The sequence below is a fragment of the Oncorhynchus keta genome, chromosome 17 (assembly GCF_023373465.1).
Source record: "Oncorhynchus keta strain PuntledgeMale-10-30-2019 chromosome 17, Oket_V2, whole genome shotgun sequence".
NCBI classification, from domain to species: domain Eukaryota; kingdom Metazoa; phylum Chordata; class Actinopteri; order Salmoniformes; family Salmonidae; genus Oncorhynchus; species Oncorhynchus keta.
Genome location: NC_068437.1, coordinates 5413245 through 5537922, shown reverse-complemented (window position 1 = coordinate 5537922; position 124678 = coordinate 5413245). Strand labels below are relative to the sequence as shown.

Below are 124678 nucleotides of genomic sequence, written 5' to 3'. Positions count from 1 at the left end.
ACACCGAAGGAGATGACTTCAGTGGTTTCAGTGCACAGGAGGAGGAAGATAGTGACCAATGACTTTCTTGGTAGGCCACTGTTTAATTTTTGTTACAAGCTTTGTTTCGTTTAAAGGCTGTGTAAAGTTCATTTGTTTCAATGTACCGGAAAGCACCTGTTGCTTATAGACATGTGCGGCTTATTTATGTACAAAATACATATTTTTTAATAATTCAGGTTTATATTCAGGTTTATATTCAGGTAACGCTTAATAGTCCAGCAATTACGGTACAGTTGAAGTCGGAAATCTACATATACCTTATTCAAATACATTTAAACTCAGTGTTTCACAATTCCTGACATTTAATCAGAGTAAAACATCTCTGTTTTTAGGTCAGTTAGGATCACCACTTTATTTTAAGAATGTGAAATGTCAGAATAATAGTAGAGTGATTTATTTCAGCTTTTATTTCTTTCATCACATTCCCAGTGGGTCATAAGTTTCCATACACGCAATTAGTATTTGGTAGCATTGCCTTTAAATTGTTTAACTTGGGTCAAACATTTAGGGTAGCCTTCCACAATAAGTTGGGTGAATTTTGGCCCGTTCCTCCTGACAGAGCTGTTGTAACTGAGTCAGGTTTGTAGGCCTCCTTGCTCGCACACGCTTTTTCAGTTCTGCCCACAAATGTTCTATAGTGTTGAGGGCAGGGCTTTGTGGTGGCCACTCCAATACCTTGACTTTGTTGTTCTTAAGCCATTTTGCCACAACTTTGGAAGTATGCTCGGGGTCATTGTCCATTTGGAAGACCCATTTGCGACCAAGCTTTAACTTCCTGACTGATGTCTTGAGATATTGCTTCAATATATCCACATAATTGTCCATTCTCATGATGCCATCTATTTTATGAAGTGCACCAGTCCCTTCTGCAGCAAAGCACCCCCACAACATGATGCTGCCACCTCCGTGCTTCACGGTTGGGATGTGTTCTTCGACTTGCAAGCCTCCCCCTTTTTCCTCCAAACATAACGATGGTCATGATGGCCAAACGGTTCTATTTTTGTTTCATCAGACCAGAGGATATTTCTCCAAAAAGTACAATATTTGTCCCCATGTGCATTTGCAAAATGTAGTCTGGCTTTTTCAATGGCGGATTTGGAGCTGTGGCTTCTTCCTTGCTGAGTGGCCTTTCAGTTTATGTCGATATAGGACTCGTTTTACTGTGGATATACAGTGGGGCAAATAAGTATTTAGTCAGCCACCAATTGTGCACTTAAAAAGATGAGAGGCCTGTAATTTTCATCATGGGTACAATTCAACTATGACAGACAAAATGAGAAAAGAAATCCAGAAAATCACATTGTAGGATTTTTAATGAATTTATTTGCAAATTATGATGGAAAATAAGTATTTGGTCAATAACAAAAGTTTATCTCAATACTTTGTTATATACCCTTTGTTGGCAATGACAGAGGTCAAACGTTCGTCTTCACAAGGTTTTCACACACTGTTGCAGGTATTTTGGCCCATTCCTCCATGCAGATCTCCTCTAGAGCAGTGATGTTTTGGGGCTGTTGCTGGGCAACACAGACTTTCAACTCCCTCCAAAGATTTTCTATGGGGTTGAGATCTGGAGACTGGCTGGGCCACTCCAGGACCTTGAAATGCTTTTTACGAAGCCACTCCTTCGTTGCCCAGGCGGTGTGTTTGGGATCATTGTCATGCTGAAAGACCCAGCGACATTTCATCTTCAATGCCCTTGCTGATGGAAGGAGGTTTTCACTCAATCTCACGATACATGGCCCCATTCATTCTTTCCTTTACACGGATCAGTCGTCTTGGTCCCTTTGCAGAAAAACAGACCCAAAGTATGATGTTTCCACCCCCATGCTTCACAGTAGGTATGGTGTTCTTTGGATGCAACTCAGCATTCTTTGTCCTCCAAACACGACGAGTTGAGTTTTTACCAAAAAGTTATATTTTGGTTTCATCTGACCATATGACATTCTCCCAATCTTCTTCTGGATCATCCAAATGCTCTCTAGCAAACTTCAGATGGGCCTGGACATGTACTGGCTTAAGCAAGGGGACACGTCTGGCACTGCAGGATTTGAGTCCCTGGCGGCATAGTGTGTTACTGATGGTAGGCTTTGTTACTTTGGTCCCAGCTCTCTGCAGGTCATTCACTAGGTCCCCCCGTGTTGTTCTGGGATTTTTGCTCACCGTTCTTGTGATCATTTTGACCCCACGGGGTGAGATCTTGCGTGGAGCCCCAGATCGAGGGAGATTATCAGGGGTCTTGTATGTCTTCCATTTCCTAATAATTGCTCCCACAGTTGATTTCTTCAAACCAAGCTGCTTACCTATTGCAGATTCAGTCTTCCCAGCCTGGTGCAGGTCTACAATTTTGTTTTTGGTGTCTTTTGACAGCTCTTTGGTCTTGGCCCTAGTGGAGATTGGAGTGTGACTGTTTGAGGTTGTGGATAGGTGTCTTTTATACTGATAACAAGTTCAAACAGGTGCCATTAATACAGGTAACGAGTGGAGGACAGAGGAGCCTCTTAAAGAAGAAGTTACAGTTCCGTGAGATCCAGAAATCTTGCTTGTTTGTAGGTGACCAAATACTTATTTTCCACCACAATTTGCAAATAAATTCATAAAAAATCCTACAATGTGATTTTCTGGATTTCTTTTCCTAACTTTGTCTATCATAGTTGAAGTGTACCTATGATTCAAATGACAGGCCTCTCTCATCTTTTTACGTAGGAGAACGTGTACAATTGGTGGCTGACTAAATACTTTTTTGCCCCACTGTAGATACTTGTGTACCTGTTTCCTCCAGCATCTTCACAAGGTCCTTTGCTGTTGTTCTGGGATTGATTTGCACTTTTCGCACCAAATTACGTTCATCTCTAGGAGACAGAATGTGTCTCCTTCCTGAGGGTATGACGGCTGCGTGGTCCCATGATGTTTATACTTGCTTACTATTGTTTGTACAGATGAACGTGGAACCTTCAGGCGATGGATGAACCAGACTAGTGGAGGTCTACAATACATTCTTTCTGAGGTTTTGGCTGATTTCTTTTGATTTTCCCATGATGTCAAGCGAAGAGGCATTGCATTGGAAGGTAGGCCTTGAAATACATTCACAGGTATGAGCTTTGAGTTTTAATGACTCCAACCTAACTGTTTGTAAACTTTGACTTCAACTGTACTTAATGTAATCAGTTACAGAACTAATATTGAAAGTATAATTTGCTGAATTTACTCAGTATCGTAATTCATATTCTGTGTTTTAGCTACAAATGTTTTTTACTTAGTTACTTATGTTACTCAGGTTATTAAAATGTATTTAAATTGGGTTCCTACTTCTCAAATATATAATCACAACTATACTTAAAAAGCTGATGCAAATAATTTCCTCATTATTCTTGGGATAAATAACAAAAATTATTATTTCTGTACAAAGTGAATATGCAAAAGGAAACAGTGTTCAATTTCAAACTTCAACACCTTTATTTAGAATAAAATGTTAACATTTCTTCAAACTTCAATCTCAAATTGCCCCTTAAACCCTACGCTTTGGGCATTTGTGGAGAGCTTATTATTTTGTCATCTGTAAGCATTCTGGGTATAACTACACCTTGCCTCCTTATGTAAAGTTACATTCAGATAGCTTGCACCTGACAAATAATCCTGAAAGATATCCACTAGTGCATATGGAGTAAGTTTTAAAACAAAGCTGATTATTCAACGGGAATTGACAATGTCTCTTATGACTTCATCTGACAAAGAGCATCATGTAACCTGTAGCTCCTATAACACCTAGCAACTAGCTTTTCAGCTTACTGAGTAGGGTTTAGACCACAGCTTCTGAGTGTATCTCTGAAAACAAGTAACTTCATCTTTAGAGCTTGGACCCGTGGAGAGGTCCTGAGATCATCAAGTTCCAAAAATACTTTTTGGAACACCGCAAAGGTATATTTCAGTTCTTTAGGGTACTTTAGATTAAAGCCATAGATGAGACCCTTAAATTAAGCAATGTACAGCAAGGGCTGCCCCCAGGTGGTGAGGGTAGGTAACAACATCTTCACCCCGCTGATCCTCAACACTGGGGCCCCACAAGGGTGCATTTTGAGCTCTCTCCTGTACTCCCTGTTCACCCACGACTGCGTGGCCATGCACGCCTCCAACTCAATCATCAAGTTTGCGGACGACACTACAGTGGTAGGCTTGATTACCAACAACGACGAGACGGCCTACAGGGAGGAGGTGAGGGCCCTCCGAGTGTGGTGTCAGGAAAATAACCTCACACTCAACGTCAACAAAACAAAGGAGATGATTGTGGACTTCAGGAAACAGCAGAGGGAGCACCCCCCTATCCACATCGACAGGACAGTAGTGGAGAGGGTAGTAAGTTTTAAGTTCCTCGGCATACACATCACGGACAAACTGAATTGGTCCACCCACACAGAAAGCATTGTGAAGAAGGCGCAGCAGCGCCTCTTAAACCTCAGGAGGCTGAAGAAATTTGGCTTGTCACCAAAAGCACTCACAAACATCTACAGATGCACAATCGAGAGCATCCTGTCTGGCTGTATCACCGCCTGGTACGGCAACTGCTAACTAACCACAACCATAAGGCTCTCCAGACGGTAGTGAGGTCTGCACAACGCATCACCGGGGGCAAACTACCTGCCCTCCAGGACATCTACACCACCCGAGCCACTGTCACAGGAAGGCCATAAAGATCATCAAGGACAACAACCACCCGAGCCACTGCCTGTTCACCCCGCTATCATCCAGAAGGCGAGGTCAGTACAGGTGCATCAAAGCAGGGACCGAGAGACTGAAAAACAGCTTCTATCTCAAGGCCATCAGACTGTTAAACAGCCATCACTAACATTGAGTGGCTGCTGCAAACACACTGACTCAACTCCAGCCACTTTATAATGAGAATTGATGGACATTTATGTAAAATATATCACTAGCTACTTTAAACAATGCTACTTAATATAATGTTTACATACCCTACATTACTTATCTCATATGTATATACTGTACTCGATACCATCTACTGCATCTTGCCTTTGCCGTTCTGTACCATCACTCATTCATATATCTTTATGTACATATTATTTATCCCTTTCCACTTGTGTGTAGTAGTTTTGGAATTGTTAGATTACTCGTTGGTTATTACTGCATTGTCAGAACAAGAAGCACAAGAATTTCGCTACGCTCGCATTAACATTTGCTGACCATGTGTATGTGACAAATACATTTGATTTGATTTTGACTGTGTAACACTGGGAATACCAGCCAGGACCTCAGCTACTTCACACTCTATGTTCGATCCTGATCTGGCTATGCCAAATGTGACTTGGTTCAGGAAACTAGGCGTATGTCAAGCGTCACAACTTCACAAGAGAGACACTTGAGCGTAAGCTCAAGTATTTGTTTCCCAGAGCTGTTTGCTTTTCTAGATAGACTCTAATGTTAGACAGTGTTGGCACTTTGTTCATTGTTGTTTAACTAGCTAACGGTAGCTGGCTGGCTCGTTAGCTGACGTTACGTGACGTGTGTACAACACCCGTTGAATATGGCCTGTGTCGGTAAACATCTGCAAAAAAGCGTAATAAAATTGAGACGAGATGGGTAGGACTAAACTTAAGAGGGTGTGAACAATGCTGAATGGGTGTGGACAAAGAGGGGCTCTTCACTAGATGCCAAAACAGTCAAAGGAGATTTTCTCAAAAGTGAGTTTACAAGTTGGTCAACTTTCAAAGCAGAATTACTTTCCCATTGTTCCTCAAATGCAATGTATAATATACCATTTAGTAGCTCTGAGTCTCTACTTTTATCCAATGTAAAAAACACCATTTCACATTTTGCTACATAAGACCGAATCCAGGTGGTGAATCACATTTGTGGTTCTCACCTCTGCCTTTGACTACAATTTGTTACTGTTTGTATTGTGTGTGTGGTTCACACCTTCTATGTGAGTCACTGTACAGATAACGTTTAGGCATGGAGTTTTTACTTCACAGTAATGTTGTTTTATAAATGTCTTAACAGTATACCTTTTATATTATTCACCACAGAGTGGAGGATGCAGAGGATTTGGATGATAACGTTTGGGAGCCACCCCTCCCCAGCAAGCACCCCCGCCGGTCAAGCTCTTCAACCTCCACTATGTCAATAACCTTGTCTGATGCTTCTTCATCCACTTTTCATAGGCCTCTTGGAAAAGAAAATAGGGGCTTGTGGCACCATTCGTCCTGACATAATCAGTTTCCCCAAAACCAAGGTAAACGACATGACAAAGACAGATGAGAGGGGGACCATATTTTGGATCAGGACTAGCAAGCTGCTTTTTGTGATATGGAAGGACACTAGGGAAGTAATCATGCTCACCACACAGCATAAGGCATTCAATAACGATCATCTCAAGGAGTCTGAAAATTGGAAGAATGTCCCCATTTCTGTGAAGGACTACAATGCCAGCATGGGGGGTGTTGACTGATCTGATGCTCTGATAGGCTACTACCAGGTCCTCCATAAGACCAGGAAGTGGTATAAGACTTTTGCTACAGTAAATGCTTTCATTCTCAACAAGTAGATGGCCAAAGCAAAAGGTCAAACCCCTCTCTCCCAGTTGGCTTTTTGAGAGCAGCTGGTGTTGTAAATGGCTGAATTGGGGCCCCAAAGAAACCTCACAACCATCACAAGACTCCCCACTCAAGGTGAGCACCACTATCCAACACACATGCCAAAAGACAAAAGGAAGAACTGCAAGTGTTGCACAAGACACAGTGGGGAAAAAAGGGTGAAATGACAGATCATCTGTCCGAAATGCCAGATCACTTTTTGTTTCTGACAAAGAGGGAACTACTTCAAAGATTATCACGACATGCACAAGCTACACAAGAACACAAGAATGCCATTTGTAAATAGTTCAGCATTTGTAAATAGTTCCACTTTGGAGAGGTCAAAAACAATGTCCCCAGACACCACCACAATTCAGAGATAGGTTGGTGTTGTAGATATTCAGTTTTTTAGTGATGGACACTGAATGTTTGTGTTTGATAAGACATTTTTATATGTTTTTATATGTTGTTCACGGTATGCTGGTGTTTACCGGGTTTTGTTTGACCCATTTATTGTATTATTCTGTTGACGGTGGTTTATGGTTATTAAACACAACTGTTGGAAATCAGTTTCCGCTCTCCTGCTCCTGACTTCTCTGCCGCCAGTAACATCGCATTACAAATGGCTGATTTTGAATGGAATATCTACATAGGTGTACAGAGGCCCATTATCATCAACCATCACTCCTGTGTTTCAATGGCACATTGTGTTAGCTTTTTAAAATGATAAACTTGGATTAGCTAATTGATCATTAGAAAACCCTTTTGCAATTATGTTAGCACAGCTGAAAACTGTTGTTCTGGTTAAAGAATGAATAAAACTGGCCTTTAGACTAGTTGAGTATCTGGAGCATCAGCATTTGTGGGTACAGGCTCAAAATGGCCAGAAACAAATACATTTCTTCTCAAATTTGTCAGTCTATTCTTGTTCTGAGAAATTAAGCCCATTCCATGCGAGAAATCGCCAAGAAACTGAAGGTCTCGTACAACGCTGTGTGCTACTCCCTTCACAGAACAGCGCAAACTGGCTCTAACCAGAATAGAAAAAGGAGTGGGAGGCCCCGGTGCACAACTGAGCAAGAGGACAAGCACATTCATGTCTAGTTTGAGAAACAGACACCTCACAAGTCCTCAACTGGCATCGTCATTAAATAGTACCCGCAAAACACAAATCTCAATGTCTAAAGTGAAGAGGCGACTCTGGGATGCTGGCATTCTAGTCAGTTCCTCTGTCCAGTGTCTGTGTTCTTTTGCCAAGCTTAATTTTTTCTCTTTATTGGCCAGTCTGTGATTTGGCTTTTTCTTTGCAACTCTGCTGAGTCACCTCTTCACTGTTGACATTGAGACTGGTGTTTTAATGGATTTTTTTTGTTGCTTTTCTTTCAAAAACAAGGACATTTCTAAGTGACCCCAAACTTTTGAACAGTAGTGTAAATTTCTCCCATGGGCAAAGAAATTCAAAAAGGGTGATGATATTAATGAACTAATTCGATCCAAATGTGCAAATTGTCCAAACAGATCATCAAGTTAGATTAATTATTTGAAATATGTTATTGGACCATAAACAGATTTGGCTTATTAACCTATACGGTCCAAGCTTCTTTGAAAATATATATAAGAATTGATAAACTCTACAAGCAACACTAGACTGTTATCATGGTGGGAGATAATAATAATAATAATAATAATACGGATTTAAACACCTCTATGGACCATAAAGGAAATAACACTACAACCTTTCACCCTCAGGCACTTAAGGAAATCATGAAAGTCATGGATATATTGGAATTAGTGGATATAAGGAGGCTTAAATACCCCGACCTAGTGAGATGGTAAACACCAGGTAAACAAAACCCAAGCATAGATTGCTGTAGCTAAACAAAACCCAAGCCTAGATTGCTGTCTTATCTCGCTCATAGACTGTTTACAAGGCAAGGAAACCAATATGTAATTTTGTAATTTGTGCAAACTCTTATCTTTAACACTAGAACCACCATAGGCCAAATGCCATTGATGTTTGATTTTGTAAATTTAAACAAATCTTCCCCCAAAAAGTTTGCTATGTCCTGCGACTTCCCTGATTTTCCTGAATGTTTGTATTTTACACTGCTCATTTGTCAGAATTTTGAAATCACAAACAGAAAGTATTTAGAGCCTTGTTACCCAGGTTTTTTTCACACCTATTGCCGACTTAACATGCCAAGACAGCGTTCCGTTGGTACCCAGCCAGGCTCTAATGGTTCTCTCTCTCCTCACTGAATGACTAGCAAATGAATGATTTGGGATAATTGTGCACCTTACTTCACAATTGAATTTAAATGACGCTTAACTGAATGATAAGGAGGGTGAAGAGGTTGATTAATAATTTAGAAAGACAATAGTGTAATGATGAGTTTGTTATGCCTATTTATCAGCAGCAACAAACAAAATAAATCACTGCACACCTTGCCGGTTTGTACCATTCTCTTTTCTTTATTTAACCTGTATTTAACCAGGAAAGCCCACTGAGAAACAGAGTCTCTTTTTCAAGGGAGACCTGGCCAAGAAGGCAGCAACAATCAATGCATTACATTATTAAAACATACAACAATACAATACAACATGATCCAGCCTACAACAAGCATTACACTCCTCTGTAACAGAGTGTCCCATCAATATTTTAAATTCATTCAGTGGCACTAACATATCTCGATGAAGCATGGATTGTAGAATATTCCATGTGTCTGGTGCACAAGAAGAGGAGGCAGTCTTGTCTAATACTGTGAATGTCCTGGGGACTTTACTAGCAACCACCTAGCAGACTGGGTATGGTAAATGCTGGTGGTGAAGGAGAGCAGACTAGAGGTAAAGAGGGAGTTTACCCAAAAGGGCTTTGTAGATGAACACATACAAATGTATCTTTCTGCGCATATAAAGTGAGGTCCACTGTACCATTTGGTACAAGGTGTAGCGGTGGGTGAGTGACTTGGCATTGTAATAAAGCGCAAGGATGAGTGATAAACAGAGTCCAGTCTCTGTAAGACAGAGGAGGCTGCATGCATATTCAACAAGTCACCATAATTAATGACAGAGGGAAAAGTGGCCTGAACAAGCTTCTTTCTAGCCATAAGCGGGAAGCAAGCCTTATTATGATGATAAAAAAACAATTTCAATTTAAGCTTTGTCACAAGATTATCCACATGAACTTTAAAGGATAACTTGTCATCCAACCAAATACCTAGATATTTGTGGGAGGACACTTTTTCAATGGATAAGCCACCAGATGTGACAATGCTAACCTTCTTTGAGTTCTAACTGTTAAAGGTCATGAATTTAGGTTTTGTACATTCAAGACCAGTTTGAGACCATTAAGGGAGGCCTGCAGTGACTGAAAAGCAGTATGGAGCTCTTCAAAAGCCTGAACCAGAGAAGGAGCACATGTACATATGACTGTATCATCTGCATATAGATGTAATTTTGCCAGTTGCATCCCATTTCCCAAATCATTAATACAAATTTAGAACAACACTGGGGCTAGTATGGAACCCTGGGGCACACCTATAATAATCTCAAGGAAGCTACATTTGTGATTGTCAGTATATACACATTGTGTTCTGTCAGAAAAATAATTCCACAACCAATTTACTGCCCCTTCACTGAGACCAATGTTTCTGATTCTAGCTAGCAACAATTCATGGTCAACTGAATCAAAGGCCTTTGATAAATCCACAAACAAAGCAGCACAATGTTGCTTTTTATCAAGTGCATTAATTATGTAATTTTCCACTGCCATAGCTGCAGTTGTGGTGCTGTGCCCCGATTATAAAGCCCAGTCAGTATGTTCTTTCAATTAAGAAGTTTTTAACTGTGAGTTCACTATGGTGGATTCATAGACTTTGGCCAGGATAGGGAGTTTGGCGATATGACGATAGTTATTAACATTTGAGGGATCTTCACCCTTCAGCAGCGCTTTTATGTTTTACTTTGTAAAAATAAGATCTTATGTGACTGTTTTATTTACTATAACTATATTACTAATCAAATATATTGTAAGGCAAACCAGCGGCTGTTTTTAATCAGGAAATGGAAGCGGTTTGGGGTCAGCCAGGATGTTCTGGAGATGGTGTACAGCAGCTTGGTGGAGAGTATCCTCAAATTCAATATTGGTTAGTGTTTATTGTCTTATTTCACTGTAGAGCCTCTAACCCTGCTCAATATACCTTATCCAACCCTTCAGTTCCACTACCCACACATCCGATGACATCACCAGGTTTCAATGATGTTTCTAGAGACAATATCTCTCTCATCATCACTCATTGCTTAGGTTTACCTCCACTCTATTCACATCCTACCATACCTTTGTCTGTACATTATACCTTGAATCATTTTAATCGCCCCCAGAAACATGCTCCTTTTATTCTCTGTTCTGGACGTCCTAGACGACCAGCCCTTATAGCTTTTAGCCGCACCCTTATCCTACTCCTCCTCTGTTCCTCTGGCGATGTAGAGGTGAATCCAGGCCCTAGCTCCACTCCTATTCCCCATTCACTCTCTTTTGATGACTTCTGTAACCGTACAAGCCTTGGTTTTATGCATGTTAACATTAGAAGCCTCCTCCTTAAGTTTGTTTTATTCACTGCTTTAGCACACTCTGCCAACCTGGATGTCCTAGCCATTTCTGAATCCTGGCTTAGCAAGACCACCAAAAACCCTGAAATCTCCATCCCTAACTACAACATTTTCAGACAAGATAGGGGGGCAGTGTTGCAATCTACTGCAGAGATGGCCTGCAGAGTTCTGTCCTACTATCCAGGTCTGTACCCAAACAATTTGAACTTCTACTTTGTGACTTCTACCCTCTGACCCCCTATCTTCAGAGCTCGTGCTGCTAGGTGACCTAAACTGGGACATACTTAACACCCCGGCCATCCTACAATCGAAGCTTGATGCCCTCAATCTCACACAAATTATCAATGAACCTACCAGGTACAACCCCAAAACTGTAAACATGGGCACCCTCATGGGCACCCTCAACTTGCCCTCTAAATACACCTCTGCTGTTTTCAACCAAGATCTCAGCGATCACTGCCTCATTGCCAGCATCCGTAATGGGTCTGCGGTCAAACGACCTCTCCTCATCACTGTCAAACGCTCCCTGAAACACTTCAGCACGCAGGCCTTTCTAATCGACCTGGCCCGGGTATCCTGGATATTGACCTCATCCCATCAGTAGAGGACACCTGGTTAAAAATGCATGCCCCACTCAAGAGATTTAGAACCAGGAACAGATATTGCCCTTGGTTTTCTCCAGATCTGACTGCCCTTGACCAGCACAAAACATCCTGTGGCGTTCTGCATTAGCATCAAACAGCCCCCGTGATATGGAACTTTTCAGGGAAGTCAGGAACCAATATACACAGGCAGTTAGGAAAGGCTAGCTTTTTCAAGCAGAAATTTGCTTCCTGAAACACAAATACAAAAAATTTCTGGGACACTGTAAAGTCCATGGAGAATAAGAGCACCTCCTCCCAGCTGCCCACTGTACTGAGGCTAGGAAACACTGTCACCACTGATAAATCCACTATAATTGATCATTTCAAGAAGCATTTTTTCTACGGCTGGCCATTCTTTCCACCTGGCTACCCCTACTCCGGTCAACAGCCCTGCACCCCCCACAGCAACTCGCCCAAGCCTCCCCATTCTCCTTCTCCCAAATCCAGATAGCTGATGTTCTGAAAGAGCTGCAAAATCTGGACATCTACAAATCAGCCGGGCTAGACAATCTGGAACCTTTCATTCTAAAATTATCTGCCAAAATTGTTGCAACCCCTATTACTAGCTTGTTCAACCTCTCTTTCGTGTCGTCTGATATTCCTAAAGATTGCTAGCAGCTGCGGTCATCCCCCTCTTCAAAGGGGGGGGGGGCAAGTCTTGACTCAAACTGCTACAGACCTATATCTATCCTATCCTGCCTTTCTAAGGTCTTCGAAAACCAAGTTAACAAACAGATTACTGACCATTTTGAATCCCACCGTACCTTCTCCGCTATGCAATCTGGTTTCAGAGTTGGTCATGGGTGCACCCCAGCCACGCTCAAGGTCCTAAACGATTTCATAACCGACATTGATAAGAAACAATACTGTGCAGCCGTTTTCATCTACCTGGCCAAGGCTTTCAACTCTGTCAATCACCACATTCTTATCGGCAGACTCAACAGCCTTGGTTTCTCAAATGATTGCCTCGCCTGGTTCACCACCTACTTCTCCGATAGAGTTCAGTGTTCAGACGACACCAGTGTTCATATCGGAGGGCCTGTTGTCCGGGCCTCTGGCAGTCTCTGAGGGTGCCACAGGGTTCAATTCTTGGGCCGACTCTTTTCTCTGTTTACATCAATGATTGCTGCTGGTGAGTCTCTGATCCACCTCTATACAGACGACACCATTCTGTATACTTCTGGCTCTTCTTTGGACACAGTGTTAACAACCCTCCAGACCAGCTTCAATGCCATACAACTCTCAGTCCATGGCCTTCAACTGCTCTTAAATACAAGTAAAACTACATGCATGCACTTCAACCGATCGCTGCCCGCACCTGCCCGCCAGTCCAGCATCACTACTCTGGACTGTTCTGACTTAGAATATCTGAACAACTACAAATACCTAGGTGTCTGGTTAGACTGTAAACTCTCCGTCCAGACTCACATTAAACATCTCCAATCCAAAATGAAATCTAGAATTGGCTTCCTATTTCGCAACAAAGCATCCTTTACTCATGTTGCCAAACATACCCTTGTAAAACTGACCTTCCTACCGATCCTCGACTTCAGCGATGTCATTTACAAAATAGCCTCCAACACTCTACTCAAAAAATTGGATGCAGTCTATCACAGCTCCATCCATTTTGTCACCAAAGCCCCATATACTACCCACCACTTCGACCTGTCCTCTCTCATTGGCAGGCCTTCGCTTCATACTCGTCGCCAAACCCACTGGCTTCAGGTCATCTACAAGACCCTGCTAGGTAAAGCCCCGCCTTATCTCAGCTCACTGGTCACCATAGCAGCACCCACCCGTAGCACGCGCTCCAGCAGATATATCTCACTGGTCACCCCAAAGCCAACTCCTCCTTTGGCCACCTCTCCTTCCAGTTCTCTGCTGCCAATGACTGGAACGAACTACAAAAATCACTGAAACTGGAGACTCATATCTCCCTCACTAACTTTAAGCACAAGCTGTCAGAGCAGCTCACAGATTACTGCACCTGTACATAGCCCATAGCCTATCTTGCTCCTTTGCACCCTAGTATTTTTTACTTTGCACATACATCTTCTACACATCTACCATTCCAGTGTTTAATTGCTATATTGTATTTACTTCGCCACCATGGCCTATTTGTTGCCTTACCTCCCCTATCTCACCTCATTTGGACACATTGTATATAGACTAGTTTTTCTACTGTATTATTGACTCTGTGTTTACTCCATGTGTAACTGTGTTTTTGTATGTGTCGAACTGCTTTGCTTTATTATGGCCAGGTCGCAGTTGTAAATGAGAACTTGTTCTCAACTTGCCTACCTGTTTAAATAAAGATGAAATAAATTTTAAATTAAAAATTTGACAGTCTGGTACGGTAATCTGAGCGTGAGGAGCAAACGCAAACTAACAAGAAGAGTAAACACAGCCAGCAGCCAACTGTTCCAGAAGCCAAAAAGAAGGCACCGTCAGTCATTGGCGACCCTTCCGGCTCTCTACACCCTCAGTTCAAGAGGCTTCTCTCTGGCTGCCCTTCAGAATGCCTATGGCCAAGAAGAATGTGTTCAAACATTCATTCGTTCCTTATGCTGTTGGACTACTAAATGCAATGTAAATTGTATCGCTATGTGTACTTATCTATCCAGTGCAGTTGGGACAGTGGTCAGTTGTGAGTAAATGTATGAATGTCTTCTATATTTTTAGTGTATGCAATATGATGGACTGACTGGTTTACATGTGTATGATGTGAGAACGTATGCGTATGCAATCCTTTGAAAGTCATGTGATGCCAAAGCAAAATGTCCATTCTGGATGGACACTAATGTTTTATTCTATTCTAATTTACAGATGCAGAGAGAGGAGCATCACTTTATCAAATCCTCCTTCGGAGTTACATCCATTTAAAACATTTTGATTTCTATATAGTAAAAAAAATAGCATATTCTGCAGTTTTTATGACACTAACCTTTGTCAAATAACTCAAAATTCAAGAGGTGCAGCTCTATATCCATGCTGTCCTTGCATAAACGCACGAACACTCACGAGGCTGCATTGCTCTGGCTACTAAGCAAAAACTAGTAACATAATAAATATACAATTTAAATATGCTATTCTGTCATCAACGGATGAATGGGTGATAGAAACCAGATAGAATCTGATGGTGGAGGGTGAAGAAGGTGATTGAATTTGATTTATCTGAATGATGAGGGTAAAGAGGATGATTGAATTTAGAACAATAGTGTAATGATGATCAATTGTGGGAAGTCTAATTATTTGATTGTGAAAGGCTGGAAATGGTGTATATGTACATTACATAACCAAAAGTATTTGGACGCCTGCTCGTCAAATATGTCAATCCAAAATCATGGGCATTTAATATGGAGTTGGTCCCTCCTTTGCTACTATAACAGCCTCCACTCTTCTTGGAAGGCATTCCACTAGATGTTGGAACATTGCTGCAGAGATTTGCTTCTGTTCAGCCACAAAGCATTAGTGAGGTCGGGCACTGATGTTGGGCGATTATGCCTGGCTCGCAGTTGGCTTTCCAATTCATTCCAACAGTGTTTGATGGGGTTGAGGTTAGGGTTCTGTGCAGGCCAGTCAAGTTGGAAGCACAGAATCATCTAGAATTTCATTGTATGTTGTAGCATTAAGATTTCCCTTCACTGGAACTAAGGGGACTAGCCCGAACCATGAAAAAAAGCCCCAGACCATTATTACCCCTCCACCAAACTTTACAGTTGGCACGATGCATTCGGGCAGGTAGTATTCTTCTGGCATCCACCAAACCCAGATTTGTCAGTTGGAGATGGTGCCAGATGATTCATTCATCCAGAGAACAGCACCTGGTGGTCCCGTTCTGTGAGCTTGTGTGGTCTACCACTTCGCGGCTGAACCACTGTTGCTCCTAGACGTTTCCACTTTCCACTTGCCTAGTTAAAAGAATATTAAATTATGACCGGGGCAGTTCTAGCAGGGCAGAAAAGTGTTTTTGTCCGGGGTTACAACAAAATGTGTGCTGTACTCTAAAACGGAGTTTGTGTCACGACTCCCGCCGAAGTCGGCTCCTTTCCTTGTTCAGGCAGCGCTCGGCGGTCGACGTCACCGGTCTTCTAGCCATCGCCGCTCTACCTTTCATTTTCCATTTGTTTTGTCTTGTTTTTCCGCACACCAGGTTTACATCCCCCTCATCACTCTACGTGTATATTATCCTCTGTTCCCCCCCATGTCTGTGTGTGTAATTGTTCGTTACGTTTATTGTGTGACGCGGCAGGCTGGGTTTTTCCGGGTATTGTTTTGAACCTGTGTTATTGTATTGTTGTTCATTATTTGTGCTCTATTCGTTTTTGCCTTAGGCTGGAGTGTTGTGACGCTGTTGCGTCCAACTGATGTGCTTCTGCCAATTAAAGTGTGCCTGTTCACTCATCTCTGCTCTCCTGCACATGACTCCAGTTGACCAGTTGCACTCCCAGTCTGACGGTTTGGAACATCTGTGCTTCACCACGGGTAAATTAATAAAGTTTGGGTTTTAATTTGAAGATGTCAATTTGCCCACTAACATGGGGTGAACAGCTGCGGTGATTGCTCTCTATACAATAGCATAGACTACGAGACAGATCTGCCCAGCTGCTCAGACTTTGTTTACACAAGACAACACGTTGCACATTTTTTTAAACTTGAGAAATACTGCATCAAACATCTTAGTTAGATGTAGAATTGCGCAACTAAAACATCCTTAGCAAAAATGTAAAAATATATTACAGATTTCTTGAGTTATCTTAGATTTATTCTGGGGATTTTGAGGAAGTGAAATAGGCTTCCGCAGTGTGTCATGGGGGACAAACATCCTTAACCAAGTGCAGAATCGGTCAGGAAACGCACTTCCAAGACTGAAATCTAATTTTTCTAATGAGCAACAGAAAAACACACATGCCAATCAGCATGTTCAGTGGCTCTTTAAGTAGATCGCTAACTTGGTCCCAGATATGTTTAAGCTCTTGCCAACTCTATTGCTGTTATTGTCAAGCCATACATGTTTGGCATGACAATGAGTGACAAGGATGATGGCACAAACAGACTGGCACTCAGGGTAGAGGATTGTAAGTGCAGCACAAATGAGCCACTATTCAAACCTTATGAACCACTATTAAATCTTATGAAACACTATTCAAATATTCTTCTGGAACAGGGTGACCAGACTTTTGCTGTTGCTTTGTGTGTCTGTGTTCATTTTGTTGTTGACAATGTGAGGCAGGAGCACACGCTCGGTCCTGGGCTCCATCTCGTAGTAAGGGCACACCTTCAGGTGGTCTGACATGGAGGGTACATTGTTGTCAAAGCACCATGCTTCTACTGGAGAGAACAGAGTACTGAACTGCCACACCTGGGCGGAGGGGAGGAGTGGAGGGAGAGTACAGGGGAGGGGAGGAGAAGATGAGAGGAGGAAGGAATAGAGAGAAGAGGAGAACAAAGAGGAAAAAAGAGCAGAGGAAATCAACAAAGGAAAAGCACCTTAAAAAAACTAATTTAGGAACTTCTATCTCGGCTAACTCACCACCTTCTTGGCCTTCCACTTGGCCATGCCAGTCTTATAGGTCTTCTTCTCCCAGAGGAGGGAGACCATCCCCCTGTCGTGCAGCAGAGAGGAACACACCTCCCTCATGAGGTGGGACACCAGGGCCAGTTGGGACAGGGAAAGGCTGTCCAGGAAGCTGGCCATGTGGTACAGCACCTCATAGGGCAGAGAGCTCAGAGAGTCCTGGTCCCCTCCACCTCCACCCCTCGACCTTCGCCTCCTGATGTTTGAGACTGGTTCTGGAGCAGGCTGGGACTTGGAATATTGGGGTTCCTCATTTAGAGAGGCAGGGACCGTGGGTCTCAGGCTGAAGCTACTAAGCTCTTTGCTGGAGGTACAGGTTAGATAAAGTTATTGTCAGGGTCAAGGTAATGGTAATGGTAAGGGCTGTCTGTATGTTTCTATGAGGGAGTTTTCTTACTTGTAGGTGACAGTGGCAGTGTGTGTGGAGGGCTGGAACCTCCTCTGGCTGAAAGTGCAGCCCAGGTAGGCTAGGGGACACCTCTGCTCAAACCAGCCACTAGCACACATCTGTATGTCGGTGTGCACGTTCCTGAATAATAATGATGAGGAACATTCATTTTATTTGTCTAGAAAACATACTAAAGGATATCAAGCCATATCATATACTACACGACAGCGGGTCAGGTACGTGAAATGTTTGAGCTACCTGAAGTGTTAGGAGTACCTGAAGTGTTTGGGGAACTCTCTGCGTTGAAAGGTGTGTCCACAGAGAAAGGTGAAGGCGGAGCTAGACTTGTTGTGTCGGGCTGTCACACCCTTCGCCTGCAGCTGGAGGTGGAGCTGGAGGGGGCGGTCCTCCGTCAGACTGGCCAATGAAGTGTCACGACCGAACGGAGCTGACAGGAAGGCGTAGGTCTGCGTCCCTGTGTCGCTCAGGAGGGCGTCGCTTGACTGTGACTCAGCAATCAGGTGACCCCTCTGCTCCTTCTCCAGAGAACACAGCAGACTGGCCTGGAGGATACATGCAGGAAGGGTTTGGGAGTGATATGCACATCCTAACTTTTTACACTGTTGCTGGACAAGATTAAACGCTCACACCAGTAGAAATCCACTTTTTTCGAGCTGAAAGACATTGGCCAGAGCTTACCCATGATGAAAGTCAATAAATCATTGTTTTAGTCAAAGTATGATACATTGGTGCTTGAAGTGACAGAACCGAACTGTCTGCTTCGTGCATATTTGTGCCAATGATGTGTCTTTTCCTATGAAATGATGTGTAACATTTTCTTTGCCTAAGTTTAGTTTCAATGCTTGTTTTAATTTGAATGGTACTACCCACTAACATTTAATTGTTTATTAATCAGAAACACCTGCAAAGTTTGTGTCACATCTGAGCTGAGAAATATAATAGATCCTCTTTGGCTACTGCAAAGATGGGGGATAAATTAAGATAATTTACCATTTTGGAAAAATGGTCAGTTATGTAATTTTGACTGCTCATGAATTTATTTTATTACTATGCTATTTTTTAAGTCATGCCCTCCTCCATCCTTGGCTTTTCCTACATAAGTACGTATATATCATGCTGTTGATAAGATCTTAATATCACAAACAGAACTGGAGTTAACCAGCTTTAGTAGGGAATGTTGTATTTGAATGGTTTTTCCCGTTGCCCCTCTTCCCGACAGTAGGGCCTGCTGCACTCATTCTCCCAACATTGGAATGTTCAGTGCCCAGTTGATAATCACCCCGATAATTGCTTCTAAACTTAACCTAAACTATACCGAAACTAATTTCACACATATAACAACATATTTGATACTTTACTTAATGTATGATGGGGAGAAAGGGGGAAATGGGTGAGTTGATGAGCAAGGGGAAGCGGATTATGGATATTTATGTCATCACCAAATGTGAATGTACCCTATTTCAGGCCACCAAACCCAAGCAGTTTTATCAGTGTACTCTGGCCTACTTGGAGTACACAGTGAGAGATTTACTGAATTTACAAGAAGACCAAGACGAATGGATGCACATGCTGCGTTATCGCTGCCACAATCAAAGGTATGTCCATATTACATAACACCTATTGCCATACATAAACTTATACAATGCTTGAAGTGACAGAACACATGTTTTTCCTATGGGAAAAATAATCCTAATGTTTTCTACTCTACTGTGTTCCATAGGTTGGTGTGGATGTTTTGGAGAGACTTCATCATGAGTCTGGCATATGGGCTACGTTTGAGACCTATGAGGGCCAAGGCAGCAGCACAGATTCCATGGGAGCCTTTGCGTGAGATAAAATTGCTCACAGCTCCCGGGGAGGAGTCGGTGCCAGGTGGCCAGATGTACAAAGACAGATCCCAAGACACTTGTGTCACCTGCAAGTGATGTGTTTGTGGGAGGTGTGTCAAGCAAATTAAAATGGAAGATTTGTGTCAACTGTTAGGACAAGGAATAAGCTCTAAATGAAATCAAACTGATGTCATTGAGTAAAAATGCACGCCATGTAAGCATGAGCTGACAATAATATACTATTTATGACTGCTGTCATATCGACACTTATATTAATTGTAATGCCATTATTGCTTTTGTGCCGATATTCACTATTTATCGAGCACACTTTGCACTTATAATGATGTTTAACCTTTCTAGGGCAGGGGGCAGTATTTTGACATCCGGATGAAAAGCATGCCCAAAGTAAACTGCCTGTTACTCAGGCCCAGAAGCTAGGATATGCATATGTATGGGAGTATTTGATAGAAAACACTATAAAGTTTCCAAAACTGTTAAAATAATGTCTGTGAGTATAACAGAACTAATAGGGCAGGTGAATGCGGCCCGCTACCAAGGACTGCAGGCCCTCCATCTCCTTCTCCGTGGCCGACTTGAGTAAAACGTTTAAACGTGTTAACCCTCGCAAGGCTGCTGGCCCAGACGGCATCCCTAGCCTCGTCCTCAGAGCATGGGCAGACTAGCTGGCTGGAGTGTTTACGGACATATTCAATCTATCCCTATCCCAGTCTACTGTCCCCACTTGTTTCAAGATGTCCACCATTGTTCCCGTACCCAATAAAGCAAAGTTAACTGAACTAAATGAATATCGCCTCATAGCACTCACTTCTGTCACCATGAAGTGCTTTGAGAGGCTAGTCAAGGATCATATCACCTCCACCTTACCTGCCACCCTAGACCCACTTCAATTTGCTTACCGCCCATATAGGTCCACAGACGATGCAATCGCCATCACACTGCACTATCCCATCTGGACAAGAGGAACACCTTTGTAAGAATGCTGTTCATTGACTACAGCTCAGCCTTCAACACCATAGTACCCTCCAAGCTCATCATTAAGATTGGGGCCCTGGGTCTGTGCAACTGGGTCCTGGACTTCCAGACGGGCATCTCCCAGGTGGTGAAGGTAGGAAACAACATCTCCACCCTGCTGATCCTCAACACTGGGGCCTCACAAGGGTGCGTGCTCAGCCCCCTCCTGTACTCCTTGTTCACAAATGACTGCTTGGCCAGGTGCATCAAAGCTGGGACCGAGAGACTGAAAAACAGCTTCTATCTCAAGGCCATCAGACTGTTAAACAGCCATCACTAACACAGAGAGGCTGCTGCCTACATACAGACTTGAAATCAGTGTCCAGTTTAATAAATGGATCACTAGTCACTTCAATAATGTTTACATATCTTGCATTACTCATCTCATATGTATATACTGTATATTATACCATCTAGCCTATGCCACTCGATCATCGCTCATCCATATATTTATATATTTTCTTATTCCATCCCTTTGCTTCGCTTTTTGTGTTTTGGGTAGTTGTTATGGAATTGTTAGATTACTGTTAGATATTACTGCACTGTGGAACTAGATACACAAGCATTTTGCTACCCACACAATAACGTCTGCTAACCATGTGTATGTGACCCCCAAAAAATTGATTGAGCCATGCTGGTTAAGTATGCCTTGAATTCTAAATAAATCACTGCCAGTGTCAACAGCAAAGCAACTCAACACCATCACACCTTCTCCTCCATGCTTCATTTTTGGAACTACACATGCAGAGGTCATTCGTTCACCTAATCTGCGTCTCACACAGACACAGAGGTTGGAACCAAATATCTCAAATTTGGACTCATCAGACCAAAGGACTGATTTCCACTGGTCTAATGTCCATTGCTTGTGTTTCTTGGCCCAAGCAAGTCTCTTCTTATTATTGGTGTCCTTTAGTAGTGGTTTCTTGCAACAATTCGACCATTAAGCCCTGATTCACACAGTTTCCTCCTCTCCTCTGAGTGCCTCGAATTCAGGCCCTGTGTGGAGCTAACTGACCCCTCTGCCTATTCACCACCATTTACCCGTTGTTGCTGTCTTAGCTGTTTACCCATTGTTGTCTTAGCCCTCCCAATCAACACCTGTGATTGCTTTATGCCTCCCTCTAATGTCAATATGCCATGTAAACTGTTGTTTAGGGTAGCTGTCATTGTTTTGTTTTACTGCAGAGCTCCTAGTCCCGCTCTACATGCCTCAGTTAGCTCCCTTGCCACACCCCCCACATATACGGAGACTGCACCTAGTTTAACTGGTGTTTCCAGAGATGCAACCTCTCTCATTGTCACTCAATGCCTAAGTTTACCTCCACTGTAATTGCACCCTACCGTGCCCTTGTCTGTGCATTATGCCCTGAATCTATCCTACCACGCCCAGAAGTCTGCTGCTTTTACTCTTTGTTCCAAACGCACTAGACAACCAGTTCTTATAGCCTTTAGCCTTATCCTACTCCTCCTCTGTCCCTCTGGTGATGTTGAGGTTAACCCAGGTCCTGTGTGTCCCCAGGCGCTCTCATTTGTTGACTTCTGTATCCGCAAAAGCCTTGGGTTCATGCATGTTACATCAGAAGCCCCTGTCCCTAAATTTACTTTATTCACTGCTTTAGCACACTACGCCAACCCAGATGTCCTCGCTGTGTCTGAATCCTGACTTAGGAAGGCTACCAAAAATTCTGAAATTTCCATCCCCAATTACAACATTTTCCATCAAGATAGAACTGCTAAAGGGGGCGGAGTTGCAACTACTGCAAATATATCAGAGTTCTGTCATACTATCCAGGTCTGTTACTTTTAACTTCTTGGATATAGGGGGCTCTATTTTAATTTTTGGATGAAAAACGTTCCCGTTTTAACATCTTGGAACACTAGGGACAGTATTTCATTTTTGGATGAAAAAACGTTCCCATTTTAAACAAGATATTTTGTCACGAAAAGATGCTCGACTATGCATATAATTGACAGCTTTGGAAAGAAAACACTGACGTTTCCAAAACTGCAAAGATATTATGTGTGAGTGCCACAGAACTGATGCTACAGGCAAAACCAAGATGAAACTTCAAACAGGAAATGAGCAAAATTTTTGAGGCGCTGTTTTCCATTGTCTCCTTATATGGCTGTGAATGTGCCCTGAACGAGCCTACACGTTCTGCCGTTTCCCCAAGGTGTCTGCAGCATTGTGACGTGTTTGTAGGCATATCATTGGAAGATTGGCCATAAGAGACTACATTTACCAGGTGTCCGCCCGGTGTCCTTTGTCGAAATTGGTGTGTAATCTCCAGCTGCAAGCATTCTTCCATGTGATTCAGAGGAGAGAGGAGACTTCCACGAACGATATATCATCGAAGAGATATGTGAAAAACACCTTGAGGATTGATTCTAAACAACGTTTACCATGTTTCAGTCGATATTATGGAGTTAATTTGGAAAAAAGTTCTGCGTTTTGATGACTGAATTATCATTTTCTTTGGGTAGCCAAACGTGACGAACAAAACGCAGCGATTTCTCCTACACAAAGAATTTTTCAGGAAAAACTGAACATTTGCTATCTAACTGAGAGTCTCCTCATTGAAAACATCAGAAGTTTTTCAAAGGTAAATTATTTTATTTGAATGCTTTTCTTGTTTTTGTGAAATTGTTGCCCGCTGAATGCTAACGCTAAATGCTACGCTAGCTATCAATACTGTTACACAAATGCTTGTTTTGCTATGGTTGAAAAGCATATTTTGAAAATCTGAGATGACAGTGTTGTTAACCTCTTGGTCCTACCTGGCACGCAGGCGTCCCATCTAGAGCTCTGGAAATGCAAATGTGCTACGCTAAATGCTAATAGTATTAGTTAAAACTCACGTTCATTAAAATACACATGCAGGGTATTGAATTAAAGCTACACTCGTTGTGAATCCAGGCAACAAGTCAGATTTTTAAAATGCTTTTCGGCGAAAGCATGAGAAGCTATTATCTGATAGCATGTAACACCCCAAAAGACCCGCAGGGGACGTAAACAAAATAATTAGCATAGTCGTCGCTACACAAACTGCACAAATAAAATATAACACATTCATTACCTTTGACCATCTTCTTTGTTGGTACTCCTAGATGTCCCATAATCACTATTGGGTCTTTTTTTTTGATTAAATCGGTCCATATATAGCCTAGATATCGATCTATGAAGACTGTGTGATAAACGGGAAAAAATAGCGTTTCATAACGTAACGTCATTTTTAAATTCAAAAAGTTGACGATAAACTTTCACAAAAGACTTGAAATACTTTTGTAATGCAACTTTAGGTATTAGTACACGTTAATAAGTGATAAAATTCATCAGGAGGCGATGTCAATTCTATAGGTGTCTGTTTCGAAAAAATGTCTTGGAGAGAGCTCGACCACAACATCCGGTCGGAGACCGGAGGGAATCGATTCTCTTGATTCGGTTAGACCAAGAATCAATTGCGAATCAAATGACAAGACTCTAGACAACGTGTGGAAGCTGTAGGCACTGCAACCTCGGCCTCATTTAATTCGATTCACTTTGAACAATTCCTTGAAGTCGCGGATGGATATTTTTTTCCATTTTCAGTGATCAGATATTCCTGCACTTTTCGATGAAACGCACGTTCTGTTATAGTCACAGCCGTGATTTAACCAGTTTTAGAAATGTCTGAGTGTGTTCTATCCACACATACTAATCATATGCATATACTATATTCCTGGCCTGAGTAGCAGGGCGCTGAAATGTTGCGCGATTTTTAACAGAATGTTCGAAATAGTAGAGGCGTCGACTTAACAGGTTAACAAAAGGCTAAGCTTGTGTTTGAATATATTTATTTCATTTCATTTGCGATTTTCATGAATAGGAAACGTTGCGTTATGGTAATGAGCTTGAGGCTATGATTACGCTCCCGGATACGGGATTGCTCGACACTAGAGGTTAAAAATCAATTTATCCAGATATTAGTCTCTCACTGTTGACGCTTGTTATAGACCCCCTTCAGCTCCCAGCTGTGCCCTGGACACCATATGTGAAGTGATCGCCCCCCATCTATCTTCAGAATTCGTACTGTTAGGTGACATAAACTGGGATATGCTTAGATCCTTCAATTTAAGCTAGATGCCCTCAATCTCACACAAATTATCAAGGAACCTACCAGTAACAACCCCAAATCTGTAAACATGGGCACCCTCAAAGACATCATCCTGACCAACTTGCCCTCTAAATACACCTCTATTGTTTTCAACCAGGATCTCAATGATCACTGCCTCATTGCCTACATCCGTTATGGGTCCGCGGTCAAAAGACCACCCCTCATCACTGTCAAACGCTCCATAAAACACTTCTGCGAGCAGGCCTTTCTAATCGACCTGGCCCGGGTATCCTGGAAGGATATTGACCTCATCCCGTCAGTAGAAGATGCCTGGTTGTTCTTCAGAAGTGCCTTCCTCACCATCTTAAATAAGCATGCTCCTTTCAAAAAATGTTGAACGAAGAAGAGATATAGCCCTTGGTTCACTCCAGACTTGACTGCCCTTGACCAGCACAAAAACATCCTGTGGCGCACTGCACTAGCTTCGAATAGTCCCCGCAGTATGCAACTTTTCAGGGAAGTCAGGAACCAATACACAGTCAGTTAGGAAAGAAAAGGCTAGCTTTTTCAAACAGAAATGTTCATCCTGCAGCACTAGTTCCAAAACATTCTGTGACATTGTAAAGTCCATGGAGAATAAGAGCAACTCCTGTCAGCTGCCCATTGCACTGAGGCTAGGAAACACTGTCACCACATATAAATACACAAAATCGAGAATTTCAATAAGCATTTCTCTACGGCTGGCCACGCTTTCCACCTGGCTACCCCTACCCCAGCCAACAGTATTGCACACCCCGCAGAAACTGGCCCAAGCCCCCCCGCTTCTCCTTCACCCAAATCCAGACAGCTGAGCTGATGTTGCTGATTGGTTTCTCAAATGACTGCCTCGCCTGGTTCATTAGCTACTTATCGAATAGAGTTCAGTGTATCAAATCGGAGGGCCTGTTGTCCGGACCTCTGGCAGTCTCTAGGTTTCAATTCTCGGGCAGACTCTTTTCTCTGTATATATCAATGATGTTTCTCTTGCTGCTGGTGATTCTTTGATCTACCTCTACTCAGACGACACCATTCTGTATACATCTGGCCCTTCTTTGGACAATGTGTTAACAAACCTCCAAATGAGCTTCAATGCCATTTAACAATGCCATTTAACACTCCTTCCATGGCTTCCAACTGTTCTTAAATGCAAGTAAAACTAAATGCATGCTCCTCAACCGATCACTACCCGCCCGACTAGCATCACTACTCTGGACGGTTATGACTTAAAATATGTGGACAATTGTAAATACCTAGGTGTCTGGTTAGACTGTAAACTCTCCTTCCGGACTCACATTAAGCATCTCCAATCCAAAGTTAAATCTCGAATCGGCTTCCTATTTTGTAACAAAGCCTCCTTCACTCATGCTGCCAAACATACCCTCGTAAAACGGACTATCCTGCTGATCCTTGGCTTCGGCGATGTCAATTACAAAATAGCCTCCAACACTCTACTCAGAAAATTGGATGCAGTCTATCACAGTGTCATCTGTTTTGTCACGAAAGCCCCATACACTACCCACCATTACGACCTTTATGCTCTCGTTGGCTGGTCCTCGCTACATATTCGTCGCCAAACCCACTGGCTCCAGGTAATCTATAGGTCTTTGCTAGGTAAAGCTCCGCCTTATCCCAGCTCACTGGTCACCATAGCAACACCCACCTGTAGCACGTGCTCCAGCAGGTATATTTCACTTGTCATCCCCAAAACCAACACTTCCTTTGGCCGCCTTTCCTTCCAGTTCTCTGCTGGCAATGACTGGAACGAACTGCAAAAATCACTGAAGTTGGAGACTTATATCTCCCTCACTAACTTCAAGCATTGTCTTTCAGAGCAGCTTTCCGATTGCTGCAGCTGTACACAGCCCATCTGTAGATAGCCCATCTAACCAACTACCTACCTCATCCCCATATAATATTTTTCTGCTCTTTTGCACACCAGTATTTCTACTTGCACATCCTCATCTACACATCTATCACTCCAGTGTTAATTGCTAATTGTAATTGTACTTCTTCACTATAGCCTATTTATTGCCTTACCTCCTTACTTCATTTGCACACACTGTATACATATTTTCAATTGTTTGTTTATCCCGTGTGTAACTCTGTGTTGTTGTTTTTCTCGCACTGCTTTGCTTTATCTTGGCCAGGTCGCAGTTGTAAATTAGACTTGTTCTCAACTAGCCTACCTGGTTAAATAAAGGTGAATAAAAATTTTTTTTTTAAAAACAACTGATGTGTCTGTTACTTAAACTCTGTGAAGCATTTATTTGGGCTGCAATTTCTGAGGCTGGTAACTCTAATGAACGTATCCTCTGCAGCAGAGGTAACTCTGGGTCTTTCTTTCCTGTGGCGGTCCTGATGAGAGACAGTTTCATTATAGGAAATTATGGTTTTTGCGACTGCACTTGAAGAAACTTTCAAAATCCTTGAAATGTTCCGTATTGACTTAACATAATGATGGACTGTTGTTTGTCTTTGCTTCTTTGAGCTGTTCTTGCCATAATATGGACTTGGTCTTTTCCCAAATTGGACTATCTTATATACCACCACAATCTTGTCTCAACACAACTTATTGGCTCAAATGCATTAAGAAGGAAAGAAATTCCACAAATGAACTTTTAAGAAGCCACACCTGCTAATTTAAATGCATTCCAGGTGATGACCTCATGAAGCTGGTTGAGAGAATGCCAAGAGTTTGCGTAGCTGTCAACATGGCAAATGAATGAATGAATGGTACTTTGAAGAATCGCAAATATAAAATATGAACACTTTTTTTGGTTACTACATGATTCCATATTTGTTATGTCATAGTTTTGATGTCTTCACTATTATTCTACAATGTAGAACATAGTTAAAAAAATAAAGAAAAACCCTTGAATGAGTAGGTGTGTCCAAACTTTTTACTGGCACTGTATACTCTACAGTAACATAAACTATTGAAAATGCTATTTTGTTATTTGAAATTAGAAAATAAATCTTACTTTAATGCTACCTAAAACCTTCATGAAAACAACCAAATTGTTATTTTAGCAATAGCATATATGAAATATATGAATTACACTGTTAGAATTCTACAGTCCCTCAAGGCCCAGTGGTTCTAGTGTTAATGGGGTGGGTCTCCCATAGACTCAAATGCAATAGCAGATGGGTCTGGTCTACTTAGTTAATTTACTTTAATTGATCCAGAGAAAAACAGCAAGTGGGCTCTCGCTTCCACTTCCTTCTTTTTGCTGTAGCCTGCACTTGGCTGCCTGAGCCATGGAGCAAATTAAAATAAGGGGTGTAAACTAATGTTTTTGCACCTCCCTATTTTCAACCATTCCATTGATCCTAAAGAGAAATCTCCACCCACCCGGGGCACCGGTACATGCAAAACGAACTCGCCCATTGTCTCAATAGTTAGGCTATCCATATTACCAGAGCTTATATTCTTTCTATTTCTATGGCATAATCACAGCCGCAATTTAGATAATGCACTGATATATAGCTAGCTCCATGACATCTGGAATATGACACAGTTTCACTGGAATTATCAAATGGGAAGAGTCAGACAAACGTCAACATGTCAACAGCTTGTGTAGGCATGGTTTAGCTGAGACTCATTTCTTGACAGGTAGGCTGGTAGTCTTTTTAAGAAATAATTATTTTTAACTGAAATAGTGCTCACATAACTTTCATTGGCCAGCTAAGGTTAGCATACTAGCTAGTTACTCTGACAGCTATCAGTCAGTATCTTATTTGTCATTATTTCTCTGCTACACATAGAAATCACCACAACGCTCACACCCCCAATTCCTGAATATGTATTAGCTTAAATGAGAATTTCCGCTCTAGGAAAGGAATTACTCTAAATAGGTGCGGCAAATTCCACTGAGGTGGGCCCAAATTTTCAATTAGGCATGAATTGATGCTGATAGGAGACTAATGAACTATAATGGGAGACTATTGGTCTGCAACTACTTTCACTGGAGATATCCAAAGAGTTCACCTTGAAATCTCACCTGCACCTCCTCCCAGATAGGCATGTCCTGTGGCTCCACCCCTAGGTCGCTGGTGTCCACGGCCGTATCCACCCTCTTCCGGTGTCCGGGGTTCCTGATGCGTGTGTGTTTGGCCGTGAAGCTGGTGGGAATCTTAAAGGTCCTCACTGTGTTGATTTTCATGGGCTCCAGCTGGTTGTAGTAATACATCTGCTTCTTCTTAGTGCCGGCCAGACAGGCCACACACTGGGGGTTGGGGCGTTTGTCTGTGTGTGTGTGTGTGTCATTAAGTGCGTGTGTCCCTGTGGTGGTCAGGGTCTGTGATTGATGTGACTCCATCTCTTGACCTCTAACTCCTGATGCTTGACCCTGACCTCTGCCCCTTGCCTCTGCCTCTTGGTTAGCCTCAGCTATCATGCAGCCTCCCCTCTCCATGTTAAACATGCGCTCCCAAACGTAGGCAACCGGGCCCTCTGATCCTACCACCCTTCCCCTGGCCAGCTCCTCCCTCTCCTCCTGGGTCAACTCTATCTCCTCCTCCCTCTCTCTGTCCCTCTCCCTAACCGCCTCCTGAATATCCTCAGGTAGGGGTCCATACCATCCTCGATCAGCAGGAGACACACAGCCAACCCTGTTAGGGAAAGACAGTCCTCCATCCACTCCCTGTGCCTCCAGGGCCTCCCTCTCCTTCTCTTCCTTCTCCCTCCTCCTCCCCTCCCTTCTCCTCTGCTCCTCCCTCTCCTCCACTTCCACCCTCTCAATCAGCTCAGGGAAGAGATTCTTCATCTTCAGGGAGTGGAACAAATGGTGCTGATCTCTCAGAGCCATGGCCAGGTCCAGCGCCTCACCGTGTCCTCCCCCCTCCTCCTCTTCCTTCACTAGGTTATCCTGCAGGGCCGAATGTGTGTGTGACTGGGCGTCCTCGGCTGGCCAGCGGTTCCACTCCATGGAGCAGCACACCACGCTGGCTGGACAGACCTGCAGGTGGGCCGCCAGCCAGGAACGGGGCATGCTGATTGGACAGCCGAAGCCCGCGTTTAAGCACGGCACCCTCTCATTGGGGCAGAGTAGCGCATGCTCCTCCTCTTTGCACAGGTGAAAGAGGGCGCCGCACTGTAGGCGGCAGGGGATGAGCACACATGACACCGAGATCTCCACAGGGGCCTTGCAGCACTGGCTGAAACAGCTGTCACAGTGGCGGTGACTGCTGGGGCGGGAAGGACGAACCTTAGGGGAGGGCAAGACACAGGTTGAGAGGGAGGTAGAGGGAATGAGAGTGAGTGAGAGAGCGAGGAAAACAGAGAGAGGGAAAGAAGGAGGAAGGGAGCGAGGGACAAAGCAAGAGAGAGATAGTCATAGGCAAAGAACATAGGCAAAGAGTCAAAACTACTCTCAATGAAAAACATAAACTCTGTTTTAATAATTTCCCATTTTATGATTGTCGTTATTTGGTTTCAATAGCTATTGAAATATGATTCATTTTGAGTTCAAATTAATTTTGAACTTACCATATTCACAGAACTCAAATAATTGGTGAATATCCTGAAAAACAAATAATTCATATGATTAGACAATAAAGTTGTTTTGTGTCAACCTCCCTAAAGGTAGAGGTAATAACAACAAACAATAACAGGACAGATATAATAATAATATAATAATAAACACAGACAATCCTCTGATCAGACTATCATGGGAATCACATTAACATTGTTTGCATGTAATCTGTCATTAATCGGCCATAAAGAAATGTAATCATACTGTCATAATATAGTCAACGTTGTGCCCTCCTCCCTCTATGTACACAACCATAAAACAAGAATAGACATTGTCAGCTAGAGGTCTGTGGGTGGTCGAGCGGTTAGTCCCACCACCTCCACGGGTGGTAGTGTATGGTGTTGGCCATGGTGTTGTGATGAATCTGTCCCACTACCTATTTGACACAACGTCTGTGTTCTTATTATCTGCCCTTATCTATTATCTATTCTGGGTAAGGTAGAGAATCGGAATGTAGTCCATGTTTTCTCTTGTCTTTCCTGTTCCCTCACTTTCTATCAACGTAACAAGTAAAAACATGTTTACAATACAATGAACAGAAATACAAATGCAACATGCAACCATTTCAAAGATTTTACTGACTTATAGTTGAGGAAATCATTCAAATGAAATAAATTAATTAGGTCCTAATCTATGGATTTGTTGGTCACAGAACCATCGGGTTCTTGGTCAGCTCCCTGACCAGGCCCTTCTCCCCCGATTGCTCAGTTTGGCTGGACGGCCAGCTCAAGGAAGAATCTTGGTACCCTTCACTCGATCTGTGCCTCAACAGAATCCTGTCTTGGAGCTCAACAGAGAATTCCTTTGACCTCATGGCTTAGTTTTTGCTCTGACATGCATTGTCAACTATGGGACCAGGTATGTGCCTTTCCAAATCATGTCCAATCAATTGAATTTACCACAGGTGGACTCCAATCAAGTTGTAGAATATTGTTTATTCTTCTCTCCTTTCTCTCCAATTTCGATATTGTCTCATTGCTGCAACTCCCCAACGGGCAGGGGAGAGGCAAAGGTCGAGTCATGCATCCTCCGAAACATGACCCACCAAACTGCGCTTCTGATCACCCGCACCAATGTGTCAGAGGAAACACCATTCAAATGATAGACACAATGTAAGTAACCTAATTTATGTCCCTCTTACTGCCCTGAATGTCTCTGCTGAACCTACAGCTATTGTATGCAGTAATATATGCCTATGAACCAGAATTATACTGTTAACACTGAGGTGGTGTGTCCTAGCAGGAAGTCCACTGTGTGCAACTCACCCTGCACAAATAAAAATAACCCGAGCATGTTTACCTCTGATAATCTTCCCAGTAAATCAAGAAAAACAATCAAGCATCCCAGAAAAGTGTTAGAAATAGCCCACATTAACATATGTTGCTTAAGAAACAAGGTCCATGAAATCAATCATTTCTAGTAACAGATGACATTCATGTTCTGAAACTCACTTAGATAATACATTTGATGGTACAGTGGTAGCAATACATGGTTATAAGATCTACAGAAAATATAGAAATGCCATACGGGGGCGGTGCTGTGGTCTATAGTCAGAACCACATTCCTGTAAAGCTTAGAGAGGATCTCATGTTAAATGCTGTTGAAGTAATATGGCTACAGGTTCATCTGCCTTACATAATGCCCATTCTGGTGGGGAGCTGCTATAGATCACCAGGTGCTAACGTTCAGTATATGGATAACATGTGTGAAATGCTTGATAATATATGTGATATCAATAGAGACATATAATTTCTGGGTGATTTAAATATTGACTGGCTTTCATCAGGCTGCCCACTCAAAAAAGAAAAAGCTTCAAACTGTAACTAGTGCCTCCTACCTGGTTCAGGTTATCAATCAAACTGCCAGGGTATTTACAAACAGCACAGAAATGAAATCATCAACATGTATTGATCATATCTTTACTAATACTGCAGAAATTAGTTTGAAGGCAGTATCAAAATCCATTGGATGTAGTGATCACAATATAGTAGCCATACCTAGGAAACCTAGTATAGTACTTAACTTCTCTAGGGTAGGGGGCAGCATTCAGAATTTTGGATGAAAAGCATGCCCAAATTAAACTACGGGCCCAGAAGATATGATATGCATATAACTGATATATTTGGATAGAAAACACTCTAAAGTTTCCAAAACTGTTAAAATAGTGTCTGTTAGTATAACAGAACTGATTTAGCAGGCGAAAACCTGAGAAAAATCCATTCAGGAAGTCGTTTTTTTGTTGGTTTTGTAGTTTTCTATTCAATGCCATTACAGTATCCATTGACTTAGGACTCAATTTGCAGTTCTATGCCTTCCACTAGATGTCAACAGTCTTTAGAAATCGTTTCAGGCTTGTATTCTTATAAATGAGGGAGTAAGACCAGTCTGAACAGGTGGACCCTACCGTGTCTCAGAGCTTTTTCATGCGCATGTGCATTTCTTGTTTACCTTTTATATTGACAACGTTATTGTCCCGGTTGAAATATTATATCTCATTTAGGCAAAAAACAACCTGAGGATTGAATGTAAACATCGTTTTACATGTTCCTATAAACTTCACGGATACAATTTAGATTTTTTTGTCTGATTGTTTTGACTGCGTTTGAGCCTGTGGAGCCTGTGGAAGAAAACGCGCTAACAAAACAGAGGTTTTTGGATATAAAGAGACTTCATCGAACAAAAGGAACATTTATTGAGTAAATTAATGTCTTCTGATTGCCACCATATGAAGATCATAAAAGTAAGGGATTAATTGTATCTCCATTTCTGAGTTTTGTCATGCTTCTGCTTGGCTGGTTACTGTTTGTAATAATTTGTCAACTGGGCTATGTTCTGGGCTGGGTATGCTTTCGCCGAAAAGCATTTTATAAATATGACACTGTGGTTGGTTTAACAAGAAGTTAATTTAAACCTATGTAAAATATGTTTTGTTTTCTGAATTTTTATAATGAGCATTTCTGTATTTGAATTTGGCGCTGAAATCTCACTAGATGTTCCAGATGGGGCTGCCCACATACCCTAGAGATGTTTTGAAGTTCAGACAAAAAGTTTTGTAGTGAGTCCTATGTTGGTCCGTGGTGTGTAATGACGAGCAACCAGATGCTGCACTTGACACATGTGAAACAATCCCAGTTACTATTGTGCATTCACCCATTAAGAAAATGACGGTAAAAACTGTTATATTCCGTGGATTGATGATGAATTGAAAAAGTGTATGTTTGAGAGGGATGAGGCAAAAGAGATGGCAAATAGGTCTGGCTGTACAACCGATTGGAAAATGTACTCCAAAATGAGAAATCATGTGACAAAACTGAATTAAAAGAAGAAACTACAATGTGAAACAAATATAAATGACATAGAGAATGATAGTACAAATCTTTGGAGCACCTTAAATGAAAAAGGCAAACTCAGCTCCATCATAAGTCAGCTGGCTACGTCACAAAACCCACTGATATTATCAACTATTTTAATGATTCTTTCATTAGCAAGATTAGCAAACTTAGGCATGACATGCCAGAAACAAACGCTGACACTACTCATCCAAGTATATCTGACCAAGTTATGAAAGACAAGCATTGTGATTTTGAATTCGTAAAGTAAGTAAAATTATTGTTGTCTATCAACAATGACAAGCCACCAGGGTCTGACAACTTGGATGGAACATTACTGAGGATAATAGCAGACGATATTGCCACTTCTATATGCATTATCTTAAATCTAAGCCTACTTTCTAGATTGTCCTCAGGCCTGGATGGAAGCAAAAGTTATTCCCCTACCTAAGAATAGTAAAGCCCCCTTTACTGGATGAACAATCAGCCTGTAACCAACCCTTAGTAAACTTCTGGAAAAAAATTGTGTTTGACTAGATAAAATGCTATTTTACAGCACACTTCTAGAGAAGGACATTCAACAAGCACAGCATTACACAAGTAACTGATGATTGACTGAGAGAAATAGATAAAATTATTCTGGGGGTGTTTTGTTAGCCTTTAGTGCAGCTTTAGAAATTATCGATCATAGACTGTTGCTGAAAAAAAACGTATGTGTTATGGTTTTACACCCCTGATATATTGTGGAAAAGAGTTACCTGTCTAAAAAGAACACAGAGGGTGTTATCTATAATGGAAGCCTCTCCAACAAAATCCAGGTAGAATCTGGAATGCCCCAGGACAGCTGTCTAGGTTTTTTTCAAGTAAAGCAAAGCCAATGTGTCTATGTATGCGGATGACTCAACACACTATACACGTCAGCTACCACTGCGACTGAAATGACGGCAACCCTTAACAAAGAGATGCAGTTAGTTTCAGAATGGGTGGCAAGGAATAAGTTAATCTTAAAAATGTCAAAAACTAAAATACTTGTATTTGGGATAAATCATTCACTAAACCCTAAACCTCAACTAAATCTTGTAATGAATGATGTGGAAATTGAGCAAGTTGAGGAGACTAAACTGCTTGGAGTAACCCTGGATTGTAAACGGTCATGGTCAAAACATATTGATACAACAGTAGCCTGAACAGTAGTCTGCATTATAAATAACACTATCAACAAGGCAGGTCCTTAGTTTTGTCACACCTGGACTACTGTTCAGGCATGTAGTCAGGTGCCACAAAGAGGGAATAAGGAAAATTGCAATTAGCTCAGAAAACAGCAGCACAGCCCTTGGTTGTACACAGAGAGCTAACATTAATAATATGCATGTCAATCTCTCCTGCCCCAAAGTTGAGGAGAGATTGACTTCATCACAATTTGTACTTGTGAGAGGTATGGACATGTTGAATGCACCAAGCTGTCTGTTTGAATTACTGGCACACAGCCCGGACACCCATCCATACCCCACAAGACATGCCACCAGAGGTCTCTTCACAGTCCCCAAGTCCAGAACAGACTATGGGAGGCGGACAGTACTACATAGAGCCGTGACTACATGGAACTCTATTCCACAACAAGTAACTGATGCAAGCAGTAAAATTTGATTTAAAAAACATATAAAAGTACACCTTATGGAACAGCAGGGACTGTGAAGCAACACAAACATAGACACATGCATGCAAACACACAATAACATGCAGTTCACACTATACACACACACAAGATATACTGCATATACAGTGGGGCAAAAAAGTATTTAGTCAGCCACCAATTGTGCAAGTTCTCCCACTTAAAAATATGAGAGAGGCCTGTAATTGTCATCATAGGTACACTTCAACTATGACAGACAAAATGAGAAGGAAAAAAATCCAGAAAATCACATTGTAGGATTTTTTATGAATTTATTTGCAAATTATGGTGGAAAATAACTTGCAACTTTGACGCTGCTTATGGTCTTTACCCATTAAAAGAATTGTGCCGGCACAAGCACGTGCACAAATAGGAGGTCTGGTGAAAGAAACGTGCACTCCCGTGGAAATCAAATGCCCTTCCAACTGATTCGTTCAAAACAGTGAAATAAAATAAAAACATTTTTCAAAGTAGCCACCCTTTGCCTCTGACAGCTTTGCACACTTTTGTCATTCTCTTATCCAGCTTCACGAGGTAGTCACCTGTAATGCATTTCAATTAACAGGTGTGCCTTCTTAAAAGTTCATTTGTGAAATTTCTTTCCTTAAATACGTTTGAACCAATCAGTTGTTGTGAAAGGTATTGATGGTATAAAGAAGATATGACTATTTGATAAAGACCATAAGTCCATATTATGGCAAGAACAGCTCAAATAAGCAAAGACATTAAAGTCAGTCAATATGGAACATTTCAAGAACTTTGAAAGTTTATTTTAAGTGCAGACACAAAAACCGTCAAGTGCTATGATGAAACTGGCTCTCATGACGACTGCCACAGGAAAGTATGACCCAGAGTTATGTCAGCTGTAGATGATAAATGCATTAAAGTTACCAGCCTCAGAAATTGCAGCCCAAATAAATGCTTCACAGAGTTCAAGTAACAGACACATCTCAACATCAACTGTTCAGAGGAGACCGCGTAAATCAGGCTTTCATGGTCGAATTGCTGCAAAGAAAGCACTACTAAAGGACACCAATAATAAGAAGAGACTTTTTTTGGGCCAAGAAACACAAGCAATGGAAAATAAACCGGTGGAAATCTGTCCTTTCGTCTGATGAGTCCAAATTTGACATTTTTGGTTACAACTGCCGTGTCTTTGTGATTCAGAGTAGGTGAATGGATGATCTCTGCATGTGTAGTTCCCACCGTGAAGCATGGAGGAGGAGGTGTGATGGTGTGGGGGTGCTTTGCTGATGACACTGTCTGTGATTTATATAGAATTCGATACGCCAAAACATCTGGCTTGCGTTTAGTGGGACTATCATTTGTTTTTCAACAGGACAATGACCCAACATACCTCCAGGCTGTATAATGGCTATTTGACAAAGAAGGAGAGTGATGGAGTGCTGCATCATATGACCTGGCCTCCACAATCACCCAACCTCAACCCATTTGAGATGGTTTGGGATGAGTTGGACCGCAGAGTGAAGGAGAAGCATCCAACAAGTGTTCAGCATATGTGGGAACTCCTTCAAGACTGTTGGAAAAGCCTTCCAGGTGAAGCTAGTTGAGATAATGCCAAGAGTGTGCAAAGCTGTCAAAGTCAAAGCGTGGCTACTTCGAAGAATCTAAAATATGAAATACATTTTGATTTGTTTAATAACACTTTTTTGGTTACTACATGATTTTATGTGTTATTTCATAGTTTGGATGTTTCACTCTTTTTCTACAATGTAGAAAATAGTACAAATAAAGAAAAACTATTGAATGAGTAGGTGTTTCCAGACTTTTGACTGGTATTTTACATTGCTTTGACCTAGCTAGTCAATGTTAGCAACCAAAGAGACAGTTGTCTAGCGCTAGCTGTAAACAGCCGAGTTTGCTTTTCTGTTTTAAAAGGCCTTGACGAGTAGAATAACTAGCTATCTATCTAATTAACATTAGTATTTGAAACCTTCCAGTTGTAGGATTAAATGTCTATCAATTACAAAGTTTTGTTTCAGGCAGTGTTTTTTAATCATTTTCTAGATCAAGGATATCCACCTGTAATCCACATTATAAAATACAGCCCGAATCAATGTAAGTACAGAATATATATACTTTTTACATGTACTCTTTTCTCAATATTATTGTATTGCCTAAAATGGCGCCGACAGAGAAGGCCACTCGTTTCTAGTCTTTAGGAAGCTTTGCAGTATTTTTTTAAATGTATTATTGCTTACATTGTTAGCCCAGAAAACCTTAAGTGTTATTACATACAGCCGGGAAGAACTATTGGATATCAGAGAGACGTCAACTTACCAACTTAACTTACTTACTTATTATCAGGAATACGACTTTCCCGAAGCGGATCCTTTGTCCGAACCAACCAGGGCATTGGAACTAATTCCAGAAGTTGACCCAAAACAACTTCACTGCAGCAGAGGTAGACAAAGCGGCCTTCTGATCAGAAATTGGAGGCGCGCACACCACCCACCGCTTCCAAGTATATTACTCACTAATGTCCAGTCTCTAGATAACAAGGTAGGCGAAATTAGGGCAATGGTTGCTTTCCAGAGAGACATCAGGAATTTTAACATACTCTGTTTCATAGAAACATGGCTCTGTCCGGATATGCTGTCAGAGTCGGTACCAGGATTCTTTGTGCTTTTCACAGACAGAAATTAACATCTCTCCGGGAAGAAGAAGGGCGGGGTGTATGTTTCATGATTAACCACTCATGTTGTAAGTGTAACAACATACAATAACTCAAGTCCTTTTGTTCACCTGACCTAGAATTCCTCACAATCAATCGGCGAACGTATTATCTCCCAAGAGAATTCTCGTCGGTTATTGTCACAGCCGTGTATATCCCCCTCAAGCCGATTGTAACGATATTCGTCTTCCTCTGATGAGGAGTATGAAGGATCGGACCAATATTCAGCGTAGTACGTGTCCATGTTGAATAATTTATTAACAATTAACAGCAAAAACAAAATAACAAGGAGAACGAACAAAAACTAAACAGTTCTGTCTGGTAGACACAGAGACAGAAACAATCACCCACAACTAAAATGGGGAAAACAGGCTACCTATGTATGATTCTCAAACAGAGACAATGAACGACACCGCCTCTGATTAAGAACCATACCAGGCCAAACACATAAACACAACATAGAAAAAAGAACATAGACTACCCACCCCAACTCACGCCCTGACCAAACTAACACAAAAACATAATAAAGGAACTGAGGTCAGAACATGACACCGATACCACAATGGCCCTCAAGGAACTGTACAACGTGACCATTTAGAAGTAGGCCTAGGCTGTTAAGCGACTGCAAGTGAAGAGCAAAATTATCCTAACATTTCCACACTCTAATCGTAGGCTAACCCATACCCAAACCGAGATTCTGTGAAAATAAAAATCTGATTGATTGGTACTTGTAGGCCATCATTGTAAACAAGAATTAGTTCTTAACTGACTTGCCTAGGTAAAGAAAGGTAGACCAAAAACAAGACCAGTCCTCATGCTTGTCTCAAAGCAGCGCGAAACAGTGCTGAAATAGTTGACCACACGTGGGTAGGCGATTGCTTCAAATCCTATTATAACGATTCAGATGACTTTGGGTGTTTCAGTAAGCAACAATTTGTTGCCATTAGCCTACTTTATTCCAATATTTCTGTCATTCAGTGATATTTATTCCCACAGTAACTCTTTATGGATCCATCCAGATGTGGTTAGAAAAGTTTATGTGGTGGGCTGTGCAAAGAGATGAGTGAAGTGACATGCCTTGCAAACACCCATTAATACATTTAAAGTCTCTAAACTCAGTTAGTCTATTGTCCTGCTGATAGCCCATCAAGGGTGGATGGCTTCTTTTTTTATTCCAATTTATTGTAAAGGTTGCTAAACCATTTACACCTATCCCACAGTGTTGTTGCACTTTCACTCCATTCTCCGCCTGACTCTCTGCCAATACCACCAGAGTAGTCTTTCTATTGTTATCTAGTCGGTAACATTTCACAAGTAAATGTCATAAATAAAACACCTACTATCATGAATCAAGGTAAGACCCAAGTGAAGACTGTGTGATGTACCAATGTTTATTGTAACCACAGGGGCAGGCGAACGACATGTCAAGGCAGGCAGGGGTCGATAATCCAGAGCAGACGCCAAGGTGCCAAGGTACCTTCCGTGGCCTCCAACTGCTCTTAAATGCAGGTAAAACTAAATGCATGCTCTTCAACCGATCGCTGTCCGCACCTGCCCGCCCATCCAGCATCACTACTCTGGACGGTTCTGACTTAGAATAGGTGGACGGTTCTGACTTAGAATAGGTGGACAACTACAAATACCTAGGTGTCTGGTTAGACTGTAGACTCTCCTTTCAGAATCACATCAAACATCTCCAACCCAAAATTAAATCTAGAATCGGCTTCCTTTTTCGCCACAAAGCATCCTTCACTCAACATGCCAAACATACCCTCGTAAAACTGACTATCCTACCGATCCTCGACTTCGGCGATGTCATTTACAAAATAGCCACCAACACTCTACTCAACAAATTGGATGCAGTCTATCACAGTGCCATCCGTTTGTCACCAAAGCCCCATATACTACCCACCACTGCAACCTGTATGATCTCGTTGGCTGGCCCTCGCTTCATACTCGTCGCCAAACCCACTGGCTCCAGGTCATCAACAAGTCTCTGCTAGGTAAAGCCCCGCCTTATCTCAGCTCACTGGTCACCTTAGCAGCACCCACCCGTATTTCTCACTGGTCACCCCCAAAGCCAATTCTTCCTTTAGCCACCTCTCCTTCCAGTTCTCTGCTGCCAATGGCTGGAACAAACTGCAAAAGTCTGTGAAGCTGGAGACTCTTACCTCCCTCACTAGCTTTAAGCACCAGCTGTCAGAGCAGCTCACAGATCACTGCATCTGTACATTGCCCATCTGTAAATAGCCCATCCATTCTACCTCATCCGCATACTGTATTTATTTATTTATTTATTTATCTTGCTCCTTTGCACCCAAGTATCTCAACTTGCACATCCTACCATTCCAGTGTTTAATTGCTTTATTGTAATTACTTTGCCACCATGGCCTATTTATTGCCTTACCTCTCATATCCTACCTCATTTGCATATACTGTATATACTGTAGATATGATTAGATGTGCTTAGTAGCAGAGGCTTTATGGCTTTGACATCAACTTGTTAATTTAGCAAACAACATTTGCTTATATTCAGTCAACACATATATTTTAAGAATATAATGGAATATAACAGACCAGTTTTGTTTCTCTTAGAATAAAAAATTTACAGTGTAATTGTAAGGTTTAGTAAGTAATAAGCTACGGCTACAAGTTACAACTTTTTCTGACAAAGTAGAAACAAAATAAAAGTTTTTGTTCTAAATTCAATCACACTCTTCTTCTTCGTCCTTATCATTCAGTTAATTCAAATGGAATTATAATACATTTTGTCACTCTTGTTCAACAACTCCAAATCGCTTTTGCATGTATTCCAAAGTAATAAATGAAAATAACACACTCAAAAGGAAACATGTGATTATTTATTAGCTTAGTGGATATACTGTAAGTATTTTAGGCATGTGAATTAGGCCTCATTTAAAATCATTGTCAAAAGCACAAGAGATATGGAACAGTTTAAACAATACTACATAAAGTATAAGTAATACCGCAGAGTCTGTTCTAATCAAAACAAATTGTAAAGTCTTTAATACAGCATAACAAAGTTTAAAAACAGACGGATTTGTGAAATTGCTTGATCCAACATTTTGCGATTGCATGAGGCTTGCTAATCACAGAATCAGTAGGATATTAAACAAAAACTCAAATAGGCAACAGAAGCAGAAACAGCATAGGGCTCAGTCATTCCTGGCGTTTGTTCAAAATAAGTTATATTATAATGTACGTTAAAGACACATTCTTTCTGATTGTCTTTAGCATGCAGACTCTCCTCTCACGACAGCTAATTTCATTTGAAATATTATGTGGATTATAATAAATAAATATATTTCTACAGGTGGATGCATTTTTCCTTAGGGCAAATCTGGTCTTGTGATATTGAGTTAGAATGTCAAACTTTAGAGTACTTAAGCATCAGATGCAAGTTTTTGGCCATTAGGCTACTCTTTACAACAGTAGTCAACTCTGACTGACCACATGTAACGTTGACGCTGTGAGTCGAGAAGCAGGTGCAGGTAAAACGTTTAATGAAAACAACAAACAAGACAGCATAACAGAAGCGAGTCAACATGAACACAATACCAACTGAGGAAAGAACAAAAGGAAAGGACTTATAAAGGGGAGGTAATGAGGTCCAGATGTGATTCAATGATGAGAGAACTTGGGTAAATACATTGGCGCAATTATACTTGACATGTGGACTGACGATTTTCGAAAAAGGTGATACTGCAGCTGAAAACTGCAGGAAACATAAGGCCAGCTATTGTGAATTTCCGTGATCTCTTCAAGAGGCCTACTGTCCATCTGGTAATTGCGTGGTTCCAAACGATAAAGAGTCACCTTCAGATGGATGTGTGGTTTCAAGGAGAAGCCAGCTGCTAGCCTGGGACCAGACATGGTGGATAAAGAGTCACCTTCAAATGGATGTGTGGTTTCAAGGAGAAGCCAGCTGCTAGCCTGGGACCAGACATGGTGGATAAAGAGTCACCTTCAAATGGATGTGTGGTTTCAAGGAGAAGCCAGCTGCGAGCCTGGGACCAGGCATGGTGGATAAAGAGTCACCTTCAGATGGATGTGTGGTTTCAGGGAGAAGCCAGCTGTGAGTCTGGGACCAGACACGGTGGATAAAGAGTCACCTTCAAATGGATGTGTGGTTTCAAGGAGAAGCCAGCTGCGAGCCTGGGACCAGGCATGGTGGATAAAAAATCAGCTTCAGATGGATGTGTGGTTTCAGAGAGAAGCCAGCTGTGAGCCTGGGACCAGGCACGGTGGATAAAGAGTCACCTTCAAATGGATGTGTGGTTTCAAGGAGAAGCCAGCTGCAAGCCTGGGACCAGACACGGTGGATAAAAAATCAGCTTCAGATGGATGTGTGGTTTCAGAGAGAAGCCAGCTGTGAGCCTGGGACCAGGCACGGTGGATAAAGAGTCACCTTCAAATGGATGTGTGGTTTCAAGGAGAAGCCAGCTGCGAGCCTGGGACCAGGCATGGTGGATAAAGAGTCACCTTCAGATGGATGTGTGATGACAGGGAGAAGTCAGCTGCTAGCCTGGGACCAGACATGGTGGATAAAGAGTCACCTTCAGATGGATGTGTGGTTTCAAGGAGAAGCCAGCTGCGAGCCTGGGACCAGACATGGTGGACAAAGAGTCACCTTCAGATGGATGTGTGGTTTCAGAGAGAAGCCAGCTGTGAGCCTGGGACCAGACACGGTGGATAAAGAGTCACCTTCAGATGGATGTGTGGTTTCTGAGAGAAGCCAGCTGTGAGCCTGGGACCAGACATGGTGGACAAAGAGTCACCTTCAGATGGATGTGTGATGACAGGGAGAAGTCAGCTGCTAGCCTGGGACCAGACATGGTGGATAAAGAGTAACCTTCAAATGGATGTGTGGTTTCAAGGAGAAGCCAGCTGCGAGCCTGGGACCAGGCATGGTGGATAAAGAGTCACCTTCAGATGGATGTGTGGTTTCAGGGAGAAGCCAGCTGTGAGTCTGGGACCAGACACGATGGATAAAAAATCAGCTTCAGATGGATGTGTGGTTTCAGAGAGAAGCCAGCTGTGAGCCTGGGACCAGGCACGGTGGATAAAGAGTCACCTTCAAATGGATGTGTGGTTTCAAGGAGAAGCCAGCTGCGAGCCTGGGACAGGCATGGTGGATATTGAGTCACCTTCAGATGGATGTGTGATAAAGTCAGCTGTAGCCTGGGACCAGACATGGTGGATAAAGAGTCACCTTCAGATGGATGTGTGGTTTCAGGGAGAAGCCAGCTGTGAGTCTGGGACCAGACACAATGGATAAAAAATCAGCTTCAGATGGATGTGTGGTTTCAGAGAGAAGCCAGCTGTGAGCCTGGGACCGGGCACGGTGGATAAAGAGTCACCTTCAAATGGATGTGTGGTTTCAAGGAGAAGCCAGCTGCGAGCCTGGGACCAGGCATGGTGGATAAAGAGTCACCTTCAGATGGATGTGTGGTTTCAGGGAGAAGCCAGCTGTGAGTCTGGGACCAGACACGGTGGATAAAAAATCAGCTTCAGATGGATGTGTGGTTTCAGAGAGAAGCCAGCTGTGAGCCTGGGACCAGGCACGGTGGATAAAGAGTCACCTTCAAATGGATGTGTGGTTTCAAGGAGAAGCCAGCTGCGAGCCTGGGACCAGGCATGGTGGATAAAGAGTCACCTTCAGATGGATGTGTGATGACAGGGAGAAGTCAGCTGCTAGCCTGGGACCAGACATGGTGGATAAAGAGTCACCTTCAGATGGATGTGTGGTTTCAAGGAGAAGCCAGCTGCGAGCCTGGGACCAGACATGGTGGACAAAGAGTCACCTTCAGATGGATGTGTGGTTTCAGAGAGAAGCCAGCTGTGAGCCTGGGACCAGACACGGTGGATAAAGAGTCACCTTCAGATGGATGTGTGGTTTCTGAGAGAAGCCAGCTGTGAGCCTGGGACCAGACATGGTGGATAAAGAGTCACCTTCAGATGGATGTGTGGTTTCAAGGAGAAGCCAGCTGCGAGCCTGGGACCAGACATGGTGGACAAAGAGTCACCTTCAGATGGATGTGTGGTTTCAGAGAGAAGCCAGCTGTGAGCCTGGGACCAGGCACGGTGGATAAAGAGTCACCTTCAGATGGATGTGTGGTTTCAAGGAGAAGCCAGCTGTGAGCCTGGGACCAGGCACGGTGGATAAAGAGTCACCTTCAAATGGATGTGTGGTTTCAAGGAGAAGCCAGCTCAGCCTGGGACCAGGCATGGTGGATAAAGAGTCACCTTCAGATGGATGTGTGGTTTCAGGGAGAAGCCAGCTGTGAGTCTGGGACCAGACACGGTGGATAAAAAATCAGCTTCAGATGGATGTGTGGTTTCAGAGAGAAGCCAGCTTGAGCCTGGGAAATGGATAAAGAGTCACCTTCAAATGGATGTGTGGTTTCAAGGAGAAGCCAGCTGCGAGCCTGGGACCAGGCATGGTGGATAAAGAGTCACCTTCAGATGGATGTGTGATGACAGGGAGAAGTCAGCTGCTAGCCTGGGACCAGACATGGTGGATAAAGAGTCACCTTCAGATGGATGTGTGGTTTCAAGGAGAAGCCAGCTGCGAGCCTGGGACCAGACATGGTGGACAAAGAGTCACCTTCAGATGGATGTGTGGTTTCAGAGAGAAGCCAGCTGTGAGCCTGGGACCAGACATGGTGGATAAAGAGTCACCTTCAGATGGATGTGTGGTTTCAGGGAGAAGCCAGCTGTGAGCCTGGGACCAGACATGGTGGACAAAGAGTCACCTTCAGATGGATGTGTGGTTTCAGAGAGAAGCCAGCTGTGAGCCTGGGACCAGACACGGTGGATAAAGAGTCACCTTCAAATGGATGTGTGGTTTCTGAGAGAAGCCAGCTGTGAGCCTGGGACCAGGCACGGTGGATAAAGAGTCACCTTCAGATGGATGTGTGGTTTCAGAGAGAAACCAGCTGTCAGCCTGGGACCAGACATGGTGGATAAAGAGTCACCTTCAGATGGATGTGTGGTTTCAGAGAGAAGCCAGCTGTGAGCCTGGGACCAGACACGGTGGATAAAGAGTCACCTTCAGATGGATGTGTGGTTTCTGAGAGAAGCCAGCTGTGAGCCTGGGACCAGACATGGTGGACAAAGAGTCACCTTCAGATGGATGTGTGGTTTCAGAGAGAAGCCAGCTGTGAGCCTGGGACCAGGCACGGTGGATAAAGAGTCGCCTTCAGATGGATGTGTGGTTTCAGAGAGAAGCCAGCTGATAGCCTGGGACCAGGCACGGTGGATAAAGAGTCAGCTTCAGATGGATGTGTGGTTTCAGAGAGAAGCCAGCTGCGAGCCTGGGACCAGGCATGGTGGATAAAGAGTCACCTTAAGATGGATGTGTGATTACAGGGAGAAGCCAGCTGCGAGCCTGGGACCAGGCACGGTGGATAAAGAGTCACCTTCAGATGGATGTGTGGTTTCAGGGAGAAGCCAGCTGCGAGCCTGGGACCAGGCACGGTGGATAAAGTGTCACCTTCAGATGGATGTGTGGTTTCAGGGAGAAGCCAGCTGCGAGCCTGGGACCAGACACGGTGGATAAAGAGTCACCTTCAGATGGATGTGTGGTTTCAGGGAGAAGCCAGCTGCGAGCCTGGGACCAGGCACGGTGGATAAAGTGTCACCTTCAGATGGATGTGTGGTTTCAGGGAGAAGCCAGCTGCGAGCCTGGGACCAGACACGGTGGATAAAGAGTCACCTTCAGATGGATGTGTGGTTTCAGGGAGAAGCCAACTGCAAGCCTGCAACCAGACACGTTGAATGACATCCTTTTCCTGCACAGTAATTTGAAGAAATCTAGTGATAAATGGACCTTTTTTTTAAGTTATTGTTTTAGTATATTTATTTGTTGTCTAATATTAGAAGGATTTTTAAAGTGATTTGAGTTGTCAAACTGTAGCACAAATTGCATTGTGAAAAAAAGATATCTGTTCTCAATTCATGGCATGTGTTCTTTTTATCCAAATGTTAAATAGACAAGCAGACAAATTAATTAATGCAGGAAAAGAGGAACAATAGCCTAGTATTTGTGGTCATAAAAACAAGGTATAGATATATTATTTTGTTGGATAACGGATTGGCTCTCGGAAGTCATTGAGGCGGCTTCGATCTTCAATATAATCATTCATTCTGAAGGTTAAACCCATATTTTTTAGGCCTGCAGCAAATTAAATTGTATTACCAGGTTTAATTTTCATTAGGTTATAATAATCCATGCCTTCTGGGAATGTTATAAAGTAAAATAAATGATGGGTGGAGTTTGACATTTGGCTGTCAGAATTATTGCAATGGGAAATTACACTCACAAAACCGGACTGAAACATTCACACCTCCATGAATTTACGAAAAGATAGTCAATTTGTGCCACAGTTTAGACTACCGATAGATCAGCAACTTCCCCTTCTGATTGTGTGGTGCAATGACAGAATCATGCAATTTACTACAATGTGCCACCATCGAACTCAAACGGTCGCACCCTGATCTGTTTCACCTGTCTTTGTGCTTGTCTCCACCCCCTCCAGGTGTCACCCATCTTCCTCATTATCCCCAGTGTATTTATACTTGTGTTCTCTGTTTGTCTTTTGCCAGTTCATTTTGTTTTGTCAAGCCTGCCAGTGTTTTTCCTGTGCTCCTGCATTTATTTTTCCCAGTTTTGATCATTCTGCCTGCCCCGATCTTGAGCCTGCGTACCGTTCTGTAACTTGTCACACCACCCTGGATTATTGACCACTGCCTGCCCTGACCCTGAGGCTGCCTGCCGTTCTGTACCTTTTGGACTCTGCTCTGGATTACTGATCTCTGCCTGCCTTTGACCTGCCGTTTGCCTGCCCCCTTGTTTTTGTAATAAACTTTTGTTACTTCGAAACTGTTTGCATCTGAGTCTACTCCTGAGCCTTGACAGCGGCATAAGCTCCAAATATTTAATTGAGGAACATTTAATTGAGGAACCAGTGTAACTAGCTTAGTTGTAGAAGAACACATCTCCACAGTTTAATATTGTATATCACTCTGAAGTTTTATGACATGTGCCACTAATTCTGAAAACCCATTCATATGTAAAGCAGCACACTGTCGGAAATCATTACAACGTACAGTACGACATACAGCCCATTGTACCATACATAACAAGTATCATCCCTCAGCTCCTCAATGTCTCAGTCAGTGTAGGCTCCTGAGAACAGGAAGTGGAGGACTATCCTTATCAGTGAATTTCATTAAAATACTAATAGTGAAACTTTCAAAAGTTATCCTTTTTTAGATCAAACTATACTAAATTTCACCAAATAACTGATTAAAACACATTGTTTTGCAATGAAGGTCTACAGCAGGCTCAACGGGACTCAACAGGGTAGCACCATGATGTAGCCGGAGGACAACTTTTTTTTGCGCTCCTCTGGGTACATCAACTTCCATACAAAACCTAGGAGGCTGATAGTTCTCACCCCCTTCCATAGACTTGCACAGTAGTTATGACAACTTCTGGAGGATGTCCTCCAACTTATCACAGCATGAACTGACATGTTTTCCATCCAATCAAAGGATCAGATAATGAATCTAGCACTGAAAGCATAAGCTGCAGCTAGCTAGCACTGCAGTGCATACAATGTGGTGGGTAGTTGACTCAAAGAGAGTAAAAAACAATAGTTGAACAGTTTAAAAAAATTAAGGAGAAGCAGCAGAGAGAGAGATAATTCGTTATATAATTTGTTTCAGGTTCAGTTTCACTTACGCTAGCTAATCCAGCTATTTAACCTACTCAACAACCTGACTCAAATAGAGAGGAGTTACATTTATTTTAGGTAGCTGACTAAGGCTATCCAACACTTCCAATTCAAGGTAATCTTTCGGGCCCGCCATTGTAGCTGCTAAATGCTTGCCGTTCACTTGATTCTACACATGGATTAGATTGGGGGTTTACTAACGCGTTAGTTCTAGTAGCTATGTTGACTCTGGCATTATCTAATATGATGACAATGATGTAGTTTGTGTGTAGACATTATGGTATGAAGGTTTGTCTTGTTTTTTTGCCTGGTATTGTGAAAAAGGCTGGTCATTGTGACCTGATGACTCCTTCAGTCCCCCGACCGGACTTTGTTAACACTGAAACAGGAAGCATAAGAAGAAGGACAAGAAAAGGATCAGCCTGGATCTGCTGAGGAGCAGCATGGCCCATGTTATGGATACAGGTGTCCTGCATGTATTTCTTTTCTCTCCTTCTCCCCTCCTCACAGGTGGCAATCATCATTCTCTAATCAGTCTCGACAGAAGACACACCTGCTCCTTTCCCCTTACCTAATCACATCCCCTTTCCCTTGGTTTAAAAACCCACTCAGTTGTTTTCCCAAACTCTCACTCTCTGTCTCTCTGTCTCTCTCTTTGGATTGAGCTATCTCTCTTTTGTTTTCGCTCCTACATGTCACATTTGTCTGTTATCCTGTGAGTATGTATTTTTGTGGTGTATGACTGTTTGTTTGTTGTTGGGAAAAGGGAATACCAAGCCAAGTCACCCATGGTCATATATTACCCTTAGGAAAACATTGTCTAAGAACCCTAGTTAGAACTGGCGGACCACCCACTGTATTAGTTTAAAAAAATATATTTATTATTTCTTTCCTTGGGTCCAGCTCAGCTCCCCCCTCCTCTTTACCGTTTGTTTAAAAATAAACCAATAGTGTTTAATGGTAGATTTAAGTTGTCTGTGGTTATTAGTTCTCACTGTTCCTTTTCACTGTTATGATTTGCATGAGATATGTTACGGGTCTCGTTTCCATCCTCCTTGACTGCAGGGCCAAAGGGGTTCGTAACAGCCCAGTTAAAGGCAGGGAGGAAGTGGCGGCTGTGGATGGTATGTATACAGATATTCCTCTGCCTGAGGGCGGAAGCAAATTCTATAAGGCGACATCCCCGTCGAACTCAAGCCCTGAGCTGGTGGAGCTGCCGGATGGCACGTGGGCGTTGAAGCAGATGCCACCACAACGTCAAGTGTGAAGCAGACAATGTGTTACTTTGTCTAGACATCAAGTGTAATGGAGATGACGTGTTGTGTAACTTTGCTTACACAATGTGTAAAGGGGACAGTATATTATGTAACTTACTGTAAAAGATAGAAACACCTTTCTTGAATATTTAAACAGAAGGAAGAGATCATAATACATTTGTCTCTGTGATTCAAGTGAAACTGTTGACAACGTTGTGCAATTTCTTTGGAGGACATTTTAAAAAATGCCAATGGCATAACACTAATATTTCTAAACCCCCTTTTCCAAGAAAACAGAGAATAGAGAATGTAGTTCTCAGCTGAGGTCCCAGATGTTGTTCAGGAACATTGAGGGGGAAAGAGGAGGGGAACAACTCCTTTTAACATGCACTAGCCAATCCAAACTATCATTGTGTCTACAAGGGAACTGTCAGGAGAAAAAGGAGAAATACAAGGAAAACAGCAGCAGGTAAACTAGACTATAACTTCAACTAGACTACAACTTCAACTATACTACGACTTCAACTATACTACGACTTCAACTAGACTACGACTTCAACTAGACTATGACTTCAACTATACTACGACTTCAACTAGACTACGACTTCAACTAGACTACAACTTCAACTAGACTACGACTTCAACTAGACTACGACTTCAACTAGACTACAACTTCAACCAGACTATAACTTCAACTAGACTATAAGTTCAACTAGACTACGACTTCAACTAGACTATAACTTCAACTAGACTACGACTTCAACTAGACTATAACTTCAACTAGACTACAACGTCAACTAGACTACGACGTCAACTAGACTATAACTTCAACCAGACTATAACTTCAACTAGACTACGACTTCAACTAGACTACAACTTCAACTAGACTACGACTTCAACTAGACTATAACTTCAACTAGACTACAACGTCAACTAGACTACGACGTCAACTAGACTATAACTTCAACCAGACTATAACTTCAACTAGACTACGACTTCAACTAGACTACAACTTCAACTAGACTATGACTTCAACTAGACTATGACTTCAACTAGACTACGACTTCAACTAGACTATGACGTCAACTAGACTACAACGTCAACTAGACTACAACGTCAACTAGACTACAACGTCAACTAGACTATAACTTCAACTAGACTACGACTTCAACTAGACTACAACTTCAACTAGACTATGACGTCAACTAGACTACAACGTCAACTAGACTATAACTTCAACCAGACTATAACTTCAACTAGACTATAACTTCAACTCAATCAAATAGGTTTTTTGACTATTGTAGCTGGGAAGCAATTATCTCTATGACCAGAAATGTCCAGTAAAAGTGTGAATTGAGCACCGACAAATTGTCTATATCTAGTCTGTCTGTGGCTAGGAGCCAATCCAGAATTGACCTCCAATCCAGAATTTACAGTATATCTGTATAGTATATCTGTATATATTGTGGTCCAAGAGAGCTGCGATTTGTGGAGGTATTTGTCCCAACAACACGAACACACCTGATTTAAATAATCAACTAATTCATCAAGACCTTGATTAGCTGAATATCATGTGTTAGTGCTGGGCTAGGACAGAACCCTGCTCATACTGCAACCAGGGTTAGGGCATTGTCTTAAATCAGTGTGGCGAACTGAGCGATGCTTAGTAGTGTCACCACCTCAATTCCATTTAATTCAGTCAATTCAGGAAATAAACAAAAATTCCACCCCCCCAAAAAAATGTCAGTTTACTTCCTGAATTGTCTGAATAGAAATGCAATTGACTGCAACCCTCCAGAACCAGGAGTTCAGAACAGTGTATTTACTAATCTGACACAGTGTTGTCTTACCAGGGTATGAATGCTGAGGAGTCTTTCTTCTTGTCTCTCTCTCCTCTGAGGCTGAGGTCCAGCTATTAGCTTTTATAATAACTATTCAAGTCAGTCACCTCATCAGTCAGACAGTCAGTCATACAGACAGTCGGTTAGTCAGTCAGTCATCCTTGCATGCGTTACAGTCCTGAAAGTTCATTACGAGATTGACTAGGGCAGTTTAAATATAGCCAGGTTGCATTCTGGTCCGCAGGGTGAAGGGGGTCTCTCTCTGGAGCAGTGGAGTCAGGTTACACCGTGAGACAGACAGAAAGAAACCACTGCACGTATTTCATTAGTGTTTCAATGCATTATAGATTCAACATGGATGTCATGTTGACAATCAGTTCAGTGTGTCTGTAATGATAAGTGTCAGTGTGTCTGACTGTCTCCCCATGGTGGAAACTGTCATGGGTTAGGCAGGCAAGCTTTCGTGGGTTGGACAGAGTTGCTTGCCATATTGCTTACACCCATTCAGTTGTTTTTAGCTCTACAAGGGGCCAGCAAGCCTTGTCTGAGGGGTAGTGCTATACTGTTACTAAGAGTGGGAGGCAGGAGTTGATATCCAACTGGGGCAATCAAAGCTTTACTTTCATGCTAGTTGTTTTGTAAACAACCACTGGAGGACACTGTGCTGTATATGGAGTGTTCCTCACATGGACTTAGTTAAACAACACATCTTTGTGTCCCATTGGGCAGTGCCATTGAGGCCATCTCCATTTTGAAGAAGTCAATTTTCTTATTATCCTACTTAAGTTGGTAAACACACTTAAAGGGTGCATACTGCCACCTGGAGTGTGTTGTTTGAACTGGTATGAAGCCAAGGCTGCCGATTTACTTTCACCTACAGTTATGGAATATTTGCTCACAAGTATAATTCCTTGGCAGATCCCTCCTGATGACCTGGATGTAATTGTGTGATCCTTCCTAAACCCATAGGAAGTCCCACCCAGTTGACTACTTTAAAATGGTGGAAGTCATCAATGGCAATGTCCATGCAAAAACTATTATTTCCAGGCAGTGTTTGTATTTGTATGTATGTATTTGTTTGTCCCCATTAGCTGCTGGGGTCCAAACACATTAAGTCACGTAATATATTACATATAAAACAAAATATAAAACAGTACATCATATAACATTATTACACCACTACAACACAAAATGTATAATTCCACCATACAACAATATTACACTGTACGTGTGTATAGAGTTTGTGTGCTAGCGTTTGTGTGCCTGTGTGTGTGTCTCTTCACAGTCCTCGCTGTTCCATAGGTCTATTTTTATCCGTTTTCTTAATTGGATTCCACCACTTGCATCAGTTCCATGGAGTCATGGCTCTATGTAGTACTTTGCGCCTCCCATACTCTGTTCTGGACATGGGGATTGTGAAGAGACCTCTGGTGGCATGTCTTGTGGGGTATGCATGGGTGTCCAAGCTGTGTGCCAGTACTTTAAGCAGACAGCTCAATGCATTCAGCTTTCCAACACTTCTTACAAAAAACAAGTCGTGATGAAGTCAATCTCTCCTCCACTTTGAGCCATGAGAGATTGACATGCCTATCACTAATTTTAGCTCCCCGTGTACATTTAAGGGCCAGGCGTGCTGCCCTGTTCTGAGCCAATTGTAATTTTCCTAAGTCCCTCTTGGTGGCATCTGACCAGACAACTGAACATTAGTTCAGGTGTGACAAAACGAGGGCCTGTAGGACCTGGCTTGTTTATAGTGTTGTTAAGAAGGCAGAGCAGTGGTTAATTATGGACAGACTTCTCCCCATCTTAGCTACTGTTGTGTCAATATGTTTTGACCATGACAGTTTACAATCCAGGGTTACTCCAAGCAGTTTAGTTACCTCAACTTGATCAATTTCCACATCATTCATTACAAGATTTAGTTCAGCTTTAGGATTTAGTGAATGATTTGTCCCAAATACAATGGTTTTAGTTATTGAAATATTTAGGACTAAACGTATTCCTTGCCACCCATTCTGAAACTAACTGCAGCTCTTTGTTAAGTGTTAAGTCGCTCTGGTAACTGAAGTCTAGAGTGTTAAGTCATCCGCATACATAGACACACTGGCTTTAATCAAAGTGGCATGCCGTTAGTAAAGATTTTAAAAAGTAAGGGGCCTAAACAGCTGCCCTGGGGAATTCGTGACTCTACCTAGATTATGTTGGAGAGACTTCAAATTAAAATAACACCCTCTGTGTTCTGTTAGACATGAAACTCTTCATCCACAACATAGCAGGGGGTGTAAAGCCATAACACATTTTTCCAGCAGCAGATTATGATCGATAATGTCAAAAGCCTCACTGAAGTGTAACAAAAAAGCCCAAACAAACTTTTTATCAATTTCTCTTAGCCAATTATCAGTCATTTGTGTAAGTGCTGTGCTTGTTGAATGTCCTTCTCTATGAGCATGCTGAAAGTTTGTCAATTTGTTTACTGTAAAATAGCATTGTATCTGGTCAAACACAATTTTTCCAAAAGGGAAACAGGCTGATTGGTCGGCTATTTGAGCCAGTAAAGAGAGCGTTACCATTCTTAGGTAGCGGAATTATTTTTGCTTCCCTCCAGACCTGAGGGCACACTTTCTAGTACCCTTAAATTAGTGATATGGCAAATAGGAGTGGCAATATCATCCTCTATTATCCTCAATCATTTTCAATTCAAATTATCACATCACGGTGGCTTGTCTTTGTTGATAGACAACAAAAACAAATTCACCTCTTCCACACTCACTTTACAGAATTGCGCCTTCTTCACCACACTGTCCGTGTGCATGGACAATTTCAGTTTGTCGGTGATATGAACACCGAGGAACTTAAAACGTTCCACCTTCTCCACTGCTGTCCCATCGATGTGGATGGGGGGTGCACCCATTGCTGTTTCCTGAAGTCGGAATTGATTGATTATGTCCGTAATCACACCAGCCAGCTGGTCTGCGCATGCTCTGAGGACACGGCTAGGGATGCCATCTTGGCTGGCAGCCTTGTGAGGGTTAACGCGTAATTATTTTCCCTCATGTTGGCCATGGAGAAGGAGAGCCCACAATCTTTGGCAGTGGGTCGCGTCAGTGGCACTGTATTGTCCTCAAAGCGCGCAAAGAAGTTGTTTAATTTGTCTGGGAGCGAGACTTCGGTGTCCATGTGGCTGGTTTTCTTTTTGTAATTCGTGATTGTCTGTAGACCCTGCCACATACGTCTCCTGCCACTTACAGTGGGGCAAAAAAGTATTTAGTCAGCGACCAATTGTGCAAGTTCTCCCACTTAAAAAGATGAGAGAGGCCTGTAATTTTCATCATAGGTACACTTCAACTAAAAAATCCAGAAAATCACATTGGTATGATTTTTAATGATTTTTTCTGGTTAGGGAAGGTTTTAATAGTCACAGTGGGTACAACAGCTCCTGTACACTTCCTTATAAACTCACTCACCGATACAGCGTATACGTCATATGTTATTCTCTGAGGCTACCCGGAACATATCCGAGTTCACGTGACCCAGTCCACGTGATCAAAGAAATCTTGAAGAGTGGAATCCGATTGGTCAAACCAGAGTTGGATAGACCTAAGCACAGGGGCTTCCTGTTTTAGTTTCTACCTATAGGAGGAGAGCAACCAGATGGAATCATAGTCAGTTTTGCCAAAAGGAGGGTGGCCTTGTATGCATTGCGGAAGTTAGAGTAGCAATGGTCGAGTGTGTTACTCGCTCGTGTACTGCAATCGATATGCTGATAGAATTTAGGTAGCCTTGTTCTCAAATTAGCTTTGTTAAGATTTCCAGTCTCAGGATATATGGTTTCCATTTTGCATAAAGTCCAGTGAAGTTCCTCGATTGCCGTCTTGGTATCCACTTGCGGGGGGATATACACGGCTGTGACGATGACCAAAAATAGTTCTCTTGGGAGACAATATGTCTGCATTTGATTGTGAGGAATTCTAAATCAGGTGGACAGAAGGACTTCTTGTATGTTGTAACAATTACACCAGGAGTCATTAATCATGAAACATAAACCCCCGCCCTTCTTCTAACCGGAGAGATGTTTATTCCTGTCGGCCCGATGCACTGAAAATCCCGTTGGCTGTAGTACTCCGACAGTATGTCCCCAGCAAGCCATGTCTACGTGAAACAGTGTATGTTACAATCACGGATATCTCATTGGAAACCAACTCTTGCCCTGATTTCGTTGACTTTGTATTCTAGGGACTGGATATTAGCAAGTAATATACTCTGAATTTGTGGGTGGTGTGTGCGCATCCGAAGCCTCACCAGAAGACCGCTCTGGCACCATCTCCTCCGGCGGCGTTGTTGTTTTGGGTCGGCCTCTGGAATCAGTTCAAATGCCCTGGGAGGTGCAGACGAAGGAAATTCCTGGTCATAGTGCTGGTTGTGCTGGTAAGTTGACGTCTCTCTGATATTTAATAGTTCTTCCCGGCTGTATGTAATAACACTTAAGATTTTCTGGGCTAACAATGTAATACATAAAAAACAAAATAGTACATAGTTTACTAAGGACTAGAGCGAAGATGCCATCTCTATCGGCACCATTTTGTTACTACATGTACATATTACCTTGACTAACTGGTGCCCCCCACACATTGACTCTGTACCGGTACCCCCTGTATATAGTCTCACTATTGTTATTTTACTGCTGCTCTTTAATTATTTTTTACCTTTATTACTTATTATTTTAACTTTTATTATTGTATTTTCTTTCTCTAGAGCTATATCATACACGACAGTTAAGGAACAATGGGAAAGTATTTATGCTTTGAAAGTTGATAAACATATAATCTCACTTTTGAGAAAATGTCCCTTGAATATTTTGGTACTTACTGGAGAGCTCTTCTTTGTCTACACCCATTCAGCATTGTTCACACCCTCTTAAGCTTTAGCCCCACCCATCTATTTAAGGATTCACATGTGAGGTTTATACTGCGGGTGTGTTCGTAAATTTAATCTAGAGTGCCAGAATGTTCTCTGGGCGTTCGTAAACTCAGAGCGTTGTCAGATTGTCCTTTTGTAAATTCGGAATGTTCAGAGCACACACTGGACTCTCTGGCCGAGGAGTAGGGTTGAACCGAGCGCTCTGACCTAACAACAGCAGCCAAGCACCCAAGCTAACTGGCTAGCTTGCTAGCTACTTCAAGACACAAATAAGAGAACATCTGACTGACAATTTTACTCACCCTAGCAGAGCTGATTAGGCTGTTTTATGTTATCCAGAGCATTGGTGACTGAAACTGTGCTGCTGGCAACCATTTAATTACACTTTTTTGCCAACGTTTACTGACACTGGCCATATTCAACGGGTGTCGAGTGGTCGTAAATTCGTCAGATATTCTGCGCTCTGGTACACTCAGACGAGAGTGATCTGAAATCAAAGTAGATAGCCAGAGCGAATTTACCAGCTACGTCTATTGACAGTTGTCGCAGTGACATCATAAACATTGTATTGAAATAGTTACTTGCATATTGGGGTCTTTTGTTTAGACATCTAGCTAGCTAAACAATGTACCCTAATCCCAACTCATAACGTTACTACCCTGCATAAATCTGTAGGTAGCTAACCAACCAGGTTCAATGTTAGCTAGCCTAATGTCTCTGCAATGTCTCTGAGATACGAATAATATTACTACACAGATCATACACGTAATATTATCTAGACAGCCAGCTAATGTTAGCTAGCTAGCTAACAGTACAGTTTACCTTGAAATGAATTCGACTTTCTGACAAAATTAGAAAGGTGTAATATCTGAAAATGTAGCTAGCTAGACTATCTTACCCATACACATTGATGGACGCTTCTTCCTCTCTGTCAATGATGCCATGGTTGCCTTTAGTTTGAAGATTTAATGTGGAGACAGGTGTTTTATACAACAACCTCCTGTGTGTTCTCTGACCAGCTCATGTTATAGACATAAACGTGCTACATGGCAGACCAATCCAAACTCATCTCGGCATGTCTAGCCCACTCATTATCTCAGCCAATCATGGCTAGTGGGAAAGTTGCCATCTTTTTCTGTGGCTAAACCAACTAGGCTTGTAACCTGGGTTGCCCCCAGGTGGTTGAAGATATCCCTGGTGTGGGGGCTGTGCTTTGGCATAGTGGGTGGGGTAATATCCTTCCTGTTTGGCCCTGTCCGGGGGTATCATCGGATGGGGCCACAGTGTCTCCTGACCCCTCCTGTCTCAGCCTCCAGTATTTATGCTGCAGTAGTTTATGTGTCAGGGCCTAGGGTCAGTTTGTTATATCTGGAGTACTTCTCCTGTCTTAGCACTAGGACCACGCCTCAGGACTACCTGGCATGAAGACTCCTTGCTGTCCCCAGTCCACCTGGCGTGCTGCTGCTCCAGTTTCAACTGTTCTGCCTTATTATTATTTGACCATGCTGGTCATTTAGGAACATTTGAACATCTTGGCCATGTTCTGTTATAATCTCCACCCGGCACAGCCAGAAGAGGACTGGCCACCCCACATAGCCTGGTTCCTCTCTAGGTTTCTTCCTAGGTTTTGGCCTTTCTAGGGAGTTTTTCCTAGCCACCGTGCTTCTACACCTGCATTGCTTGCTGTTTGGGGTTTTAGGCTGGGTTTCTGTACAGCACTTTGAGATATCAGCTGATGTACGAAGGGCTATATAAATAAATTTGATTTGATTTGATTTTGATTTGGTTATTCTTTAAAAGTGCTTTCCTCGCCATCTTAAATAAGCATGCCCCTTTCAAAAAAATGTAAAACCATGAACAGATATTGCCCTTGGTTCACTCCAGACCTGACTGCCATTGACCAGCACAAAAACATCCTGTGGCGTATTGCATTTGCATTTTGAATATTCCCCGTGATATGCAACTTTTCAGGGAAGTTAGGAACCAATATACACAAGCAGTTAGGAAAGCTAAGGCTAGCTTTTTCAAACAAAATCTACATCCTGCAGCACAAACTAAAAAAAGGCCTGGGAAACTGTAAAGTCCATGGAAAATAAGAGCACCTCCTCCTAGCTGCCCACTGCACTGAGGCTAGGAAACATTGTCACCACCGGTAAATCCACGATAATGGAGAATTTTAAGAAAAAAAATTATACGGTTGGCCATGCATTCCACCTGGCTACCCCTACCCCATTCAACAGCCCTGCACCCCCCACAGCAACTTGCCCAAACCTCACCCCTTTTTTCCTTCACCCAAATCCAGATAGCTGGTGTTCTGAAAGAGTTGCAAAATCTGGACCCCTACAAATCAGCTGGGTTAGACAATCTGGACCCTCTCTTTGTAAAATTATCGGCCACAATTGTTGCAACCCCCATTACCAGCCTGTTCAACAACTCTTTCGTATCGTCTGAGATGCCCAAAGATTGGAAAGCTGCTGTGATAATCCCCCTATTCAAAGGGGGAGACACTCTAGACCCAAACTGCTACAGACCTATATCTATCCTAAAGCCAAGTTAAAAAACAGATCACCAACCATTTAGAATCCCACCGTACCTTCTCCGCTATGCAATCTGGTTTCCAAGCTTGTCATAGGTGCACCTCAGCCATGCTCAAGGTCCTAAATGACATCACAACCGCCATCGATAAAAGACAATACTGTGCAGCCGTATTCATCGACCTGGCCAAGGCTTTCAACTCTGTCAATCAACGCATTCTTATTGGCAGACTCAAAAACCTTGGTTTCTCAAATGACTGCCTCGCCTGGTTCACCAACTACTTCTCAGACAGAGTTCAGTGTGTCAAATCGGAGGGCCTGTTGTCCGGACCTCTGGCAGTCTCTATGGGGGTGCCACAGGGTTCAATTCTTGGGCCGATTCTTTTCTCCGTATACATCAATGATGTCGATCTTGCGGCTAGTGATTCTCTGATCCACCTCTACGCAGACGACACCATTCTGTATACTTCTGGCCCTTCTTTGGACACTGTGTTAAACTAACCTCCAGGCCAGCTTCAATGCCATGCAACTCTCCTTCCGTGGCCTCCAACTGCTCTTAACCTGTTAGTCCACTAGGGGCATTATTTCATTTTTGGATAAAAAGACGTGCCCGTTTTAAGCGCAATATTTTGTCACGAAAAGATGCTCGACTATGCTTGGAATTGATAGTTTTGGAAAGAAGACACGCTGACGTTTCCAGAACTGCAAAGATTTTCACTGTGAGTGCCGTTGAACAAAAGCTTCAGGCAAAACCAAGATGTTTGAGCGCCCAGGAAATGAACAGGATTTCTGAAGCTACGTTTTCCATGATCGCCTTATATGGCTGTGAATGCGACAGGAATGAACGGACACTTTCTATCGTTTCCCCAAGGTGTCTGCAGCATTGTGACGTATTTGTAGGCATATCATTGGAAGATTGACCATAAGAGACTACAATTGCCAAGTGTCCCGCACGGTGTCTGCGTGGAAATTGGTGCGCAAAAGTCAGCTACCAGTATTTTTCCATCCGAATCAGAGAAGAATGCAGGCTTCCAGGGACGGCATTTCAATGAAGAGATATATGACAAAACACCTTGAGGATTGATTCAAACAACGTTTTCCATGTTTCAGTCGATATTATGGAGTTAATTCGGAAAAAAGTTTGACGTGTAGGTGACTGAATTTTCGGTTAGTTTCGGTAGCCAAATGCATAGTAACAAACGGAACGTTGTGTCCTACACAAGAATCTTTCAGGAAAAACTGGACATCTGCTATGTAACAGAGTCTCCTCATTGAAACATCTGAAGTTCTTCAAAGGTAAATTATTTTATTTGATCCCTTTGCTGGTTTTTGTGAATATGTTGCGTGCTAAATGCTAACGCTAAATGCTAAGCTAGCTATCACCACTCTTACACAAATTATTGATTTTCTCTGGTTCTAAAGCATATTTTGAAAATCTGAGACGACAAGATTGTTAAGAAAATGATAAGCTTGAGAGCAGGCATATTTATTTCATTTCATTTGCGATTTTTAGAAATCGCTAACGTTGCGTTATGGTAATGAGCTTGAGGCTGTAGTAACGCGACCGCATGCGGGATGGGGCGGACTATGAGGTTAAATGCATGTAAAACTAAATGCATGCTCCATGTCCAGCATCACTACTCTGGACGGTTCTGACTTAGAATATGTGGGCAATTACAAATACCTAGGTGTCTCCTCCTTCCAGACTCACATTAAAGAATCCAAAATTAAATCTAGAATTTACTTCCTATTTCGCAACAAAGCATCCTTCACTCATGCTGCCAAACATACCCTTGTAAACCTGACTATCCTACCGATCCTTGACTTCGGTGATATCATTTACAAAATGGCCTCTTACACTCTACTCAGAAAATTGGATGCAGTCCATCACAGTGCCATCCGTTTTGTCACCAAACCCCCATATACTACCCACCATTGCGACCTGTATGCTCTCGTTGGTTGGCCCTCGCATCATATTCATCGCCAGACCCACTGGCTCTAGGTCATCTATAAGTCTTTGCTAGGTAAAGCCCCGCCTTATCTCAGCTCACTGGTCACCATAGCAGCCCCCACCGGTATCACGCGCTCCAGCAGGTATATTTCTCTGGTCACCCCCAAAGCCAATTCCTCCTTTGGCCGCCTGTCCTTCCATTTCTCTGCTGCCAATGACTGGAACGAATTGCAAAATCACTGAAGCTGGAGACTCGTATCTCCCTCACTAACTTTAAGCATCAGCTGCCAGAGCAGCTCACAGATCATTGCACCTGTAAATAGCCCATCTGTAAATAGCCCATCCAACTACCTCATCCCCCTATTGTTATTTATTTTTTGCTCCTTTGCACCCCAGTATCTCTACTTGCACATTCATCTTCTGCACATCTATAACTCCCGTATTTAATTGCTAAATTAATGAATTACTTCTCCACACGGCCAAATTATTGCCTTACATCTCTTATCTTACCTCATTTGCAAACATGCACACACTATGTTTTTTCCTTTTGTGTTATTGACTGTATGTTTGTTTATTCCATGTGTAATTTTGTGTTGTTGTTACTTTCGCACTGCTTTGCTTTATCTTGGCCAGGTCACAGTTGTAAATGAGAACTTGTTCTCAACTGGCCTACCTAAAAGTGAAAAGGAAAAAAAAGAAAAAAATAATAATAATCCTGAGATTTCTTATACAGTGTCTCCAAGATATAGGACAGACACTTCAAAACCTTAGTCCTTATTACACTTTCTTTTTTGGCATTCATGAATGTGTTATTCAATGCGTGTTTATGGGATTTGGTAGTAAAGACCAAATTTAATATTTTATCAAATATGTTTTATATACGCTACTGTTCAAAAGTTTGGGGTCACTTAGTAATGTCCTTGATTTTGAAAGAAAAGCACATTTTTAGTCCATTAAAATAGCATCAAATTTATCAGAAATACAGTGTAGACATTGTTAATGTTGTAAATGACTATTGTAGCTGGAAACGACAGATTTTTTATGGAATATCTACATAGTTGTACAGAGGCCCTTTATCAGCAACCATCTCTCCTGTGTTCCAATGGCATGTTGTGTTAGCTATTCCAAGTTTATAATTTTAAAAGGCTAATTGATCATTAGAAAAACCTTTTGCAATTAGGTTAGCACAGCTGAAAACTGTTGTTCTGATTAAAGAAGCAATAAAATGGGTCTTCTTCAGACTAAATGAGTATCTGGAGCATCAGCATTTGTGGGTTCGATTAAAGGCTCAAAATGGCCAGAAACAAAGAACGTTTCTTCTGAAACTCCTCAGTCTCAGAGAAATGAAGGCTATTCCATGTGAGAGAAACTAAAGATCTCTTACAATGCTGTGTACTACTCCCATCACAGCAAAGCACAAACTGGCACTAACCAGAATAGAAAGAGAAGTGGGAGTCCCCAGTGCACAGCTGAGCAAGAGGACAAGCATGTTAGAGTGTCTAGTTTGAGAAACTGACGCCTCACAAGTCCTCATCTGGCAGCTTCATTAATAAATAGTACCCGCAAAACACGAGTCTCAACATCAACAGTCAAGAGGCGACTCCGGGATGCTGGCTTTCTATGCAGAGTTGCAAAGAAAAATCCATATATCAGACTTTCCAATAAAAAGAAACGATTAAGATGGGCAAAATAACACAAACACTGGACAGAGGAGAGGCCAGCACAGTCACCGGATCTCAACCCTATATTGAGCTGTTGTGGGAGCAGCTTGGCCGTATGGTATGTAAGATGTACCCATCAAGCCAATTCAACTTGAGGGAGGTGCTTCCGGAATAATGGGGTGAAATCTCTTCAGATTACCTCAATAAATTGACAACTAGAATGTCATATTGTTGTTCAAAATGTGAATACAAATATTCCTTTCCTTTGTACATTGGAATTTTATCATTTAAAATATGGAATCAAAAGCACTCTTTACCTCCAGACTACATAAAATATCTATACAGGTTAACATGAATTTGTTGTTTTCATTTTCTTTCGCATATGCACTGATGTCAAACAAATCCAATTGAAAATGTGAGTTTATATTGTGTCATGCCAGGACAACAACCTCTCCCTCAAAGTGATCAAGACAAAGGAGATGATTGTGGACTACAGGAAAAGGAGGACCAAGCACACCCCAGTTCTCATCGACGGGGCTGTAGTGGAGCAGGTTGAGAGCTTCAAGTTCCTTGGTGTCCACATCACCAACAAACTAACATGGTCCAAGCACACCAAGGCAGTCGTGAAGAGGACAAAACTTATTCCCCCTCAGAAGACTGAAAAGACATGGTATGGGTCCTCAGATGCTCAAAAGGTCTGAGTTGCATCATTGCATCATTGCCTGGTATGGCAACTGCTCGGCCTCCAACCGCAAGGCAGTACAGAGGGTAGTGCATATGGCCCAGTACATCACTGGGGCCAAGCTGCCTGCCATCCAGGACCTCTATACCAGGCGGTGTCAGAGGAAGGCCCTAAAATTGTCAAAGACTCCAGCCACCCTAGTCATATACTGTTCTCTCTGCTACCGCACGGCAAGCGGTACTGGAGCTCTAAGTCTAGGTCCAAGAGGCTTGGATATTGGATATACCATATTAAAGGTCAGAGCGTGACAGTACCGCCCCTCCAAAGGTGCGGACTCCCGGCCGCAAACCTGAACCTATAGGGTAGGGTCCGGGTGGGCATTTACCCTCGGTGGCGGCTCCGGTTCTGGGTGCAGCCACCCCTCCGTACTCTGACCGGGCTGAAGACAAACATGCGGGGAGCAGGCACAGGACGTACTGGACTGTGGAGGCGCACTGGAGGCCTGGTGCTTGGGACCAGTATAGGTGGCACCGGGCTGAAGACATGCACCTCAGGGCGAGTGCGGGGAGGAGGCACAGGACATACTGGACTGTGGAGGCGCACTGGAAATCTGGAGCGTAGAGCTGGCACAATGCATCATGCTCGGATGCTCACTTTAGCCCGACAAGTGTGGGGCGCGAGCACAGGATCCACTGGGCTGTGCAGACGCACCAGAGACACAGTACGCAGAGCCGGTGCAGGATATCCTGGTCCAAGGAGGTGTAATGGAGACCAGGAGCGCTGAGCCGTCACCATCCGTCCTGGCTGGAAGCCCATTCTAGCCCGAAAAATGTGAGGAGTTGGAATAGAGCACACCGGGCTATGAATGCGAACTGGATACACTGTGCGCATCTCTGCATAACACGGTGTCTGACCAGTCACACGCTCCCCACGGTAAGCACGAGGAGTTGGCTCAGGTCTCCAACCTGACTCAGCCAATCTCCTCGTGTGCCCCCCCTGTTTAGACAGGCAACTAAACATAGAACAAGAACCCACAAACACAAAAGGGAAAATGGCCACCTAAATATAATCCACACTTCAGAGACAACGATAAACAGCTGCCTCTGATTGGGAACCATATCAGGCCACCATAGACATATAAATACCTAGACCTACAAAACCTCTAGACATACAAAAACCCTAGACAATACAAAAACTAGCATACCCACCCTCATCACACCCTGACCTAACAAAAATATAAAGAAAACAGAGATATTAAAGGTCAGGTTATTTTAAGATGAATAGGGACCTGACTATGCAATGTTTAACTATCCTGCGCTGATCCATTCCTCCTGATTAATATGATCTAAATTTTGTTTGTCTTTTCTTTTCCTTATACTGGGGATTGAGGGGTTGAAGTAAATAACTTTCATAAGTGAAGCATGTTTATCATATTTTGTTTGAGGGAAATCCTTTACACACATGCATTTAGATTTCATTTGAGTATAAATCAGTTACATTTTAGAAACTTCGCCACCGTTTCATATTGTCTACAGCCACAGTTTCATTACACTGCATTTTTAACACGGCAAGATCTGCTACATACAGTCAAACGTTTGGACACCTACTTTCTTTATTATTATTTTTTTTTATACATTGTAGAATAATAGTGAAGACATAAAAACTACGAAATAACACATATGGAACAACGAAGTAACTAAAGAAGTGTTAAACAAATCAAAATGCATTTTATATTTGAGATTGTTCAAAGTAGCCACCCTTTGACTTGTTGACAGCTTTGCACACTTAAAACCAGATTCTTGGCATTTTCTCAACCAGCTGTACCTGGAATGCTTTTACAACAGTCTTGAAGGAGTTCACACATATAATGAGCACTTCTTGACTGCTTATCCTTCACTCTTCTCTCCAACTCATCCCAAACCATCTCAATTGTGTTGAGGTTGGGTGATTTATGGAGGCCAGGTGGTCTGATACAGCAATCCATCACTCTCCTTCTTGGTCAAATAGACCGTACAAAGCCTGTAGGTCTGTTGGGTCATTGTTGTGTTGAAAATCAAATATATAGTCCCACTAAGCGCAAACCATATGGGAAGCCGTATCGCTGCAGAATGCTGTGGTAGCCATGCTGGTTAAGTGTTCCTTGAATTCTAAATCAATCACAAACTGTATCACCAGCATAGCACCCCCACACCATCACACCTCCTCCTCCATGCTTCACGGTGGAAATCACACATGCGGAGATCATCCGTTCATCTGTCAGTTGGAACCAAAAATCTCAAATTTGGACCAAAGGACAGATTTCCACCGGTCTAATGACCATTGCTCGTGTTTCTTGATCCAAACAAGTCTCTTCTTATTGGTGTCCTTTAGTAATGGTTTCTTTGCAACATTTCAACCATATGAAGCTGGTTGAGAGAATGCCAAGTGTGCGTAAAGCTGTCATCAAGGCAAAGTGTGGCTACTTTGAAGAATCGCAAATATAAAATATAAAGACTTTTTTTGGTTACTACAGGAACCCAGACCACCTCGTCTTCCGGTCAGTGGCAGCCTCCAGCAGATGGAATGAGCTGGCGCTTAACGATAACCTTTCCCTGGATGCGCTCATCGCGATGGCTATCCGCCTGGACAAACTACTTTTGGAGCGCCGATGCCCTCCTTTCTCCTCACCCTCCTCTTTTGGCCGTCCTTAGGCAGAGCCTGAACCTTTGGAGATAGGGGTCGCACACCTATCCGTGGCAGAGCAACATCGCAGAGACAGCTGGGGCTGTGTCCCTATTGCAGCCAGGAAGGGTACCGGCTCCAGCGGTGTCCTGTGCATCCTAACCCGAAGTCCACTAGGTCAGAGGGACAGCCCCGTAACCTCTGTCTCCCAGGGTAGGCGTGAGTATTGCTTCATCATTGTTTTCCTCAATACCCTTCCTGGTTTCCTTTTCACTGGGTGGCTGTCCCTCAAGTGTTGTCTCCATGGCTCTAGTGGACTCCGGTGCCGTGGGGATTTTATTGACCAGGCCCTCGTCTCCTCCCTGAACATCACAGCATACCCGCTCTCCTCTCCTATTCCTGTTCAAGCCTTGGATAAACGGACATTGGGATCAGGCACTATCACGCACATCACCACTCACCTTCAGGGTGGGACCCTTGCACCAAGAAAGCCTTGCCTTCCTTATCACCATGGCTTCCGTAAACAAAATCATTCTCGGCCTCCCGTGGCTTCAACGTCATGACTCCACCATCTCCTGGTTGAGGATGAAAATCACAGCATGGGCACCTGAATATTGGAAGACATGCTTTTCCTTATCTTGTAGTTCCACGTCGGTTGAGTGTCCTGTGAGTGCCCTCCAGTCCACCATTCCGTCCTCCCATATCGTTGTTCCCGTGTTTTGGAACGTAAACTCAGCCAATAAAGAAATGTCCCTTTTTCAGGACCCTGTCTTTCAAAGATCATTTGAAAAAATCTAAATAACTTCCCAGATCTTCATTGTGAAGGGTTTACAATGAATGAACATGCACCTGTGGAACGGTTTTTAAGTGGACAGGGTCCCTGCTCATCTAAGTAAACGTGCCTTAGGCATGATGCAAGGAGGCATGAGGCCTGCAGATGTGGCCAGAGAAATAAATGTCAATGTCTGTACTGTGAGACACGCCTAAGACAGCGCTACAGGGAGACAGGACGGACAGCTGATCATCCTCACAGTGGCAGACCACATGTAACAACACCTGCACAGGATCGGTACATCCGAACATCACACCTGCGGGACAGGTACAGGATGGCAACAACAACTGCCCGAGTTACACCAGGAACACACAATCCCTCCATCAGTGCTCAGACTGTCCACAATAGGCTGAGAGAGGCTGGATTGAGGGCTTGTAGGCCTGTTGTAAGGCAGGTTCTCACCAGACATCCCCGGCAACAACGTAGCTGGACCAGACAGGACTAGCAAAAATTGATCTTCACTGACGAGTCACAGTTTTGTCTCACCAGGGGTAATGGTCAGATTTGCGTTTATCGACAAAGGAATGAGCGTTACACCGAGGCCTGTACTCTGGAGCGGGACCGATTTGGAAGTGGAGGGTCTGTCATGTTCTGGGGAGGTGTGTCACAGCATCATCGGACTGAGCTTGTTGTCATTGCAGGCAATCTCAACGCTGTGCATTACAGAGAAGACATCCCCCTCCCTCATGTGGTACCCTTCCTGCAGGCTCATCCTGACATGGCCCTCCAGCATGACAATACCACCAGCCATACTGTTCGTTCTGTGCGTGATTTCCTGCAAGACAGGAATGTCAGTGTTCTGCCATGGCCTGCAAAGAGCCCGGATCTCAATCCCATTTAGCACGTCTGCGACCTATTGGATCGGAAGGTGAGGGCTAGAGCCATTCCCCCCAGAAATGTCCAAGTACTTGCAGGTGCCTTGGTGGATGAGTGGGGTAACATCTCACAGCAAGAACTGGCAAATCTGGCGCAGTCTTTGAGGAAGAGATGTACTGAATGCAGCTGGTGGCCACACCATATACTGACTGTTACTTTTGATTTTGATCCCCCCCTTTCTTCAGGGACACATTTCTGTTAGTCACATGTCTGTGGAACTTGTTCAGTTTATGTCTCAGTTGTTGAATTTTGTTATGTTCAAACAAATATTTACACATGTTTAAGTTTGCTGAAAATAAACTCAATTGACAGTGAGAAGACGTTTCCTTTTTTGTTGAGTTTAAATATGGACATCCGCCAGGGAACCCACGCCTGCTACCTGCCCTCCTGAATACATCTACGTCCCCACGGAGGTGAGAGATTGGCTGTTGACCTGGGCACATCCCTCATGACTGGACACCCAAGAACTACCCACACTATTTCATCCATCTCTGCAAAGTACTAGTGGCCCACCTTGGCACATGGCCCACCTTGGCACATGACGTCGCCTGCTGTTTCAATTCATGCTCTATATGTGCTGAAACAAAAACTCATTCCCCTTCCCATGCCTCAACGGCCTTGGTCCCATTAGTCCATGGAGTTCATGACTGATCTCCCTCTGTCTGTTGGGTTCAACACTATTATGGTTGTAGTGGACAGATTCTCTAATTCCTGCCGTTTTATCCCTCTCTCTGGTCTTCCTACCACTCTCCAGGTTGCTGAGGCACTGTTCCAACAGGTGTTCTGGCACTATGGCCTTCCGGAAGACATTGTCTCCGACTGTGGCATGCAAATCCCCTCACGGGTATGGAAAGCCTTCATGGGGAAGCTGGAGGTCACGGTCAGCCTCACTTCTGGGTACCAGCCTCAGTCTAACGGGCAGGTGGAGAGGATGGTCCAGGATCTGCGGAGGTTCCTGCAGGTGGAGTGGGCCAGGACCGGCAGGGGGAGTGGGCCCGATTCCTTCCCTGGGCGGAGTACGCTCAAAATTAATTCCATCACTCCACCGGGCTAACTCCCTTCTAGTGTGTTTTGGGTTTTCAGCCAGCCCTTGCTCCCTGGACCCTGAGCCAGACTGAATCTCCTGCGGTGGATGAGTGGTTCAGGCGTGCAGAAGAGGATTGGAACAATGCCCAGGTGAGGCTCCAGTACGCTGTCTGCTGCCAGTAGGAGCAGGTGGATCGCCACCACAATGAGGCCCCTGTGTTCCACCCTGGTGATCTCGTCTGGCTCTCTTCCAGAAACGTCCAACTCTGCCTACCCTGCAAGAAGCCCCCAGTTTGTGGGGGCCCAGCTAGGTAACATAGATTACAGCTCCCCACCAACTACGGATCTCACCCACTTTTCATGTTCATTTCCGTCCTCAGGCCGGTGGTTCCTGGTCCACTGGCTGAAGCCGTCCCCCACGATGCCCCGTCTATGCTGTCAGATCCCTCCTGGACTCCCAATGCTGTGGGGCTGGTTCCTGTAACTGGTGGACTTGGAGGGGTACGGTCCAGAGCAGCAGTGTTGGGTTCTGGTGGACTACATTCTACAGTATATCACAAAAGTGAGTACTCACTACTGTCATTTCTTTAGTGTTGTCACATGAAAATATATACTCAAATATTTACAAAAATGTGAGGGGTGTACTCACGTTTGTGATATACTGTATATCCCAAAATCATCTGAGATTTCCACCTTTGCCTTCCACCTTCACCGTCCTCACCCTCGGGGCCGTGGTCCTGGCCAGTGTCGTCTTGCGGCTGGAGCCACGGTTAGGGGCTGGGGGGGTGGGGGGCTACTGTCCCGCTCCGGTGCTCAATGTCACCGGTTTACTAACCACCGGTCCTGGCAACCCATCATGAGGCACATCTGGACTTCATCACTACTCTGATTATTCCCCCTTTATCTAGCACTCCCTAGCATCACTCTTCAGGCAGTTGTTTGTGTGTTCATGTCCAGGTGCTCTCTTGTTATTATTAAACTTACTACCTCCTTCCTGACTCCGAGCGTCATCGTTACACATAGTGGTAATTAGAAACCAATTCTGTATCACCAACTCGAAAACCAATAGCTTTGTGAAACATAGCCTTCATCTCCAAAGCCAAAACACTTTGGTCAGATTTCCAACAAAGTTGAATAAGTGGCTTTTGATTCAGATTCACCAACCCAATATCCACAGCGTAAAACAGTTTGCTCACTCTTTTGATCGAGGAGTTTTCCCCCGATTTCTCTTAACCTTTGTACAATGTATGGTTCTTCCTTGAGATCACACACAATTGTTTCAGCTGCCCCTTGGACAGTGGTGGAAAACCAAAAGCTTTCAGAACCCTGGCCAAGACGTGTTTCAGTCTTGTTGTAAAAAGTCATTGTGCGATGTCCTCAAAATACTGTAGCGTTTAAAATAATACGCTTCTAGTTGGCTAGGATGGCCACCTAACACCCTATGCATGATTTATTTCGCTTGATCGCATTGACATGTTCCAGAATAAGAGCCAACGTTGCCTTGATAATCTTTACAAAAGGGGGTGGTGAGACAACTGTCCGCATTGTTTTGTAGGTATGTTAGATTCAAAGGTCCTATTTCTGAAGCAATCTGATCGAGCCAGTGGTAGTTCATTCACAGAAAAGAATCCAGAGTTGCATGTTTTTTGGTAAAGGTATGAGTCAGGATAGCCGGTCTCTGCGTTGTCATCCAAGGCCTCACAACACCAGTCACTAGATCCACAGTCTTGGAGGTCACATTGTGGATCATCTTGAGACATACTCCTCAATTGCTGGAAGCAACTCGTGTCGATTGGTTGACTTCTCTCTTTTTAACCAGTTTTTCTGGTAGATAGATGCAGGGGCGTAGGTGCTACCACCCACAGTCACACTCTAATTGATCTTCAACATCCGACGGGATTAACTCTGATCTGACAGCCTCAACCCTTCAATACATTTCTATACATTTCTATTCTATTAGGAATATCTTTTGACTGAGACACACAAAACACAGCCTCCGTTCACTTGAGGTAAAATCTACCTTGTGTCTTACAAAATTCCTTGCCTTCACTTCATTGAGTAAAATGTAAGCATAGGTTGTGACGGCATGAAAACACCACCAATACGACCATCTGAACATTTCCACTCGTGCCCCAACATGTCTGGATGTATTTGAAGAATTCAAATTAAGCATTGGTTTCTTGGGCGATGACACAATCTTTGCGTCTTCATTATCCGGATGGACCCTCTTGGTGGCTTTAGTAGACTAGACCCCATGATAGATTTCTCAGGTGTTTTAATCTACATGGTGGGTACTTGACCAAGCCCCATAGCTGTTTGACTGGGTATATCTTGTTTCACTCAGACATATCTGAACAAATAACCCTACGTTCTGTGACGTATATATAGCCAAAATGGATTAAAAAAATTAAAAGATCAGAGCATGTTCGGATCAAAGTAATCATATCATGGCGACCCCACAGCTATAACATTTTATAACCAAATTGTATTACCTCCTGCCACGCCCCCCTCATAAATCCTTCGGCTCCATCCCTTTCAAGCAAGACACTATGCAGTACAATATTCCCAAGCCAAGCCTCATCTGTATCCCCCCTCTCCCCAATATTTGTGTGTGTGTGTGTGTGTGTGTGTGTGTGTGTGTGTGTGTGTGTGTGTGTGTGTGTGTGTGTGTGTGTGTGTGTGTGTGTGTGTGTGTGTGTGTGTGTGTGTGTGTGTGTGTGTGTGTGTGTGTGTGTGTGTGTGCGCGTGGGACAGGACGAACGCAGTGTGAGTTACAAGCCAGTCATTGTCTTGTCTCTCGCTTTCTTTTGCTCAATCTCTTTATTCATCAATCTCATACAATGTTTACCATGACAACCACAGTGACAGGCAATAGTGATGATGATGGTGAAAAAGAAGCTGATGATGATATGGATGAAGAAGAGCAAAAGGTCCTGAGGTGTTTTCATAGTTCTGCGACCAGCCTCTGGGAGGAGTCGCAAATGTATTCTTCCATGGTACTGTTTTTCTCAGCTCTGTTATTCCCTCTATCTTTCTTTCTTTCAAATTTTTTTTTGGTCTGTTTTTTCCTTTTGTGCCATGAACATGTAACGTCGTCAGTAAGCACCTGAGGACCGGCCCAGAATCCTGCCTTGACTAGCCTGATTAGTGGAACTGGGAGGGGCATGTGAGAGGAGGTGTAGGAGAGGGGAGAGAAGAGTGGGAAGAGGAGTAGGAAGTAGAAGAAGAAGAAGAAGAAGAAGAAGAAGAAGAAGGAGTGGAGGAGTAGAAGAGGAGGGATGAAGGTGGTTCCTGCTCAGTGCTGAATCCTCCTGATGGACTGGATCTGAGGGGTCTGGGCATGGGAGCCAAACTCACGGTAACACTTGTACTCTCCTCCGTGGCAGTCACACTCCATGATGTACTGGTGGCCACGGTAGCCGGGGAACTGGTAGCACACGAAGCTACAGGGAGAGACAAGAGCAGGCCAATCAGATACACTGTTACTGTGAGGTGAGTCTGTGCTAGAAATGTACTAGCAGTAGTAGCACGAGTTGCAGAAGCAGTCATTATTAGTAGTAGAGATTGGTCTGGGTCGGTAGTGTACAAGTAGTAGTACAGTAGTAGTAGTCGGTGGCAATTGTGTACAGAAGTAGCAGTGGTAGTATATTTAGTATGAAGTGGCAGTGTCCCTGTCATGGCATTAGTATACTTACGCTCCGCTCTGGATGTGCATGGATCCAACCTCATTGTTGAACCAGCCCATGGCCTGCAGGGAGGGGTAGTCATCACACATCTCAAACTGGCGGCCAATCATGTTCTCCTTCTCATAGATGGTAATGCGGGACTCCTTGTGGCTCTGATAGAGATGGAGAGAAGGAGATAGATAGAGAAAAGAGGGATGGTGAGAGCGATGAGCGATAGAGAGATGATGAGATGAAAAGAGAGAGACATTTTAACACACAGTTTACATTCTTATAGTATTTCATATATTGTTATTGATAATTGAATGTATCATAAGGTTATACAATGTTATGCAGTGTAAATATAATCTGGTAACATTGGCATGGTAATATGATGGTATGTTATGTTCATTATGTAGTAAAGTAAAGATATTGAAGTGTGATTTAATGTATTGTAGATACTGTTGATAATGTTGCCATGATAATGCGATGATCTGTGATAATGTGGAGTGACTCACAGCGGAGCAGATAGGTCTGAAGGAGATCATCCTCTCGATGCGGTAGGAGTTGCTGCCGCTGTAGGCCTCGAAACGGGGGTAGTCTCCCTTCTCCAGGACAAACTGCTGGCCACTGAAACTGGAGTGCTCATAACCCACCCAACTAGAGGGGGGGAGAGAAAGGGAAATAGTGATGGAGGGAGATGGAATGAGAGAGAGGGCGATGTAGGGAGACCAAGGAAGGTAGGGAGAGGGAGGTAAAAGAAGAAAAGAGTGAGATTGAAATCAAGGAAGGAAAGACAGTGATGGACGGAGAGAGAATTGAAGGAAGAGATGAATAAGGAGAGAGAGTGATTAGTTAGTGCCCACTGTAAAGGGTTTTGGGACTACTTACGCTCCACACTCGACCTTCAGGGATCGGATGTTCTCCATGCCACACTCCATGATGTTTTGGCAGCAGGCGGTGAACTCCATACGTCTTCCCTGGAAGTACTCCTGGTCGTACACTGTGATCTTCCATGGGCCCATGGGCATGGTATTCATAGGTTTGGTCAGAGCCATTATGTCCTTCTGTCTCAGTGCTGACCTGGAGGGAGGGAGACGGGGAGGTGAGTTAAAACGAATAAACATCATCATCCATACTTACATTCTTCTCTAAGCATGTCTCTGCACATAGACATTCATCACTGTATAAAAACATAGAAGCTCTCACGGAAATAGTCTGATATACATGTAAATAATTCAGTAAATCCTTGACAAAATATATTTTTAGGACGTCTACACCCAGAAATCCCACCCTGTCTTGAAGCTCGCAGTGAATGACCCATAGCCTCTGGTCCACTGACTTGTAACTACAGAACAACACAGTCCATTGAATCATGAGGTAATGCCTGAGACAGATGCCTGACCAGCCCTATTAAATAAACAGAGTGATCTATGCATAGTGACCAGTCATTCATACCTCTCCACTGAAGCTCCCTGTCATCAGAGCCTCAATGGTTGTCAGACCTATTTTATACCATGATCCACCTAAACTGAAGCCTTTCAAATAGTAATATTGTAATCCTCCAAATAAAACAAAACAAAATGTAAAAGCCTGAAGCCTAACGTCCAGTACTAAAAAACATGGTCAACGGAGAATCTCAGATAAAACAGCTTTATAGTTCATCTATTTTTTTTTAAAAGCTATGTGTCAAAGCCCATCAGATCAGACCTATCCAAACAGGTAGGACTAAATTAAGTCTGTTAGATAAACATGGAGCTATGTGCTAGCAGACCTACCTAAAACGTAAGCTGTGTGTGTCACAGGGTTCCACTGAGCGGTCTGCCAGAGAGGTGTGTGCGTGGGTATATATACATCCCGGGGCCTGGGGCTAGGGGGTCAGCCACACCCGATTCACTGTCAGCACTTTGCTTTGGGATCCATTGTTACTGAGCCTGAACCTGCCTGAGATGGGGTTAACACACATACATATGCATACATGGGTGTACGCAGGCACGCACACAGAAATAATTAAGGCAGGTCTTTATACCTTAAGAGTGTACATATATGGATTAATTGTGTATTCAGTAAATGGACATGCACACACACACACACACATTTGCTCACAGAGACACACTTACAGACACACCACTGTAGATAGAGGTACCATGCTCTACCAACTGAGCTACAGAATGACATAACTGATCAGTATTTTGGTAATAGTAGAAGGACATTTGTTAGGATGAGGGGGCAGTGGTACAATGCCAGGGGGTAATGAGGGGGCAATATAACCCTGGTCTCTGCCATGGAGGATAAAGGTTGGGTAGATCTATGCACTGGTAAAGTCTGGTACAGTTTACTGGTACTGGCTGGTTATTTCTGATCTCTAGTGAGAATGGACCATGATTTAATAACATATCAGATGTGGGGGTGGTATAAAAGAGAGAGAAAAAGAAGAGCTCTTGTTGCCATGGATACAGAGAGAAAAAGAAGAGCTCTTGTTACCATGGATACACAGAGAAAAAGAAGAGCTCTTGTTGCCATGGATACAGAGAGAAAAAGAAGTGCTCTTGTTGCCATGGATACAGAAAAAGAAGAGCTCTTGTTGCCATGGATACAGAGAGAAAAAGAAGAGCTATTGTTGCCATGGACACAGAGAAAAAGAAGAGCTCTTGTTGCCTTGGATACAGAGAAAAGGAAGAGCTTTTGTTGCCATGGATACAGAGAGAAAAAGAAGAGCTCTTGTTGCCATGGATACAGAGAGAAAAGGAAGAGCTTTTGTTGCCATGGATACAGAGAGAAAAATAAGGGCTCTTGTTGCCATGGATACAGAGAGAAAAATAGATGTGTTCTTCTCTGGAGAATGTTGACATTTTTGGATGAGTTTCAGAAGAGTTGTTTGTCAATGTTACTCACTGTTCACATAGGCATTGTTCATTTGTTTGTGTTCTAAAGTAGTGCATAGTTAAGTATGTAGCTAATTATTTACATTAGCATCAACATTTCAGTCATATTCAAGATTCTCCCTAGATGTATTCTGTTTGTGTCTATATGCTTGTGTATGTACCCTCTCTGTCCTAAGTAAATGAACGGATGTGCTGAAAGCAGTGACAAACTGTGTCTTGGACTAGTTTCTAGAAAGCATGCATTTACCAATATGCTGGAGGCAGAGCAATTTTCCATCTCCTTTTTACAATCAATCTAAATGAACACGAATTGTGGAGCTGTCATTATTTCCATGTACAGTACGGTGTACATCCACACTTAAGGCAAAGCAGGCACGCTCTGTCTGGTACAATGGGAGATCAGACAAGACAGAGCTATAGAAAAATGCCTATTCTAAATCTCTATGGCTCTATGCCTCTCTCCCCTGTATGTCATTGTGCTGCTAAAGCAAACAAGCAGAGATGGGACAAAACAGTATAGCGAGAGACTGGTGGGACTGTAGAATGCTTAACATCTAACAGAGGCTACAGCATCCATCCATCCACTCCTCTCACCAAACAATGAACTCGTTGGGAACAGCTTACCGAGGTCAGCAAATTGCCCAGACTTCTGTGTGTGTGTGTTTGTGTGTGTGTGTGGGTTTCTCAGTGAATGTTGGTCTATGCATATGTTTTGGATGTTTCGGTGTGCAGCGGCTTTGTTGCTAGTATGTGTATAAAGCATATCAATGTGTGTGTGTGTGTGTGTGTCTGTGTGTGCGCGTGAGTGTGTGTGTGCGTCCGTGTGACACCCTTAGCATGTATTCCTCTGTGTGTGTGTCGGTGAGTGTTTCTGCTGATGTTAGCAGCCCAGAAGTGACAAAGAGACAAGCACTGTCAGCAAGCCTATGGGAGGAGCTCTCTGTGACCATATATACTCTACCGTATACAGACATCAGCCATTCAACACACACACACGCAGGCGCACAGACACACACACGCCTTAGACCTGTGCTAAGAAACACAACCACCTTATCAGATGAAAATGTACACAGGTTGCTGTTTGTTTAGGATGAACAGATTCTTCTCTTGCTGCAAACATTTTTTGGGGGGTGAAAAAGCTCAACATAATCCACAAAGAAAAGACTGCTAATAATTCTCCACAATCATACGAGTCCGCCCTTTTCTTTTGCAGTGTTCTCTTTCCGTTATTGCACCTTTTATGGAAATGTATTCTAGTAAACAAACTCAGCAATGTATTTTTTTTACAAATGGACTTCAGGAAAAATGTGAAAATGCTCCTTTTCAGCCTGGATGACAAAGCAAACCATGACAAACCCATTCTGAAATGTCCACTGTGACTGGCTCTGCAGTAGAGGCAGCTGGCCTGTAGGATGCAGCATTTCCTCATGGATGAATGAGAGGATTTCCTCATGGATGAGTGAGAACTTGTGGAACAACTGTGACATTCCAGAATCTGTTTGACATTCCAGAATGTCTGGGATATTCACTGTAAATCTCAAGGACTAGACTCTATGTCATTGGCCATACTGGCATAGGCCTGTCCATTTTACCATATGGTACATTTTAATAACCATGCACCAACCTTCTCACCGATCTGAAAGAACAGGCCGGCCAGATGAATGCAAACCTTTTGCAAACCTTTGGCATTTGCTTTATTGCAGAGGCAAGGAGAGAAGGCCACTTTATTAATACACAACCTATGACCATATAGGAAATAACCTCAAATTATGTATAGACTGCTGTCTAGTCCAGTGACACTACACGGTCTGGTCAGTACAGGGTAGGGTACTAATAGGCTGTGGTATCCAATGAAATACTAGTCTCGGAAAGTCAAACCCACTCTCCACAGGTTTTCAGGGTACAGTATATTCAACCTAACTTCCATTTCCCCTGAAAAATGGAAGTGGGAACTCCGTTTAGGCATCTTTTTACGCCTGCTACCTGCTACCTAGGCAAGCTGGAATATTGGTACATTGTGTGAGGTAACCAGTACGTCTAGAGAGACAAATGAAATACTACTAAGGCATTCAGTGTTGTGGTTCTGACCTATTACTCAATTGCACTACCTAATGCACCTGCTGCAAATAATGAAACAATCTGGAGAAATTTAGGCTATATAGGTTTATAGGCCTACCCCACATGATTCATGTATCTGTTTGGTCCTCTGACAAACCAATAGGCCTAATTGACTTCTCTTGATGGAAATCAGCAGGCAGTATCCTTTCAGCTGACATGGCAAAACATTTTTGGAGTGACATCCAAATGGACCATACATAATTGAGAGATAGGGGTAGCGCCCAATAGGGATCAAACAAAATATTATATCAGATCTCTAAATCCTTGCATTGTTTTTAAATGCAACATGTTAGTCGGAGAAGCTGCAGTTTGGGCATTTGGATCTCAACCAGTGCCACTTCCCTTTGTCCAATTACGACGAAAAGGCACAACGCTCACTTTGCCTTGCAATCTTTACCAGGCAGCTGCAAGCCCGCAGACGACCCCACCAGAGACTGTTTCAGCCATACAGTGCGCTGTAGGTGGATTTGTTCGATGTTAGGAGGAGAGAGAGCAACTCTATAGCAGTATCATCTCCTGCAGACGGCAGACTTCAACTCGGAAATAAGAAGGGCTTTGAATTAAGCACCAAGGAGCTACAGACAGCAGCTGTGCAGGCTTTGGAGAGGGAGGGAGGATGACTGTTTTGTATCTTACAGGCATGGGCTAGGAGAAGGGGGAGGAGAGACAGAGAATGAGCTATTCTTGCACCAGCAGAAGCAACAGCCGGGACCGTTGAGCGCTAAGAAGTCCACCGGTAATAATCCTGGCAGTTGCTGTGTCAGAAGAGATACCAGAGGAAGCAGCAGTAACAACATCAACGGCCACTGCGAGCCCGAGCCCGAACGCAAACCAGAACCCAACAGCAGCAATGAAAGTAAAAAAAGGCTGCAACTCAATGGATGTGGGGGTACCGGCGACCACGGAAGAGGAACTGCTCGGGAACATGGCGATCACTCCTGAGGACGTATTGGGCTTGCAGAAGATCACCGAGAGTAAGTTCGATAGTCCATACACCACACTAGGCTTACCGATCGAATGGCTGCTTTTGGTAGCCTAGTAATAAGACACACATAAAACCCCATTCATTCAGTGAATGAAGTGTGAAGAGGCCTAAGCAAAGTGTTGCAAAGAGGGTGATTCTTTTATTAGACAGTTTCCTTCCCTTCCACGCTGTTCATGCATTCATTGCAACAATGTAACCACGTTCCATCTTCTCTGGTTAATCAATAGATTGTCAACAGCTGATGTTTACTGGAAACTGCCCAGCTAGCACAGGTGGATTTGGGCCGATTCCGGCTGAGAGTCGGACTCGGCCGACGTCATGTGGCCCGAGTCTGGACCGCCTTCAGCAGTATTACTTATGGCTACGATGTGGGGATTGAACTCGGGCTGATTCAGGTGTGAGTTATCTGTCCCAAATGTATTACTTGGGGCTCGGGCAGATTGGGGCTACTCTCTGGCAGATGATTACACGGGCGGCTTTATGTCATTAACATTTCATTATTTATTTTTCCATATTTTCTCAACGTTTCTGTGAACAAAAAATAAATGTAACATTTAAATTAAATTCTTTAAGAAGCCTGTGTAATATTTTAGTGTTTTGATACATTGTGTAAGGCAATTGATAAGCATTAAAAACTTTATAGGAGCCTCTTGAGTGGCGCAGTGGTCTAAGACACTGCATCGCAGTGCAAACTACATTGCTACAAATGCTGGTTCGAGACCTGTGCCGGCTGTGACCGGGAGACCAATGAGACCACCTGCAATTGGACCAGCATCGTCTGAGTTAGTGGAGTGTTTGGCTGGCCGGGATGTCCTTGTCCCATCACGCTGTAGTGACTCCTGTGGAAAAGGTTAAGGTTTCTGAATACTTTTCGAATGCATCGTAGAGAGAGAGTGGTTTAGCAGCTATATCTATCCATCTCTGATGCCCTAACCCCACTAACCTCCAGGAAGTTAGGTAACAGGTGGCCTCTAGGGCCCTTGACTATTTTAAGTAATACCTTCTTACACAACACGTGATGTCCCAAATGGCACCCTGTTCCTTATATATGTAGGGAATTGGGTGCCGTTTGATGCAAACACCCTCCTTCCCCTCACACGTAGCCTATAAACTGCTGGTTGTTGTTTAACTTAATCAAATCAAATTACATTTATTCATAAAGCCCTTCTTATGTCAGCTGATATATCAAAGTGCTGTACAGAAACCCAGCCTAAATCCCCAAACAGCAAGCAATGCAGGTGTAGAAGCACGGTGGCTATGAAAAACTCCCTAGAAAGGCCAGAACCTAGGAAGAAACCTAGAGAGGGACCAGGCTATGAGGGGTGGCCAGTCCTCTTCTGGCTGTGCCGGGTGGAGATTATAACAAAACATGTTCAAGATGTTCAAATGTTCATAGAGGACCAGCAGGGTCAAATAATAATAATAATCACAGTGGTTGTCGAGGGTGCAACAGGTCAGCACCTCAGCAGTAAATGTCAGTTGGCTTTTCATAGCCGGTCATTCAGAGTGTCTCTGCTCCAGCTGTCTCTAGAGAGTTGAAAACAGCAGGTCTGGGACAGGTAGCACATCAGGTGAACAGGTCAGGGTTCCATAGCCGCAGGTAGAACAGTTGAAACTGGAGCAGCTTCTGTTCCTCTGGATAGCATTCTGACCTCCAGCCATCCACTTATAAATTAGGATTCTTCCTCTGCACAACAGGGATGAGAGTTCCTCATGGAACCTTTTTTATCCAGAACTTCTTCAGAACATTTTTTTAACACCTTCTCTATTTTAACTTTAGGCAAGTCAGTTAATTAAGAACAAATTCTTATTTTCAATGACGGCCTAGGAACGGTGGGTTAACTGCCTGTTCAGGGGCATAACGACAGCTCAGGATTTGAACTTACAACCTTTAGGTTCCTAGTCCAACACTCTAACCACTAGGCTACCCTGCCGCCCCAATTTCTTTCTATGAAAGAAAATGGTTATTTGTTAGGTGAAAAGGTTCTACCTGGTCAGAGAACCCTTTCTTATACAGTGCTACTGCCATAGAAATAGAACAAGAGTAGTGTTGAACAATGTCCAGCTGGGAATACCCTAATGAGCCCAACTCCCAGGCCGGGACAAGCTCCAACTCGTAGGTGTCGGGACAAGAGGGGAGTCATGCTTGGATGGCTGCAGCATCTTGGAAAATCTCTCCATGGTTACAGCAGCCTATCTCTCTGTGGCCTAACAGGAACACACACACACAGACAGTCCTCTCTGTGTCAGGAGGAAGAGTCTGTCTCTGTCCATTCGTCCGCCTGGCTGTCTGTCTGCCTGCCTCGTTGGCTTGCTAGCTGGCTCATTCGCTGTGTGCCTGTCTGCTGGCCTTGCGTCCTCTGTCCCCTGAAGAACAAAGGGATCTCACTCTTTCAGAGGCTGGCACCATTTCTTCCAGTCAGAGAGAAAGAGGGAGACAGACAGAGAGAGAGAAGGACGCCTTACAGTCAGTGTTTGTGTGTGAGTTTATTGAGTTCTGACAGAGCATACAATGGACAAGACAGGAGTCTGACAGTCAGTGACTTTCATTTAGTTCTGTGACGACCCTCCCACTCTGTCTGCCGAATTCTTTCTCTTTGCTCTTGTTTTCCTTATTAGGATGTCGGTGGGCGGAGCTGGGAGGGTCGTCAGCGAAATGGGACACACCCGGGATAAATACACCTTTTCTCCATTCATTGAGGAGACTCTCCATGCAGACACACTGTCGGATTTTGGTTGTGGCAATTTTGTGGCCTTTTTGGTTGTTTGCTTTGGCACCTTTCAACATCTCTCATTATCACATCTATGTACGCAACCACTCACTTACACTACTGATTACTGACTACACACCCCATTGTTAATTGTATTTAGGTTACCTCAGTTAATAAATATATTTTGTTATTCCTTATCTCCACTTTGTCTCCCTTTTTGTTACGGACTTCGAGCTGGTTCGTGACAGTTCACTGTTCTTGTCCTTTAAAGACATGCGGGACTTTAGCAAATTGGGCTAAACTACGTTAGTATGTTTTAAACATCCCGCTTTAGGCTGGATATGTCAATGTGTAGTTCATACATGCATTATCTATGAGCAGAATTACTGTTTTACCTTAACTTCTTCGAGATAGGGGGCGCTCTTTTAATTTTTAGATAAAAAACGTTCCCGTTTTATACAAGATATTTTGTAACGAAAAGATGCTCGACTAAGCATGTAATTGACAGCTTATATGGCCGTGAATGCGCCAGGAATGAGCCTGCACTTTCTGTCGTTTCCCCAAGGTGTCTGCAGCATTGTGACGTATTTGTAGGCATATCATTGGAAGATTGACCATAAGAGACTACATTTACCAGGTGTCCGCCCAGTGTCCTCCGTCGAAATTATTGCGTAATCTCCAGGTCCATGCTCGTTCCATTTTCTTCAGAGGAGAAAGTCAACTGCCACGAATGATTTATCATCGATAGATATGTGAAAAACACCTTGAGGATTGATTCTAAACAACGCTTGCCATGTTTCTATCGATATTATGGAGTTAATTTGGAAAAAAGTTTGTGTTCTAATGACTTAATTTTCGGGTTTTTTCTTACCCAAACGTGATGAACAAAATGGAGCGATTTGTCCTACAAAAATAATATTTTTGCTATCTAACTGAGAGTCTCCTCATTGAAAACATCTGAAGTTCTTCAAAGGTAAATGATTTTATTTTAATGCTTTTCTTGTTTTTGTTAAAATGTTGCATGCTGAATGCTTAATGGTATGCTAGCTATCAATACTCTTACACAAATGCTTGTTTAGCTATGGTTCAAAAGCATATTTTGAAAATCTGAGATGACAGTGTTGTTAACAAAAGGCTAAGCTTGAGAGCTAATATATTTATTTCCTTTCATTTGCGATTTTCATGAATAGTTAACGTTGCGTTATGGTAATGAGCTTGAGGCTAAAAATAGGATCCCGGATACGGGATTGCTCGTCGCAACAGGTCATGAAACAAGCCATGAAATCCCTAATTTGATAGCGACTGCTTTTTGTAACTGTGTGGCGCCATTTTCCCATTCAGGGAATCTACACACATTTTGGTGACATACTGCAAGCTTGGCCCATGTGGGCCAGCCCGCTAGCGATTTCAGTTCCAGCCCCTTGCTATTATCTTCAACATGTCAACCAAATAAGGTTTACAAGCTATGCATAGTGTTTTCATGAACGGTGATTTACGAACTGATGTATTTTATAACATAACTGTTTGCTAGTCGACAACTGTTTGCTAGTATAGCCAGAGCCATATATATATATATATATATAGAAACACAAAATAAATGGCTCTGTAGTAGCTATGTAGCTAATGCAAATATTCTACTGATAAAGCTACAGGATTAGCAGTACCCATTCATAACTTCAGTAATTACTTTTAATTACTAGCAATTTACATATAACATTAAAAAAAATATATATTAGTAGCTTGCTTCCTATATTGATAATCAATTTATAAAATGTCAGGCTAGCCGAGGGAAAGAACATGATCTACGGATAAAGGTGTTCCCCTGGGCCAGGCTCGAGTTGTTCAGCAGAGGGGCTGGAATAGATGGTCCAAGTCTAGGGCCGAGGAGAGACAGGAGCAGATGGTGACGCAATAGGATAAGAATTTCGCTCAGCATAGCAAAATGTCAAAGGATAATGTTGCAACCACAAGGTTTCTTTATCGAATCCCCGAGCCGACAAGGTAAAGATCTGCCATTCTGCCCAAGAGCAAGGCAATTATACCCCACAACAACTGCTCCCGGGAGCCGATGATGTTGATTAAGGCAGCCCCCTGCACCTCTCTGATTAAGAGGGGATGGGTTAGATTCAGTTGTGCAACTGACTCGGTACAGTGCATTCGGAAAGTATTCAGTCCCCTTCACAATTTCCACATTTTGGTACAGTACAGCCTTATTCTAAAATGGATTTTAAAAAATCCTCAGGAATCTACACACAATACACCACAATGACAAAGAGAAAACAGGTTTTTAGAAAAAAATAGAAATGTATTACAAATAAAAAAACACATTATTCACATAACTATTCAGACCCCTCAGGTCCATCCTGTTTCCATTGATCGTCCTTGAGATGTTTCTACAACTTGATTGGAGTCCACCTGTGGTAAATTCAATTGATTGGACATGATTTGGAAAGGCACACACCTGTCTATATAAAGTCCCACAGTTAACAGTGCATGTCAGATTGAAAACCAAGCCATGAGGTTGAAGGAATTGTCCGTAGAGCTCCGAGACAGGATTGTGTCGAGGCACAGATCTGGGGAAGGGTACCAAAAAATGTCTGTAACATTGAAGGTTCCCAAGAACACAGTGGCCTCCATCATTCTTAAATGGAAGAAGTTTGGAACCACCCATAATCTTCCAAGATCTGGCCGCCCAGCAAAACTAAGCAATCAGGGGAGAAGGAACATGGTTAGGGAGGTGATCAAGAACCCGATGGTCACTCTGACAGAGCTCCAGAGTTCCTCTGTGGCGATGGGAGAACCTTCCAGAAGGACAACCATCTCTGCAGCACTCCACCGATCAGGCCTTTTTCAGTAGAGTGGCCAGACGAAAGCCTCTCCTCAGGCACATGACAGCCCGCTTGGAGTTTTCAAAAAGGCAACTAAAGGACTCTGACCATGAGAAACAAGATTCTTTGGTCTGATGAAACCAAGATTGAACTTTTTGACCTGAATGCCATGCGTCATTTCTGGAAGAAACCTTTCACCATCCCTACAGTGAAGCATGGTGGTGGCAGCATCATGCTGTGGGAATGTTTTTCAGCAGCAGGAACTGGGCTCCAGAGCGCTCAGGATGTCAGACTGGGGCGAAGGTTCACCTTCCAACAGGACAATGACCCTAATCACACCAACACTACCAAGACAACGCAGGAGTGGTTTAGGGACAAGTCTCTGAATGTCCTTGAGTGAACCAGCCAGAGCCCAGACTTGAACCTGATCAAAAATCTCTGGAGAGATCTAGCTTCGATCTGGCTCTGATGCCACGGTGCCAGGACCGGCTGATAACCTAGTACACACTGAAAAGGAGATGGAGTGGTGGAGGGAGTTTTGGGCCATCTCTGCCCAGGGGATGAAAGCCGACCACTCCCCTGCCGGTCCTGGCAATAGGACCTCAGAAACCTACCCTCATCCTGGTTACCTCTCTCCACCTGCCCGTTACTCTCGGGGTGAAAACCTGAAGTGAGACTGATCGAGACCCCCAGGAGTTCCATAAACGCCCTCCAGACCCTCGGCGTGAACTGGGGACCCCACTCAGAAACTATATCCTCAGGCACCCCGTAGTGCCGGAAGAGGTGGGTGAATAGGGCCTCCACAGTCTGTAAAGCCGTAGGGAGACCGGGCAAAGGAAGGAGACGGAGGAAGATCCGTCACGAAATCCACCGATAGGTGTGACCACGGCCGTTGTGGAACGGGTAGGGGTTGTAATTTCCCAATCGGAGGTGCTGGGGGACGGAACTGACGGACCCGGATCCGGACGTCCGTGGGAGGCCAACAGGTATTCCAGCCGGATGGAGAGGTCCACCAGCTGGTCAAAGGTAAGGGTGGTTCCCCTGCAGGCTAGCTCCCTACGAACGTCCTCGCGTAGACTACACCTTTAGTGGTCGATCAGGGCCCGCTGACCCGGATACAAGCTTTCCCCGGCTGCTCTCCCTTCAGGTGGAGGATTAAAAACCGCCCGGAAGCGGCGGGTGACATTTTAATAGTTGTCCAACGTCGGTCCTTCCCTTCCCCAGATGGCGTTGGCCCATTCCAGTGCTTTACGAGTCAGACAGGAGATGAGGGCGTTCACACTATCGCGTCCCGAAGGAGTCGGGTGAACAGTTGCCAGCTGGAGTAGGAACCCCTGGCACCCGGCAGCCGTTCCATCATATACCCTCAGGAGCGCAAGCCAAATCCCACTGGATCCAGGTGAAGGAGGGGTGGACAGCGGTATGGGTTGTTGTGGGAGCTGGGGTGATGATGATGGGGTTTCTGGAAAAACCCCTCTCTCCCATCGCTCCATGGTTTGCAGCACGCGATCATAGTCTTGTGCTGATGGACTCGCTCCTCCACAGGTAGAGGAGGGCTGTGTGCACCTGCTGACTACATTAGTGGTGCGCATTTCTGTTAATAATCTTGGTGGTTAAGGCAGAGTCAGGCGCAGGACACAGAGATGAGTAATAATCGTAACTTTACTCAATAAACAATCTTCCATCAAGGAGAACAAAATTCCACAGAACATAAATGAGACAACTTGACAACAATAAACACCATGATGGAACCAGAGGGTTAAATGGGAATACATTGTAACGTAATGGAACGTAATGGAAACCAGGTGTGTACAATCAAGACCAAACAAAAGGAAAAAGAAATGTAGATCGGTGAAAGCCGGTGACGTCGAACACCGCCCGAACAAGGAGAAGCACCAACTTCGGCGGAAGTCGTGACAGAATACTTATGTAAATGTATATTTTTTTGTATTTTATTTACATTTCTAAAAAACGATTTTTGCTTTGTCATTATGGGGTATTGTGTGTGTAGATTGATGAGGGGAAAAAACTATTTAATCAATTTTAGAATAAGGCTGTAATGTAACAAAATGTTGAAAAAGTGAAGGGGCCTGGATACTTTCCGAATGCACTGTATCCCCCTTTCCTTTTCGCTGTGTGTTTTCTTAGCGAGGTACACAATCATATAATATTGGCCTTAATATTTGGCCTCTATAATTTTCACATGGCACATTACAAAGTTATTAGAGCTTACTGCAGCCATAGCTTCATAGAAGTCTTGTTGTATTATGAAAACTCATGTTGACATTTGTCTGTGTGAATTTGTTATTTATAAAGTTCAAAAGTCCACTGTTTTTTTAAATTAAGTTTAAAAAAAACAGAATAGTATTTGCATTTTTTTACATAATGTGCTTCTTGCTCGAAGATGGCAACTCCAATACAGAAGTTGGTTGAGACTCAGTGTCTCAACCAACTCCTCTATTAGAGTTGCCATCCTCAAGCAAGATGGTAAGGGGGAATGCCGAGGCCACAGGAAGGAAAGCCACAGGAAGGTCAGAGTGTGGTGGATGCGTGGCTGGTGGGTCATTCATGACTGCTAATGTCCTCCTGTGGATAGAGAGCATATATAAATGTTTGCTCACAGTGACAAGTATGCACATAATATATGCCATTTAGCTAGGGCTGACCCCATTTAGTTGACTGGTCCATAGGCTGTTTGTCGACTGAGTCTTTAGTTGCAATGATTTGTTTTTTTCTCTTCGCTGTGCACAAGAAACCGGTCTGATTCACGCTTGTCTCAATGGACTAATCCATTTCAGACGAATCATAGGGATGGCACAGTCCATCACTCTAAGATGTGATACTCAATGTGATACTGAAATTGTATATGGTTATATTATTTAAAAATAATGGTGAAACACTAAAAATAAAAAATCTTATAACAAATGCGCTGAAACTATCCTCAGTTCGCTGTAGAATTGGCTTCTATCCCCATTTTGCGTAGCAGCAAAATTAACCAGGATATTGGGATTGAGAACAATGCCACAGAGTTAGCAGCAGAGAAGAGAAAACAGTCCTTTCCTAAAGCCCTGTTAGGCCATGATTAGTTTTACTGGGGGTGGTGGGTAATGTAATTTAGCTCACAAGCACAAAACACTACATCTGTCATTTTAGTCCCGTCCGAATCTGCCATGTCAGTCATTTGTACAGGGCAGGAGAGTAACAATTCCAGCTCCAATAACTGCAAAGTCCTCTGATAATACTAGTCCAGTGCGAATTGACATCCCTGTGTTTTGAGAGAAATTTCTGAATTTGACAAGTGAGGCTCACGGTTTGAGTAAGAAAACAATAACTCAGTCAATAAATTGAATGAAGTGCTGCACACATATATCTAGGGCGTACATGTATCAATCATATTTCACAGTGAATGCTTTTGTTCAAATGATTTGTGTACGTATTAATTGAATATTACCAAATGCATAAGTAAAAAATATTGCACCTATTTAATGTAACCCTTGCCGTTAATAGAATGTAAAGCAGCATAGAACTAACCTAAACGTTTGGAAATTAATAAGTTTACTTTTGCATCCATAGCATTAAAACACATCTGAAGTGCAAGTGCACTGTTTAGCTCAAATCTGAAGGCTGGGGGGGGCATTTAGGACATCTACTGCTGATCACTAAAATATCCTAATGATTATCACACTTCCTCAAGCCAAATATTATGGTGACACTATACCAAAGATGGTTTGGTATGGTTTTGTAGGGAGACCAGAAAGAGGGATTAAACAGGATTTTGAAAGTCTATCCCCAACCACCAAAATGGTGGTGAAACAGTCAGAGAGGAGATCAGTAACAAAGTCAATGGATAGATGGGACCAGGGATGCTGAGGCACAGGAAGGAGTTTTCCTGCTGGAGAGTTCTGGGGGGGATTTGGTTTGGACAAATACGGAACAGGAGTTGACGTAGCGAGTGACGTCCTGTGCCAGGGTGGGCTACCAGTACTTCTCGGGGATAGACTGGGTAGTGCAAGAAATACCTGGATGTCCAGCGACGACAGCTGTGTGTGCCCAGGTCAGCAGCCGGTCCCTAATTCCTGTGGGAACATAGGTGCGCTCGGGAGGACAATTAGTTGGTGCGGACTCCCTCTCCAAAGCCTGGCGAATGTCCACCTTGCTTGGCATAGATTCAGCCTCCTTGCTGTTCAGGTTCCGATGGTCGGTTAGGACGACGAATGGTTCCTTGGCACCCTCCAGCCAGTGTCTCTACTCCTCTACTGCTCACCGCCAGGAGCTCTCGATTACCAATGTCGTAATTCCTCTCTGCTGGGGACAGTTTTGTAGAGTAATATGCACACGGATACAATTTCTGTTTATTACCCTGTTGTTGAGACAGAACTGCCCCCATGCCCACCTCTGAAGCGTCCACCTCCACCACAAAGGATATCGTGTGATCTGGGTGTTTGAGTAATGGGGCGGAGGTAAAACGTCCCTTGAGGAGACAGAAGGCCTCGGCTGAGGAGAGCGGTGAGAGGGGCAGCAACGGAGCGGAAGTTCCTGATGAAACGGCGGTAGAAGTTTGCAAACCCAAAAGACTGTTCTAACCCCTTTATGGTTGTTGGGACTGGCCATGACCTGACCACATCTACCTTCTTGTCGTCCATCCTCACTCCCTGCAGGCTGATTTGGTAGCCTAAAAAGGGAACAGCATTAAATTGGCACTTCTCAGCCTTAACGAACAGGTGGTTAGCAAGGAGGCATTCCAGGACTGCTCGAACGTGAGAGATGTGATCCTCCAGGGTAGCCGAGTATACCAGGATGTCATCAAGATACACAACCACCTGGCATCCGAGCATTTATATTTAATTTTTTATTTCACCTTTATTTAACCAGGTAGCCTAGTTGAGAACAAGTTATCTTTTGCAACTGCGACCTGGCCAAGATAAAGCAAAGCAGTGTGACACAGACAACACAGAGTTACACATGGAATAAACAAACAAGCCAATAGCACAAACAAGTCAATGGCACAGTAGAGAAATGAAAGTTTATATGCAGTGTGTGCAAAAGGCATGAGGAGGTAGGCAATAAATAGGCCATAGGAGCGAATCATTTCAATTTAACAGATTAACACTGGAGTGATACATGAGCAGATGATGATGTGCAAGTAGAGAAACTGGTGTGCAGAAGAGCAGAAAAGTAAATAAAATAAAAACAGTATGGGGATGAGTTAGGTAGATTGGGTGGGCTATTTACAGATGGACTATGGACAGCTGCAGTGATCGGTTAAGCTGCTCAGATAGTTGATGTTTAAAGTTGGTGAGGGAAATAAAAGTCTCCAACTTCAGCAATTTTTGCAATTCGTTCCAGTCACTGGCAGCAGAGAACTGGAAGGCCAAATGAGGTGTTGGCTTTGGGGATGATCAGTGAGATATACCTGCTGGAACGTGTGCTACGGGTGGGTGTTGTTATCGTGACCAGTGAACTGAGATAAGGTGGAGCTTTACCTAGCATAGATTTATAGATGACCTGGAGCCAGTGGGTCTGGCGACGAATATGTAGCGAGGGCCAGCCGACGAGAGCATACAGGTCGCAGTGGTGGATGGTATAAGGTGATTTGGTAACAAAACGGATGGCACTGTGATAGACTGCATCTAGTTTGCTGAGTAGAGTGTTGGAAGCTATTTTGTAGATGACATTGCTGAAGTCGAGGATCGGTAGGATAGTCAGTTTTACTAGGGTAAGTTTAGCGGCATGAGTGAAGGAGGCTTTTTTGTGAAATAGAAAGCCGATTCTAGATTTGATTTTGGATTGGAGATGTTTAATATGAGTCTGCAAGGAGAGTTTACAGTCTAACCAGACACCTATGTATTTATAGTTGTCCACATATTCTAGGTCTGAACCGTCCAGGGTGGTGATGCTAGTTGGGCGGGCGGGTGCGGGTGTGGGCAGCGAAAGGTTGAAAAGCATGCATTTGGTTTTACTAGCGTTTGAGAGCAGTTGGAGGCCACGGAAGGAGTGTTGTATGGCATTGAAGCTCGTTTGGAGGTTAGTTAGCACAGTGTCCAAGGAAGGGCAGAAGTATACAGAATGGTGTCGTCTGCGTAGAGGTGGATCAGGGAATCGCCCGCAGCAAGAGCGACATCATTGATATATACAGAGAAAAGAGTCGGCCCGAGAATTGAACCCTGCGGTACCCCCATAGAGACCGCCAGAGGTCCGGACAACATGCCCTCCGATTTGACACACTGAACTCTGTCTGCAAAGTAGTTGGTGAACCAGGCGAGGCAGTCGTCAGAAAAACCAAGGCTATTGAGTCTGCCGATAAGAATACGGTGATTGACAGAGTCGAAGGCCTTGGCCAGGTCGATGAAGATGGCTGCACAGTACTGTCTTTTATCGATGGCGGTTATGATATCGTTTAGTACCTTGAGCGTGGCTGAGGTGCACCCGTGACCAGATCGGAGGCCGGATTGCACAGCGGAGAAGGTACGGTGGGATTCGAAATGGTCAGTGATCTGTTTATTAACTTGGCTTTCGAAGACTTTAGATAGGCAGGGCAGGATGGATATAGGTCTGCAACAGTTTGGGTCTAGGGTGTCCCTGAACACCTCGTTAACGAATGCCTGGAACACTGACAGAGCGTTGGCTAAGCCAAATGGCATCACCAAGTACATGTAGTGGCCAGACATTGTGCTACACGCAATCTTCCATTCATCTCCCTCCCGGATGCACTCCGGGCACCCCGGAGCTGTTCGATGGCTGCCGGGACCAATGGGAGAGGGTAACGGTACTTCGTGGTGAAGTAATTGAATCCTCTAATCAATGCAGGGATGTAACCCTCCATCCTTCTTGGTCACAAAGAAGAAACCAGCCGACACAGGAGAAGTGGACGTGCGTTTGAAACATTGTTGGAGCGTCTCTTAGATGTAATCTTTCATGAATTGGGTATCAGCCACCAAGAGGGTAGATACGGAAGGTATCTTGCGACCTGGTGCACTGGTGATGAAGTGGATGTTCTCCTGATGAATGGACTCCACAGTGAGTGTGATGGTTCCGGATCCTAGTGGCCATTTATCGAGGCTTTGAACCGGGAAAGGAGAGTAGAGTGGGTATGTGATGATGTTATGAGAGACAAGGGTCTCGTCAATAAAGTTCCCCGTGGCACTGTAATCCACCAACGCTGTAGTTGACTTTCCCTCAAGTTTGATGGACAAAAAAAAAGAGTTTAGCAGTAAGTGATGAAGATTAAATACTCACTCCTGCACCAGGAGGTGTAAGATCACTTGACCATCCCTCTGCTCTTGTGGATCCGGGATTAGGAAGTGCCGGATACCGCTGGAGCTGTTGCCTTCCTTGACCACAGTACAGACAGAGCCCCAGCTGTCTCCATCTGCGTCTCTCTGTTGTGGGGAGACATGTGACCCCTGCCTCCATGGGTTCAGGCTCTGATCCAGAGTTTTCACTGAGGGAGGGAGAGAAGCAATGCGTGTACCGACACTCCTGAGGTAGGTTATCCAGACGGATGGCCAACACAATGAATGCGTCAAGGAAGAGGTTGGCGTCGCGACAGACCTCCTCACGCAGACCTCTTCTGAATAGCGTACGAAGCATCCTCTGGATGCTGCTCCTGTCCGGAAGGTGAGCGTGCATTCGGCAGCCGTCTGGTCGCCCTGCCATAATTGAAGTAGGCCCTCACCCCTCTCTCTGCCCTCCAGGGAATGATCGAATATGAATTTGAACAGAGTATTGAACCCCTCATATAAATCTAGCACCTCCTCTCCTCTCTCCCAGATGGCCATAGCCCATTCAAATGCACGCCTGGTCAGCAGAGAAATAACTGTGGCAACCTTAGACCTCTCGGTGGTGGGGGACCCATGTGGTGCGTAAAGTAGAGGGAGCACTGAAGCAGGAAGCCATGGCATTTAGATGGGGTGCCATCATATTTAGCGGGGAGGGACAAATGGGCGTCGCTGACCTGAGTGGGTTGCTGAATGGGCTGTTGTGCTGGCTCTCTGGGTCAACTGGTTGTAGAATATTCTCCGCTAGGTGACGACAACGACTCCCGGGTGTGTTCAAGACGTTGCACTTTGTAAAGAACCTCTTCCATAGCCATCCCTTGTTGTGCCAACTGGTCATAGTGTTGACATAGAAAGCATCCCTGCTCGTCGACAGTCTGGGAGATATTCTGTTTTCTTGCTGCTTCCATTGTTTGAGTCGGTGTTCTGTAACGAAGAAGCTGAGAGTTGAGAAGCAAGTGAAAGGTTTAATAAAACAATAAACATGGAACGAGACAACATAACAGCAGAAAAAAACAAAGGAATAATACTGACTGGGGAAAGAACCTAGGGGTTTGCCAGATATAGGGGAGGTAATGGAGTCCAGGTGTGCCTCATGATGACGTACAAGTGTGCGTAATGATTGAGGTTAGGTGTGCGTAATGATGGATCCCAGGACCGGGGGTTAGTATACTGGCGACGTCGAACAGAGAAGGGGACGAGCAGAGAATACGTGACACTAAGAAAATTGAGGAGAGAGCAAACCCCAGCTTAATTAGGTCTGTTAACAAAATCCTAACTGTTAAATGTGCCTGGCTTTATAAATCATCCACATACAGAACCAGTCAAAAGTTTGGACACACCGACTCATTCAAAGGTTTTTCTTTATTTTACTATTTTCTACATTGAAGAATAATAGTGAAGACATCAAAACTATGAAATAACACATATGGAATCATGTAGTAACCAAATCAAAATATATTTTAGATTATTCAAAGTAGCCGATCTTTGCTTTGATGACAGCTTTGCACACTCTTGGCATTCTCTCAACCAGCTTCACCTGGAATGCTTTTCCAACAGTCTTGAATGACTTCACACATACAGTTGAAGTCGGAAGATTACATACACCTTAGCCAAATACATTTAAACACAGTTTTTCACAATTCCTGACATTTAATCCTCGTAAAAATGCCCTGTCTTAGGTCAGGTAGGATCACCACTTTATATTTAGAATGTGAAATGTCAAAATTATAGTAGAGATAATTATTGATTTCGGCTTGTATTTCTTTCATCACATTCCCAGTGGGTCAAAAGTTTACATACACTCAATTAGTATTTGGCAGCATTACCTTTAAATTGTTTAACTTGTGTCAAACATTTTGTGTAGCCTTCCAGAAGCTTCCCACAATAAGTTGGGTGAATTTTGGGCCATTTGTGATGGCCACTCCAATACCTTGATTTTGTTGTCCTTAAGCCATTTTGCCACAACTTTGAAAGTGTGTTTGGGGTCATTGTCCATTTGGAAGACACATTTGCGATCAAGCTTTAACTTCCTGACGTCTTGAGATGTTGCTTCAATATAGCCACATAATTTTCCTGCCTCATGATGCCGTCTATTTTGTGAAGTGCACCAGTCCCTCCTGCAGCAAAGCACCCACCCACAACATGATGCTGCCACCCCCGTTTTTCACGGTTGGGATGGTGTTCTTCCGCTTGCAAGCCTCCCCCTATTCCCTCCAAACATAACGATGGTCATTAAGGCCAAACAGTTCTATTTTTGTTTCATCAGACCAGAGGACATTTCTCCAAAAACGATTAACTTTGTCCCCATGTGCAGTTGCGGTTTTGGAGCAGTGGCTTCTTCCTTGCTGAGCGGCCTTTCAGCATATGTCAATATAGGACTCGCTCTACTGTGGATATAGATACTTTTGTACCTGTTTCCTCCAGCATCTTCACAAGGTCCTTTGCTGTGGTTCTGGGATTGATTTGCACTTTTCGGACGAAAGTACGTTCATCTCTCGGAGACAGAACTTGTCTCCTTCCTGAGCGGTATGACGGCTGCATGGTCACATGGTGTTTATACTTGCGTACTATTGTTTGTACAGATGAACATGGTACCTTCGGGCATTTGTAAATTGCTCCCAAGGATGAACCAGACTTGTGGAGGTCGACAATTATTTTTCTGAGGTCTTGGCTGATTTCTTTTGATTTTCCCATGATGTCAAGCAAAGAGGCACTGAGTTTGAACGTAGGCCTTGAAATACATCCACAGGTACACTTCCAATTTAATCAAATTATGTCAATTAGCCTATCAGAAGGTTCTAAAGCCAATGCATAATGTTCTGGAATTTTCCAAGCTGTTTAAAGGCACAGTCAACTTAGTGTATGTAAACTTCTGACCCACTGGAATTGTGATAGTGAATTATAAGTGAAATAATCTGCCTGCAAAGAATTGTTGGAAAAATTACTTGTGTCATGCACAAAGTAGATGTCCTAACCGACTTGGGAAAACTATAGTTTGTTGGCAAGAAATTTGTGGAGTGGTTGAAAAACGACCGAAGTGTATGTACATTTCCGAATTCAGCTGTATGCTGAGCACTTGTTGGCTGCTTTTCCTTCACATTGCGATCCAACTCATCCCAAACCATCTCAATTGGGTTGAGGTCGGATGAGGGTGGAGTCCTCGTTATCTGATGCAGTACTCCATCCCTCTCCTTCTTGGTCAATAGTCCTAGCACAGCCTGAAGGTGTGTTGGGTCACTGTCCTGTTGAAAAACAGAATGCTGTGGTAACCATGTTGGTTAAGTGTGCCTTGATTTATAAATACATCACAGACAGTATTACCAGCAAAACACCCCCACACCATCACACCTTCTCCTCTATGCTTCACTGTGGGAACCACACATTTGGAGAGCATCCGCTCACCTGCTCTGCGTCTCACAAAGACACACCGGTTGGAACCAAAAATCTTAAATTTGGACTCATCAGACCAAAAGACAGATTTTGGTCTCATGTCCATTGCTCGTGTTTCTTTGCCCAAGCAAGTCTCCTCTTTTTATTGGTGTCCTTTAGTAGAGGTTTCTTTACACTCAGTCTCCTCTGAACAGTTCATGTTGACATGTGTCTGTTACTTGAACTCTGTGAAGCATTTATTTGGGCTGCAATCTGAGGCTGGTAACTTCAAACATCTTATCCTCTGCAGCAGAGGTAACTCTGGGACTTCCTTTCCTGTAGCGGTCCTCGTAAAAGACAGTTTCATCATAGTTCTTGGCGGTTTTTGCCGACTACACTTGAAGAAACGTTCAAAGTTCTTGAAATTTTCCGAATTGACTGACCATCATGTCTTAAAGTAATGATGGACTGTCGTTTCTCTTTGCTTATTTGAGCTGTTCTTGCCATAATATGGACTTTTGTCTTTTACCAAATAGGGCTAATTTATGTGTACCACCCCTACCTTGTCACAAGTGATCATGAACTAGAATGTATTGGCCTGAACGTTACACTGTCTCCCCAAATGTCTTTTACCCTTATTGGAATGTATAGGCCACCTTCCACCAAAAGTGTGTTTTTTGATCAGTTTAATAACATGCTTAGGGAATGTGACTTTGGGAAAGAAGTCATCTTAATGGGAGATTTTAATATTAATTATGAAGACAGGTCTTGTAGGAAAACCCTCAAATGGATCACTAATACCTTTGACCTCACACATAAAGGACCATCCAGGGTGACTTGTTGCTCTAAAACACAGATTGATTTGGTGTTCAGTAATAAACCAGAGAGAGTGACTAAATCATTCAATACGGTTACTGGGCTATCTGATCATAATCTGACACTTATAGCCAGAAAGCTGTCTAAGAGAAGGTTTAACCTCTCTACTGTTAGAAAGCCGGATCAACTAAGAATACCGAAGAGTGAATTAAACTATTTTGAAAACGCAATTAAGGGAATTAACTGGAATGATATCTTGTCCTATACAGACGTGGAAGCAGATAGTCAGGTTTTTCTATCCACAATCCAGACTACAATAAATGGTTTCCTAAAGAAAATCAAATCCAAACCAGGCCAAAAGAGCACTCTTCCTTGGCTGAATGGAGAAATCTGGAAATTGATGAAAGAACGAGATTATGCTCTAAAAATAGCCCTAAAATCCAAATTAGAGCATGACAGACGTAGGTTTACCATGTTGAGAAATAAGGTGATGAAAGAAATCAGACAGGCCAAGGCAAACGTTTTTATTAACATAATTGGTGAAGCAAAGGGACATTCTAAACTGATCTGGGAGAATCTAAAAAAGTTAACAGGGGAAGACCATAGTAACACTGCAAAAAGACTAGAAATCATGGTGAATAACAATCTAACACAGGATGCAGGCGAAATAGCAATAACCTTCAATTCCTACTTTATTGACTCTGTCAGGGTACTGACACCGAACACCTCCACTGGTTTCTTGGGCTCAGTGCTAGTGAATGACACTCAACCTGCCTTCATCATAAGGGAGGTTTCTGAGTCAAAGGTGAACAAGGTGATTAGCTCACTAAAGAACTCTAAAGCCAAAGATGTGTTTGGGCTGGACTCTACCTTTCTTAAAAACTACAAAGAGACACTTATTGGCCCCATTACTAAGGTCACCAACACATCTATTGGTCTCGGGGTGTTTCCAAGGGTGACCCTGCTGACGTGAGTAACTACAGGCCCATTAGAATACTACCTGTGGTGTCAAAGGTTGTTGAAAAGTGTGTAGCAGAACAACTGATTGCCCACCTCAACAACAGCCCCTTCACATTACACTCCATGCAGTTTGGCTTCAGAGCGAAACAATCCACTTTCTCTGTGAGACCTTCCCATGTCTGGAATACACTGCCATCAGATACACATAACTGCACCACATATCACACTTTCACAAAATGCATGAAGACATGGCTGAAGGTCAATCAGATTTGTGAACATGGTCCCTAGCTGTGTGTTGCCGCTTTCCATGTTGTCTGTTGTCTGTAGCTTGTGAGGTGTGCTTTTATTAATTTTGTCTTGCTGCTTTTTGTTCTATTTTGCTGTCTGTATGCTACATCTTGCTTGTCCTATGTTGCTCTGTCTGTATGCTATGTCTTGCTTGTTCCATGTTGCTCTGTCTGTATGCTACGTCTTGTTTGTCCTATGTTGTTCTGTCTGTATGCTATGTCTTGCTTGTCCTATGTTGCTCTGTCTGTATGCTATGTCCTGCTTGTCCTATGTTGCTCTGTCTGTATGCTTTGTCTTGCTTGTCCTATGTTGCTCTGCATGTGTTCACTGCTCAATGATTGTCTATAGTGTAATTGTTTTTAATAACCTGCCCAGGGACTTCGGTTGAAAATTAGCCGGCTGGCTAAAACCGGCACTTTTACTGAAACGTTGATTAATGTGCACTGTCCCTGTAAAAATTAAATAAACTCAAACTCAAACACAACTGATTGGCTCAAATGCATTAAGAAGGAAAGAAATTCCACAAATGAACTTTAAACAAGGCAATTGAAATGCATTCCACGTGACTACCTTATGAAGCTGGTTGAGAGAATGCCAAGTGTGCAAAACTGTCAGCAAGTCAAAGGGTGGATACTTTGAAGAATCTCAAATATAATATATATTTATTATATTAACACTTTTTATTTAACCAGGCAAGTCAGTTAAGAACAAATTAGTATTTTCAATGACGGCCTTCCCTGGCCAAACCTTCCTCTAACCTGGACGACGCAAGACCAATTGTGCCCTATGCAACTCCCGATCACGGCCGGTTGTGATACAACCTGGGATCGAACCAGGGTCTGTAGTGACTCATCTAGCACTAAGATGCAGTGCCTTAGACCGCTGCGCCCCTCACGAGCTACTCATTCGCCCTAGCCCCTTGCAGTCAAATGCCAAGCAGTTAACATACCAAGTCAAGATGCTCTCAATGGTGCAACTGTAGAACTTTTTGTGATGTGGACAAACCGCTCCACAATAGTTCAGTCAATGTGAAGGCGGACTTGCTCGGCCCTCCGTTTCCTGTAGGCCACGATCAGCTCCATTGTCTTCTTGACATTGAGGCAGAAATTGTTGTCATGGCACCACACTGCCAGATCTCTGACCTCCTCCCTATAGGCTGTCTCAGCGCCCTCTGTGATCAGGCCTAGGTTGTCAGCGAACTTAATGATGGTGTTGGAGTCTTGCGTAGCCACCAGTCGTGGGTGAACAGGGAGTACAGGAGGGGGGAATAAGCATGCACCACTGAGGAGCGCCGTGTTGCGGTCAGCTTGGTGGATGTGTTGTTGTCTACCCTCACCACCTGGGGCGGCCCATCAGAAAGTCAGAATCCAGTTGCAGAGGGAGGTATTCAATCCCAGTGTCCTTAGCTTAGTGATAAGCTTGGAGGGCACGGTGGTGTTAAACGCTGAGCTGTAGTCAATGAACAGCATTCTCACAAAATAATTCATATTTTACAGAAAACAAGCACAGCACTTACACAAATAACTGATGATTGGCTGAGAGAAATTTACACAAACAAGGAGGTGATTCCACCTCGGGAGGAATCACCAGTGGCAGTAGGGGAGCATGCCAGGCGTGGTCAAGCCACTGTTACGTGTTCAGCCCCCTACACAAGCTTACACAGCCCGAGCACCGTGCCGAGACAGACCATACATCAAGAACATCTTTTCATTTATTTGGGCATGGTCTTGAACCCGAACCCGGCTTGTTAGCCTTCGTCGTTTTGGTTGCGTTAGCCATCTTAGCCAGTTAGCCAGGCTAAACAGGCCTAAGAAAAACTAACAGATTCAGCAGGAAACTCACAAAACCAGAAGGATGAGCACACTCTCTTTAAGTGGGACAGTTAAGTTGCAGTAAAGGCTGATAGATTTCACCTTTACATGTTTATTTTGTGTGAAATTGTTCTGCTCAGCTCGAGGTGAATAGCAGAAGAATTTAAGGAATTAATATGGGCCTCAGTTATCACCTGTGGAAAGCGGGGCTTCCGGTGAGGCACAGTGTTCATTGGCCTTGTCAGGTGTGATTAAAATATTATTCAGTAGAGGGCGCTAGCGCAAACTCCCCAAAGCTGTGTTGTACCTAGTTGACCGCCTGAAATGGAACCGAACAAACACTCCCAATAACAACCTCTGCTTTAGACTCAGGTGTCAAGTCTCTAAGATGCTGGCCAAATGAATACACTCTGCCTTTGTTCTGTGGGGGTTCTCTCTCTCTGTCCCCTGCTTTCATCTGTCTGCCTGCCAGCCTGCTTGTCCGTCCATCTGTCTGTGTAGTGTTGCGGTAGAATGAACTGACCCATACTCTGATTGGAGAGGAATACATGGTCACACCATGACAACATCATTAAAAAAATAGTCATTCCCTGTTACGAACGTGTCAAAATAGTAATTCCCTGTTACGAACGTGTCAAAATAGTAATTCCCTGTTACGAACGTGTCAAAATAGTAATTCCCTGTTACGAACGTGTCAAAATAGTAATTCCCTGTTACGAACGTGTCAAAATAGTAATTCCCTGTTACGAACGTGTCAAAAATAGCAATTCCCTGTTACGAACGTGTCAAAATAGTAATTCCCTGTTACGAACGTCTCAAAATAGTAATTGCCTGTTACGAACGTGTCAAAAATAGCAATTCCCTGTTATGAACGTGTCAAAATAGTAATTCCCTGTTACGAACGTGTCAAAAATAGTAATTCCCTGTTACGAACGTCTCAAAATAGTAATTCCCTGTTACGAACGTCTCAAAATAGTAATTCCCTGTTACGAACGTGTCAAAATAGTAATTCCCTGTTACGAACGTGTCAAAATAGTAATTCCCTGTTACGAATGTGTCAAAATAGTAATTCCCTGTTACGAACGTCTCAAAATAGTAATTCCCTGTTACGAACGTGTCAAAATAGTAATTCCCTGTTACGAATGTGTCAAAATAGTAATTCCCTGTTACGAACGTGTCAAAATAGTAATTCCCTGTTACGAACTTGTCAAAATAGTAATTCCCTGTTATGAACGTGTCAAAATAGTAATTCCCTGTTACGAACGTGTCAAAATAGTAATTCCCTGTTACGAACGTGTCAAAATAGTAATTCCCTGTTACAAATGTGTCAAAATAGTAATTCCCTGTTACGAACGTGTCAAAATAGTAATTCCCTGTTATGAACTTGTCAAAATAGTAATTCCCTGTTATGAACGTGTCAAAATAGTAATTCCCTGTTACGAACGTGTCAAAATAGTAATTCCCTGTTACAAATGTGTCAAAATAGTAATTCCCTGTTACAAATGTGTCAAAATAGTCATTGCCTGTTACGAACTTGTCAAAATAGTAATTCCCTGTTACGAATGTGTCAAAATAGTAATTCCCTGTTATGAAGATTGTATTTTGGCAGCAGACCACCATACTATACCCTCCTTCCCTCCCTCAGATCTTTCCAACCCTGCCTACCTACCTCACCTGCTCCCTCCCTCTACTAACCATACTGTCCCCCCTGCCCCTCTGGTCCTAAACCTTCTCCCCTACCCCCTCTCTTGCTCCCCCCACTCTCCAGTGAGTGATAAAATGGATATGCTTCCTTGCGAGTCACTAAACTGGATTAGTCCCGTTGAGCTGTGTTGAAGCGCAGTGGCTTCCTGCTCGTCCCTGATTGGCTGTTCAAAGAGACCTGAGAGGTCACTCTGGCTGCACACGTATTCTTTTATAATCCTGTTTTATTCTCCTCTCCTTTGATGGCTAGAGAGTGTCACGTAACATGGTCATCATGATCCTCATGGTAATCTATTGAGTGTTAAGGAAAAGACAGGCTATTCTCCATTCAAACTAAGCTTAATGTGATGTTAGTTTTGAGAAATACAACTTTGTTTTATGTCAAGCTCAAAACTGTAACCTACATTTGAAAAGAGAACACTAAAATCTTCACTCCCCACAACTCCAGTTCAACCCCCCACTGTTTCCTTTATGAGGCATGCTAGATGTATTTAGCCTTCAGACAATGTATGTCTGTTTTATTATATCCATACACAACTAAAAGCCAAACCCTGTAGTTACAGTGACACAGACTCTGCTCTGACGTTAATTTCACAACTCTGTTTTATGTAATCCCTACTGTATGTATTTACAGCCACATCCTGATTCACATCCTGATTGGCTCAGTGGAGAAAGAACAAGCCTTCATTGGTCAAAGGCCGGGACAACTGTGATGATGTCAGGGTGATGATGTCAGTTAATGGTATCATCATCATCATCATCATACTTTACATCTCCAGTTGGGGGGTTTGGATAGAGAGGTGAGGTGGCCAGTGTGAGCAAGTGATTCGAAGGCAGGGGACAGACACTTAGGTTTCCATGGTAATGCTGCTGCCAGTTTCCAGTGATTAGAAGGCCACCCATCACTGTGAGTCAGTTGGCTTTTTTCAGGATTGTCATGGTGATTAATTATACAATCCAGCTGATGAGGACTGGGTCAAATGTACCTACAGTTTGGGGTCATGTACAGCTATGTGGGCTGTATGGATAAGTGGGTCTTGTTATTGTATGAAGCCTATAGCTTACTTAGTGAATGGACTGATGGTGATTTAAATTATCAGCCTTCTATACAAGCATTTTGTTAACTGTTAGGTGCACATTTGTGGCTGTTGAATGTTAATGAGTGGAAATGTCATTTCAACTGCTGTTGTGTTGGCTTCCTTTGGTACAGAACCTCTCTCTTGCTTTTTTTCAGTTCCCATCCGCTCCTTTTTTTATGTTTATTTAACTAGGCAGTTAAGATCAAATTCTTATTTTCAATGATGGCCTAGGAACCGGGAACAACAGATTTGTACCTTGTCAGCTAGGGGGTTTGAACTTGCAACCTTCCGGTTACTAGCCCAATGCTCTAACCACTAGGCTACCCTGCTGCTCTGTTTTTTCTCTCTCTCACTCTCTTTCTCTAAAGTCAATGTTTTCTATTCTCTAAACACACACACACCCTACTAATCCCCAGGAGGCTAATCTGAGATCGAGGATTAGTGTCTAAATAAAGGCACCGTCGTCCCTCAGCTTTCTGTCCCCATATTCCACCGTCACATGACATCACCCACATGACCCAGGCATCCCACTGCTTGCCTCTGAAGCTAAACATGGTTGGTCCTGATCCAGATATTGGTCAAAGGGATGTTGGAGGGCCAGTAGGAGGCACGTTAGACAGGTGTCCTGACTCTCTGTGTTCATGGTAAGAGTAGGGGTGTTAACCCTGGTGTCCTGGCTAAATTCCCGATCTGACCCCCCCAATCTGACCCAGCTCCTCAGTAAAAGGCACAAGACAACCCGCTTGGAGTTTGCAAAAAGGCAACTAAAGGGCTCTCAGACCTTGAGAAACAAGATTTTCTGGTCTGATGAAACCAAGATTGAACTCTTTGGCCTGAATGCCAAGCGTCACATCTGGAGGAAACCTGGCACCATCCCTACAGTGAAGCATGGTGGTGGCAGCATCATGTTGTGGGGATGTTTTTCAGTGGCAAGGACTAGGTGACTAGTCAGGATCGAGGGAAAGATGAACGGGGCAAAGTACATAGACATATTTGATGAAAACATGCTCCTGAGCGCTCAGGACCTCAGATTGGGGCGAAGGTTCACCTTCCAACAGGACAATGACCCAAAGCACACATTCAAGACAACGCAGGAGTGGCTTCGGGACAAGTCTCTGAATGTCCTTGAGTGGCCCAGCCGGAGGCCAGACTTGAACCTGATCAAAAATCTCCGGAGAGACCTGAAAATAGCTGTGCAGCGACGCTCCCCATCCAACCTGACAGAGTTTGAGAGGATCTGCAGAGAAGAATAAGAGAAACTCTCGAAATGGGGCGGCAGGGTAGCCTAGTGGTTAGAGCGTTGGACTAGTAACCGGAAGGTTGCAAGTTCAAACCCCCGAGCTGACAAGGTACTTATCTGTCATTCTGCCCCTGAACAGGCAGTTAACACACTGTTCCTAGGCCGTCAATGAAAATAAGAATTTGTTCTCAACTGACTTGCCTAGTTAAATAAAAATAAAAAATAGAGGTGTGGATGTATTTCAAGGCCTACCTTCAAACTCAGTGCCTCTTTGCTTGACATCATGGGAAAATCTAAAGAAATCAGCCAAGACCTCAGAAAAACGTTGTAGAACTCCACAAGCCTGGTTCATCCTTGGGAGCAACATCCAAACGCCTGAAGGTACCACGTTCATCTGTACAAACAATAGTACGCAAGTAAAAAGACCATGGGACCACTCAGCTGTCATATCGCTCAGGAAGATGCTTTCTGTCTCCCAGAGATTAACATACTTTGGTGTGAAAAGTGCAAATCAGAACAATAGCAATGGACCTTGTGAAGATGGTGGAGGAAACAGGTACACAAGTATCTATATCCACAGGAAAATGATTCCTATATCGACATATCCTGAAAGGCAGCTCAGCAAGGAAGAAGCCACTGCTCTAAAACCGCCATAAAAAAGCCAGACTACGGTTTGCAACTGCACATGGGGACAAAGATTGTACTTTTTGGAGAAATGTCCTGATGGTCTGATGAAACAAAAATAGAACTGTTTGGCCATGGTGACCATCGTTATGTTTGGAGGAAAAAGGTGGAGGCTTGCAAGCCGAAGAACACCATCCCAACCGTGAAGCACGGGGGTGGCAGCATCATGTTGTGGGTGGGCTTTGCTGCAGGAGGGGCTGGTGCATTTCACAAAATAGATGGCTTCATGAGGCAGGAAAATGATGTGGCAAGTTAAAGCTTAGTCGCAAAAGGGTCTTCCATATGGACAATGACAAGCCTACTTCCAAATGTGTGGCAAAATAGCTTAAGGACAACAAAATCAAGGTATTGGATTGGCCATCACAAAGCCCTGACCTCAATCCTATAGAAAATTTGTGGGGAGATCTGAAAAACTGTGTGCTAGCAAGGAGGCCTACAAACCTGACTCAGTTACACCAGCTCTGTCAACTTATTGTGGGAAGCTTGTGGAAGGCTACATGAAACAATTGACCCAAGTTAAACAATTTAAAGGCAACGCTATCAAATACGAATTAAGTGTATGTAAACTTCTGACCCACTGGGAATATGATGAAAGAAATAAAAGCTGAAATAAATCATTCTCTACCATTATTCTGACATTTCACATTCTAAATATAAAGTGGTGATCCCAACTGACGTTAGACAGGGTATTTTTACGAGGATTAAATGTCAGGAATTGTGAAAAACTGAGTTTAAATGTATTTGGCAAAGGTGTATGTAATCTTCCAACTTCAACTGTATAGCCACCCTGCCCTGCCTTTCTAAAATCTTTGAATTCCAAGTTAACAAACAGATCACCGACCATTTCGAATCCCACCGTACCTTCTCCACTATGCAGTCTGGTTTCCGAGCTGGTCATGGGTGCACCTCATTCATGCTCAAGGTCCTAAACAATATCATAACCGCCATCGATAAAAGACACTACTGTGCAGCCGTATTCATCGACCTGGTCAAGGCTCTCGACTCAATCACCACATTCTTATCGGCAGACTCAATAGTCTTGGCTTCTCAAATAACTGCCTCACCTGGTTTACCAACTACCTCTCAGACAGAGTTAATTGTGTCAAATAGGAGGGCATGTTGTCCGGACCTCTGGCAGTCTCTATGGGGGTGCCACAGGGTTCAGATGACACCATTCTGTATACTTCTGGCTCTTCTTTGGACGAGCGTCAATGCCATACAACACTCCTTCTGTGGCCTCCAACTGCTTTTAATTGCCAGTAAAAAAGAACCAAATGCATGCTCTACAACCGATCGCTGCCCCCACACTCCCGCCTGACTAGCATCACTACTCTGGACAGTTCTGACCTAGAATACAGTGGGGCATAAAAGTATTTAGTCAGCCACCAATTGTGCATGTTCTCCCACTTAAAAAGATGAGAGAGGCCTGTAATTTTCATCATAGGTACACTTCAACTATGACAGACAAAATGAGAAGAAAAAAAATCCAGATCTTTGTTAAATACCAGCGACAGTGTGTGAAAACCTTGTGAAGACTTACAGCAAATGTTTGACCACTGTCATTGCCAACAAAGGGTATTTAACAAAGTATTGAGATAAACTTTTGTTATTGACCAAATACTTATTTTCCACCATAATCTGCAAATAAATTAATTAAAAATCAAACAATGTGATTCTCTGGATTTTTCCCCCTCATCTTGTCTGTCATAGTTGAAGTGTACCTATGATGAAAATTACAGGCCTTTCTCATCTTTTTAAGTGGGAGAACTTGCACAATTGGTGGCTGACTAAATACTTTTTTGCCCCACTGTATGTGAACAACTAAAATACCTAGGTGTCTGGTTTGACTATAAACTCTCCTTCCAGACTCACATTAAACATCTCCAATCCAAAATGTATCTGGAATTGACTTCCTATTTCACAACAAAGCATCCTTCAAAGCCTCCTTGCTGCCAAACATACCCTCGTAAAACTGATTATCCTATCGATCCTTGACTTTGGCAATGTCATTTACAAAATAGCCCCCAATACTATACTAGGCAAACTGGATGTAGTCTATCACAGTGCCATCCGTTTTGTCACCAAAGCCCCATATACTACCCACCACTGCGACCTGTATGCTCTCGTTGGCTGGCCCTCACTACATATTCGTCGCCAAACCCACTGGCTCCAGGTCTTGTATAAGTCTGACAATGACTGGAACGAATTGCAAAAATCACTGAAGCTGGAGTCTTATTTCTTCCTCTCTAACTTTAAGCATCAGCTGTCAGAGCAGCTTACTGATCACAATACCTGTTCACAGCTAGTCTGTAATTAGCCCACCCAACTACCTCAGCCCCATATTATTACGTACCCTCTAAGTCTTTTGCACCCCAGTATCTCTACTTGCACATCATCATCTGCACATCTATCACTCCAGTGTGAATGCTAAATTGCAATTATTTTGCCTCTATTGCCTGTTTATTGCCTACCTCCCTACTCTTCTACATTTGCCCACACTATACATAGATTTTTCTTTTTTCTTCCCTTTCTATTGTGTTATTGATTGTACATTTGTTTATGTATAACTCTGTGTTGTTGTTTTTGTCGCACTGCTTTGCTTTATCTTGGCCAGGTCGCAGTTGTAAATGAGAACTTGTTCTCAACTGGCCTACCTGGTTAACTAAAGGTGAAAAAAAATGAATTTACCGGTTTGTCAACTTTCAAAGATAAATTACTTTCCCATTGTTCCTCAACTGTATTGTGTGATACAATTTTGTAGCTCTTGTGTCTCTACTTTTATCCAATGTAAAAACACAATTTCAAATGTTGCTAGATAAGACTGATTTGAGCCGGTCGGTCACATTTCGGTCGAGTTAATACACAGTATAAAATAAGATATTTGAAGGTCACTCTACTAAGGACATGGACAAATGACTCATTACTTAATAACTGTATATAATTTATAAAGCACATTTCACAGTCCCCAAAATGTAACATTTTGTATTTAAAATAAATTGTTGTAATAGAATGAAAGTGTTCCAGAACGTACTAGCCGATCAGGGTAACCAAATAAAAGCTACAGGATCCAAATCATACAGGGAATATGTGAAGGCGCCCTAGGTCACCTAACGTTAGCAAACGACATGTTTGGCAAAATTATATAACAATAGTGAAGCACAAAACAGCCTGAAAATAGCTAGTTGTTAACACTATCCCAAAACACACACTAAAAGCAAACTTTTAGCTAACATAAGCTAAACCACACAGACTCAGTGGTCCCCCTTTTCATCAGTGATGTTACTTTATTAGCTAGCTAAGTAGGTAGCTAGCTAACTTTACAACATATCTCTTAGCTCAATTTCTGCTGGTCCTAGACAGGTGTGGGACATCCTTCAACAGTTGGTGTAGCTGTTTTCTACAAATATGTTTTTTTTACCAAGGATTTTTCATGTCATTTACAGAAGTCGTCAATGGCGAAATGCTCACTACAAACCCATAGATCCAAAACACAAAGTCTGTGGATGGGAGTGTTGCATCTTTGCAGAACACCTAGCCAAAGCTTCAGTAAATCTGGGTCATCCAAAGGAAGTCTGTGAAAAGTTATCGGACTAGCTAGGTTTTATCATTGCATTGTCAGATGTTGGGATTACATATCGGTGAACCAATTTCCACAACATTCAGCAAAAATTACTTCAGTACCCTTGTTATTGATCTTGTGAGTGAGTGAATGACAACATTACTAGCTAGCTACCTAGTACCTGTGCCGGTAGCATACCCCTTATTTACAAATTATCACTTGAGTTCAACTAAATGGATTATAACATTCGGTATAATACATTTTCATGTGTATAAGATCTAAAGTCCTGGGTTACGATACTGAGAACTTTGTTTGTTTGTTCTATAACATGCCATTTACATCAAAAATACTGATTAATACAAATTGTGGAATTCTCATTTAAGTACCATACTGATTGATTGTTTTCAATTAAAATTGTGAAAAATAAAAATAGCTTTTTAGCAAAAAACTATTTCTCAAGCAAGAATTTTGCTAGAACATTCTGTGAGTGGTGAGGAGGGGAAAACTCAAAACTAGCTGTTTTTGGCAGAAAGGCTTCTTATTGGTCTATTAACTAATTTACTGCCTGGTGTGACCAAAACTCAAACAGCTCTTACGCTAAAAGGGCATTATCATCCCTTTCACAGTATTATTCCAACCTCATAGTGTGGAAATGTATATTAAACACAGGAAAAATGGCATTTTTTACTGCACTGAGCCTTTAATTCGTAGACTGTCTGAAATTGGCCTGTGGCAGGCAGCCTGCAATTAGTTTGAAAACCACCTGACAGACAGGACACAATGTGTTTCTTCTGATGGTGTTAAATCACGTTTCCTAGATAATAACAAAGGTGTCCACCAAGGGTCGATTTTGGGCCCCATACTTTTTATTATCGCTAACCAGGTTTCCATCCAACCTTTTTATGCAAGTATATTACATGTCGGAAACAAAATATGACAGGCCTGATGGAAACATAATATTTGTTAGTAAACTTTACGATGTCGACAAAACAAAATACACTAGACATGGTGGGATCTTTTTGTGTCTGTAAAATTAATTATGCGAGAAATGTCAGTGGAAACGCTTTTATGCGCAAATATTGTTGTGTGCTCATCCCACTACGACTCATCGGGAATGCATGCAGTTTATTAGGCTACAGATAAAATAAGTAATGATGAACTTCACAGTGTGGTGAAAGTGCAAGGTGATGAGCTTGATGGTCCTTTCCAATAAAGGAAATCTTATTCTGGTGACATGATAATCGATACTTAGCTACCATTTGACAAATACAAATAATCTTGCTCTTTTGTCCATAAAAATTCATAATAATTGTGCTTTCAAGACAACTGGGAACTCTGGGACAACTAGGGTGAAAAAATAGATCAAATCATAAAGTCAGAGATAATCAGGTCGTTAAGTCGAAGCTCGAGTTCCCCACCTGGAATTCCGAGTTGGATGACCGGTTAGAACAACTTTTCCCAGTTCCGAGTTGACTTGAACACACTAAAGTCGGAAGTCGGAGATTTCCAAGTTCCGACTACCCAGTTGTTTTGAACACAGCATAATCATCATGGCTAATCAACTCTCACCATACGAGATCCAGAGACTGCTGGTTTTCTTTTCATAATTAATTGCACACACTTGGTTTCCCAGGTCCAAATCGGTCCCTAATTTCAGGGGGAACCAATGCGCAACTCAATATTAGAAAGGTGCATGGCTTGCTGTTTTTGAGAAAGGTGCATTACCTGCATTGCTTGCTGCATTTACCTGCACTGCATTGCTTGCTGTTTGTGGTTTTAGGCTGGGTTTCTGTACAGCACTTTGAGATATCAGCTGATGTACGAAGGGCAATATAAATACATTTGATTTGATGATTTTGATTTGATTTGTTAATTTTTTGTGGACTCAGAATAAATATCTGGGTAATCTGGATTGATGAAAAGTTATCTTTCAAAAAAGCATACAGATGAATAAGTTAAGAAGTTAAGAATTCAAATGGGCCTCCTTTATAGGAATAGGGCATGCCTTTCGTTAAATAGCAGAAAACAAATAATTCAGTCAACATTCATTCCGGCTTCAGATTATGGCGATGTGGTCTATATGAATGCAGCTGTCACTGTATTTAAGCCATTGGACACAGTTTATCATAATGCACTATCCTTTATTGCGGGTGATAGGTTCCGTACACATCACTGAATTCTTTATCAGAAAGTAGGCTGGACCTCTCTTAAAACTCGCAGATCAATGCGCTGGTCTTTTTTTGTTTCTAAAAATCCTTACTTCATTAGTCACCAGGCCCGATCACAGGCATGGCTAACTTTGGAGATCCCTTCGGTCTCCACAGAGTTAAGTTTAGGTTTTTTTGCACCTTACTAGAGGAATGATCTCCAGAACTCTCTGAAGGTGGATGTTTTGGTGCCACTAGGGGCAGTTCAGATGGTTGAGGAATGTGTTTGTTTTTCATGATTAGATTTTGTAAGTTACTTTTCTTACATTTCTTGTAAATATAGTTTTTCTTTACTTTGCTATTGTGAATTTATATGATTGTGTAAGCTTTGGTCTCAATAGGATGTCCCTGTTTAAATAAGATGTAAATGAAGATAGAATATTGCTTTGGTAATCTCCTGCCTGTGTATTCCTAGTAACCTAACCTATTTACACTGTACGTGTGATCCTCAAGGTTATTGTTATGCACTCAGCATTGGCAACCATTTATTTAAAGACTTTACAGAAACAGAGGATCAGTAGATGAAGACTTCCTTTCTTCTATACAGAAAGAAAATAAATAGTATATAATTGTGTTTATATTAACATCCTCTCTTTCTCTCCTTTTCCCTCCCTTAACACCCCCTCTCTTTCCCTCCCTCCCTCTCCCTCTATCAGACTACTTATGTGGGCCAGGTGAGAACGTGTACAGCATTGACTTCACCAGGTTCAAGATCAGAGACATGGAGACAGGCACGGTGCTGTTCGAAATCACCAAACCTCCTCATACAGGTGAGACACACACACACACACACACACACAGGGGTCTGATTGGCCTATTATGACGAGTGTTACCTTTGAGTGTTGTCTGTCTGTCTGTCTGTCTGTCTGTCTGTCTGTCTGTCTGTCTGTCTGTCTGTCTGTCTGTCTGTCTGTCTGTCTGTCTGTCTGTCCATAGATAAAGCAGGAGATAAAAGCGTCATTGATACAAACGCCGGGAGGTTTGTCCGCTACCAGTTCACCCCCGCCTTCCTCCGGCTAAGACAAGTAGGCGCCACGTAAGTCTAACCCATTAACTCACAAAGAGGTCTGTAACCCTAATCCCCATTTTACACAGAAGTCTAACCCTAACCCTCAATGTACACAAAAGTCTAAACCTAACCCTCAATTTACACTGAAGTCTAACTCTAACTCTAGAATAAAGGACACATTTTAATCCCAAGGAAATTGCCTTTCCCCCCCACTCTTTCTGCCTTTATCTCACCATCCTTTCCCTCTCTCAGTGTTGAGTTCACCGTAGGAGACATGCCCATAGAGAACTTCCGGATGATTGAGAGGCACTACTTCAGAGAGAAGCTGCTCAAAAGCTTTGACTTTGAGTTTGGCTTCTGTATGCCCAGTAGCAAGAACACTTGCGAACACATCTATGAGTTCCCCCCTCTGTCTGAGGATATCAGTGAGTACACACACACACACACACACACACACACAGCAAGATAGAGAGAGGCCTGGGAAATGTGCTGACAGACAGTAGTTGTGTCCGAATACCCATACTTGGATATTAATCATTATTATTAATTAAGAATTATGTTTAATAGTATGCAACATTTCCAAAATCGAGCATACTTTAAATGCCTGGATGTCATTCATTTCGGCTTTGACAACAGCTGATCAATTGGATATATGGGGATGTGCTACCGAAATCAATGAATAGCAGGAAACAATGCAATTGCACATGACACATTCTCAGTATGCAAAAATAGAATTATAGTTAAAGTATGTACATTTTCAAAAATCGAGTATGGTATAAATGCCAGGATGTTATACTCATTTTGGATCTTCGTCTAGTAGAATTCGATGCACACTTTTCCACAATACATTGGAAGAGGGGGCTGCGAGTGATAGGACATAGTTCTCTTCAAGTAGCCAAACAACAAATGTAAGTAGTTTTGTTCTCCTTAACATGATCACAGGTATTGCATCGTAGCCTACTTGAAAACAGAAGTCTATATGTGTTTTGTTTTACCCAAAGTGGATTTCTGTTTTCTCATTGAAAAGTGTTTCTGGTTTTCTTCATCAGAGCTTCAAATAGATTAAATTAAGATTGTTTTGGTCAGTGTTTACACACAATACCCCATGATGTCAAAGTAGTCTTTACATTTTTACAAATTAATTCCAAAAGAAAAGCTGAAATGTCTTGAGTCAGTAAGTAAGTAACCCTTTGTTATAGCAAGCCTAAATAAGTTCAGGAGTAAAACTGTGCTTAACAAGTCACGTAATAAGTTGCATGGACTCACTCTATGTGCAATAATAGTGTTTAACATGATTTTTGAATGACTACCTCATCGCTGTATCCCACACATACAATTATCTGTAAGGTCCCTCAGTCAAGCAGTTAATTTTAAGCACAGATTCAATTACAAGGACTTGGGAGGTTTCCCAATGCCTCGTAAATAAGGGCACCTATTGGTAGATTGGTAAAAATGAAAAAATGACATTTAAGTTATTAATTACACTTTAGATGGTGTATCAATATACCCAGTCACTACAAAGATATAGGTGTCCTTCCTAACTAAGTTGCCGAAGAGGAAGGAAAACACTCAGGGTTTTCACCATGATGCCAGTGGTGACTTGGCTGTGATCCAATACAACACATCACTGAGTATCACTCTCTATATTTTCAAGCATAGTGGTGGCTGCATCATGTTATAATGGGTATATAATCGTTAAGGACTGGGGAGTTTTTCAGGATAAAAATAATCCTAGAGGAAATCTGGTTTAGTCTGCTTTTCACCACACTGGGAAAAGAATTCACCTTTCAGCTGAACAATAACCTTAAACACGAGGCCAAATCTACACTGGAGATGCTTACTAAGAAGACAGTGAACGCTCCTGAGTGGCCGTCTTTTGATCTTCTTGAAAAATCTTCTTGAAAATCTATGGCAAGACCTGAAAATGGTTGTCTAGCAATGATCAACAACCGATTTGACAGAGCTTGAAGAATTGTTTAAATAATAATGGGAAAATGTTGCACAGTCCAGGTGTGGAAAGCTCTTAGAAATGTACCCAGAAAGACTCTGTAATCGCTGCCAAAGGTGCTTCTACAAACTATTGACTCAGGGGTGTGAAAATTCAGATGTTTGATTGCAAATACAGAGGGATTCGAAAAGAGAACACAGAAGGCTGTGTAATCTCCGAATTACATCTTCAAACTAAGGGCAACCATCCGTGACAGATAGGGAGAAAGATCTGATCATTCTTATGGCATTGTGCACATGGTCAATGTGAACCAGAGTGACTTGATACAAAGGGGCCAAGCAAGCTGCACAAACTAAATAGAAATGACACATGATGTCTTATTCAATGAAAGGGGTTGCAGTCTGGCGTGAATCATTCATCCATGTATATGGGTAAGAGTCTAGCTACATTTTCAGATATTAGAAGTTTCTCATTTTGTCAGAAAGTTGTTTTTGTTGCAAGTTAAAATGTACTGTTATCTAACTAACATTGAACCTAGTTGGTTAGCTTAGCTACCTGCAGATTCATACTACATAATGTCATGCATGGTGTATAGCTATGACAATTCATTTCTATTGCTAATGTATGAGGATTATGGTTCATTGTTTAGCTAGCAAGCTAGTAGCATGTCTAAACAAAAGACTCCACTTCGCCAGATGTGAACAATCAAGTTAACCAGGTGTACAGTCATGGCCAAAAGTTTTGAGAATGACACAAATATTCATTTTCACAAAGTTTGCTGCTTCAGTGTCTTTAGATATTTTTGTCAGATGTTACTATGGAATACTGAAGTATAATTACAAGCATTTCATAAGTGTCAAAGGCTTTTTTTTACAATTACATGACGTTGATGCAAAGAGTCAATATTTGCAGTGTTGACCCTTCTTTTTCAAGACCTCTGCAATCTGCCTTGGCATCCTGTCAATTAACTTCTGGGCCACATCCTGACTGATGGCAGCCATTCTTGCATAATCAACGCTTGGAGTTTGTCAGAATTTGTGGGTTTTTGTTTGTCCACCCGCCCCTTGAGGATTGACAACAAGTTCTCAATGGGATTAAGGTCTGGGGAGTTTCCTGGCCATGGACCCAAAATATCAATGTTTTGTTCCCCGAGCCACTTAGTTATCACTTTTTCCTTATGGCAAGGTGCTCCATCATGCTGGAAACGGCATTGTTCTTCACCAAACTGTTCCTGGATGGTTGGGAGAAGTTGCTCTCAGAGGATGTGTTGGTACCATTCTTTATTCCTGGCTGTGTTCTTAGTCAAAATTGTGAGTGAACCCACTTCTCACTGGCTGAGAAGCAACCCCACACATGAACGGTCTCAGGATGCTTTACTGTTAGCATGACACAGGACTGATGGTAGCGCTCACCTTGTCTTCTCCGGACAAGCTTTTTTCTGCATGTCCCAAACAATTGGAAAAGTGATTCATCAGAGAAAATGACTTTACCCCAGTCCTCAGCAATCCAATCTCTGTACCTTTTGCAGAATATCAGTCTGTCCCTGATGTTTTTTATGGAGAGAAGTGGCTTCTTTGCTGCCCTTCTTGACACCAGGCCATCCTCCAAAAGTCTTCGCCTCACTGTGCGTGCAGATGCACTCACACCTGCCTGCTGCCATTCCTGAGCAAGCTCTGTACTGGTGGGGCCTCGATCCCAAACCTGAATCAACTTTCTTGCTGGACTTTCTTGGGTGCCCTGGTGCCTTCTTCACAACAATTGAACCGCTCTCCTTGAAGTTTTTGGTGATCCGATTAATGGTTGATTTAGGTGCAATCTTACTGGCAGTAATATCCTTGCCTGTGAAGCCCTTTTTGTGCAAAGCAATGATGATGGCACATGTTTCCTTGCAGGTAACCATGGTTGACAGAGGAAGAACAACGATTCCAAGCACCAACCTCCTTTTGAAGCTTCCAGTCTGTTATTCGAACTCAATCAGCATGACAGAGTGATCTCCAGCCTTGTCCTCAGCAACCCTCACACCTGTGTTAACAAGAGAATCACTGACATGATGTCAGCTGGTCCTTTTGTGGCAGGGCTGAAATGCAGTGGAAATATTTTTGGGGAATTTAGTTCATTTGCATTGGCAAAGAGGGACTTTGCAATTAATTGCAATTCAACTGATCACTCTTCATAACGTTCTGGAGTATATGCACTGTTGTTTGGTTAGCTGTGCTTCTGTAGCGGAGTAAAGCGCACATCCGATGAGTTTGCAAATCAAGTGGCCACTTATTTATTGTAATATCATTTTTTTTGTAGTTTTTAGAGTTGAATATGTTGGGGGAATACTTTCTGAAGGCACTGTATAACACTATTCCTATTCTGTTCAGAGTTGTAAAAATGTAAATGTAATTGGATATTAGCTATTATCTAAGCTATACTGACATATGGAGTTGTTTTAAGATGGTCATACTATGGATTATTTAGCTATTTGATTTGGAGTTTTAAGATCTTAGGATATGTAGAAAAATGATTTGATAAAATATTGATTTTGGCCTTTACTACTAACACCATTAGAAACGCATCGAATAACACATTCATAAACGGCAAAAAAAGACAGTCAAAAAATACATCATAATAAACTATTTTGGAAATGTCTGTTCTAAATGTAGGAGATGTAAAAAAATAAATAAAATAAAAATCATTGTTTTTAACCAGTACCGGTAACCTTCAGATGAGAACACCATCATGTTCATTAGAGTCTCCCCTTTTCACAGTGGGGTCCCATTAGTTTGTAACCCAAACGGTTCGGACGCTACCAAACAGAAGTTGGCACATTGACGGTACTGACTTCAGCCGAGTCTCCTGACACTTGTGGGGGCCGTAGAGCAAAATGGTGAACACCATTGTGTTTGTGAGAGTCCCCCCTTGTGTTCCGCGCATTAGGGTGCTAGTGTCTGGGAATGAGATTAGGTGTAGTGTGACTAACATGACTTCACTTTAGAGCATGTGCTATCCTTCAGCACAACATGTCACCCATTATTAAGGACATTATTGAGGACATGTTTATATCATATTCGACATAGTGGGTTATGTCACATTTGACATGGGTGATTATGTCACACAATTATGCCACATTTATGATACTAATACTTATTTTCCACCATAATTTGCAAATAAATTCATTAAAAGTCCTACAATGTGATTTTCTGGATTCTTTTTCTCATTTTGTCTGTCATAGTTGAAATGTACCTATGATGAAAATTACAGGCCTCTCATCTTTTTAAGTGGGAGAACTTGCACAATTGGTGGCTGACTAAATACTTTTTTTTTGCCCCACTGTATTTTTACCCATCTACCAATAGGTGTCCATCTTTGTGAGACATTGGAAAACCTCCTTGGTCTTTGTGGTTGAACCTGTGTTTTAAATTCACTGCTCGACTGAGGGACCTTATAGATAATTGTGTGGGGTACAGAGATGAGGTAGTCATTCAAAAAATCACATTCAACTCTATTAATTGCACACAGAGTGAGTACATAAACTTATTACGTTACTTCTTAAGCACATTTTCCCTCCTGAACTTATTTAAGCTTGCCATAACAAAAGCGTTGAATACTTATTGACACAAGACATTTCAGCTTTTCCTTTTTTATTATTTTGTAAGCATGTCTAATAACATAATTCCACTTTGGACATTGAGGGTTACTGTGTGTCGGCCATTGGAACAAAATCTAACTTGAATCCATTTTAAATGCAGACTGTAACACAACAAGACGTGGAAAAGTAAAGGGGTGTGAATACTTTCTGACGGCACTGTGTAACTATTCCTATTCTATTAAGAGTTTAGAGAGAAAATCTAATTGGATATTAGCTATTATCCAGGCTGGTTAATGAGAAGTTTGTTGAATTTGAAGAAAAAAAAACACCCTCACTTGGCCCGGCCCCGCCCCACCTTCTCAGCCAGTCCATTGTGGGCATGGCATACTGCATGCTTCTTATTGAACAGTATGTGCTATATAGTATGCAGCGATGAGGCCAAATTATGCAGTTTAAGTATGTAGTACGCTAGTATGGGTATTCGGACACAGCCACAGTGTTGTTATATGGTGATTTTGATCTGTTTGGTAATTAAAAACCCAATAATGTTGTTGGTCCATCAGACCCGCGAACATTGGGTGAACAAAAACACGAACACCACACAAGGGTTACATATATTTTAAATTGCTAACATGCATTGGTCAAAACTGAAGTCACATTGTCAAAACTCTTCACACAGTCAGCGAAACAGAACTGTATGTGGAAAAACGGTGAATCATTTTTCATTGCTTTCACAGAAAATACATTCAATGACCACATTCTCCGAAATCCATGACCTCTTTTCTCATTCATACTCCACCACCTACTAAACTATATATGCAGCACATGTTTTCAAATGCCAACACACTGTTTCCAAAACGGTTAAAAACACATTGAAAACAAAATGATGGCAAATGTTGTGCATTTCTGCAGTAACCAGATTGAAACATAGAAAATCTCAGAAGAATATTTAATCGTTCCAAACACAGCTGATTGCAATTTCATCTGATAGCCTACCCAAGTCTTAGTCTTGTTACCAAACAGACAAAAGAGGAATGATTTTGTTTGGAAACATGGATCAAGGAAGACAGGCAGGTGGTGGGGAAAGAAGAGTGGCAGGGAGAGGGAGAATGCGTGGATTACAAACGAGAGGAAGACCAAGAGCAGTGGTCTCTGACGAGATAAGGGCCACAATTATTGACCATGTTGTAAACCATGGTCTCTCTTCGAGAGAGGCCGGTTTAAGGGTCCAGCCAAATCTGCAGTGTTCAACAGTTGCATCTATAGTACGAATTTTCCGCCAAACAACTGGTGAGATGTGCATCCTTCAATGACAATTGAACTACATACTACAGTACAATACAGTATGTTCACATTTTTGTTCAGTATGTTCACCCCCGCTAAACACCAGTCTCAACATCAACAGTGAAGAGGTGACTCCGGGATGCTGGGCTTCTAGGCAGAGTTAAACATTTTAAAAAGCCATATATCAGACTGGCCAATAAAAATAAAAGATTAAATGGGCAAAAGAACACAGACACTGGACAGAGGAACTCTGCCTCTTCAATGTTAACATTGAGACTGGTGTTTTGCGGGTTCTATTTAATGAAGCTGCAAGTTGAGGACTTGCGAGGCGTCTGTTTATCAAACTAGACACTCTAATGTACTTGTCCCCTCGTTCAGTTGTGCACCAGGGCCTCCCATTCCTCTTTTTATTCTGGTTAGAGCCATTTTGTGCTGTTCTGTGAAGGGAGTAGTACATGGCATTGTACCAGATCTTCAGTTTCTTGGCAATTTCTCACATGGAATAGCCTTCATTTCTCAGGACAAGAATAGACTGACGAGTTTCAGAAGAAAGTTCTTTGTTTCTAGCCATTTTGAGCCTGTAATTGAAGCCTCAGATACTCAACAAGTTATTTGAATGGACCAAAAAAATATTTTCTTTAAAAATCAAGGATATTTCTAAGTAAGTGAGAAGGTGTTATTCTTATTCTATAATGAAATACTAATTTATGTGAAAAATAATTCACACTTCAAAGAGAAAACATAATTTATGTAATGCTCCCTGTTGTTAGTGTTTTTTAGGTCAGTGTGTTATGAGTGACAATGTATGCTTTCTGAGTGAGAATTGTTGCCGGTGTTAGGGTCGAACGAGCTTATTTTGAGAAATGGACAGTATGAAGTGTTTTGGTGGTTTGAGTGAGTTTTGGAGGTGAGATTAATTGTTCGGCCAAGATGCGTGTTGGTAATGCAGACTGTGTGAACAGTTTTGAAAAAGTGGCTTCAGTATTGAACAATGGTTGTTAGCAATTTAAAAAAACGAATATATATCATGTGTTGTGTCTCTGTTGCTCCCTGCAGTGCGAGAGATGATCCTGCACCCGTACAAGACACAGTCCGACAGTTTCTACTTTGTGGACAACAAGCTGGTGATGCACAACAAGGCAGACTACTCCTACAGTGGCGGCCCATAGAGGATGGAGGACCAACCAGGCTCTTGCAGACAGACAGACAGACAGACAGACAGACAGACAGAGGGACCATGTTACTCAGTGTTAACAACCTACTGATCCCATGCTCTCATCCTCCCTCTCAGCCCTATGGAAAAGCTACAGAAACACCACTGAACAGGCCCAACTCGAACCCAGTTGCTGTGTGTGTGTGTGTGTGTGTGTGTGTGTGTGTGTGTGTGTGTGTGTGTGTGTGTGTGTGTGTGTGTGTGTGTGTGTGTGTGTGTGTGTGTGTGTGTGTGTGTGTGTGTGTGTGTGTGTGTGTGTGTGTGTGTGTGTGTGTGTGTGTGTGTGTGTGTGTGGCTTGTCTGGGAACACTTGCACCAACACACAAAGTGACAGAGGTAATAACACCAGCAAGTTTCTGTATAGGACCAGTAGAGGCTAAAGAAGAAACGTACGTGTGTGTATATAAAACGTCTCTGTATATTTGTTCTGTGGGTGTGTGTATGATTGTGTGTACAAGTCTGTATTTTTGTTATGACTGTGTGTGTGTGCGCATGCATGTGTATCTGTCAGTGTGTACAACATGTGAGTCTAAAACTTAAATGAGTTAACTGATTTTGAAAAGTGTTTCAGTTATACTCTTCGTCCATCACTATAACTCAGTTTTACTGCATAATATCATATGACTGGTAAAATATACATAGATTTGACATCACATATCATGGTAAATATACATGTACATTTCACTTATATTTTATGTTTATCAACAATAGGGAATTTTTATGGAACTTTATGGACAGAGGACTTTCCAAATACAGTTCAAACTAGTTCATTTGGTATAGTGCCTTCAGAAAATATTCACAACCCTTGACCTTTTCCACATTTTATTATGTTACAGCCTAAATTTTAAATGGATTGAATTGAGATTTTGTGTCACACACAATACCCCATAATGTCAAAGTGGAATTATGTTGTTAGAAATTTTTTACAAATGAATAACCCTTTTGTTATGGCAAGCCCAAATATGTTCAGGAGTAAAAAATGTCTTAACAAGTCACATAAGTTGCATGGACTCTTTGTGCAATAATTATTTAACATGATATTGTAATGACTACCTCATCTCTGTACCCCACACATACAATTATCTGTAAGGTCCCTCAGTCGAGCAGTGAATTTCAACCACAAAGACCAGGGAGGTTTTCCAATGCCTCGCAAATAAGGGCACCTATTGGTAGATGGATAAAAAATACAAAAACCAGATATTGAATATTCATTTCAGCATGGTGAAGTTATTAATTACACATCAGATGGTGTATTTTTTTTTACCTTTATTTACTAGGCAAGTCAGTTAAGAACAAATTCTTATTTTCAATGACAGCCTAGGAACAATGGGTAAACTGACTTGTTCAGGTGCTGAATGACAGATTTTTTTTTTTACCTTGTCAGCTTGGTGATTTGAGCTTGCAACCTTTCAGTTGTTAGTCCAACACTCTAACCACTAGGCTACCTGCCATCCTGCCCCATGTATCAATAAACCCAGCCACTAAAAAGATACAGGCTTCCTTCCCAACTCAGTTGCCGGAGAGGATAGAAACTGCTGACCCGGGATTGCCCCATGAGGCCAATGGTGACTTTAAAAAAGTTACAGTTAATGGCTGTGATAGGAGAAAAGGATGGATCAACAACATTGTAGTTACTCCACAATACTAACCTAATTGACAGAGTTAAAAGAAGGATGCCTGTACAGAATATAAATATTCCAAAATATGCATCTTGTTTGCAACAAGGCACTAAAGTAATTCTGCAAAAAATGTGGCAACTCAATTAACTTTTTGTCATGAATACAAAGCATTATGTTTGGGGCAAATTCAATACAACACATTACTGAGTACCACTCTCCATATTTTCAAGCATAGTGGTGGCTGTATCATGTTATGGGTATACTTGTAATCATTAAGGACTGGAGAGTTTTTCAGGGTTAAAAAGAACAGTCAAAATACTAGAGGAAAACCTGGTTCAGTCTGCTTTCCTCCAGACACTGAGAGATTAATTCACCTTTCAGGAGGACAACAACCTAAAACACAAGGCCAAATATACACTAGAGTTGCTTACCAAGATGACATTGAATGTTCCAGAGTGGCCTAGTTATATTTTTGACTTAAATCGACTTGAAAATCTATGGCAAGACTTGAAAATGGTTATGTAGTAATGATCATCAACCAACTTGACAGAGCTTGAAGAATTTGTGCAAATATTGTACAATCAAATCAAAATCAAACGTATTTATATAGCCCTTCGTACATCAGCTGATATCTCAAAGTGCTGTACAGAAACCCAGCCTAAAACCCCAAACAGCAAGCAATGCAGGTGTAGAAGCACGAGGTTTGCAGAGCTCTTGGAGACTTAACTAAAAAGATACAGCTGTAATCACTGCCAGGTGATTCTAACATGTATTGACTAAGTGGTGTGAATACTTATGTAAATTAGATAGTTCTGTTTTTCTTTCCAATAAATTTGCTAACATTTCTAAAAACATGTTTTCCCTTTGTCATTATAGGGTATTGTGTGTAGATGGGTGAGAGAGAAAAATATTGAATTCATTTTGAATTCAGGCTGAAACTCAACAAAATGTGGAATAAGACAAGGGGTATGAAAACTTTCTGAAGTCACTATATGAGATAGCCAATAGATTAGTAGTGTATCCATTCAAAACAAAATGATTATATTTACTAAAACTTTGGTCACACCTACTCATTCCAGGGTTTTCCTATATTTTTCCTATTTTCTACATTGGTGAATATTAGCGAAGACATCAAAACTATTAAATAACACATGTAGTAACTAAGTGTTAAACAAATCAAAATGCATTTTATATTTGAGATTGTTCAAAGTAGCCACCCTTTGTCTTGATGACAGCTCTGCATACTTTTGGTATTCTCTCAACCAGCTTCATGAGGTAGTGACCTGTGCATTGTTAAAAGTTAAACGTTCATTGGTGGAATTTTGTGTTGTGTTGTGACAAAGTATGGGTGGTATACAGAAGATAGCCCTATTTGGTAAAAGACCAAGTCCATATTATGGAAAGAACAGCTCAAATAAGCAAAGAGAACTGACAATCCATCATTACTTTAAGACATGAAGGTCAGTCAATGCGGAAAATATCTTTAAAAGTTTATTCAACTGCAGTCGCAAAAAACATCAAGTACTATGATGAAATTGGCTCTCATGAGGACCGACACAGGAAAGGAAGACCCAGAGTTACTTCTGCTGCAGAGGACAAGTTCATTAGAGATACCAGCCTCAGAAATTGCAGCCCAAATAAAAGCTTCACAGAGTTCAAGTAACAGACACATCTCAACATCAACTGTTCAGAGGAGACTGCGGGAATCAGGCCTTTATAGTCAAATTGCTGCCAAGATACCACTACTAAAGGACACCAATAAGAAGAAGAGACTTGCTTGCGCCAAGAAACACGAGCAATGGACATTAGACCGATGGAAATCTGACCTTTGGTCTGATGAATCCAAATTTGAGATTTTTGGTTCCAACCGCCATGTTTTTGTGGGACGCAGAGTAGGTGAACAGATGATCTCTGCATGTGTGGTTCCCACCGTGAAGCATGGAGGAGGAAGTGTGACGGTGTGGAGGTGCTATGCTGGTGACAATGTCTGTGATTTATTTACAATTCAAGGCACACTTGAATGGCTACCACAGGATTCTGCAGCGATACGCCATCCCATCTGGTTTGTACTTAGTGGGACTATCATTTGTTTTTCAACACAACAATGACCCAACACATCTACAGGCTGTGTAAGGGCTATTTGACCAAGAATGAGAGAGATGGAGTGCTGCATCAGATGACCTGGCCTCCACAATCACCCGACCTCAAAACAAATGAGATGGTTTGGGATGAGTTGCTCAGCATATGTTGGACCTTCTTCAAGACTGTTGGAAAAGCACTTCAGGTGAAGCTGGTTGAGAGAATGCCAAGAGTGTGCAAAGCTGTCATCGAGGCAAAGGGTGGCTACTTTGAAGAATCTAAAATCAATTTTGATTTGTTTAACACTTTTTTGGTTGCTACATGATTCCATAAGTTATTTTTCATAGTTTATGTGTTCACTATTAGTCTACAATGTAGAAAATAGTAAAAATAAAGAAAAACACTTGAATGAGTAGGTGTGTCCAAACTTTTGACTGGTACTGTATATCAAGTATTTTGCACTGTTCCTTAGCAATCATTTAAAGCACAACACCTTAGTTTATCCATTGTCATCATGGGAGAAAAACTAACATTTTATAACGTTACTATACCAGCAGACCTGTCCAGTCAGTCTTTGTTTTCACACATTTGTGTTAGGTTCTGTAAATGTTACAACTGTGTTATTGTCAGCACTATGAAATTGGGGCTAGTTCAGGGTTTTTCTTTCAGGTAATTTAGAAAATAATTTTGAGAATGTTCAGACGTTTCTTTGTTATGAAACATATTGCAAAACGATTCATATGTAGCAAATATACTGGATACTTTTCTCCCTCTTTCTTTGTCTTTCATTCTTTGCACGTATCATCTGAGTTCCTCTTACTCTCTTTTTTGTCTTTCCCACATCTCTCCATCCCTCCCTCTCACTCTCTCCCACTGTCCCGACACATCCATCTCGGTCTCTCACGTTTCCCTCCTCTCTTTCTATCAGAGACACATTCCAGTGAGTTAAGCAGCATACAGGTGTCATGTTCCCCAGTAAGATCAAATGGATGAACTGGAATGACCATGTTAGTCAAACAAGTTCAACAGATTTTGTGATTCATTCATGATTTAGAAAATGAACTGATAAATATGTCATGTTTTTGACCATTCTATTGACAGTCTGGGTGAATCAAAAATAAATAAAGTTTTATGTGAATTTTTTAAATAAGAAATCACTTTTTATTTGAAAGAATTATTACAGGATTTGTGTGTGCGTGCATGTGTGTGCATGCGCACATGTGTGTATAGTGTATCTATATTTGTAGCTGCTGCTGAAGTTGAAAGTAAAAGTTATGTGCCATGTCTGCACAGATTCTCTAGATACAGTACATTACCTGTAGATACAGTAAATAAATGTTATGTAAACATCTCTGAGCAAAGAGCAGAATTTGCAGTTTAAAAATAAACAAAAGCATGAATGGTATATTATATAAAACATACTTTTTTGATTTTTTTTTTTTGACAGGGACAACCCAGCAAACCAAAATTGGTTCTGTGAAAGTTCGCAAAAAATAGTTCTCATAACACAAAATCTGTTTGCTTGCAAGAACATTCCCAGAACGTTGCTCTCACGTTTTGTAGTGGCAGTATGTTCTAAAAACATTACTTGTGTTATTACTTTACCTGGAAACCCAATGACAACATCTGTGATGGTTATCACAACATTTGAGTGAATTTTAGGAGAATATTCCCAAATATATTTCATTTAAACATTTTCTGAAAAACAACAACGTTTTGATATCAAAAACATTAATGTCAGAACTAATGTTCTGGGACTGTTCCCAGTTTTCTGGGAATGCAAATCAATCAATATTTCTGTAAATGTGCCAGATTTAGACTTCTGGCTAGTTTTAAACTGTAGTTCCTGGGCAGATGGATATATGTGGCCCATTTCAGGAAACCAGGCGTATGTCACGGGTCACTACTTCACAGGAGAGCTGTTAGAACGTAAGCGTTGTTTTTAAATTTGGGGGGTAGAAATGCCTTCTCGAACATGTCAACTTTCATGTTTGTTTTATTTATTTATTTCACCTTTATTTAACCAGGTAGGCAAGTCGAGAACAAGTTCTCATTTATATTTGCAACCTGGCCAAGATAAAGCACCTTAAAACTTCTTGTGACTCCCCATCCCGGGTCCGGGAGCGTAATCATCGCCTGACACTAATTAGCAAAACGCAATGGACATAAATCTTTGTAGAAAATCTTCCTATTCATGAAAATCACAAGTGAAATATATTGGAACACAGCTTAGCCTTTTGTTAATCACCCTGTCATCTCAGATTTTCAAAATATGCTTTACAGCCAAAGCTAGACAAGCATTTTTGTAAGTTTATCATAGACTAGCATAGCATTATGCCTTGCTAGCAGCAGGCAACCAAATCAGGAAAGCAATCAAATTAAATTGTTTCCCTTTGATGAACTTCAGATGTTTTCACTCACGAGACTCCCAGGTAGATAGCCAAAGTTCATTTTTTTCCCAAAATATTATTTTTATAGGCGAAATAGCTCCGTTTGTTCTACACGTTTGGCTGAGAAATCGCCCGGAAATTGCAGTCACGAAAACAGCAAAAAAGATTCCAAATTAGCTCCATAATATCGACAGAAACATGACAAACGTTGTTTATAATCAATCCTCAAGGTGTTTTTCAAATATCTATTCGGGACAAATAGTCGGGACAAATAGTTTTTCAGTAGGACCGATTGGAGTAATGGCTTCCTCTGTATTTTAGGCGAGAGTCACCCTGGGAGCCATCAGGTGACCACTTACGCAATGTAGCCGCCTACGGCTATTCTTCAACATAAATGCGTAAATCTACGTCACAATGCTGTAGCCACCTTGGGGAATACGTAGAAAGCGTAAGCTGGTTGATAGCACATTCACAGCTCAATAGGGACTCATTGGACCGCAACGCTTTCAAAATATGGGGCACTTCCGGATTGAATTTTTCTCAGGCTTTCTCCTGCAACATCAGTTCTGTTATACTCACAGACAATATCTTTACAGTTTCGGAAACGTTAGTGTGTTTTCTATCTAAAGCTGTCAATTATATGCATATTCTAGCATCTTGTCCTGACAAAATATCCCGTTTAAATCGGGAGCATTTTTTTTTCAAAAATGAAAATACTGCCCCTAGAGTCGCAACAGGTGTACCTTAATATCAAACTTGTATGTCATCTGTAAATACAAATACATTTGTTAAATTACCAGTCTAGTTGCTTTAGCCACAGAAAAAGTCAGCAACCTTCCCGCTAGCCATGATCGGCTGAGATAATGGCTGGACATGCTGAGAGATGTATTTGGATTGGTCTGCCATATAGCTGCTTTTATCTATTTGGGCTGGTCAGTATGTCTAGGTAATCCTGTCTAACACGTTTTATTTTATGTATCACGTAGTAAAACTTTATAAGCTGTTAGGGTTCCTTCCTTACATCCTTGGTTAATTTATTACCTTTATTTTACTTGGCAAGTAGGTTAAGAACAAATTCTTATTTTCAATGGCTAGGGGATTCGAACTTGCAAACTTTCGGTTACTAGTCCAACACTCTAACCACTAGGCTACCCTGCCGTCATTGGTGAAATTAGCATTATGACAATATCTTTAATTAAATCATTCGAAAACCTTTATTAATGCAATTTCAGACAGAAGTTGACAATCAGGAACATAGCACGCAGGTTCCCGAGTAAGTTCTGCAT

At 42.6% G+C, this 124678-nt stretch overlaps 2 protein-coding genes and 1 pseudogene across 2 annotated transcripts; 1 reads left to right on the top strand and 2 right to left on the bottom strand.

Annotated features, from left to right (window-relative positions):
- Nucleotides 1-9078: 9078 nt before the first annotated feature.
- On the bottom strand, nucleotides 9079-51114 carry LOC118396209 (F-box only protein 40). Its single transcript, XM_052465337.1, has 7 exons — nucleotides 50960-51114; nucleotides 30351-30384; nucleotides 28864-30069; nucleotides 18124-18410; nucleotides 17857-17988; nucleotides 17415-17763; nucleotides 9079-17243 (listed from the first exon to the last, which is right to left on the bottom strand). The coding sequence occupies exons 2-7, from the start codon at nucleotides 30351-30353 to the stop codon at nucleotides 17028-17030; spliced, it is 2193 nt and encodes a 730-aa protein (XP_052321297.1). The 5' UTR covers nucleotides 30354-30384; nucleotides 50960-51114; the 3' UTR covers nucleotides 9079-17027.
- A 19773-nt stretch (nucleotides 51115-70887) lies between these two features.
- Nucleotides 70888-73575, bottom strand: LOC118396096 (beta-crystallin A1-like). The gene is made up of 5 exons (XM_035790223.2): nucleotides 73531-73575; nucleotides 72644-72835; nucleotides 72271-72412; nucleotides 71786-71928; nucleotides 70888-71533 (listed from the first exon to the last, which is right to left on the bottom strand). The coding sequence occupies exons 2-5, from the start codon at nucleotides 72808-72810 to the stop codon at nucleotides 71386-71388; spliced, it is 600 nt and encodes a 199-aa protein (XP_035646116.1). The 5' UTR covers nucleotides 72811-72835; nucleotides 73531-73575; the 3' UTR covers nucleotides 70888-71385.
- A 3473-nt stretch (nucleotides 73576-77048) lies between these two features.
- Nucleotides 77049-122321, top strand: LOC118396332 (protein unc-119 homolog A-like; annotated as a pseudogene).
- Nucleotides 122322-124678: the final 2357 nt, after the last annotated feature.

Bases quoted from the DNA above. Each gene is read 5' to 3' on its own strand.
- LOC118396209 (XM_052465337.1), bottom strand. The intron at 18,411-28,863 runs GTGAGATTTCAA...TGTATCCTCCAG, and splicing joins CTATCTGGGAGGAGGTGCAG to GCCAGTCTGCTGTGTTCTCT. The intron at 17,764-17,856 runs GTAAGAAAACTC...CTGTACCTCCAG, and splicing joins ACTGCCACTGTCACCTACAA to CAAAGAGCTTAGTAGCTTCA.
- LOC118396096 (XM_035790223.2), bottom strand. From the start codon at position 72,810: ATGGCTCTGACCAAACCTATGAATACCATGCCCATGGGCCCATGGAAG. The intron at 71,929-72,270 runs GTGAGTCACTCC...CATCTCTATCAG, and splicing joins TCAGACCTATCTGCTCCGCT to AGCCACAAGGAGTCCCGCAT. The intron at 71,534-71,785 runs GTAAGTATACTA...CTCTCCCTGTAG, and splicing joins ATGCACATCCAGAGCGGAGC to CTTCGTGTGCTACCAGTTCC.